Below are 144,179 nucleotides of genomic sequence, written 5' to 3'. Positions count from 1 at the left end.
ACACATGATGGCCTAAAAATAGGATTAGAAAAGCAGTGAGAAAAGCAGTTCCTACACATGTAGACATATTTGATTCCTGCTGGGCAGACTGGGTCACAGACCTGGCTGCAGACTTCAGGTGTTTGCAAGGTATAACAAATGGTGAAGTCAAATAGATTAAGCTCTTCATTATTATTTGAGTACACATACAAACATTTAGCCCCTTTATGATAAATCATGTTTACCTTACATTAGTAAATAGCTTCCAGTTGTTTTCAATAAAATATGAGATCTATTTGTACTGGTTTATATTTGTTTAATGTTGTGATCGCATGGCACACAGTCTAAAGTCTATGTATTTTGGTTTTGTCAGAGAGGAACAGTACTTTCAGGTAATGTTATCAACACAAACCACTTATGGAGAAGAGAGACAAGTCTCTTCAGCTTTTAAAGCAAGAAGTGACCAAACTCACGAGCACGCTTGTCATACTTCTCCCAAAACAAAGTTTAAGTGATAAACTGAAGCTAATGCTATCATGGCTCATCCAGTCCAACCTTTGGTGTAATTATATTGCAGCAGTCGCATAATGAGAAATTAATAAAAGTGCATTTTGTGCAACCAGCAACAGAGAAAACAATAGATATATGTTGTAATTACATATAAATGATGTGCTGATAATAATTTATCATATTCTTCTCTGTATTTTAATTTTATTTGGGATAAATTTGTCTTGAAATGTGTGCAACATTTCTTAATAATTTATTTGTCTATACCTCCCACCCCCACATCAGTGCTGTCCCCAAACAAACACCACAACATCCCTCAGCTAAAGGTAGTGAGCCTCTTCTTCATGTACAGGAAGGCCAAGTATGTAGCTCCGCCCAGGAGGCCAATCAGCAAAGTGGTACCCACAATTACCGGCGCGTTCTTCTTGGCCACACGAAACGCCACCGGCAGGACTGCAGATATCAGGATGTTGTTGACGTGGCCCAAAACCCTCCCGAAGGCCGGCCGCTCCACCACACGCTCATAGTACGTTTCCAGGTTGACACGGTTACTGTTGCCCCAGTAGCGACGGGAGAGGCCGAGGAACTTGAGGCGGTGTAAGGTTACTGCCAGAGAGATGTCGGCCATGCTGAAGAAGTCGCCACACAGCCAGGACTGAGTTCCTTCCTCTACAAGGGAAACACGGCGGACAGAGGAATTGAGAATATGAATTCTATTGTCGTTTTAATAATACAACAGTCGTATTAACACATGATATTGATTGTTGCATACGATTATTGATGGTGCAGTGGTTACTAAGCAACACGAGGATGTGGTTACCTGGTGTTTCTTCCTCTCTCCTCTGAAGCTCTGTCTCCACCTGGTCCATCACACCCTCCAGTTCATCCAGAAGCTTCTTCAGATACTTCATGTTGTCGTGGTCAAACAACTTAGACTGTAGAAACATGATCACATATAAATACATCTGTTCACAGCACAGTTATCTCTTTTAAACATCACAGGAGAAAACACATCAAACTGCAGTCCCTACGAATGAAATGTTCTCTCAGCTCACTCGTGCATCTGAACCACTGTTAGTACATACATGTACCTCTGTGCTACTTGGTGTCCGTTAACAATCAATATTCATGCTTAAATCTATATAATACACTCATTCATAATTTAAATGACAAAAGCAGAGTTATTGCTTAGCCGGGTTTTATTTTCCATGATTATTTTTCATCGGTATTTATCTGCAGCCTTGTTTAGTTAAAAGGTGGATTAACAAATATGGTGCTTCAGTAAAACTAATGTTTTCCAATTACAGATAGAGAACAAATCATGATGTAAATTCTGTTTTAGATTTTGCTAAAGTTAGTCGTCGCGATACTCCCACGCTGCAGATTTTGTTGTTGACTGATTAAAACAAGTTCACAGAATAGCTGCTAAACAGAGTAGTTATTTTAGCTCTGTTCCTTACTATGAATTTTACATGATGTTTTGATCGTAATTATGTATTTCTATATTTTTTTTACATTATAAATAAAATGCCAATTACCATGTTTGACTCCATTCACCTGTTTTTATTTTTCGTGGGGCAGTCTAAGTCTTGAAGGGGGTCCGGACTTAGGTGTTATGTAAATATACAAATGCATAAAACAAAGCCTACAGTTGTTGGTACTTGCCACTCTACTGATTAAATAACTTACTTTTATGCGCCTCTGTTTTGCAACATAAGCATCTTTCAGCTCTGGATTCTGCTCGGCCAGTTTTTTCAGCTCCGACTGTGTGTTTCCAATCTGTGCTGTCACACAAAAGCAGAAAAACAGGTCAGACATGATGAGACGCACTTTGGTTTTATTACAACATTAAAGCTTGGAATCAATATATTTAGGCATAGAGTCAACACAATTTGACTCAATGCCTAAACATTTGTGGCTGTAGTTTTGTTAAACAGTTTCTAACACTAACTCCCTGATAACCGACCCTGTGGATATAGATACATAACATCATAGCTTGTCTATTATTACCAGGGTGCCTGTCTTTGTGTCTTACTTCGGATGCGCGAGGCAGCATAGGCTGGTATGTGTGAGTCCACTGTGATCTCAGGGTGGAGGATGCAGCCATGGGTGTAGGCATCCATCTGCAGTGAGTCCAGCAGCTCTCGGTAGTGCTGCACCCTGTGATAGTATGTGCTGCCCTCTTCAGGTACAAGCTTGGGTGTGCCCTCTGTGAAAATCCATGAAAAGGAAGGAGCGATGGTGTTAAAGTGTGAAACAAGCTTGCTAAGGGACCATTTAGAAAAGATCGGGTTGATGAAGGGAAACTTGATGCCATTATCTTAAAAGGGTTCCATGCTTACCATATTTCCTCCCCTGTGGGGTGAGGGGACCCTTAGAACAAAGCTATTGTGGATCAGTGCAAACCAAGAAAAAATGAATCAATGAATGAAAACTATACAAAGAAACGATGCAAAATTAAGAACAAATCCAAACAACAAAAAGATATTTTTATAACATAAATTCGACAAAGACAAAGAAGCAAACACTGCATGAAAAGAATATAGAGAATGGACTCCTTAAGTGCATTAAAACAGTCACTTAGTGAGAGTGTGCCGCTGTGAACAGTCTTTATTTAATCTCACCATCATTGAAGTTCTGCTCCAGATAGTCCACGATCTGTGTCGGGTCACAGATGACGTTGTCGTCGTGGACTAAGACGGGAACCTCACCCGTTGGATTCAGACGCATGAACCAGGGCTCGTTGTGCTCGCTGAGCGGCAGACTCACGTCGTACTCCTGACAGTGCAAACCTTTCTCTGCTATGGCCAGACGCACCTGAAAAACAACACCTCTGTATGACTGTGGTTGAGATTTAAATATCTCAGTGAAACTATAATAAGCCAACAAACATTTGTTATGGCCATTAATCTATAGATGACTGGTCTACAATCAAATCCTTGTAATGTTTCTGCACCTTTTGTCCCCTTGACTATGCACCAGAGTCTTAAATTAAAACATCAACAAACGATCTGAAAAATGCTGTTTGCTTCTCTGTTATTGAATATAAATGGTAGATTTCCCACAAGGCGGCTCTTGCTCTTTAATGTTTCTTTCAATAACTCACAAACAACACATTTTAGCCCAAAAGATAATACTTGAGTGCTCACACCTCCACCAAGACTCCCAACACTCCACTTATGAAAACACATAGATTCACCAGGTTTCTATTTGGATCAGAAACCTTTCTCTGAGGGATCTCAAAGTAACAACAAACACAACCATCACAACAGCAACACGGTGGCCCAGATATATATGAAGTGTATAGATATAGATATGAAGTTCCTTATTCTACTGTGTCAGTCAAGTAACTTTGTACGCCTTGCTATTAGATGAAATATATGAATAAAGGTTATTATTATCATCACAATTATATACTACAGTCCTGATTTTACTATCTGTCTTCTCTCCCATTGAACTGATGCTGAAACGTTCCCTTCCAGTTAGAACATCTGGGTCTGGAAGGTAAACACTGGCCGTTATTCCCTCGATGACCAGTGTTGTAACAGTGTGTTATAGGTCAGTATTATTATTATTATATCATTATTATTAAATCATCAGGTAGAGATGATGTGTGTGTTACGTGAATCTAAAAATGTAATCCACACCATCCCATCCATTTTCTCAGAGTAGGAGCTGTCCACCGAGCTGTGGTGCTGAACCACTCACCTTCTGAGAATTAAAAGACTGAGTCCAGTGATAAAGCGTCAACTTGGACTCATGTTGCTTCTCAGACGTTTCTCCTTCCTGCTGCTGAACAGCATCTTGTCCAGACTCTGCTTCTATCAGAGCTGTTTTCTCATCCTGGGCTACAGAGCCGCTTTCAGACGCCATTTTATTTGTTAGTATCATATTAGGGGACGAGTGAGGACGGAGCAGCAGGTGACGGTGAACTGATGGCTCCCCCTACAGACTCGGAGTGTAACGTGAATCTGATGTCTGCAGTCTGACGTTTTTATTAAGAACAAACTATTTAGACAGACAAATTCTTTCATCGTACAGTATATTGTCAAAATGAAAATATTTCAGTGTGTGTAAGTTTTGAGATAAGTTTAATCCTCTGTTGATCATTTTCTTATCTCCCGTCTGTTCTTCCTTTTCTTTTCCTTCTTTGTCTTTGTTGACATCTAATAGTACTACTGTAAAAGTAGATGATCGGTAGTACATAAAATACGGTTTACCCATAGTTCAATCAAATTAAAATTATCTTCACTAACTAACCATTCTACAGAGTATATGTGTTGTTGAGTATGTTGCCTATAATACAAGTTTCAAAATGTATATAATCTATGATCATAAGTATAAATATACTATTAATATATCATTAATATGATACATTTAATGTAAGAAACAAACACAACAAATATTGTTGACAATTACCACAACTTTACAATGAAGAAAATCACTCCTTGGTTATGCAATACATGTATTTGTACAGCAGAGGTCGCTCTGAGGTCTATATTTAAGTAGTCGCCTTCTGTTGGTGAAGGTTACAACTAGTTTATAGTTTAAATACAGCAGATAGTACATATAGTTTACAGCGAGTTTATGATGTACCTGATGCAAAGCGTGATTATTTTAAACATAACTACCATTTAAAACTGGACTTAATAACAAATTATAACCAAGTGAGGAACTTTTGTAACTCTTTTTTAGAGGGGGAATTATTAACCTGATGCACTGATTACTGACTTAAGACTTGACTAAAATGTAAATAATTGCTGAGCAAACATGATGCATGCACTGTAAACACTAGGCCTAGCATGAGCTATTCAATTAAATCGAATACACCAGAAATGTGACAGATATCTCATTGGGTATTAATAATACTGTGTGTATATACTGTATCTCTGAAACTTAATAGAGCTATATAGAGTATCAAAGTATAGACTATCACTTATCACTGGAATGTGATTTCATATATATATATATGTGTGTTATTTTATTACGGGGTAGGTTGGGAGAGAGAGAGACAGAGAGAGAGATAGAGAGAGAGAGGGGGGGGAGAGAGGGTGCAAGAGAGGGGGAGAGGAAGGTAGAGGTGTAGGGTGGGAGAGAGAGAGAGGTAGGGTGAGAGAGGTAAGGGGGAGAGAAGTAGAGATAGCGAGAGAGATAAAGGGGTAGGGTGGGAGAGGGGTAGAGAGTTAGAGAGAGGTAGAGAGAGAGGTAAAGAGAGACAAAGAGAGGATGGGAGACGAAGAGAGTGAGGGAGAGAGAGAGAGGGAGAGAGAGAGGGGGGTAGGGGGAGAGAGGTAGAGAGAGCGATATATATGGGGTAGGGTGGGAGAGGGGGAGAGAGGTAGAGAGAGGATGAGAGAAGTAGAGAGAGAGGGGGGGTAGAGAGAGATATAGGGGTAGGGTGGGAGGCGGGGTGAGAGGTAGAGAGAGAGGTAAAGAGAAAGAGAGGGAGAGTGAGAGAGAGAGAGAGAGAGAGATGATGGGAGAGGTGGAGAGACAGCGAGGGGTGGGAGGTCCCGGTGTTGTGACGTTGTCATTGGCTCGGTGTGTCTCTCCAGCTCGGCCCTCTCTCTCTCTCTCTCCCTGTGTGATCAGTGGGTGAGAGGGGGGAGACGAGCAGCACACAGCGGACTACCTCCGGTGCGCCTCCGGTAAACGACGCCCACCATTCACACCTCCACACATGCCTCTCCCGGCATGTCAGCCTCCGTGTCCTCTCCCTCCTGTTGTTCACCATCCTTCTCTTTATCCCTCTAGTCCTCATCGGCTCGTCGGCTCGTCCTGTGCTCGCACCGCCGGTCCTGGAGCCCCGCACCTCGGTCCTGGAGACGCCTGAGTCCGCAGCATCGGCTTCTATCTGCAGCCTTGCTCTCTGAATGACGGGCGGAAGGTTCGACTTCGACGACGGCGGCACTTACTGCGGGGGGTGGGAGGATGGCAAAGCCCACGGACACGGCATCTGCACCGGACCCAAGGGCCAGGGCGAGTACGCCGGCTCCTGGTCGCACGGCTTCGAGATAGTTGGGGTGTACACCTGGCCCAGCGGGAACACCTACCGGGGCTACTGGTCCCAGGGGAAGCGGCACGGGCTCGGGGTGGAGAACAAGGGGAAGTGGGTGTACCGCGGGGAGTGGAGCCACGGGTTCAAGGGTCGCTACGGGATCCGGCAGAGCCACAACACACCGGCCCGGTACGACGGCACCTGGAGCAACGGGCTGCAGGATGGATACGGGATCGAAACTTATGGGGATGGAGGTAAGATGCTCCTCTTATAGATGAGTGTGTGTGTCGCTTTAACTGCTGTGGCTGGTGATGGTGTGTGTGTGTGTGTGTGCGTGCGTGTGTGTGTGAGTGAGAAGGATGCTCAGACTCCAACAAACACATCAGCGCATGAATCTCCATCTGATGTGATGCGAGTTGATGCTCAGATTGCGCACTGCGGTCAAGATCCATCATGCACCTCAAAATACAACAATAATTTATAACCCCACTGGGGAGAACTGGTCTGGTACCAGGCGCCTCTCTTATTCCATCACAATTTGGCAGCAACCAGTTGCTCCTCTCATGACCAGTGACCAGCACTATGTCTCGTCCAGAAGGAGTTTCACAGCGTTTATCACATCTGATCCCTCACCTGTTATAAAGAGTAACAGGTGAAGGTTCAGATTCAGTGTCTCTTTCCCATTAGAAGCAACTGTTTTTTTTAGATTTTTTCTCCAGAAAGTATAAATGTTGGTGCCAATTCAGCCTTTCTGCAACTGTCAGGACTCCAATACTTGTTTGGATGCACCTTCTCGACACAAGGGGAAATATTAATCCCGACGGATGCAACAATAAGTGTTAAAATAACCCAAATTCAAACACTAGATCAACAATTTGTCCAGTGAGAACATAATCTCTCTATTTAGCCTTGTGGAGTCATGCACCGAACACACTCTTGGACTAGCTATAAACGAGGGGTCAGCGAAAGGCTAATCCCAAAGCCTCGTCCTCACTCGTTGATGCTGATGATTTCGGAGATTGGGTTTTGTCTTGAGTCGGAGCGAGAGAAGACACTAAGCGTGTGTTCCATTATGTCGTTGCATCATCTCCACTAACCGACGCCTTATGGTGCAGGAGTAATGACGTCTATCAACAATTATTCCCTCTCCGACATAATCACAATTCAGGCTCCTCATCATCCGTTAAGCCACGGAAAGTCACCCGCTGGACACTCGTTTGCGATGGGTCAGTGAAAGACCCAATCACAGACCTTTGACCTCACTCATTGACGTTGGTGTGTTCATAGATTGGGTTTTGTCCTAAGACCCGATTCTGATCAAGTAGACAAGATACCAAGCGGCCTAAAGAACACAAGATCTCCATAGTATATTACATGGTCCTGTTGCATGTGTAATTCACTTGCATCATCCGCACTAACAGACGCCGTATGGTCCAGAGTAAATGCCTCACATATGATGGTTGCAGAGGGCCGGGCTTGGGAAATCAGCTGATCCTAGAGGATCTACAGAACATCTGGCCGTCTGACCCGGCAGCATCCTGATAACTTGATCTGCAGGGTCACAGAATTGAACCGCAGCGCCGAGCCAGCCTGTTAATCTCACACTGTTTATCCATCTAAATGCCTGCCCGGGCTGGTATATATCGTTTCCCGCTAGAATCTCAGCATAATGGCATTTTTCGCCGTGCTGGTCAATGAGATGAGAGGGGCTCGATTAAAACGCCTTCCTTCTTATTAGGATCAGCATTGTAACATGACGCTCTGAAGAAGCTACAGTAGGGCAGCACACGCTCATTGGGCTCAGCAGCACCAAATGGGATTAATGAAGTATTTCTCTCATTATGTGACTCATAGCAATTCCCTGTCGTCAGAGGCGAGCGGATGGTGGTGAATGTGCCTACTGTCAGTGGGGGAGTTAGTGGCCGCCTGAAAATAGGCCCCTAGCTGAGTGATTCACATTCATCCCAAGTGATCCTCAGTACCAGTTCCTTAATCAAATCTCTGTGATTGAGTTAGTTATGCTCACGGCTCCGGATCTGAGGGGAAGGAGAGAAAACATTTCATTAGTTGACATAATCTGCTCCCTTACAGCAAGGCTGCTGTGCTCCCTTATGTATTAGCTGATACAGAGAATATCAGGCCGACCAATTGCACAACAGGAATCAGACAAATCGTTGTCACTTCAACCGAGATGGAAATGAATCCCTGATATGACTCTAAAGCTTTTGAGGACAGGTTAAGCCCGTGAGCGTCATCGTCTATGATTTGTATTTTTTAGTCGTTCTCAGAGAGTTTGTGGAAATCCCAGACTGCAGACATGTTCCAGGCTTATACAGAATTTCATTTAGATAAAAGACGCTTTTTTGGAATTAGGCCCAGTGAGACAGACGGTAACCACAAGCAGGACTTTGAAGTTTTCTGAGACTGCACTGTAACTGTAGACCTAGTGGTTCAAAGTCTTTTCACATCCAAGGGGTCACAAGATTAATCTGAAGGGTCTAAAGTGGATTTGCAGGACAAAATAATGTATTTTCTATTATTTATACTACTTTTGTTTCTAATCTTTGCTTGTTTTCTTTGCAAAAACCTGTATAATATCACCTCTCCAGGCTTGAATGGAGCTACTCACAACTCCTTGACATATGCAACATGTCACAAGTGGACAGTTCTTCTTTTAAAGGATCCATGCACTCAAAATGTTTGGACCCACCACTTCAGAAATGTACATTAATTCACTATCACCCGCTGACCCATGTCACCTGTTCCCTCAGGTACCTACCAAGGCCAGTGGATGGGCGGTATGCGGCATGGCTACGGCGTACGTCAGAGTGTTCCCTATGGCATGGCCACCGTTATCAAATCACCTCTCCGTACATCCCTGGCCTCCCTGCGCTCCGAGCAGAGTAACGGAACGGTGCTCCAGGACCTCTCCTCCACCGCAGACACGCCGACAGGCAGTCGCGGCGGCTTCGTCCTCAACTTCCACTCAGACAGCGAGGTCGTCACCGGCAAGAAGAAGGGCCTGTTCCGCCGGGGCTCGCTCTTCGGCAGCCTCAGGCAGCTGCGCAAGTCGGACTCTCGGACGTCCATCTCCAGCAAGCGCAGCTCGGCGAGAAGCGACGCCACCATGAGCCGCATCAGCTCCAGCGACGCCAACTCCACCATATCCATCGGTGACGGCGAGCTGCCAGACGAGGACCTACCGCTGGAGGACCACGTGGACGCCACCACGACCGAGACCTACATGGGAGAATGGAAGAATGACAAACGCAATGGATTTGGTGTTTCGGAGAGATCCAATGGGATGAAGTACGAGGGAGAATGGCTTAACAACAAGCGCCACGGTTACGGGTGCACGGTTTTCCCAGACAGCACCAAAGAAGAAGGGAAGTACAAAAATAACGTGCTGGTGCGTGGAATACGGAAGCAGTTGATTCCTCTTAAAAACCCCAAAACCAAAGAGAAGGTGGATCGGGCAGTGGAGGGGGCACAGAGGGCTGCAGCCATCGCCAGGAGTAAAGTGGAAATAGCAGCCTCCAGGTATTGTGCTTATGTGTGTTCATTCAAGCTTCTGTGTGCATATGGGTGTGTATTGTGTCAACACGACAAAAAGACAAGCCGGATATCCTCAGGCATTTATTGTCTTTGTCGAAGAGTCCGAGCAGTGGCCTGTTTGACAAATATCTCCTGGTCTGATTGTGAGTGGAGTCACATCACAACAGCTCCGACCTTTATTCATCACCAACAGTCAAGGCTTTTGTGTAGCGTTGTGATCATCCCTGGGAAAAGGTTCTGTTTCTATTTTCTATTCTCTGCTCATATCTTTCATTCCGAAGAGAGGGGTCAGGCATCTTGTGTGCGTGTGCGTGTGTGCGTGTGTGTGTGTGTGTGTGTGTGTGTGTGTGTGTGTGTGTGTGTGTTTGAGAGAAAGAGATTTGTGTGTCTGAGAGTTCATGTCCGTGAGCCGTATAGCCATACCCCCGCTCGGGCCAAGTGAGTCTCGTGTGCCCAATAACGATACCTGCTCCCCCTGCCAAGCGCTGCTCTGATGTGGCATCTGCTCTTTAACAGGTGGATGAGACGTGACCTTTTCGTTTAAAGCCGTCCCCCCTACTGGGACACAGTTCAGGGTATGCAGCATCGCTTTGACATCCTCTGGTTTCAGGGCATCAGGGAATTATTAAGCTGAAGACAGTCAGGGTGTGTACAAGCTGTGAAAAGGTCTCTCTGCAATCACACGCTCCTCTTTTCCACGGGCACATGAATTTGCATGTATGAAAACAAGAAGTCATAAAACTCCAACGTACGGATTGTGTTTCGACACAACACAAAGAAAAGTAGCTACAGGGCTCTGAAGCTATCATTGTAATGAAACCGGCCTTAGTGTCTGGAGCCATGCTAGCAGCTCAGTGAGGGTGTACTCATACACAGCAGTGCTTTGAGCTAAATGCTAACATCAGAATGTAAACACCTTGACAGTAATATACTGCTAACATGCCGATGGCTAACTGATACGGTACAACTTTTACCGCATTCACCATTCTAGTTTTATGTGCTAGTATTTTGCTAACACGAGCTGATGATTGGCCATCAAACCGTCAGACAAACTGAAATGTTGACTTGATGATGGCACGAAATGAAAGTCATTTCAATATGACCTTTTGCATTCGTTCTGGAAATCATAGCAGTCCATCCTCTAGCTGTTGTTACGTTTCACTCAAATCCAAAATTTTCAAGGAAATATCAGGGGAATTGAATGTTTTAGGGTTTGTTTGCGCTGCTGTTCGGACTACAGCCCCACCTAAAAATTAAAAATTATTATTAAAAACAATGTGAATATATTTATTTTCTTAATTCAAGTTCTAAATATTTAGTTTTAATTGTGTTTTATTTTTATTTATAGCTATCTATATTAAAGTTTATGGTTAAAACTGGAAAATATTAAACCTCAATCACAATTCCTTTCAATTTCAATCAAATTATTTTTATTAAACATATATCGGCTGATATATTGGATAGGACATTTTTTACGGCTTCAGACCCACACAAGTCATTGTTTTGTTTTGTGGTGATTTTTAATCGGTGTCATTTCAGCATTTTGTTGGCTGATCAGCAATCTATATAAAATAATAGTACACACTCTCATTATACAGAACACTGGAGTCATCGAATAAGTGTATTTTGATATAGCCTGGGCATATCAGAGCAATACAGTAATAGATGTTGCAGACACTATGGATAGCTGGGCTTTATTCTCATATCCCCACAATCTTTTGTGGAGGATATCAGAAGTACATTACATGAGAAAGGATTGAACATGCTTAATATTAGAACGGCTGTTTGTTCCACAGATAAGACCCATGATATTATGAGTCCGTTGTCTGAGTCAGCGAGGGTCGGACTGTAATGTCGAGATAAACCTACCAGGAAAAGAGAAATGGATAATACGGTGAAAGAACGAGCCCCCTGATCTCCTCGGATTGTGCATCAGTGCAACAACTTGCAACAGAAGTAAACACATGACCTAAAGCATGGCGCTAAAGCAGCAACAGAGCAAACATTCACATTTACAAAGTGTTTATGGCAGCAAACAAGCTCCCCTGTACTGGAGTTAGTGATCAAATTACAGGCTGGTCTGTGCTGCTCCATCATGTGCTGCTGGAGAATCATCTCTTGCGCTCTGCTGATTGAATTCAGACATTTTTTTCCCTCTCTATCAAGTGTGTTTGTGTTAGAAACAGGCAGACGGTGACGGTTGTAAGCGTGTTATGTAAGTCTCATTATACAGTGCATGGCGAAAGATGCACTCCTATCGATCCAGCTCTCGTCACGTGACTCCCTGTCTTTGGATGTGGAGCATTCGGCAGCAGATCTGCAGGGAGTGAGGGGGGGGGGGGGGGGGGGGGGCAGAGCGACGAAAAGACAGAGAGAGCAAAGGGAAATGGATTGAAGCGAGAGAGCGAGGGGATGAATGTTGAGTGAATAATTTGGGAGATGCAGCGAATTTGCTGAGCAAGACCATTCTGGGAAGTCTTGAGGGTGGGGATGTGAAAGAAATGGAAGAAATGAAACAGAGAGGGGGGGACACACCTACCCCTCCACTGTGGGTTAGTGTACAGAGGAGTTATCCCATCAGCCTCTGGGGCCGAGCTGATGACCTCATGCTCGTGATCAGCCAATCGATGGCGTTCTCCTGTGATGCGGTGGAGTGGAGTGGTCCCTCATTCAGTTATTTTGCCCCTCTTATCTGAAAGTACGCTCTCCTCTGTGTGTGTGTGTGTGTGTGTGTGTGTGTGGTTGTGGTTGTGGTTGAGGCCTGTGAACGGAGATAAGTGACTGTTAGCACCATTGAAATCTTTACTACATCATGATGCTTTTCACATTAAGCCTCTTTGTCAGGGATCAACAGTTTATGTGTCCTGGAGACTCTGCAATGAACCCTAATGAACGCTGTGATACGTAAACTTTCCTGCACTCTCTGTGCTATTTCATAAAAGCAAAAGCATAAAAAATAATTGTGTCAACATTATCCTTGAAAATCTACAAAGCACACTTGCATATTAGTTTCAACAGCTCATCTCTGGTGGATTGTGTGTTGTTATTCAAATTATTTGTTCTTTCACCTGAGCTTTATTCTCTTATGTTAAGTTGATAAAAAAAATACTTCCGGGGAAATAGAGAAAGTATGTTTTTCCTGTTTAATTGCTCTGTGCTTAGTGAAAGTCAACCAACACCAAATATGCAGGTTCTCTAGGATCAGAACATTTATTCATAAGAGGCTTATTTCATCTGCAGCAATCAGCAAAATGATACTCAGCAATGTGTCAAGGGTTTATCAGCACCTCTTGAACTGCTGAACTTAGGTGGATGTCTGCATGATATGGACAAGCTGCAGTTTTATTTATTTTTTTAATTGTTTGGATGAGACATTCTTTAGGTTGTATGATGTGTGAAATTTCAGGATTATGTTTTTTACTGCAGCCTCTTTTCTATCAAACCATTCATACACTATAAGCACAGCCATCAGGGGAAAATTGGATTCAGTATCTTGCCCAAGGACACATATGAATGAAAGCATCGACCTTCTGATGAGTGGATGTCCAGAAAAAACATGCAGACAAAAATATACATGACAGTAAACCAGAGTTCACTGTTCCTCCTGTTGCTGGTGTTGCTGTTGATAACATTTTTTTAAAGTCAAGAATGATATATGGAATATTTATATTCAGATTCACAGAGTTGATTTTAATATAATCTGTGAGTGTAAGGAAGGACAGAATTTCTCAGCATCATCAGATTTGCTTTTTTTTTTTTACGATGTTGTTTCTGCCGCGGTTTGAATTAGTTATCATCTATTTGGCTTTAGTTACAGAATATTTTGAATGACTGTTGCACTACCTCCGCAACACATGAATTTTCCCTAATTCTGTAAAAAGCTGGCCACTCTACACGTTGGAAGAAAAACAGGTGCATACATTTGTACTGTCTCTCTGTCTCACTCACACACACACACACACACACACTCTCTTCTATCTATATGTATTTGCTTTATCAGAACCCCCTCTCACAGGAACGCTTCACACACATACACTGACATGCGAACACTCTTTTGGACCAACACATACAGTCAGAGTGCATGTGTGCTGCTCTGCAAGTGTGTGTCAGTGAGTACTGACTAAATAAGGCAAGGCATCAGTTGGCTTATCAGCACCAGCCAGGAATATATACCCGTCCCACCACTGATATAGCAGCCCGCCATCTCACTCACACTCTCATCTCTCCCAAACGAGAGAGTGTGTGTGTGTGTGTGTGTGTGTGTGTGTGTGTGTGTGTGTGTGTGTGTGTGTGTGTGTGTGTGTGTGTGTGTGTGTGTGTGTGTGTGTGTGTGTGTGTGTGTGTGTGTGTGTGTGTGTGTGTGTGTTTGTGTATCCATATATATGGGAGGAAAAGATTTTAAAAGAATGGATGTGAGAGATGAAGCAGGGTTGCTATCGTTTGGCAAGAGAACAGAGAAAGCGTGTAGTGTGTGTAGTGTGTGTCGGTGCGTGTGTGTGTGTGTGTGTGCATGTGTGTGTGTGTTTGTTTGTTTATAACCTGCTGTGTGATGACCTCAGCCACTCAACACCTGCTCTTTTTGGAGCGCCGTACTGATCAGCCTGTGTTTCACCATGTGAAAACAATAATCCAATACTCGGGACATAGTTTCCCTCGATAGCAGTGACTTCTGCTGGAAACAGGAATTGGATTATTTGGTTTAATGTGTGTACATGCGTGTGTTTTGATCTCGCCGCCGGTGCCAGCCCCCATGGAGGTTTATGAAGTGGCGCCACACACCTTTCTCAAGTGTGTCAAATTTGTCTCTTTATGAAGTGACAAAATGTACAGTAGCAATGAGGCACGAAGCGTACACTGACTGTGACTGCGTGGCGAGGACTGCCAGACGTCTGAACCACGACTCCGAGTAAAGCGAGCCCCGTACATTCATCCCAGAGGCGGCTCGTATTTACAGCAACGCGATGGAGGTCATCATTTACTGCTGACACCATCAAATGCTCGTACATAGAATAATAATGACTTGAGTTATTTCCAGCCGATACGTATGAAAGGTGGCACATGCGTGATGAGTTAGTCGAATGGTTTTTGAATGACCCACATTGGAATCACATGACAGTGTGTAATGTAATCTTGTTGTGTGTATCAGATTTTCATTACATGTTGTCATAACAGCCGGAAAGACGTCAATAGATGAAACCATGGATGAAGTTTGAGTAGCGATACACAAGAAGGCTCGGCCAGTCTTTAATGAGCTGTAAAGTTTCTACTGATGGGTTATGTTTAAAATCATTATCTCATTATTCAAGGATTTATTATTGAATATATATATGTGGACAAATGAAGGCAAATTGTTTTATAAAAATAATGCGCTCCACCAGTAATGTATGTATGTGCATGAGACTACATGTAACCTTTTTTAGTTTTTAATCTCACAGCTCCAAGAGTTGTTCACTTTAATACAGTCCACCAGAATCAAACTTCTCAACAAGTAATATGTTTATTGGTGCAAAGTTTTCAAAAGCTATTTAGAGTCTGTCTCAGGATAAGTAACTTTCCTTTGCTGCCATCATCAGGTTCAAAATGTGATTGTCCAACACTTTGTGGTAAAAAAAACCTGCTAAACCAGCCTCAGCTGTACTTAGCATGTAGTGCTAATTAGTCTATAGCCACTATACCTGACTGCACTGCATCGACAGGAGTGGCCATAGGTTTGAATTTGATGCTGTGGTTTGAAATCTCTCCACAAATGGCACATATCTGGAATATGTATGAAATTATGTTTAAATATCAAATAAATAATGTTTTGAATATAATATTTTATAAACTCTTAAAACTAGTAATTGAGAAGGCCCAAACGGACCTCCATACATTATTCCCATTTTCTTAATGATCGTATGCGACCAGAGTAGGGATTGGACGTTTTCGAAGCTATGAAGCGATTAAGGGGAAAGGTGCAAGACTCTTATTTTGAAACATGGGACAGGAAGGACTGGCGAGTGATCAAATGATCATATTATCTTTCATTGTGCATTAATGAGCGTACAGAGGGCAAAATGATCACAAAAGTCAGTAATGATTGTACATCTGGCAACAGGTATATGTTTCAATTGTGAGTCTGGTAGCATACTGACATTAGCATTTAGCTCAAAGAACCAATTAAGTGCAACCACGCTGAGCCGCTAACACAACCGTGCTGTGTGGACAGCAGTGGCCAGAGGTTTGGGTTTCACCAACATTACACCCTGGTACTGAGGCGTGAAATCTCTCAATGGCACATACTGTATTCATGTGGCTTCTCCAGAAAGACAGGAATGAGTCAGCCAGGCAGAGAGGGGGGAGTCATGTGAAGTCCAAGGCCGTCAGAAAGAGTTTAAGTCATGTAGTGTGTCACCTGCATTCATTAAAAATTCAAAAGTGCTCCTTCAACAGCTGCTTTCACCCACTCCTCCATTTCCTACAGCCTCACCTCAGCCACGTTTGTGAAGAATGGCCTCCAACACAGAAAATAATTCATGCACTGCTTCTTTTTTTTTGTATTTTCACGTCTCTTACTCTTTATTGTGAATGTAAGAGAGGTCAACAGAGGTCAGCCTCAGTGGAGCGGCTTCAATATTGCATTATACACACTGTGATTTTAGATGTAGAGAAAGAACAAATGCAAGTGAACAGTGTTGCTGCTCAGTGAGCGAGTAATCCCTCCCAAGATTCCCCTGCGTGAGTGTGTGTGAGTGTGTGTGTGTGTGTCTCTTGAGAATTTCCCTGTGACGTGACGAGTTGTTACATAAAAATCCCAAATGTCAGCCTGCAGCGGTGTCTAATCACCTGCACCTGCTCCACAGCCGTTTACATCACTCTTATATTGAAATGTTTGTACTTCAATACTCTAACACATGTTGGGATGTTACTCGTGAATGTGACACAGTCTATTCAGTGTTATATCGTTCATGTCGCGCTCTGTGCATTGATTTACAGCCCATAATGCACTGCCTGACCTGCTGTGGAGGTGTCATCACTGACAGGAAATAAACCTGTTAAGTCCTCAAAGTAGCGTCCACAGCATTTAGACTGGGGCTGTAGCAGCGGCTATAAATATGCACTGAAGAGGCAGAGGGAACTTTTACCAATAAAATCAACCTCTTTTGTATTTTAGTGTCCTTTTTATGAGTTATTAGGTATTTCTATTGACATTTAATATATAAATTAAACATTAAAATGCATACAGATAGAATCAACAAATGGTTATGTCTGCCTTATGGAGATTTTAAAATAAAACAACATTAATTCCTCCATAACTTTGATGACACATAGTAAAATTTAATACTGCCGGCTCATTATAGAACAATACTGTCAGCGGTGGCAGCCTAGGAATGATTTCCCTCCTAAAGGTCACTGTACTTCCTAATTAATTCCTCATGTGTCTTCAAAATGCTCAAATAAAGAATGGTGCCAACACCAGAGTTGCCCGTAATCGTCGCCATCTGTTTATCTGAGGCACAAAGAACAGTGATTCTGCCGTTTTCCGTTTGTGTCGCCTGAGGTGACTCTTAATTTTTTTTGGTACCTGCTGTTACGGCACAGTGTCTTTGACCTCTGGATTCTAACGTGCCCTGAAATCTCTTCAGCCACTCTGATTGGCTAGCTAGGCCGCTTTCACTCCAGATGTTCATGTATTGGATTACGGAGTTATCGCTTCTCTTGTTGATTCACAGTATTGCTTTCCCACACCGAATCCCCTCTTAAAGCAAGCGACTACTCTTGTAATCACAAGCATAGATGATAACCGTGCGTGGGTCCGTGATTCATTTCCTTTAGGATTACACAATCTGTTGTTCACCCATCACCATCACCTTTTCTTGGATATACAATTGATTCGATGCAGAGCTTGACCCACACACCATGAGAGGTGGCAGCGCATGATAATGATGTATTATTGTTTATATGATTTTCATAATAATTTACTTTTTATGTTCACTAGCAGTCATGTTTTTTGCACATTTTCCACTCAGTCCATGAAATAGCGAGAGTGCGAGATTGCATCAGTGTTTTTTTCAGCAGTGGGCAGATGTAACCTAATACTAATACTTTCCTTTGGCTTTGCACTAAAGAGGAAATCGATGGTGGTGTGTGTGTGTGTGTGTGTGTGTGTGTGTGTGTGTGTGTGTGTGTGTGTGTGTTTGTGTGTGTGTGTGTGTGTGTGTGTGTGCGTACGCGTGTGTGCAGGAGATTGGAAGAGAGAGAGCAGAGACCATAATTAAAACTGTTCCTTAAGCTCAAGTGGTTGCCAGGCGATGTGACCTTTACTCACACAGGTTCATCTTCGGATGTCGAGCCTCGTAGTTAAATGAGAACCACCATTGAATTGTTGTTTGTGTGTATACGTGTGTGTGTGTATGTGTGCAAGATTACACCCATACAGTGGGCTGTAGTGTGAGGGTTTGTTCATTTGCAAATTCATTAATACAAGCCAAATGCCTGGTTAGACAGCATGCTCAAGTGTCTCTGGTGGTTGCCGTGGTAACTGCCTCACAGCCGTCATCATCGTGTCAGCCGTTTTTTGATTTTCTTTATAAAGTAGCAGAGTGAAGAGGCGCTGTTGATTTCACATTGTATTTGTTCCCCCTTGGAGGCTCGTGGAATCGGTCTGGTTGCAATTGTTGGGTTTACAATTTATGTAAGGTCTGTTGTTATAGAGTTAAAAACGATGTAATCTTCCAAAACATTGCAAATAAATGTCCTTCATCGACACCGATTCCCTGATTCCCAGTGGGCCTCATTAAGGCACTACTCAGTGATGGTCCTTTTCAAGTTGTTATGCAGATTTTGTTTGTGTGTTTGTGTGTGTTTGTGTGTGTCTGCATTACCATTAATTTGCATGAGAGGTAGCTCATTTCTCTAAGGTGTACTTCTGAAGCTTTTGCATGTGTGCGTCTGCATTTGTATATGTTGTGTTGTGTTTGCATAGTATTGTGACAGAATGTTTTGATCTGCATCACTGGGCCCTTGTGTGTGTGTCTGTCTTTGCAACACAACCTCAGGTTCATTTGTATAAATGCTTTTTTTTTAATCCTGGGTCCCGGCAGCGTGTGAGTGTGAAAACACTCAGATGTTGCTTCTATGGCAACACAGTAACTGGAGGTCAGATGATGACGTCCATCTTGAGTTCAGTTTTGCCAATTAATTGATCATTTTTAGAGGTAATGTCGTCCCTAATTTTGCTTTGTTACCTGGTCCACTAATGGAAATGGAATTAACAAGAATTTACATATCTGATAAACATTTAAATCGAGCACAGATGCTCTCTATTCATTTTAATTGACCTTTGGGCCTTGGGCGAAAGTGCAAAGAAAAAGAGATGCACTGATAGAGATTCCTATTCTAGGTTTTGATTACCAATCATACTTTACCATATGTTACTCACTGAAATCATACATGTATATATATTACTTAATTTAAGTTAATCTCTCCATAAAGATAGATTTGTAGCTAATCCATAAAACAGAAACTTTGTATTCAGTGATGTTGTGCACTGCACTGAACTGAACTATGGACTTTATATAAGAATCATGATTGCCAGTAATAACATTAATTCCCATGACAATCTTTTTAAAGTACACAAGTTAGTTGCACGCACTTGAATTCCCTAATATGCTTTATCTGATCAAATTTAAGTTGCATGCAAGAACTGAGTGCCTTCAGAGAAAATAAACTACTCAGGGGGCTAATCATGTAATTATTTGTCTCCTATGGTTGTTTTTTTAGATAATTTTTTAAATATTATATTTGTGTCGATATTAAAAAATGGTTATTGGAAGCCATATTGGTTTGATTCCCTCAGCTTTATCAGTTGCTTTTTCCTCATCCCTCCTATTTTCTCTTTTCCAGCAGTGACAAACAAAAACTGAGGCGACAGTAAAATCTAAATCTCAATTTTCCGCGTTGTGAGGTTTAGCCACCGTTAACCCCTCCCCCTGAGTGTCATTAGCTGTATCAGCTGTGGCCATGTTTCACCGGCAGTGTTGACACAAAGAGCGCGGAGCTGAGGTCTGAATCCCTGCCTTTGCCCTTCACCAAAACCAGAGGGATCATCGCAGCAAGGGATTGTGTGTCGCTCTCTCAGCGCAGCCGTGGGCATTCATATCAGCACTCAGACGAGAGCGTATCAGACCTTCAAGATAAAAGAGCCTGTTACATACCACAAAATGAACAGTGTTTATGATAAAACAGCAATTCAGTGTATGCTTATTCACTTATTCACACACTGAAAACCTAATGCAGGGTCACACAAACCTGTGACCATGGGTTTTTCGATGAAGGCTTGGTGAGGTCTCCGAACACAGGTGGGAGGTCAGCTCTGTTTGTAATCCACAGAATGTCAATTCAGCTTTTTTTTTCTTCTCTTTTTTAATCAAAATTAATTATACGCATTCTTCTTCCTGGAAATGAAGTCTGTGTTTGAGTGAGTTTCCAATCTGTCTCTTCAGCCTTGTGAACAAAAAAAAAGATGAATGCATTGTTACACGATAAATCAAAATCAAAAATGACTCCAAGGCATGAAATTAGAATTAGTTTTCACAATTTTGAAACCAAATAGATGATTTATAGCACTTTCATGCTTGCACGCATCTTTTGATGTCATTTGGAGCCAGTACTGACTCACTTAAACAAACATCAGTGTGAAAAGAGCTGACTCAAACTTATTTGATGAGAACTTTTCAATTTGGTCCATGTCCCATTTATTAACATGGAGGAGGTACATTTTATGACGTATAAGGCAGCCAGCCACCAGGGGGCGATCAATAAGCTTTGGCTTCACTTTTGGGGAGCTGTCATGTCGTCCATCTTTATATATTGTATACGTCTGAGTGCTGAAGGTCACATTGGTAGTTACATAAGCAAAGATAGTATAGTAGTATAGTGATTATTTTCCATTACAATATCAAACACTTAACAAACTGCTTATTTGTGTTTGTTGAAAACACTTTTTAAAGCAAGTTTTTTTTAGCTATTGTCACATTGTGCCTTATTCATTAAGTTCAATTGATTGTGTACCTGCAGGATTTCTCTATGAACGCAATCCTCAGTGTGTCCCCATCATTTCTCCTACGTCTTTTTCTTCTGAAGTCAGACAAGTACATTTGTTATTTAGCCATGTCCCTGCACTTCGCCTTGTGCTTTCCGAACTTGTGTTTTCCATCGTAGCACCCTGCTCCATTTACTTAATTGACTCTACCTGTATTTTTAAATGCTGCTGCAGTGCTCTGTCTATTTGTATTCACCTACTCTGCCAAGTTAAGTTGTTTATACACTGAGCAAAGCCCCCATGTTATTGTAGAATATGAGGAGACTTATTCGGAAAGCCTATGGTTTTGTAGGTTAAGATTAGACAACATTCAAAAAAGCTGTTTAATAGAATAGAAAGGATAAGAGCCCCAATCTGTCAAACCACTCAGATGTTCTGACATGCAAAATGCTTAAAGTGAATTATATATGCCATCAGTTAACATGACCCTGTCTGGATGTATTCTCATTATACAGTACCATACCTCTGTCTCCTGGATGGACTTAGCTTATCTCGTAAGAACAGCCTCTCTGTTTCCCAATTTAAAGCCTCATTTGCTGCAGCCCCAGTCCAGACCTCGGCCCAGGAATAAATCCTGAATAATTTCAGACTCTGTCTTAGCTAACTGCTAACAGTGTTAGTCACGCCCGAGTAATCCTGAATTAGCACCAGCTGGGTTTTCAATAGCGAGGGCATGCACGACTATAAGAGATGTGTGCAGGGCCGGCTAAGTGCTAATTTGTGCAGACTTTCTGTGATGTTCTGCTTTGGACCTGGCTGGCCTGTCTGGGCGAGCTGCACGGCAGTCATTTCTGTTGATATATAACATCCTCTCACAAAGCAGATCTGTGCGCTTAGAGCTGGAGCGGCCTAAATGGAGCATGTTCTTGAAATATGACCCTTGCTGTGTAGTTGTAGTTCTCTCATAAAAGTGATGAAGAGACTGATGAAGAGGCTGATGGAGTTAAAAGCGAATTTGTCGAGTGCGGAGGTTTACCGCGTACGAGGTCCGTTCGTCTTCTATCTTATTTTATACTGTACCAGTCAGCATTACCCCGTCTGGACTGCGGGGGGGGAGGGGGAATAGGTCAGTGAGATGGAGAGATGAGGAAAAGAGAAAGGAGAGGGGGTATTGAAGAAGAGGGGACCAAGAGGCGAAGGGAGGGGTGTGGAACTGTGTCAGCATATGCGAAGGGGACATTCCTCAAATAGGCCATAGCCTGGGGAGTGATGGACAAGGGCTCCACTCAAGGGAATTTGCACACACGACACACACACAAGACAGGCACATAATACAGATACACACTAACTGTAAATCCTGCGGGAGACAAACCTTAAAGGAGGATGCACCGTGCCACTTGGGAGCCAGGGTCTGAAATTTAACCCTACAGTAAAATTAGAGAAGCCGAGATGCATACCTCAGCAGTTCTAAATATCCAGGAGTCTTCAGCGGGGCAATCGGTCTCAATCTCTCTCTCTCTCTCTCTCTCTCTCTCTCTCTCTCTCTCTCTCTCTCTCTCTCTCGCCACTTTTGTCTCTTTTCATCTCCATTCCACTTCCCTTGTTTCTCTCCCCATCATTCTCTATCTCAAAGACACACACTTGCACACACTTGCACACACACACACACGCGCGCGGACACAGAGAGAAAGAGCATCAGCCGCGCTCGCTGCCAAACTGACTCAACACTTTTTCGCACAATTCATTTGTCCCAGTAATGAAACAGCCGTGGATCTCAGCGGCCCTTCATCAATCTCATCTCTCAAACGGCGCTTCGGTCCAAAGAGGAGTCGCTCTAAAGTCTCTGCTCCCTTCTTCCTTTTTTTTCAAAATTTCTACCAACTGTTGTGCATGTGTGGGTTTGTGTGCATCAGCAGGTGCGTTTACAGATTCAAATCCCTTGCCATTATTGGAGCGGCGCCCCTGCAGAGCCCGAAACTAGACATGAACAGGTGTTGCTTTATATTCAGGTAGATGGGCGTCAAGTAGTGAGGCTGCAGAATCTCTGACCAGTTATAGAACTTTTCCAAAGGTCAATTATGAGCTTTTATATTGTAGATTTTTTACCTTGAATCTGTCTTTAAGATAATTCAACAATAAGAATATGTGTTTGTATGTATTTTGTCTCTGTGTCAAAGCATGTCGTGTTGATGCCACTGTGTGGGCTAATCACACAATATCAGTATCTGTTTTTATTAAGAATAGATTAAGTTACTTCTTGTAATGTGAGAGGATTCATTGGTAGTCGGCTGCCAAACAGCACAAAGTCAGCAGCTAGTTAGTGATATTTCCCTCAGGACCTGGACGCCAAGACGCCAGCGTTCCTCAATAGCTGGATGAAAGCCATCAAGACAGAATTTACTGATGCCAGGAAGAAAAACCAACCAACCCTTTCGTCTCCATGCACATGCCCATGTTTTCTCGCCTTCCATTGCACTCTCCTCTTGTCCCACTGCTCTGTCACACCTCTCCTCTGCCCCCATCATTCTCCGCCTGCCACCTCCCACCACCAGACATCCTGTCTGGGAACAGCCGACGTCGCTTCCTGACTCTGTCCTCGACTTCCATAATGCCCGCTCCACGTAAAGGGAACTGTTAAGATCCCCGGAATACGTCGCGGTGCACGCCGTGCGCATTTATGACTCATTCATGCCTCCTTTCACTCGGCTGCACATTTCACACATTTCAGAAATAGACACATGTACGTCCTTGTTGTAGCATGTGCGGCAAGTGGATGTGTGCGGTATACATGTCAGTGGTGTGATGTAACTGGAATGCTTCAATGTCAGCTCTTACATGTTTGTAATAGTTAACGTCAAGAAGCAAAGAATTGTGTGGGTTGTACTTGTGGCTGTTTTTAAATTCTCAAATCTGCAGCTGGTCAGTGTCTTCCAGAGACTTTGCTGTCCTGCAAACAAAGTCCCGAGTGTGTCCTCTGTCCGCTGAGGTCGAGGCGGCAACTTATTTCGGGAGAAGAAAAGCGGTCCATTCTCTCCCGCCGGCATATGGCTCCTCATGCATTTTAATATCTCACTGTCCGAGTCCATCAAAAACAAGAGCGGCCCGGAGTCCAAGGACAGAGGAGCAGTCGGAAATAGAGACATCTGTCCTTTGGGGTCACTCAGACAGAAAGACAGAGGGAGGGGGGAGAGCGGGCGATGAGGTGATGCAACGTCAATAGCTGGATGAAGAAGGATACGGAAAAAAAAAGGAATGAAAAAAGGGGCATTGATTGAAAGGGAGAAGGGATGCTGAAAGAAAGAGGGAGAGGAAGATGGATGAGTGGGGTTAAGCAGGGCACGAGGCCCAGCTGTCAATGCTCACAGTGATACTCGGACAAACCCATCTGGATCCCGGCGGTCCACGCTGCACCGTCATGAATTGTCGGAGCATTTTTTTGCAGTCGTCTCAGTATCTGCTCATACGTGAAGTGACTTATCCGCCGGCTTTAACTGATGCATGTCATGTAACGGCATGATTCGGCCTGGAAGGCAGCAGCGGCATGTTGTCCCGGGGTCACAGGTCTCATTATTTTTTTGTGTTCGCATGTGTCCGCATCTCCTGGTGGAGTTTTCAAGGGATTTGCTAAGCTGGTCACCACCCAGCCTCTGTCTGTCTCACCATGGTGCGCACACCCATAATGCCTCTCAGTGCCAACGCTAAGCTCACATTGATCCCAAAACACATTACTCTTCTGCCTTTTTCTGTTTTTTTGAGCATCAGCATAGCTCAGCAGATGTGAATCCAAGCTCATTCCGGTGTGTGAGCGTGTGGACATTTCTTTTCACTGTAGATGGACGGTCCTAGATCAGGAATTAAAAGTCCTTCCAACGTGAGAATGTTAGAGTTCCCGCTGCCTTTTGATTTTAATGTTTATCAATATTCTTTTGCTTTATACAGTATCAGCCTGACTGGCATACAATACGTCACGATGCAATGCTATACGATACGATACATGTGTTTCCATGGCCTTTGGGTCTCTGCTCCGTCCTGGACCAGCAGCAGTTGCAGTGCTCCAGACTGGATTAAGGTCTTGCTTGGATGTGGCTGCGCTCCATTTGGAAAATCGGGATTTGGATTTGAGATAGAAGCACAGGGGGAGGGATGGGCCGAGTGTTACAGCCCAAAGATGAGGACGGAGAGGAAGGGAGGGATGGAGGAGGAGAAAGCAAGAGAGAGGAATATAACTTTTACACTGAGTTCTTATGTAAATATTTGTAAATATGTGTATGTTTCTATGTTTCATTCTACCACACCGGTTTCCATCCGCCTATATTCTACCCTCTATGTGACTTGAACATTGTCTCGTTTGTGTTTCTGCAGAACGGCCCATGCCAGGACAAAAAGCGAAGCCGCGGACCAGGCCGCTGTCTCCGCTGTGCACGACTCTGAAATTGCCAGGGCGGTTGCCAGGGAGCTCGCCCCCAACTTCTACCAACCAGGTAACCTTTAAGGACAAGCTTCTACGAGTATGTGCTCTCCCAGTAGCTGTAATGTTACTCTCCGCACATACCTTCCCACTGTCCCGGCAGCTCAGCCTGTAGGTGCACTGAAAGGTCGAGGAGTCCAGTCCACTGCGCCCGGTGAAACACAATCCTCTGACTATTTCAAGTGGCCTTATTTGCGTGCAAGCGTGCTAGACAAGGTTTTCAGACGTTGTGGACATGACTGACCCAGAGATGAATTTGCAGGCATTGCTACGAGGCCTTGGGGGGAGGCCCTTCATGGGTGCTGCATTTATCCAGCCACGCCGGTCTTACGTCCACTCCCCTTTTGTTAGCCACAGCATCCCGGAGCAACCAATTTGCCCATAACAGACCACGCTGTTAGGAAATGGGTAACTGCTAAGAGGTTGTGCACGTTGTATGAATAATGTTTGCACAGTTTTAGAGCTGTTTACACAGGCTGGCTCGGAGTCTGTAATGAGCTTGTTGTGCGTGTACAAAAGCAGAGGGTCTTGTGGTTGCGGGGCCGAAGACAAGAGATACTGAGCATGATATCTAACACCACAATGGAGGACTGTGTTTGCGCAGAGACAAAGCTGGAAGCTGACTACTGTAATCTGGATAGGAGCCTTGTCTCTGCTGTCAAAGGCCGGTTGTAACAGCTCGGAAATACTCGCTAAAATTTGCAAGATGTTGGTTTTTTATATATATATTTTTACCGATCAAATCAAACTTGGAGATGGCTCAAAGGTATTTGAGGGGCGGAGAAGGAAAGGGCTCCTGCTCCTGATACCGAAGCAGTTCTCAGCTTTCTTGTGCCTGCAGCTTCAGCAGGCACTCTGCCACACTATGCAGCAGGTCAGCGTGGGCTTACCACTCAACTCTGTGTAGTTCATTTACTAGGTAAGCTGAGTTTTACAAGGAAACGCTGTGCATATATAGTGTGAGATCCTTTTTGGTTAAAGAGCGGTACGCCAGTTGGGGTCAGAGGTGGAACCAAAGGTCAACATCAGACTATAGGAACAATTTAAACGTTTTTTTGATTGTGCATTGATTGATTTTTACCTCTGCCGAAAAGGTTATGTTTTTATCTGCATTTGCTTTTTAGTTAGCAGTATTACTTAAAAACTACTGGATTGCTTAAATTGACGAAACATGGCCGAACCTTATTTGGTTTGGATCTGGACAAAAGGACGGATCCAGGATTTAACACTTTGAGAAAGGACATTTTTTGACATTTTCGCTGATTGCCCAGGGAATGATTGTTCGCACCTTCACGGTTGAATGCACATATTGTAAGTCGCTTTGGATAATGTGTCAGCTAAATGAAATGTAATGTAATGTAGTGATGATAATATTCAGGCATGTTTAGGGGACCGATATCTATGAGTTTGTGTAACTTGGTGCAGCTTGATTGAATTTACAGAGACTATTAGACTTTGGCCGGCTGCACGAGATTCTAGTTTCCATTCCGGGTCAAAACATTGAACAACCTCCAGACAACAGTCAAGCATTTATGGACCAACCAGATAAGACTCATTTGTAGAATCATTTGAATTAACTTCAAACTGTTTTAAAGTTTTATTAGGGTGTAGGCTCTTTTAATATGACTCAAAAGCTTAGTTTTTTTTTATTTTCATTTGCCAAGTAAGATGTATACCAGCCTTTCCTCTTCAACTGCGTGTATTATATTTAGTCCTGTGAGCTAATCGACCTTGGGTCCTCGCCAAAGGCCACCACAAAATAGTGGGTGACAAATAGATTGACAATGGGACCCCATTCAAGCATGTCCCTCCACTAAGTCACAGAAATGGCGCGCCCCGGGGCCAGAGACATCCTGCGGCTTGTTTGTGTTGTGGAAAACAGTGGTCATGCTTGGCAGGTCGGGTGATCTCCACGTTCACAAGTCTGCGCGGAGAGTGTTCTTGCCTTATAAGTCGGATCATGAATGAGAGAGTGGACGATGTCATAATAATGTGGGGCGCGGGGCGATATCTGAGCTGCGGCGTTTGGACGTTGCAGTTATGTAAGCATGCGTCTGGTTAGCCTAGGTGAGCCAGACAGGCACCTGTAATAAGCCAAATCTATTTTCCATTTAATGTATTCCACATATAATCTTATTTTTAGTTTATGGAAGTCTTTGTTTTGTACTATGTAAATTAGATTATTACAGGAGAAGCAGCAAGAGCAGTCTGGGAAATCCAGGATGGCCTACTTTGTGTGTTTATTGCTGGTTCTCTGTTTGTCCTGTGGCGAGTCAGATCATGTTTGAGTGTAAACACGTTCCCCTATTTGCCGATTCCTGGCAAGATCATCACTGAGGGAGAGAAACAGACAGTGTGGTGTGACAAAAAAAGAACTATTTGATTGTAGAATCAAGTTTGTTCTTTGCTGATCACCTTGTCTGTCTAAATGTCAAAGTCAATCCCAGCATTACAGAGAATCTGTGTGACTTCCTCAGCGTCCACGTCCACAGTGGAAATATTCTCACGTACCTTCTTCCCTCCGCTTCTACCAAGTCCTCCAGGGTAACAAACCAGGAGTCTAAACCCCTTGTTGTTTATAATTGGCATTTCAGACTCATAGCAGATTATCACCCAGATTGGGAGTGTACACTTCAAAAGGAAAGGCGGGGTCACAGGGAACAGGACCCTGACCTTTATGATTGGTTCACACACAGCACCCTGGAGGGGCAGCAGCAAGGGTTAGCTGGGCGTGGCCTGTGGCCGTGACGTTAATTGGGCTATACTTGGTGCTGATGTGTGCTCGCCGGGGTCTAATGGAGACATAGCTGAAATCCTTACGCACTGAGAGGAGCCCGGCCCCCACGCTCACCGGGGCTGTCGGAGAGCAGCTGTCCCTTCCTTCAGTCGGTGACTGGAGAAGGGAGGGGGGGTGAAGGATCCCGTCCCGCCCTGTTTGACCCAGTCAAGGTACACTGGGACCAGGTGGAACCATAAAAGCCCGGACCTGTCAGGGCTGAGAGCCAGACACGAGCAGGTGCTGCTTTATATTCACAGCAGCAGGTGTCGAGGAATACGTTTTGAGCCTGTGAAGAGTTATTTTTAAATGTCTCATTACCTTCAAGGATAAAGAATATAAATTATGTGAAGAAACTGCTAATCAGATCCCCGACAGATTTCAAAAATCATTTTCATCTTTGTCATTGTTTTAAAAATGTAAGTAATTAAGTGAAGTTACTTTGAAGGTCTCACTGCAGGAAGAGAAGAAAATGTGAAGCCATTTTCCGACATGAACTATGGAGAAATTGAGTCTGGACATTTTCTGGGCACCGGCGTGGAATCTTGTTGTCTTTCCCAGTTCACTTCTACATGCTTGGCACCTCACTTTATTTATTTGTTTAAGTTTTGCATCTGTCGCATGTTAGAATCGTCATCTACACGCCCACTTGTTCACTGGGAATTCCCCTGCTGTATTCTCACATGGGCTCACTCATTTTACCAGGGGCCTGGCAGGAAAAGTTCCGGAAAATGTCTGAAGCAACTGACCTAGACATTTACATTAAGTCCATTTGGATAATCTCAGGAAAATGTCCAGAGTTCAGTGCAGTGTCTGAAAGCAACATGAGAGACTGTGGGACGTGAGAAAGTGTCTCTTTTTTGCTGTTTGTGAAAGTGTGAAAGGCAAAGCTTTTATTTAAAAACATTTTGTCTTAAACATGGCGCCTAGTCCCGAATATGCAAATGTGTCCGTATCTATTATATAAAACATTTGTGTGTGGTGGAAAACTCAGTAGTGTTTGCTGATGTTTCCTCATCCGGATTCGACTCAGCGTCTTCCAGCGAGCCGTGACTCCAGCAATTACACGTCAGTTCATGTGAGGCCTTCCATGTTTGTCTTTGCATGTGGCCACAAATAACAGGAAGACAGCGATTGCACAGAAGACTGTTTATTTGAACGTTTGTCTATTGGTACAAATTTATGAGTTTCTGTGCTACAGTGATGGATGTAATCTGGGAACACAAGAGAACATGGTGAGACTAGAATATGAATGCGTGAGAAAATACCCTAATACCCTAATAAACACGAAATTGGAAAAATGCTTTTCACTACCACTTGCAATTAGTTATAGGTGACATACAGACTCAGTGAAACACTTGTGCAAACCCTTTTGTCGTAGGAAGATTAGGATTTAAAAATAAGATTTAAATGGCGACAGATATATATATTTCCTACTGGGCCAGAGATGCTACAAGACCCTTGAACTTTGGGGCCAAGAAGATAGAATTATAAAGTACTGTCTCCTTATATGAATACAGATGTACAGTGGCAGCAGATGTGTGATGTTGCTCTTACAGGCACACACACAGACACACACACACACACACACACGTCCACACATACAAACACACATTCAGGTCTCATTGAAGCCCCTCCTCATGTTACTGCTGTTTATCTCATATTAAGGTCAGCTGGGGTTAGGTTGTGTCTTAAACAGCCGACCCGTCATGTTGTGTGTGAGTATAGTACCATGTGTGTGTTTGTGTGTGTGTGTGTGTGTGTGTGTGCTTGCGCGTGTGTGTGTGTGTGTGTGTGTGTGTGTGTTGCTCAGAGTGCACCGGAGCAGAAAATGTCCTATGGATTACCATGAACAAAACTGGCAACCTGCAGCATAAACAAAACCCTGTATTCTAATCATCTCAAATTGACAATGATGAGACTACAGCTAAGCTTGTATTGATAACGATCACAATATTGTTTCATACACATAATTGGAATTCGACAAAGTGAAATTTCAATAAATGCCGTATTCCATTTATTTATTTATTTCTAATCTGACTTTGCGTCAATTATTTTTGTCTTGGTCATGATTAATACGACCCATGGCCTATTTTAGTGGTCCTCTTTGGAAGGCTGCACACTCAATGCTCAGATGAAAGAAACACCACAGCTATTTGGGTAATTGAGTCCCAGTACATGTTCCAGCTGACCTAACAGGATTCCTCGGCAGAGTACGTCTAATAAATCTTCACTCAGTCTCCACAAGAGGATCCGCACATGCTCACATATCTGCAAAACAACCACGCAAAAGTTCCAATAATATCCTGTGGAATGTTCCATTTTCAGAAAATGCCATCTTGCCCCTTCGGTTTGGTTAATGAAATTATGAAAACACTCTAATTTGCCTTTGTGGATTCTGGAGGGTTTGGGGGATTTAACATGTCTGTGGTGGAAATCCTGTGTGTGTGTGTGTGTGTGTGTGTGTGTGTGTGTGTGTGTGTGAGAGAGAGAGAGAGAGAGAGAGAGAGAGACTGGGAGAGAACCATTCAGAAAATGCTTGGAACCCCCTGCAGGAATCCGTCCACAAACACAGCGAAACTGCACAGGGCCCGCCCACGCAGGCCCGACTCTTATTGAGTTATGGTGTGAAATTAAGCTCGGCAGATACATTAAGCCCCGCAGATGTCCAAATGTCCCCCCGTGTCTTTGTAGTGGGTCTTATTGGTCGTGGCAGTTATGCAACAAATTAGGAATGCCATGCGGCTGAAAAATACTTTGGGCTTACGCGTACCGTGGCCCCGAACAGATTACTCGGTCAGGCCGTTTACGCTGGTCTGGGGTTAGATGCACTTGTCCCCTCATGGATTCGGTGTTTGCATAATTGCTCCTAGAAGTGATGAGTGTGAAATCTAAATCAATATTAATTATTTGCCTTTGAATTACAACACGCAATCTTAATAGGTGGCGTGCGCTACGAGAGAGGTCTCGTAAATCCGTGGGATTGATCTCACACATGAACCCTTTTCCCGACCCAGTGACTTGACAAATACTGAATGCGCCAACGTTGAATAATATCTCAGTGTTCGAGCTCTTTAATCTGTGCTCAAAATCATTCCCTCAACATATACAGAATGAAATGTTTTGTCGATAATATTGGGATTAGTATTTGCAAATTGAATTCAGTTGTCTATCTGAGAGGCCGAGGATCCTCTCCTGCTCGTACCATCTGATGCACTTCAAACAAAGCAGCATTGTCCCTGTCTTAGTCACTCTGACACCGTCTCATTCAGGCGAAGTGAGGAAAAACAACAGGCAAACAAAGAGCCTGATGTCACCAATAAATATTAATTCACTCCAGAACAAAGGGGCGGATGAAGTGCAATGTTCTTTTTGTCTCACATGCAAAAAGACATTTACATTGAGATGCGGACTGTATTGTTCAAGCATTAGAGTCCTGCATGAGGTCCATAATGAATCTCAGTCCATAAACTCAGAGACAGTGAAGACAAATCCGGCAGAATGAGCCTCCGCAGACAAAAAGAAGCATCCTTGCTCCTCAGGTTGACGTTTTATCTGTGCAGCCATGTTGGTCTGATGCTGAGTTGATAAGGATGAGCCTGCAGAGGAGGCTTCCTTTGTGGAACGCTGTTTGTGACTCCGCATTAATCATCTATTTCTCGCTGGCTCCCTTCCTCCTTTAGTCTTTGCAGAGGACCAAAGGAGGAATGATTGCATATGTAATGTTGATTCATGAATATTTTATTTCAGAGCGCTGAGGGCCAGATTTAGTTTAAACCTAGCTCGCAGTATATCCAGTAGCTTGATAAGACATTTCGGAATGGCATTAGCATGGTAATGTCATCATTGAACTATGTCTAAACCTCTCGATTCAGGGCACTTAAATGGTGACGGACTACATGTTGTGAGCCAGGTGGTGGCGCTAGTTTGTGCCGCTCATGTTCTATCATTACATTTGAGCTGTAGCGCATGGCTGGTTCTCTTAGCGTAGAGACTGTGAACCAGGCTGGCACATGATACAAGAAAATAATGAATTATAATCATGTGAGTTAAATTAAGAAAACATGAGAAGCAGAGTGGTGCAGGTGTTCCGGTTCGAGTGCAGCTCGGGCTGCCTTGATCTCTCCGAACCCGTTTGAGCCAGAGAGAATGACATTCATTTGTTGTGTCTTTACCAGACCACAGCCTGATGCAGTTAATATACATGTAAGCTTAATATTTGCTCAGGTTGGTTCTCCCCACTCTAGTCCTGGTGTATAAGTGGATTATCTGTGGCGTTAATGTGTGTCACCTCTGTCACCTCTGCAGGTCCTGACTACGTTAAGCAACAGTCAAGGGAGCCAGTGGAGATTAAAGAGGTCCCTGTTGAAAAGAAAGAGAAAGATTCTCCTCACTTCTACCGCAAAGGGACGACTCCTCCCCACTCCCCTGTGACCAGTGCTGGAGGCACACCTCCCCCCTCGCCCCACTCCAGCAAGAAGAAAGGTCACGCCTCCAACAGCACCAGCCGCAAAACCAGCAAAGAGGAGAAACCGTCCCGCAAAACGAGCAAAGAGGAGAAGTCAAGTCAGAAGACCAGCAAGGATGAGCGGTCTGGCAGGAAGCTGAGTAAAGAGGAGAGGCCGTCCGTCCCCGATGGGCCCAAAAGTTCTCACGTCCACATCGAGGCTCCACCTAAACCCCCCAAGGTTCAGCAGCCCACCCCGGCCTCGGCTCCTCCTCCACAGCCCCCTGTGAATCCAGCCAACGGGCAGCTCCACACTCAGTACCACAGTTACTATGTCAAGACTCCTACAAGGGCCCCTCCTCCCCCCGAACCTGAGGAGGAGGTCGAGGAAGAGCCTAGCGCCCTGACCCTGGCACGTATACCCCCACAACCCCCCAAGTCCTATAGCACCCCCACTCCTAAGCCGGCCTCCATACGGGAGAACAAGAGCGACCCGAAACTCAGGAAGCAGGATTCCCTAAAGCCAAAGAGCCTCGCAGACACAAAGAAAGCCAGTATGGAGATTGCAGAAAACGGCGAAGGAACAGTAAGTATCAGGGTGAAGAAAGTTTCTGGAAAAGAGATGTATATTTTAGGAAAGTTGCTTATTTGCATTTAAGGTGGTAAAGGGCTGGAAATCCCTCCCATCTGTACAGAAAAGATCTGCCTAAGAGCACATCCATAACTCAGCCATTCATACATTATGTTTTTAAAATTGATAAAATCCAAATGTGTAAAACATTGATTTGTTTTTGTTATTAGTGACAAAGTGCTGCGCTATTTATAGGATTCTACTCTCAATGGATTTTTTTTGACAGAGCCAAACCCTTTTAATGGTCTTTGTGCTAAGCTAAGCTAACAGGGTATCCTCCAGCTCGTTACCGTGACGATAGTAGAGTTGTATAAATTTCCTGTTTTGTCAATACAGTGAATTATCAGTTTATTGTTGAAAGACACACCTGCCGCACAGAGCTGATGTTGTTGTTGTAGATTGATCTGTGATGTGTCTGATCTTTATCATAATGTCCTGTTTTGCAGGGTCCCAACTCGGTCCTTGTTGCCATGGTAATGCTGTTGAATATTGGCCTTGCAATTATATTTGTCCATTTTCTGACATGATGAAGCTGTTTCTCTGGTAAGTTCCTTTATTTTCCCAGACATCTATAAAGACAGAATCGGCTTTTGTCATGTTGATGTTATTTAACTCAAGTCTTGTGCCGCAATGTATGTCTGACAAGTGCAAAGCAGCTAATTAAATCCGAAATGATCTTCTCTGTTGCAGTAAAGCCATGGCAACCGGTACAGTTGCATCGCCGGCCTTGAAAAATGAAAATGGCGCCAGTGAGACACGGAGGCGGCCGTAGGTGTTTGGGAATCAGCGTGACACCGAAGAGAATCGGGAGGAAGGCAGCGCCACCACCGACCTGCCACGGGCCTTCTCCGGGGCCAGCCCTGTGAATTAGCACTCCTTTGGCTTCTCTAAAAGCTGAGATGAAATGTTGTGTCTAGTGAGATTTTAAAAAAAAACAAAAAAAAGAAGTTTAAAAATGCAACCAAACATACACAGTCTGAAAAAAGAAGTAATTGAAACCCACTCGTGTGCTGATCCGATCTGGCCCGCTGCCATGGCAGAGGTAGCGGTGGGCTGACGGACTGGGCCGGAGGAGAAGAGTGTGGAGATGCACTTTTAGATGACGGGAGCAAACAGCTGCCTTTCTATTTTGCCATCTGACGTTTTGATGGGGAGATGTGAGCCCGCCGACCGGAGGGTGGGGGGTGTGTGTGTGTGTGGGGTGGGGGGGGCAATGAGGACAGTCGCAGCGGGAGCATGCTCGGGTGTTCGGAGCGTTTTCTGGGCTTCACACCACTCTTGCAACAGGAAACTGGGCACGGCCGCCTCCAGCAGTCGGTGCTAGCACGGTCACTAGCCAGTCTTACTCGGTTAACCCAATTATTACCGCAGCTTTCCGGAGCTCCGTCCATTGTTACCCAGGATACACTGCTTTGAAAACACTCCCCGTGCATGGTACAGTTTTGAACATTTGTTTGTTTTCTGTTCTCTTGTAGCTTCTTCTTTCGATCATCGTGGTTCTCTGAATGTTGGTTAACCTGCAGTCATAAACGCTTGTAGTTGAAAATGTCTCATCTAAGAATGAGTGACTAAATTGATTTTCCCTTTTTTTTGTTTTTGAAAAGTTCTAGTTGTAATTTGACATTACACATTCGTGCTACTGAACGTGCAATATGTTTTATTTTTTCAAAGTAAAGCTACTATATTTTGCCAAAACAGAGGGTTGTACCCATATAAAAAAAAATGCTATGTTCCATTTATTTAGTCAATTTGAATATGCCTGACTGGACAAAGTGTTGATTACCAGCTGGCATTGTGTTTAGACGGGAGGTTGAGATTGAAGTAGCAAATGTCTTATGTTATTTATTGAATCAGAAGGAAAATTGTTTCATGCCAAGACCATTTTTTGATTGAATTCCTTCATTCTTTTCTTTGCTTTCATTGTTTTATATAACAATAGATGCATTTCATTCACGCAACCGCTTCTGTGGGCCCGGCAGTGCTTACACGCTGATGAGACTGGATCAGGGCAGTCTTGTGGATGGTTGAAGGTGAATTTATTCAGGTTGAGGCCATGGGGAATGTGGCAGCAGGGAGAAGGAGAGATGCCTTTTAAAAGAAAAAAAACGAAAAAAAACAAGATAAAAAGTCTTTAACAGTATGACTGTTTACCTCGGAAAAAAGATGAGGAAACACGGGAGGGAGAGAGATGCCATCCTTGTCTTAACTTTGTTGTGTTGTGGGGGGGGGGGGACACTCTGACTGTTGTCATCACCTCCATCGTGCTTTTTAACTCGCTTCATTGTAGCTGTTTAGTCCTTGTTGCGGGTATGGCATGAGTTTCTTTGATTTAAAAAAAAAAAAAAAGTGGTTATTGACATGCTTGACATTTACTTGTCATCACTACCAAGATTAATTATTTATTCATTGTACAAATGACGTGTTTGTGAACACTGGTAATCATAAAAAAGGGCTTTAATATGGCTGTGGGTGTCTTTGCTGCAGTACCGTTTTGAAGTTTGACTCGACGACAGTAGATTATTTTCTGTGACGAAACGAGCAGCACGGTATATTTTGGAGGATGCTTCCGCCAGTTAGATGTCTGCAAACTGTCAATATATAACTACCAGAAAACTACTGAAATCTATACAATAAAAGCAGACCAAGAAAACAAATGACTGAACATCTAATTCTTCGCCCTTCTTTGCCCTTCTTTGCCCTCCTTTTCTTTGTTTTCCACGTCTTCACACGAGCATCGTGAGGACTGGAGTTTCAGAGGGTTTAACACAACAGCCTGTTTATGGGGGATATTTTTTTGAAATGCAACATTGCATGTCGGAGACATTTATATATAGATTATTATATACTATTTGTAAGGATTTTTACAGAGCACAATCCAGAATCTGGTATGAGTTGGTATTTTTCTAACAATTTGCACACCTGTATTTTGAAAATGGATATAACTTGTTTGTAATTGGTAACGTAAATGCACATATGATAATGTTTGACGGTGGAAAAAAAGTACTTTTATCTCTAATTGGTTGTACTGTATGTACCATTATGGGGATATGAAAGGCAGATGTACTTGTTTGAGTATTTGAGGACATAACGAGGAACTGCAGGAGACTTTTGATATCTCAAGGTTCATGTTACCCCACTGATTTGTGCAAAGTCTTTGGAGATCAAGTTATGTGTATAACAATAAAGATGTTATGCCTTGTTAAATTAAAGTTTGTTTATGGTATTTTTGGCTTTTTCACCAGACTTCACCACCAGGAATCTTCATTTGATGCAGTGATGTTTTTTTTTTCAACCAACCAAATGAATACATACTTAACTAGAATGGCATTCAGTCGAGGCACACTCTATAAATATCAGTCCCCGAAACATCTGCCCCCTGGTCTGGATCCACAACAACATTTTAGAGATTCTATCTTGGGTCATCCCTGACCCCTCCAGAAAATCTCATGGAAATTGGGTGAGTCATTTTTGCGTAATCCTGCTCACAAACAAACAAATGCAGACAAACACATGACCTCATGGGCGGACGAAAGAAACATAATACTCATATATGCTGCACAACATTATTCCACAAAGCCCGTCATTATGCAACATACAGTTGGGACTTGGAATTGAGCTGATGGATGCAAGGATTTTCACTTGTCTTCCCGGAATGTTTGAAATTCCAGGCTCATGTTCACTTAGTGTATCTGTGATGGTATGTCGTCTCATCTGTGGTCAGCCCCCCCCCCCCCCCCCATGCGGTGGCCTCACGGTGACCTTCTCATAATGAGGTCCGGGGGGAAAAGCCCAGGCATGAAATCAAAGTGTCTTGGCCGGGGTCTCACGTGAGAGGTGCCCCGGTTTGTCTTGGGTCAGTTTGTACCGTTTCCACTGCTGATCAGCCGTGGATTAGTGTTGAGTTACACCAGCGGCGGCACCTGCCAGCAATCAGCGACGCCATGTCATGCACTTGCCGTGCCCCCCCGCCCCGACGCCAGCAGACACCACAGAACACAGTGTCTCATCTCACAGTTTCATACTAACATTTTTGTTTGTCTACTTGGCCGAGAAGAAACAAAAACAAAACAACAACTTAATATAGAAACAGATAAAAGAGGCCTGTATTAGACATGTTTATCCTGCAGTTTTAAAATAACCAGGTGCCATAATGCAGTTGGAACGGAATATTCTGGATAGTTTATAAACCTGGCACCTAAACCTCACTATGTGAAGCCGAACTTGTCAGTAATAGTATAGAATATCTCTGTTACTATTCTGATATGGAAAAGCAAGCTGGACAAGATTTGGTTGCACAAGCAGTCCTGGACAAATATAAACCCAAACCTTATAAGTGTATCTACCTTCTTAGACTCCATTTGACAAATTCCAGAGACAGATACAACTTTGACCAGGGTGAAGGATCTATGATGATTTTGCTGATGTTCAGAAAACGTGGCGGCGCTGTCAGAGCCCATGGCGATTCAATTCAGGAGGACTTCAGGACGCCAGCAGGATTTTGCCAGAAGAAAAACATACGATTTAGAGATGCATCATTAAGAGGTGATGGACATGGTTATTATACATTCAATTACTCAATCTAATTGGACAATAAAAACAGGTAAATGGTTTGACAAGTGAATTTATTAACTGAGATATTAAGTGTTTAATTTACTGATATTTAAATGGGTGAAAAAATTAAGAAAAGGAAAAACAGCAGGAAAATGGAAAGGCAGATGAGATGGGAGTTGACCTTTCACATGCTTGATTAAAACTGTTTACTTCAGTATGTGTATGCAGTGATGTATTTCTCTATAAAAACTTCATTTTCAAATTTATTTTGACATGCCCTTTTTAAAACAAACTATTGTGACTATTTACAGATTTTTTTTAATGAATTTTTCCAACCTCAGTTTAATTTAACCTAATTATCGATGGATTCATATATTCATTTGTAAATTATTTCAATAATTCTCAATCAAATTTCCCATTTTAATATCAGTTAATTAAATAGTTATTTTTAAAGAAAATCCGTTTGTGTACTGTTATTTTTTTTCAAATAGATTTGAATAAGTGGAATGGTTTATCATCTTTTTCGTGATACTTATGGATCTACATAACAGTTTAACTGGCCAAATTTTGAAACTGCTCAAATTGAAATAAATATGAGATTAATGTGACAATCTAGTATAACAAATATTTGTATTTGCCTTTTAGCCAACCTGGATCGTTAATTGTTCGCAACTATTATATGTTCTCCTGCACAATTCCTTCCATTAAGCGTTTTTTTTACTTATATTCAAACAGGTGATTAATACTTTAAAACATAACACAGTTGTAATCGTATATAGTGAATTCTCTTCCTGTATTTTAAACTGGACGGTAATGATTTTTACATGTGTGAAACCTATATAATTCTTTTCTACTTTTACACACAAATACTTCATAACTCAGTGTTTTTTTTTAAGTGTGTTTATATATAAGTGTTTTGAAGTGTACATTTAACTTCCCTGCTCTGAGTCCAGGCCTCCACCTTGTGTTTAAAATGCAGCTCGGTTGTGCTTCTAAAATTGGATTAAGGCTCGTAAGCAGTGAGGGGATATCCGTGGCCAGCGTTTTTCAAAACTGTTGCTAAGACATCAGTATTAAGCGGATCCACTTTCCATGCCTGGCATAGCTAGCTTAGCTTAGCATCACTTCATCTGTTCTATTTACACTAACAAATCTCAGTTATAAAGCTGTAAACCTATCACTCTGTCATCTAAAGTAAACTATTATCTCTGACTTATAATTTAAACACGCAGCACTTTTCTATTTTTGTCATACGCTGATGTTATTTTTTTCTTCAGGCAGGCACGTGACGTGGACGACTAAAAAAATAAACATGCAAGTCATTTCACTTATGTGCAGTTTATACACGGGACTTTTCGTGTCCTGCTTATCTGGTGACATGAATTATGATGAAAGTTTGAGTCAACACTGTTCAGACAATTTAATAGCCTCAAGCTATTAAAGTAAATGCATGTCAAATCCATTTCAATGTCCCTTATATTATTCTTTTGTGAATAAAAATAATCGAGAAAACCGTATCAAGAACTTTTCAAATGTTCAATGTTCACGATCATGTTTGTGATCATAATATTTATACGGTGTTGTTCTTGTAGTAGCCATGCTTATTGTCTTGTTGAGGCGGCCACATTGACCACATAAATGTTGGTTAATTTTAACATCATTGGAAATTGAAATTTATTTCACGTGACGCGACATATCATTATTTCACCAGAGTCCTTTGTGACATGTGATGAGTCGGTGCTGCTCCTCTACAGCAGCGGTTCTTCGGATTAGGAGCGACATAGGAATCGCAGGGCACTGGAACTCGCTGCAGGCAAAAGGGACAATACCCTCAGATTGAATGTGACAAGCCTTACCCTCTTTTCAGAAGAGAAATGCCGAAAGAAATTCCTCCCCCATCTCTCCCTATCATGACTAAAACTATGACCTGGTTTCACTCAGGGCCTTTCTGACAAAGCCATTGTACTAATCACACATGATCCTGTGTGTTGACATTTGACCGGGTCTGGTATTGAAACCGGTGCTTAGGAAGTGGATATCTGCTGGTGGAGTTACTGTGGGACACGGTCTACTTAACAGACCAAATCGTGCCACACCTTCACAGAACTGTTTCTGTTTAATGATGAAATGTAAGATATTGACTGGATGCTTAAAGCAGGTTTGAACCAAGTAAACACGACTGTGCCTGCACATATAGGATGTAAACCCTGCTGAGTGCAGCACATGTGAACGTATAAGATGTCAAACAAACACTTAGTTCCATTAACAATTATAAAAATGTACAAGCATCTTTTCCAGCAAGTGGACTGCATCACACTGTTTTCAGTGTTATGGTTAGGGTGTGTGTGTGTATGTGTGTGTGTGTGTGTGTGTGTGTGTGTGTGTGTGTGTGTGTGTGTGTGTGTGTGTGTGTGTGTGTGTGTGTGTGTGTGTGTGTGTGTGTGTGTGTGTGTGTGTGTGTGTGTGTGTGTGTGCGTGTGTGTGTGTGTCCAGAAGACGGCAGAAAGTTTACACATCTTCCACGGCAAACTAAAAACACACCTCTTCCAACTATACCTCGAAAAAAATGTTAAACTAACAATTTAGTAGCACTTAGATAAAACTTTTTGAAGAAATTGTACTTTCTTGATTTTTGTTGTTCTGGGTTTGTACCCTCATGGTTGAATGCACTTATTGTAATGTGTGTAACTTCTATAGTAGGGACCTCAATCTGTTTACACAGTTGACATTATGGGGACTTGTCCTTAGGGTCATAAAACAAGTCCCCATAAGGAAAATCCTTAAATTCTAATGTGAACATTTTAGGTTAGGTTAGGTTCAGGTTAAGGTTAGGGTTAGATTAAGATTAGGCCTAGGCAAATTTTAACTATGGTTAAAGTTAGAATCTCCAGGAAATCAAAGTAAGTAACTGCGAGACATGGAGACAAGACTCTGTGTTGTGTGTATTTGTGTGTGTGCGTGCGTGCAAGAAAGTGAGGTCTGAGAAAGTGTACAATCAATGTGTTAAAAGGAGCAGGGGATGATATCACTTGGCACAACAAGTTTGTTTGCATATATTGAGTGCTCTTGTGTGTGCGTGTGTGTTAAGGAAGCCTCGTTCTGAGGGCCCACAGCAGTCTCCCCAAAATAGAGCTGAGAGCAGCTGCAGTGGGGTGGGTCGTATCAGAGGAACATCAAAGCGTCTGCCGTCACCCGCCTGCTCTGATCATGAGCACTAATGGTGTAATGGGGGACTGGAAGGTCAGTGATTGTTTTTGGTTGGGTGTGTGTGTGAGGGTGTCAACAGGCGACACAGGGCAGGAGGCTGTACAGGAACTTTCTGGAAACCAAACTGGCAGCAGTGCTAAACTTGGTATGACCGGAAGAGAACCAGTCAGATGTCACCTTTGCACAAGTCTGAAACAAAACCGTGTCCTGTGTCCCACCCGTGAGTCAGCGGTGGATGCCTGACATCTCTGTGTGAATGAGCAACAGCGTGAAGGGGAGAAAATGGCACCAAAAACCCCCCAACTATTTTCCATGAGGAGCGTGAGAGTCCTTCAGAGAGCACCTCCGGGTCAAACGGCACAAATCTACAGGCACGCTCAGTAATCGGCTCTGTGTGTCACGGCTCAGATATCTCTGCGTCAATTTGGTTGCCTCACATTTCAACAGTCATCACTTTTCCCACATGAAAGAACTCCCAACCTGACCGTGACTACAGCGTGTGCCCTCTTCTCAGCGGCAGGAGCTGTGAACGACGCCCCTTTACCGAGTAGAGGAGAAGTTATCAAAAAACAAACTTAATTCTAGTTTAGAAAAGGTGAGTCTTCCGGTCGTCGCTGTGAGGCAACTATCATAACATATCCTTTCAAACTTTTGAGATTGAAATAATGCTCACATTAATAAACCTAAGATGGTGCAGATACTACTGTGTGGGGGGGTGTGGGTGTGGGTGTGGGTGTGGGTGTGTGTGTGTGTTTCATTCTCTCTTGAATCCAGATTTATGGGCCTTCACAAAGTCTCTGTCATGTCCAATCAGCACCTGCTCTCGCTCATCACAGGCAGAAGCGACAGTCTGGAAGGTGAACCAGGAGCAAATACGCCCCCTACAGGCTTAATAGGACAATATCATCTATAAAAATGGTCCATAAACTAGTGTGTATTTGACAAGTTACAACAAGAATGTAACAAGTTACCTCAACTATTTATAAAGATAAAAAATACACATTCAGGGGGGTAAATGATCATGTTTCAAAAGCTCCACCTACTTTGCTTTTTACTTTTTTGTTTTGAATTGTTGATTAATATCCAATCAAATCAAAACAAATCAAATTAAATCTAAATCTAAATCTAAATCTTTTTTTTTTTTTTAATGGGATCTTGTATTAAAGGAGCAAGTTACAGTGCCAGTGGTTATATATCCTAGGAACCTTTGATGTCTGAGACAGTTGCCAAGGTGAAAGATTTCACCCTTTTCAAGTGGAACAGCAGACCAGCTCATTATCTCTCTATCCCTCTCTTAAACCAGTCTGTTTCCCTCTCTCTCTCTCTCAAACTGAAACAGTATCTGGACCTGGCAGGAAGCACGCTGCAAACATTCAACATTTCAAGGGAGTGATTTTCTAGTTCTTGTTCCAATTTTTGCTGCAAATTGAATATATAATCAATGTGAGGAGGAACGGTTCTCACTGCAAGAGGAATTCCACGGAAGACATTGACAGCGGAACACAAACCGGTTCCGGGTGTCAATAGGCTGGTGGCTAACTTTAGCTGAAAAGCAATCTCCGCTTCAGATTCTTCAACAGAGTGGTAAGAGACGATGTTACGATTCGCATACACGCTGTTGTGTGTCTGTGTGTGTCGTTCTCTTTGTGTGTCGAGCTGTAATCACTGAAAAGCGGATCAAAGAAAAAACATCGATAGTTTAGCACGGCGTTAGCTTGCTAGCCAACGCAAGCTAACGCCGACGGCTGCAGAATAATCTAAAACAGTTCGGACACTGGAGCAAATGACCCCAGTGGTAGTCCAGTTTAAGTAATATAGCTTAATGAATGCCTAGTTATGTTTATTTCAACGACAGCTTCACTTAGGCCGGTTCTGTCTGGCGTAACGTTAATAATCACAAGATACTTGATGGCCCTCGATAATAATAAGGTTTGTAATTTTCCTGTGTTCATTTTCAGGATTGACATAAATCCAGGAACAAGATGGGTGAGTGATTGACGTCATTTTATCTTGCACCTTCTGAGAGCATTATAATTAGTTTACCAGTTTATCAAATGTCTGATGAGAGAGAGAGACACTGAGGCATCTTGCTCGCACCTGTTCAATATTGTCTCTCTGTTGCTTCACAGACGGTGAAGAGAGAACCTACGGTGGCTGCGAGGGGCCAGACGCCATGTATGTGAAGCTGATCTCCTCAGATGGCCACGAGTTCATAGTGAAACGAGAACATGCCTTGACATCTGGGACTATCAAAGCCATGTTGAGTGGGCCAGGTGAGGATTGGGACATCAGGTTTAAACGAAAATAGTTCACCTATAATAGCAACACTTGTCATCCTCTTAAATGTTCTCATTCGACGTGATTTTCGTGAGAAGGCTGCATGCTCAACAATGAAAACAGTGAAAATAACAGTAAACAAAAAAATTCAATGAGTTGCTAAAAAAATAGATATTCCCTGCCCTCAACCAGACTTAAAAATAAAACAATCAATACAGTAAATAATGCTCAGTAGTGTTGCATTGTGTGTTTTCAGGAGTTAAAACATGTTTGTTCTTATTTGCAAAGCAGACATTCCTCTCAAAGGCCATGAATTAAATTACACAGGCCAGTGTCTCTGAAATATATTCTGACTTTTAAGTGTGTTGCTGCATGGCATTCCCTGCAGCAACACACTTAAAGTCTTTCAAAGGACTATCGCACCGTTTCTATCGCACCGTTTCTTTAGTTGCTCATTGTTATTGAAGTTATCCTGTTTTCAGTCAGGATTTTAAAAACTGGAACGATGGAGACAGTAATGTTTGGCTAGGTTTAAAAAGAAACAGCACCCCAAGGTTCTGCAGTTGCATCTGGGGACTTAAAAATGTACTTTTTTTTTCTTTAGTTTTATTTCTAAAAAAAATAGAAATTGAAAGTGAACCTGCAGCCTTCACTTTTCGTAGAGCATGCAGCATTACCTTTTTTTTGTCATTTGGGCTGCTTTGATGCAGTCAACACTAGTAGGGTTCAGGCTCTGAGCATGGTTTAATATTATAATGGGTAATGCTTTAAAGTGCCAAGAATCTGCATTAATTAGATTGCTATACAGTCAGTAAAGATCTGGTGGATGCAGCCCCTTAAACATGGTCCCCAGATTTAAGTGGTTTAAAAATAATTGGGAGACTTCCCTATAACATGTTTTGAGTGCAGTGGTTTGTCATTTAATGTTAGTTCATGCTTTAAAAACTCTAACCTGTACAGTGGAGTTTCCGTGCTTGCCAACTTGCTTTAGATTGAGACTTGTAAGAGGTTGAATCGGCCATGGTTTCAGATCATGACTGTATTGGTGTTTCATTTAGCCTGTCCAGCTGGTGGTGCTGTGTTACCTCCTATTAAACAAGGAACTATTGGATGTTTCCAATGTTAGTAGGAAGTATCTTGCAGAATTATTCAGTTTAAATGGCCACTTCCCAGACAGCTTATACAAATGTGTGTTTCATCAATTGTATGATTTAACACATTGTTTGTCTGTGTCCCCCCCCCTCTCTCCCTTCTTCTTCTCATGACACCTTCTGTAACCCGCCATCTGCAGGTCAGTTTGCTGAGAATGAAACCAATGAGGTGAACTTCAGGGAGATTCCATCCCACGTCTTGTCCAAGGTGTGCATGTATTTCACCTACAAGGTCCGCTACACCAACAGCTCCACAGAAATCCCTGAATTCCCCATCGCCCCGGAGATCGCACTGGAACTGCTCATGGCTGCAAACTTTTTGGATTGCTAAAGTTTCAGTGATCATGTAGAAGCTTGAAACATTTTTGGATTTTTTTAAATATTTAACTTGTTTTGCCATGTACATCATATGAAACATGAATGAGTATATAAAACCACGAGACGTTGTTGTTCTTTTTTGCACCTGGCTTTCTGTTTGAATTTTATTAGTATTAAAGAATTTTGTTTTAATAAAATAAAAGGATATGACAGGCTGCACCCCTTCCCCAAGAATGTGATAAATGTGCCCCCTGCCCCAAAAATCTTTGTTCACCTCCATCTTAATAAAAGACCCGTTTGGTGAGCTCTGTGTTAGTTCTTACTGCTGTACCTGGTTCCACAGGAAGAATACTTAAATACCACTTTCACAAAAACGCTCCTTCATACTTTTATTCTGTAATGTGGTTTTACTCAAATGAAATGACAGCCTAAAGAAACAAGAACACGTTCTCATAGGGATGTGATAGATATATATGATGTGGTAATTTATAAGCCTAGAATCTGGGGGAAAGTCTGTTCTCCCGTATTAAGGGCCCGAGCACCGACAGTGCCAAGGCCCTATTACTTCAGGGGCACGTCAGGCCTGATGACAATTTATTAGTGATGGCGAGATGAAGCTTCATGGAGCATTGAAGCTTTCCATCCAACTGGTTCACGCATGGGCCGAAGCTTCATGGTGCTTCATTTGCTCTACTGCGCCATCAAGTGGACAATAAATGTAAATCAGGCAGAGTGATCGTAATGACACCATGGCTTTGGTACGTCACCAACGTCACCACATAACCTCGATAGGCGCTTCGCAAAAATCTTCCTGGATCACTCGACCCGGAATGACACATCACTACAATTTATGTACTAATTCGAAATTGCAGCCTCTTTATAACCGTGAGTCTGAAATGATTTCGACCAGCCATACGAACACTCCTGACACAGACAATCAAAAGCATATTTTCAAATGCATATCAATCTGTCTATTAAGCATATACTGTTATATTTCGAGTTTTATTTTATTTTCTAGCTAACAGCTAGTTAGTATTGCACATATTTATTTTTCTCACTAGTTATGGATTGTAAAATAAGACTTACATGCATCAGATGTGCAGAAGCAGCTGTGTGAAAGGAATGGTAGGTGTTCCATAGTGAAAACATACTGTATTGGTAATTTTTTAAGCATTTATGTAAAAGCGATGTATACATTCAGCATTTACGTTTGTATATAAAGTAAGAAAGGAATAAGGACAATTATGTTTTGTGGGAATCAAAAACAAGATATTTAACGAATACTTAAAATTAGGGCTGTCAGTTTAACGCGTTATTAACGGCGTTAACGCAAACCCATTTTAACGCCGTCAATTTTTTTAACTCGAGTTAAAGCAGAGCTGCAGCTGCAGCTTCAGTATCTGTGTTCGCCTCCAGTCTGACCTGCTCTCGCTTTTTGTTTTAATATTTCGCCACCTAAAATATATATTTTAAAGCTATTGTAGCGTCCCACAGGACACGGAACTTCTTCGTGGTTTAGTAACTGGTATTTTCCTCTACACGAACATGTGCATCTCTCGCTGTTACTCCGTCACTCGCAGACATCAACACTTCACTTCCTCATTGATCCCCGATCCCCCCATCCTATTGGTCCAAACAGTCACATGTCCCACCCAGACCTCTTCACTGACCGTCAGACATCAGAGCGCTCCTTCAACAGTGTTTTACTGAGCATACGTCAAAACCAAACATATACATAAACCCAGTCCGTTACACTATTAGGCTGCAGCTATATGTTTTTATTTATTTAAAAATAGGGTACTTCTTATTTCATACATTTTCCACAAATAAGGGGAGGACTCAAATAGCCCTACAAAGTTCTGTGTTTCATTTATTTCAAAGTAGGCCGACACCTGCCTGTGTATTTTGTTTGTTTGTTATTTGTTGCTTGTCTGTTGAGTAGCTAGCTTAAAGCAAAGAAGTAGTAGGCTTACCTTTTATTTGTTTCTGAAATAAGAGGACTGACTGCTATGTTCACAGCAAACTTGAAAAAAAGAAAATATTAAGCCATGGTTTAACTGCACTATAGGCTGAGTCCTTGTTTACCTGAAATGTGCACTTTATAATTTTATTTTGTACCACCCTGTTTGGCAATGTTGTTTTTCAATAATGTAAAACATTTGCATAAAGCAAGCCAATCCACTTTTCCATGTTGATAAGAGCATTAAAACGAAAGTAAAATTATGGAAAAATAATAAAGGAAGGAACATTCAGAATAGATACAAATTTGCGATTAATTGCGATTAATCGCGAGTTAACTATGACAAAATGCGATTAATCGCGATTAAATATTTTAATCGTTTGACAGCTCTACTTAAAATGTTTAATGATAAAATACATTTATTCCAAACATGGAAACATGGATGAAATAACAAAGGAAATAAATAAGGGGCATTTTTGACCCATGTCAAAAATGATTTTTTTTCAAAAAGTAACAAAGGAAAAATTTGAATAAGGATTTGTGATGATCAAAACCAAGTTAATTGGGTAATACCTGAAATACTGAATGATGAAATTTATTCATGCAAAAATATATACAAATTTAAATTGAGCCGGGTCACTTTTGACCCATGTTGTGTATCAAAGGGTTAAGATGAAAGAAAAACGCTTGTTTGTGACTAACTACTTATCTCCACTTTATATAAAAGAGCAAGCTTGCTTTAATGTCCCAGTGTCAGAGGTCATAGATTCATTTGATGTTGCAAAGGTGAAAGATTTATATGATCTGAACAGAGATTTTGAACTGAGCATACATATTAGTCTGTATACAGTGATAATGATAGCACCACCTACTGCCTAAAGGAGGTAAGCCTCGTTTTACAACTTTAATTCTATTTAAATTAAATGTTTAAAATGTTTAAATCGGGAATTGCTTTGAATAGTTTCAAGCACACGATTCCAATGATTTCCAGCACATCCCCAGTGTTAGACAGGACCAAAACATATGAGTGATATTTCAAGGAGCCTGGTAACATCAGTCACAAGTGTCAGACATATTCTGGTTGTTTATATCTTTGCATGTTTAAATTAACTGTAGTTCTCCCATATTAACTATTTAGACCTATATGAGTCTCAATTTTGCACAAGATGAACAAGACATGACTTATTTCGGTGCCTTTGACCAGCAATCACCAGACATGATAATGACCTTGTCTATTCCGTTCCGAGGTCGTCTATATAAAACACATGCGTGGGAGGATTTGTTTGTTTGCACTGCTCCATTGAACTGTAGAGTCAATTTGTAAAAAGATGTGTCCGATTTTTCTAAGAGAGCAAAGTGGACTACATGATGTGGGTGTTGTGACTTAAAATAAACTGTATTTATGGCTAATGGGGGGGGTGTAAATGTTCGAGAATAGCATGATGTTTCACACGTGCTGCTTTCTGATTTTACACAAGAGAAAGGAAAAATAATTATATGAACATTCAAATAGGGCAAATGCAAGCTCAAGCATGATCTTATAATTTCAAACAAATGGTCATGCTATGAATGTACAAATATACAGTAAATTGCCTAATGTAGTCTTTCTAAGAGGTTGCGTTACTGTGTGGTACCACAATGCTTTTCCAGTGAAGGGCCTGTTTGGAGCTATTATCTGGCTAATGTGTCAGCCATATCAGGTGCAAGCTCATATCACATATCACTTACAGTGGTAGCAGAACGTTCTAAACTCTGCTGACACAGATAAAAGAATATACTTCCTGTTTGTTATTTAATGTGAAGATGGAATGAAAAGGGGTTGGCTTATAACAGGATTCTTTTATGTTGAAGAATACAGCTTTGTCATGTTTTCACTCAACTGAGCTGTAGTTGGAACCTAGAAAACCCGTAACTACACCAATGGCATAGATGTTATGATGAAAGAGATAATATGTTTAGTAGTGTAATTTAAAGTTAAGAAAATGTAAAGATAAAAGCTGCGCAGGATTAATTTAATTTTTTTTTTTTTAAAGTTAATTAAAAAATATATATATATTTTTTTTCATATTTTATATATATTTCTTTTTTTTTTACTAATCATTGTGTATGTGTGTGTCTGTGTCATTCTATGCTGCTTTTGATACAAATTTCAGAGAAAACCATTCTATTATCTTCTTATCTACTACATTTATTTGACAGCCTTACTTAAAATTTTTGGATTTTAGATACTGGATGATTTAAAAAGCTTTAAAAACCTATTATTAGACAATATCCCAGTAGTTTCCAACCTTGGCTTCTGACGCCTCACAAGAACACATTTAATTTCATATAATTCTGAAAATTCATGCAAAATCTTCTAGTTTATATTTTTCTTCCTTTTGATTTTAAATATAAAATCCAAAATCAAAGAAGGACTATTTAAAACGGTAGAATCAGAGAGGAAGGGCAGGTCATCCCTCCTCGGACAGAGGTCACCGCCCCTCCCCACTGACCTATGTTATCTCACCGATGTTAAAACATCTGCTGTATTTATGGTGAACAGTGGAATAATTGAAAACCATCTGAGGACTGACTGGTCCTGACTCTGATGTGCACACTGGTTTGTTTTCCTTCAGTCAAAAATAACTTTTTTACTAATTATTGTGTATGTGTATGTCTGTGTCATTCTATGCTGCTTTTGATACACATTTCAGAGAAAACCATTGTATTATCTACTTTACTACATATATTTGACAGCCTTACTTAAAAGTTATATTTTTGGATTTTAGATACTGGATGATTTAACATGCTTTAAAAACCTATTGTTAGAGAATAACCCAGTAGTTTCCAACCTTGGCTTCTGACGCCTCATAAGAACACATTTAATTTCATATAATTCAGAAAATTTCATGCAAAACCTTCTAATTAGGGCCCGAGCACAGACATCAAAGGTGTCTGGTGAGACCCTATTGAAATTGTAAGGATTATTATTATTATTATTATTCAGGCAAATTAATTGGCTTTTTGAGGGCTTTAACATGCTCAACTTCTTACCAAAATTTGCAGAAAGTTAGAAAGTGGTGAAAATTTACGTATTCTGAAGGAATTTTCAATGGGCGTTGCAAAATGGCTCAACGGTGCCCCCCGAGACCCCCCGAGACCCCCGGAAGGTGTTCCCATTGACCTATCTTCACAAAAATCGATATACAGGTGTATCATGACCAAACAAACAAAAAAGTCTCTGGGTGCAATTGTAAAAACAAAACAGGAAGCCTGATATTTTGTATTTAGTGGCCATTTTGGCCATATTCCACATTTTTTCTTTGATACACTTGTACCAGGGTTTTCATCGGATCAACTTCAAATTGAGATGAGTGTCATCACAACAAGATGGAGATAAAAACTGACTGACGGATTTTTTTTTATCACACGGTGTGACCGTGGCGTGGCATCAAAATTTGATTACACGCCATTAAAACACGATGTTCTGTAACGCGGACATACATGGACCATGAATCCTTTGATTTCAGTCTTCCTAGATCAAAGGAAACTTTATGTCTTGCAAAGGTCACGTCTCTTTCTCTCTCAGAACTGGTTATTTTTGTTTTTTCAGACAAAAAGTATGCAACGCTTCAAAATGGATGTGCTCGGGCCCACCCAGTGCTGCTTTGCAGCCCTAAAAATTTTAGTTATTATTATTATTATTATTCAGGCAAATGAATTGGCTTTTTGAGGGCTTTAACATGCTGAACTTCTTACCAAAATTTGCAGAAAGTTAGAAAGTAGTGAAAATTTACATATTCTGAAGGAATTTTCAATGGGCATCGCAAAATGGCTCAACGGTGCCCCCGAGACCACTGGAACGTGTTCACATTGACCGATCTTCACAAAACTCGACACACAGGTGTATTTATTAGGGCCCGAGCACCTCCGGTGTGAGGCCCTATTGAAATTGAAGGCATTTTTCCTATTATTATTATTATTATTATTATTTCCCTTTCCTGCCTTTTTAAGGGCCTGAACATAGTTGAATAGTTTTGAAACTTTGCAGGAAGTACAAAGCCCAAAAAAGTAATTGCATTCTGGAGTAATTTTTTATATTTATTTTCCTTTTGATTTTAAATATAAAATCCAAAATCACAGAAGGACTATTTAAAACGGTAGAATCAGAGAGGAAGGGCAGGTCATCCCTCCTCGGACAGAGGTCACCGCCCCTCCCCACTGACCTATGTTATCTCACCGCTGTTAAAACATCTGATGTAATAATGGTGAACAGTGTAATAATGGAAACCAGCTGAGGACTGGTCCTGACTCTGATGTTCACACTGGTTTGTTTTCCTTCAGTCAAAAACAACTCGGCCCGTACCACGTGACCGCCTGACGTACAACCCTCCCCTCTGCGGTGATGTGGGAGCGAGGGGGGGTTTTCATGATGGCGTCGATGCAGGTAAGAATGCAACTGACAGCGATCGCACATTCAACGATTTAGCTCCGCGTCACCTTGGGCTTCTCCGCCGGTTCACTCCCCCGGTTCGCCCGCGGACGTGTGTCCCTCCGAGGCGGCGGTGACATCGAGGCCGAAGCGGTGACATTTGGGGCTGAAGCGCTGAGGTTTAGCGCGGAGCTCCGGAGCTAGCAACACAACTAGCCCCTCATCACCAGCAGCCCCGAGTCCGGGCTAACACGCAGCTTTCCGGGGAGTCGAGTTGTGTAGGCAGACATGTTGCGTGGTCTACCTCGCAGTCACACGCCGGTGGTAACTCATCTTGTGTGTTTTATATACGTTTTTTAATGAAGTGGATTTGTTGTGGTGCCGTTTAGCGGACGTTAGCTAGCTAAACGACCCAGTGCGCAGATTGAGCCTCCTGGAGCCGAGCAGGTGCATCCGAACAGTCTCCTCCGCTGGAAAGCTTTTAAAATACGGTCTCATGACGGATGTGTGTGTGGTTTTGTTGTTTATTTATCAAACGTGTAGTTTCCTGGGTCAAAATGAGTTTGTTTGCCATACAGGGGAAAGACGTGGAATCAGGCAGGGTGGAGTTTAGCCTCTCCTGCTGTGACGTTCAGCTTTACGGCAGCTCTTACCTTTCAACACCCTAATTTAAAATGAGATCAACCGTCACTGATGGCACAGAATGATTGGATGTAATCTGTATTTGTGCATGTAGGGAGATGGTGAAACGTATATAGATTACATACAGATATTTTTAAAGGTATATAGCAAGGTATGATATAGCAAATTAATAATATATATATCATATGATACAAATTCAATGAAATATATATATAGGGTATGAATAAACCGTAGTATAAATAGCTGTATAATATTTATAGTTGAATTTGAAGTTCTCGGTATAAATTCACAATAGTTTACAATATTTTATGATATTATATATAGTGGTATTCATTTTTATTTTGCTGTGGTTGTATGTTGTTTTTAGTATGTTTTATATAAGAAAACCCAATCATGTTTTCTCCAACAGAAGAGGCTACAGAAGGAATTATTAGCCCTGCAAAATGATCCACCCCCTGGGATGACGCTCAACGAAAAAAGTGTTCAGAACTGCATCACACAGTAAGTGTTCGGTTTTATTATTTAGATATGATTGTCAACTGTCATCCACACCTGTAGGAGACACTGGAGAAGGTTTGCATCTGTGAATAAACACACATTTCCCATCTGGCCTGTTTCTTCACCGCCATTGAACAGAGCGTCAAAGGTAACTGTTGCGATAGTGGTGTTAAGAGTGCAGCGAACTGGTGAGGAGAAATCGGGGTCATTCGAGCAAATGGTAGCACTGGCCCCCTCAGCAGAGTATCTCTAATGCACAGTGTCACTGATCGTCCTTCATAAAATATTTAGTGGTTGGCATGCAGGACTTGGGTTAGAGTGGCAAGGAGCAGAGGCGGCTCAGCTGACCTTTCTGTCTGGGCGTCTTGGGCGTTCCCATGAATACTCCTGCAGTGGGACTCAAATTGTGTCTGATAAGCAGTAGATATCTGATAACCCGGCAATTTGATCGATTTTCGATTGTCTGTCATTCAATTTTACATTTAAGGTTACTCCTTTTGTATGTTATATAAGTAATATCAATAGGTTTCAATAATGCGATGTATAATCACAGTAAGGAGGTGTAACACATTATTGACCTACCTCAGATTTGTTGATGTTTCTCTGTTTGTCATGTATTAATCATTCTCTGCTCGAGGGTTTTAAAACCACTACCTTCACTCAGGATCAACAATCTGTCTTTTAACTTTAAATTATTATTTAATAATAAATTCTATCTTGATAATTACCAATATCAACTGATCATTTTTATCTCCTTGACATAATTTGTAGCCACATCGTCCAGCCCGGTCTTGTAGCATCACATGTCTCAGTGCTTGTGTTTAGTTTCAGGCAGCCTTGTAACAATTGAATTTCCATGATGTTGACGTCTCCCTCATTAGATAACAATGACCTGGTCAGAGTGAATGAATGTTGTGTGTTGTGACGTATCTGACAAGTTTCCCAACCAGTTCTGCTGGCTTCTGCACTCCAGGTTTGTGACGGTATGCATGGGTGTGCCTATGTGTCCCAACTCAGAGGTCAAAATGACTCCACTGCCTCGGGTTGGCTTTCACTGTTAGTGATTGACAGTTGTATTGTTTTTAGTTGTTTTTTTTTATCACGCAAGTCCCAGTGCAGTAAGATACAATTAGTGTGTTCCTGCTTGACATTCAAGCTTCCCTTTATCCAAATACTGGAAAAGGCCTCGCTAGAAACAACTCGCGTGTGTGTGTGTGTGACACTGATAAGGGGACAGTGTGTTTTTAGTATTATATCTTTTGTTTATATAGTACGCTGTCCCTCAGAATTTGATTACAACGTCTTTTACGTGTGTGCAGTGCAGAAGGTTGAGCTTTATTGTGGAATTAGTCAACCATTACAAGGAAAATGCTGCTTTTAAAGCCCAATAGAGAGATTTGTTTTTGTTGACAGCGTCATAATTTTCAGGCTATTTGGGAATTTGAGCAAGTTGAGCGCAGTGTCCTTGGAGTCCCTGTCCGCGTGGGTGGCATCAGGTGTTACTCAGCATCATGTACTGTGGTACTGGCTCCCTCGAAGCTTTTCATGTTCCTGGAGGGAATCCACACTCTGACCATTGAACATGCAAAGTAGTGACCTCGTATGTCGGCCTAAATTATCATGTGCCCCGGGCTATATTCGAAAGAGTCATGGGGCTATAAACCTGAACAACAGCCACAAGTCTCTTCAGTGTCCTATCTGCACTGCTTCCCTGGAAGAAATTAGGTCAGAGATTGTAATGCTGCCTTCACTGCTCCTTTCCCCCCTCTCCTTAGAGGTTTCATCTAACCCCTGAGTTTGGGCCACATTGAGGAATACACTGTCCGAACTGAGCCACTTGTATAAGCAACTGTCTGCCTTTCTGAGCAAGACACTGAATCCCTCGCAGCTCAGTCAGCACAATTCTTTAGCCCGAAGCGAAAATAGATTTTAGCCATTGGATCGATAGAGTATCACATTATTACTAATCCACTGTCGTAACCCAACTGAACAGGGAATAAGTCTTACTAACTGTTAATAGTACATTTACTGCTGGCAGGTTATTTTAATTTATATTATTGTATTTTAATGAAAATGAGGAGACATGTGAACTGTTCAAGTTGTTCTGCCCATATTCTTATCCAGAGTTAGAGATAGAAGGTGGAGCAAGTTATTAATCGATCTTATCAATCGTTCATGTTAGTCGATCCTCAGCATGTTACAGAAACTACAGCCAAGGCTGATGAAAAGATTGTTAGTTTGCATTAACTATTAGTATTTGTAAATGCAAATGCATGTAAATTATCTGCTGTTGGCACTAAAGGGAAAGTCAGGCTTTTACCATCACTGAATATACCCTGTAACCATTAAATTGTTGTTGAGATATTTCAGGTTGCTAGCATGGCTAATGAAACCACCACAACAACTTGCTATAAGGAAATGAATAACTCTGGTTTTGCTGCCTCTATTATCTTGAAAAATAACATTTGGAAAAACATCAGCTTTAAAATTCTCTCCCGAAAATAAATAAAAACTATAAAATATTATGACTGATCCCTGAGTTGTATTTTTAAACTTCTGAGTGATTTGTAAATTTAGAGTTTCAGAGTCTAAGACTGTGTGTAATAGAAACTACATTTCAACTGATAAAAATCCAGATATTTATCTGATGGCGCTGTTACTCATGTTAGATGTTTTTTTGTGTTTTTGTACACCACCTGTGTCACTGAGTGTTTGCTGATCTGTATATTGTGAGGATTAAGTGAGATGTATTAACATTTTGATATTGTGCCTTCCTTTCAGGTGGATTGTAGACATGGAGGGAGCTACTGGCACACTGTATGAAGGAGAGAAATTTCAGTTGCTTTTTAAATTTAGTGCTCGATATCCTTTTGAGTCACCTCAGGTAAGCAGAAGTTGCTTCGCAGCCATGTCTCTGTGTGTGTGTATGTGTGTGTGGCTATAAGAGCTCAGTGAAGAGCTTTGTCCTGTAAGTGCTGTTCATTTATCATTTGGTGTTAAGGGCCTTGAAAGCCCTGACGGATTTCACCATCAGTTTTGTACTGTACCGTCCTGAGGCTATGCAACGTTCGCTGAGCTATAAATGGCAACTCTGGGACAATAATAATTGCTACAGCCTGTTTTATCAATCAGCTTAAGGATAAGATGCTCAAAGTGTAAATGATGAAGAATCTTCAGGTCAGCAAACTGAATAAATCCCTCAGTAGCAGCTGTAACTTACTAGTCATATCATACAAGACCAAATAAACCTGCAGAGCAAATTAATTCGCTGCTGGTTTGATGGTACAGTGTCCAGAGTTACAGCTTTTCCAAACAAAGGCAAACACTGAAGACCTGTGTAAATGAGCCTCAGTATCCGCTGTCTGGATTCCTGCTGTAATCACAACACAGTGGCTTCCCAGTTGTTAATGGACTGGATCTGAGTGTTGAAACGCTGGAGCCAGGAATCACTGACTCTGACAGACACCAGTATAGAGCTGCCTCTGAAGCCACGTTTGAAGGGGATTAGTTGAACTCAACAATCTTGTTTCACTCTTCAGGAGCCTTCCCACCTAAAAATAGAGAATGAGGCTCTGTAGACACAATTAGATAAAATCTGCTACTTAGCCACTATCCTCCTAAATAGGAAGGACAGGCTGTCAAAGGGCTCCTCTGTTGGACTCTCCTCGGGGCCCCCTAGGGTAACATCTGTGATAAGTGTTGTACTGTATTATTGGTTGCTTGAGGAGCCTCAGAGGTAATTAGAAATTATACAAATGTGTTGTTTTGAGAACACGTGTGCTGCCTTTTGTAAGAGACCCACCCCCTTGGCAAATGGTATAACTGTCATGAAAATAACCCACTTCATCAAATGATAACTCTTGCATTAACAGCTTGCATATCTTCATAGAAGGCCCTGTAACCTGCAACCAGTGCATTTTTAGTTTTGTTTTGTTAAGCCGGCGCTGCGTAGGCTGACTGGTTGGAATGGTGAAAACTGTCACAGCCTCTTCTATACAATGTCATGGGATTTATTGCCATTTTTAAGATTTTCTATTTCAATAGTGTTCTCAGCAAATGCAGGTGTTGTTTGGAGTATTTTCTTGGCTATTAGCAGTGTAGTTTTCTTACATGGTGAACACGTGTGGTTACTGCTTGTTTCCCCTGATTGCGAGGTAACACAGTTTGTATTGTGAGGTAAGGTAGAATGTAAAAGCAATCCCCATAAATATTCTCAGTGTGACCCTTTGGGGGCACTGTATGAAACACATATTCAGAAGGTGCATTTTTGGATTCTTAAATAGTTCATTTTAATTCATTTTCCAATAATTTCAGCCCTAAACAAGACAAAATAGATGTTATTCTTGTTAAATAAATTAAAGTGGGTGTGGGTTTTGAAATGTGCTGCGCACAGGTCAATGAAGCAGCACAGAGATTGATACAAACATAACTGTAACTAATACAACCATAGGATTTAAAAGCCAAATTTAGAGGATCTATTGCGCCTGGTCGCTCAAAGCTAATATCACTGAACTTTGTGTTTAGCAGACATTATAGTAAATATTTAAACTCTCTGCGAGCATGGGGCTTTTATTTGTCTTGACGTCCTGAGTGCAGTGTCATCTTTACTCTCTGCACCTCTCTCTAACACTCATCCTGCCTCCCCCCCTTCCCTCCTGCCCTGTGGAGTGAAGCCTGCACTCTCCTGTGAGGCCATGTCTGGTGCCAGGCGGCCTCAGTCCATTGTTATCTTTCATTATCCTCTTTACACTTTCACCTCTCTCTACTTTAGCACCACAGTCTTGTGTTCCTCTCATCACGCTCACTGTATCTCCCTGGTTGCCCTGAGTGTTGCACCCTTTTAATGGCTAATATCCCCTGATCCTTTTTTATTAAGCCGGTCTCCTCTCCCTGTCACTCGTTCCCCTTTTCCCCCTCTCTCACCCCTACCCGGCCCCTCTGTCCTAATCCCAAAGCTCCATGTCGCTGTAGTGGGCTAAGCCTGAGTTTATACAGCAAGTTTCATTATTTTCCATCACGAGTGGAAAAAATCGGAACCTTTTCCTGCTTAGTTCCCTCGAAAAGATGATCAAGAAAATGATCTCAATTAATTGTTTAAGAAAAGCTTATTTCACGTGTTCATAATGAAAAACTCACCTCCGTATTATTGTGACGTATTCAGTGACCTATCTTTTTGTTTGACTTTGTTTGCAGGTTATGTTCACAGGAGAGAATGTACCTGTCCATCCTCATGTGTATAGCAACGGTCACATCTGTCTGTCCATTCTAACGGAAGATTGGTCTCCAGCCCTCTCAGTGCAAGCAGTTTGTCTTAGCATTATCAGCATGTTGTCCAGCTGCAAAGAAAAGGTACAGTTATGTTATATCTGGGCCAATAAATACACAGATATATGATGTGATTGAAATGTTACATTTAAATTCTCCTTTCTTCTTCTGCAGAGACGACCGCCTGATAACTCGTTTTACGTCAGAACGTGTAACAAAAATCCAAAGAAGACAAAATGGTGGTATCATGGTGAGTGTCATTTCTGGTCAGCGATCATGTAAGTAGATATACATGTCATTAGATTTGATGTGATAATTATTTTTGTTTTTCTTCCACAGATGATACATGCTAATGTACAAACTTTGTAATAATCGTAGAAGGAAGAAGTCCTACTGACCTACGTAAAAGCACTTTTTAATAATTCAGTCTTTGAACTCTGACCGGAGACTGGACCAGTGGATGCCATGCTCTGGAGGCTCTTGACTGCACCCCCCTCCCCACCCAAACCCCCCCCCCCCCCCCCACGCGGGCAGTTGGATGCATGTTTCAGTCGGTTGTAATATAAAGAATACAAATAATTTGACAGTTTAGATGCACCCACGATGGATTGTTTTTGGCAAAAAGGTAGTAATGCAGAGAGCAAGCAAGTTAGGTGGATTTGAAGTGAGAAAATTACAATCCCTGTTTTAAGATTATTATTGTTACTTTTTCGTTTGCGTGTGGGTGCAAAGGTCCTTGTGTTGTGCAATAATAACTGATGGATGCATGCTGGGGCCTGCAAAGAGAAATCCAAATCTAATTGTTTTCTGGAAGGGATCGGACCATCATAACCCCAAGGAAATGCTTCATCTGGTTTTAGTTTTTTTGGAGGATATATATTATTATTATATGCACTGTGAAAGTATCTAGTTTGAAAAGGCACTATTAGAACATTATTCTCAACATGCAGTTGTACTGTAAGCAGTCCTCCATATATTTATCAGGTGACAAGGTTTAAGTTTGTAACCACTGTTTCAAGAGTTCACACGAGTTTCCTCTCCACCTTCCAACCTGAGAGCCGGTTGCACTTCTTCCTGCTGTTGGACAAAATGTCGGTACAGGAATAAAACAGATGCGACCACGACGCAAACGCTCGGTCAGTCAGTCGGTCAGCCAGCGTGCAACACACAAAACTGGGCCCCACCCGTGTGGTGTTCGCGCGTCCAGCCTTGAAGACGTGCAGCGGCCTCTCTTCTATTTGAAGAATGTATGTGAGAGACCTTTGTCACATGATCCATTTTTATTTGTAGATACTTTTTCTTTTCTTTTTTTTAAACTCATGCTTTAATCTTCTCAAAATGTTTGATTTTAAATGTCTTGAGTTCTTTTTTGTACTGCTTTAAAACTTGTTGAGGGGGGTGTGTGTTTTGATTGGTCGGTATTTTTTTTTGGTTTAACTTTTTTTCTTTTTGAATATGTTATTTAATTTAAAAAATGTTCTTTCGTTTCATCTCCAGAATGGTAATGAATGACGAAAAAGGAGTCTTTCTAGAAGTTGTAACAATGAGGCTTTTTCTGATTCCCCCTGGTCAGAGTTTTTGGCTCAGGTACTTTTTTCATTAAAGAGATCACCTCGAAAAAGATACCTATCAGATATTTTGAATTTAACTATATTTTCACCCAAAGAGACTGTTATGTTGTAAACTCATGACATGTCTGAAACTATTGTGTATATATATACGTCTTTAAATTGTTGGATGATGTGAAAGAAATTAGCAAAGGGTGCATTTCCTTGATAGCAGAATGATAATAGGAGTGCTTTATTTTATTGGATGCTAGTTTGCATCTTTTGCTAATTAGGATGTGTACAGACAGCGACAAACACTACTGTTGGTTAAAAAAAAAAAAGTTTAGTAGTTTTACAGTGTGGGTGCATGCAATTTTAAACCCTGCTTTTTTCCTTATTGGCATCAGACATTGTGACAACTTTTAGTCTTTCCATAACTTAGGTCATGGTTTAAGGGATGGATATAACAAACCCTCCAGAGGCTCTTTTTGTCTTTTTAAGACTGTAATCACTCCATTCCTAGAGAAATGTTTATTTGCCATCCAGTCAAAGATACTTGAATTTTCCATCATGGGTTGTTTTGTGTTGCATTTGCTTTATTCCAGGGTCTAGCTGAGTTTCTTGAATGAACTTGAGTGAATGTGATGACTCTCTATACTGTAGAAGAGATTACCACAGCACACCGCTATCTCAAAACTATATTGATAACTTATAAGTCATCTATTTAACCAATGATTTTTTTTTTTTTTAAAGCGACTATTAACTTCATCGTAAGGCTCTTATCTGCTGTTGCTGCGTTTTGAGGAAAGAGACGGGAGGACTGAAACGATTGTGTCAATGCAGTAACAACGGCATCTGTGCGGGGACAAAAAGCCCTCAGCCATTCGGCAGTAGAACATTAGGGATTAGAAAAACTTGCGAGTGAATATGTTACAAGGGTTTGGATGTGATATATGATTTTATTTTACTTTTTCTTTTCAATGTGGTTTGAACTCTTAGCTTGCAGGTTGTTGTGAGTGATGAACACTAATGAGGGTGTGGTATTTATATTTGAATTTTTTTTGTTCTGGGATGTGCAAGCTCCATGTAATAGGTGCCTGTTCATTTTCATAATCAATAATAAAAAGCAAAGATTCACTTTTATTCAACCTTGGTTTGTGCAATGTTTGAATCTGAAATCCCTCTTTTTTGCAGCTTGTGAAAGCCGTAATGGATTTATAGTTCCAATCTAAAGGGAGCTAAGATTTCATATCAAATCTGTCTCTATAAATAGTGAAACAGATATTGTGCTTGTGTGTACTGTACCTACAGATATGAATGAGGAATTGCACGTCACATAAACAATATCACATAACAGATCATTCAGATGATCTCACAGGAACTGCTGATTTTCAGAAAATGGTCGAGACAAATTATTTTAAATGGTAAGAACTCGCACACGATCAACCATTTGAAACTACATGTAACAAACTGGTTAATTTATTTTTGAATATCACAATTATTCCATATAGAAAACAAAGTTTTATAAATAGGAATTATTATACTTAAGTTCAGGTAAACCACGGCTGGATATATTCAACATAAGCCCCAAACTACATGTAATTTTCTTTACTGTTTGTTAACCTTCAAGTTACTCTTTATAAACTCACAGCTCTTAGTATGACTTACTTTTAAAGGAGTGTACTTTTCTTTGTACTCATACATCTCAAATACTAAAAACTACAACTGTAGTACAGGCAGTGTAGTAGCGCCATCTATTGGTCATTCTACAGCATCGCTCTTGTCAGATATTTTTCTGAGGATCTATGATTCACAGTCATACTTTTTGACTAACAGTTGCCTTGTCAGAAGTATTGTAACATATGTATTTGTTTTGGCTCCATCCAGCTGTGAAACCCCAGACTATTCTCTCCACTTATTTGACCCATCATGATAAATGTGTTCCATTGTTTAGTTCCAGACATTTTGTTTTAAAGCAGGAAAATCACAGATGTTTCCAAAAGCATGATACTTTTACACTTTATCTGGCTCAGTTGTCCCAGGAGGACATGACACAACAGCTCAACCCTGAAAGTGAAGCCCCTGAATGGAAAACCGCCACAATTCAGTTCATTTACAGTTCATATTTACACCTTTAACTAATGTGAAATGTCTCAATGTCTGCTGTGAAAAAGGCCTGTGGTATTTCACCTCATTGAATCAAGACAGAAAACCACAAACAGCAGGTCGACGAGATGACCACCTGCCCTGCCAGAGTGCCATTGAGCAAAGGAGTGAACTGCAGTAGCTTGGACTGCAGGTGTTTGTGTGTTTGTGTTTTCTTCGACCAAAACAATCCAGATTTTAGATGATTAACTTTACTATGAAGCTCACTTAACGAAGAGTCCTCCTGAGACAGAAAATAGCCTAATAAAACATTTAAAAAAAACCTTAGAGGCCTATGTCAAGTTTGTATTATGCTTATTCTTGTAAAATGCACAACATAAAACAATTTCATGTGTTTATTTAGGTGTGAGCTCAATGCAATTTGCAGGAAAACCAGTGGGAAAAGGTTCTTTTCGCTTCTGAATCAAAGTTACACCGAGCACTGAGGAAGCACACCGGGAATGAACCACTCGTGGCGCCGCGGGGGTGGACGAGCCACTCGACACTAACCTCAAACTCCACTGGCTGCAAGTTGGCGCCTCACAAGCAAACAAATCAAAATCAATCAAACAGAAAATAAGGAAGTTAATAAACCAGCTGCTAAACCGAACCACCTTCTTTACTTCCGACGAGACACGTTTCCATCGGTTCACCCGGAGAAATGAAGTGGTCCGTCCCCTCCTCTATCCAGTTCTCTTTAGTGTTTGCCAATGTCGGAGGTGTAACTGGGGTCTGGCTCTGGACAAAGGTAACAAACACACTCTCCTATTTGTCCCCGTGTTGTCAGACAGTCTCCGGACTACTCGCCAGGCTGTTGCCCGTCCGTGTGTGCTGCTCCCCGGGCTCGAATCCCCCCCCGGACCGGGGCGGAGGATGGGGCGGCCGGGAGATGCTAGCAAGAGGGGGGGGGGCGCTCGGCCGATCAGCCATGATGAGCTTCAACCGGCTAAACTAGCGCGACCGGAGGCGGCTCGGCGGCGTGTGCTCCCCGGGGGGAGGGACACCGGCACTTCCGTGACAGCGGGCGGATACGGGGAGTCGGGCGCTGCGGGTTTCAGGCGCTGACATGTGCGGGAAATTTGTGTTTTTCCTCCGTGGCGGCGTTAGCTTCCGGCTAAAGCTGGAGCCAGTCGGGGGGAGCCGTGGTGGAGGTTCAGGGGTCGCACACCGGCTCTGTCAGCCCCAGCCACACAGCACCTCCACGGCCAAGTCCCTGTGCAACACCACCACCATGCACGGAGGCTGCTGTGTGGATGTTGTATTCATAAGTGTGTGTGTTGTTATTGTTGTGTGAGAGCGACATACAGAGTGGTACCCCCCGATAACCTCAGGGCCAGGCCAGGTGCACCCTATCAATCACACTGCACGCAATTGATCAATGAAGGGGTCACGTGTCACAGTGTAGTAAAAGTGCATGTTTTCGTGCACATGCATTTGCTGTGTTGTGTATACTGCTCCAGCCCCCTGGTCCTCAGCTGTAAACAGTGTCAACAACTCCTGTCCCCCTGCTGGAAGCCCGGTCACCTTTGACCCCTGTGGGATCTGACCCCTTCTCTTCACTTCATGCAGCAGCTAAAGGATCTTTTTTTTTTTGGCATATTCACGTTCATGATCTGGCAGGTCCTCCCAGGCTGACATGGTGGTTCATGTTGTTATCCAGCACCTGAAGGGGGCCCATGCTCATAGCTGCTGTTTTCATAGCTCCACACACCAGGAGTCTGTGTCTCAGTCTGACCCTCTGCACCAGCCTCCACGGGGAGAGGACAACTATTCCCCCTCATTTCCCCCCCTCCACCAACTTCCCCCATATTGATGTGAACCAAGAGTGAGTCCATCTTGGCGAGATGTTGCGGTGCAGTTTGTGCCTTCCTTTCATTTAGTTTATAACATGAACATTGAACATATTCACTTTGTGTCATGTTTCGTTGATGAAAAGCACATGGCGGCTGCAGGCTGGGAGCTGTTTGTGATTTAATTCATGAAAATACTGCACGCATCCATAAAAAGATAATGAAGTTAACGTGTGTTTTGCTGACTTCAACCAGAGTGTTCACCTTCACCTGTCTAATCGATGGACGCCCACTCTCTAAAGTCTCTAATACAACGTCACCAAACGCCTGTTGTCTTGTTCAGGCTGCTATCACAGGATTCCGCGATTTTTCCGGGGAGCTTAGCAGCAGTAACATGAGCAAAGCTCCTTCAAATAAAGGTTCATTGTCTGGGTGTATTAGCTGCCAGTGGATCAGAATGTGAGATAGGCCTTTGCTGCTCAGTTTGAAGTATGCTCTCCCGGCCTTGCCTCAGAAACCTGTCTAAGTAGAGTGAACAGCTCTGGACTGAGCTGAAACTAATGTGTATTTGCATGAATGAAGTCTAAGGCAAATAATCATTTAGCCAATCTTTTTCATCAATAATAACTCAGATGTGTCCCAGCAGTAATATATCTGAGGGATATGATAACACTTTGCAATGATCGATCGGTTTTAAATGAACTCAAAAGTTAACTGATTGTCTGGTTTCAGGAATAGAGCATGGCTCAAGTGAAAGTACAGACCTCAGCACCCCTGGCTGGTCCTGGCCTCTCCCCCGGAGTTCCCCCGACGGCCATGGCCAGCCCAGGATCCCTGGGTCTGCAGCCCTCCGTCAACGGCACAGGCCCGGCCCCCACACCCGCCTGCCCTGCTCCTGCAGTCGGATATGGGGACGCCCCTGTGTCTATCACACCGCCAGGTACACTGACCATTTCACTGTAAAGTTTTGCTTTCAGGAGACGTACATTTTTTGCAATATATGTGTGGTTTTAATCATCATTCACTATAATTAGCTATTGCAATGTCCAACATTTTATGAACTTCTTACTTTTCATCTCGTCTCCTATTTTGAATTTGCCACATACAATGCAAAATAGGTTTTAATACAGCATTAGCAGAATTGAACAATTTAACAAAAAAAACAATCAGATATTGCAGTAATAATAATTGTATAACGAGGTAATTCTGATTTTGATTCAAGCCATAAAGGAAACATTGTATCAGAATGAGTGTCAGTAGCTTCATTCACAAACAGAATGGAAAGAAATGTGACTGTTTACTCCATTGCACATTGTAAAATGTTGTTGCATTGATCACATCACTGAATGTAGAACTTTCCTATTATGTTCTGAACCCGATCTTTAGTGCTGCTTGTGTCCCAGCCCTTGGCACATTTATAAAAAGTGATAATATATCAATGAATGAAGTTGACTGCATTGTAAGCCCTAGTCTTGAATGGCATTCACTACCCTGTTGGAAACTCTTGTATTCAGTCAGATAAGAACACAGTTGAACCCCAGTTCGTTTGTTAAGGAGGATAAATACCTTGAGCATATATTTATGTTTCTACTACAAATATTTTACAGTGCTGGAATAAACTATGTATGTTTGGCACTCAAATGATAACGTAAATTATATACATAGGCCTACATAGTAAAAAGTGTGCAGGTCTATTTCTGGATTCTATAACGATGTAGGTCACTATATCATGTATTCTGCTGTGCTCTTCTTTAGGCTCGCCCCAGGAGAACATGGCAAACCCTAAAGAGAAAACTCCAATGTGTTTGGTGAATGAGTTAGCCCGTTTCAATAGGATCCAACCACAGTACAAGCTCCTCAATGAGAGAGGCCCTGCACACGCTAAGGTGAGTAATTATGATCCCACAGTCGTCTACATTTGTCTGGAAATGCTCAAGAGCTTCTTTTTAAAAGCCCGGAAAACATGCTAATTTCTGTATAGAAAATTATAACCAGCAAATAACAGGCATATTTAAAAGGCGCATTTTATAAATTTTTTATAAAAAAAAATTACCATGTCATATCTGTCTTTGCTTTGTACACAAAGTGCTAAATGTGCCAAGTATGTGATGGAGTATGTGCTTCAGATTTTTGAGTACTGTAAATGAAAATTGGTCATGCAGCTGAACCCATCCAGCTCCTGCCATATGGGCTCCCGACGAGGTGCCAGTAAACATGTCATTGCTGCCGGGTAATGTCTCTCTCTCTCTCTGGGTGTCACTGTTCCAGATCTTCACAGTGCAGCTGACTCTGGGGGAGCAGGTGTGGGAAGCGGAGGGCACCAGCATTAAAAAGGCTCAACACTCCACAGCCGCCAAAGCCCTGGACGAGAGTGTCCTCCCCAGGCCTGCGCCCCGCTCCCCTAAAGTGGACATCAACAGTAACCCAGGTATTGACACCACAAGTCCAAGTTTGTTTTGAACAAAAAAACTTGTGTGATCACCTTTACACTCACTTGTTTCTCATGTGATCGACCTGGAATAAATATTGTAGTTTCTTAAATATGGCAGAGTCTACCCGAAATATATCTGCATAATAATTTAACACTCTGTCATTAGTGTTACTCTCAAAGCGGATACGGTTTTTATTCACTATCAAAATATTTCAAGTTAAATGTGACAATTCAGGCTACCTCTAATTTGTGTAAATAAAATGTAGTTTTACTCACTTGATGGCTGAATGCAGTTTACCTGCTTCTAGTTCACCGACATTTTGTCATCTCATCACTGCTTCACAAAACAACAGGGTCATCGAGTTATGTGCACATCCGAATATAAAAGTGGATCTTAAATTTAATTTTAACTATAGTTAATTTGTTCATGGAGCTTGATGTGGTTTTAAATATTCCACATCACACAAGAGGGATATGAGAACGACTCAAAAGTCACTTCATTGAGTTAAGTTTTGCTCTGCGACACTTTTTCACACCATTTTTTCTGGTGCAGGTGTGATTTTAACATTAGGTTCTAATTGTTCTTGTAAAACCTTTCTGTCTCAATTATTAATGGACAGATTCAGTAGATTTCCACTCTCAGTTTGACTTCGAGGCACAGCTCTCATCCCTTTGGATGTAATTAAATAATCCATGTTCAGAACTAAGCCAGTGCCAACCCTCATAATAAAGCCTAAGTACTGACTTATGTTTTATCTTTGGCCAATTTAATATCACTCGACTTGTCTTATCTCCTCTGCCCTCTGTGGCCCTGGATGCAGTGAACGACATCACAGCGATACTTCTTAATAGGATAAAGAAAGTCCTGTGATAGGCTGTGCATCATTTGGAAGTAGCAGTGCATGCATCATAGAAAATCAGTTGGGTAGAACTTTTGTACAGTTTATAGACATAATACAGACTTCCTCAAATTTTCAGTTAAATGTTATCGTCTGTATTGTTAAACTACTTAAGTCAATTGGGGCTGCTGTGTCATAACAGTTATGTTGTGCTGAAATCACAAGCTCTATTGGCGGATGGAATTGTTTTATATATATCTTATTATTGTTATTACTATTTCAATCTTCCTTGTCTAATTTTGTCTTTCCCTCTTTCTCATACAGGCAGTATAACACCCACAGTGGAGCTGAACGGTCTGGCCATGAAGAGAGGAGAGCCAGCTATATATAGGCCTTTGGATCCTAAGCCCATGCCCAACTACAGAGCAAACTACAACTTCAGAGGGATGTTCAACCAAAGGTGGGTCCTCGAAACCGAACTCGGCCAGAACTGACAGAACCTGACCTTTCTAAACATTGAAACCAAGTGATGATGGCCTGGATTTATTTGTGATGCCCTCAAACAGTATTGTTTCTTTAATCCCACTGGCTCATCTGTGTGTCAGATGCAGTCCTCCGCTACACATGTTTTCTGGTGGATGTGGTGCCCTCATTGGTTCCAGTAGCTCTTAGTCTCTGTCAACATTCGTTCTTTCCACAGAGGCGAAATCAATGATCCCCTCTTCCTCAGTTAAATTACGTTATTTTGGGCATTGCGTAGGGTTGCCTGCCTTGAAAACAATGGAGTCAAAGACAGGATGGGCAGAATAGGTCTCTGGTTCGTCTCTGGTTCGACTCCACGGAGAAACAACAAAAAGACGAACCTGGATTGATCTTTCCAACAATCCAAGAGGATTCACCCTACCCTGTCTAGTGCCCCTGAGCAAGGCACCTTACTCCTCCAACATCTGCTTCCCGGGCGCCGTACATTTCTGCTCACTGCTCTGTGTGTCCTGCATCAGATGGGTTAAAAGCAGAGGTTAAATTTCCCTCCTTCCATGAGTGTGCTTGTGCATGTCTGTGCATGTGTTTGGGAAAAATAAATGTATCTTAATTAACAGCAAACTACAAAGTGTAAAGTACACTGAGGAAGAGCAAACAATGCAACAATCTTTCCTCTGTTTTTTAGGAGAGACATCAATATTTTGTCTGTTGTGTTTGTACTTCAGCTTTGCATTTTTATGATGTGTGCTTACTGTGTAATCATTTTAAACACATACCAGTTTACAGAGGTTGAGCTGTGTGTTCCTGAGCAGATGACAAAAGGACTTGTTCATCCAGGTTATTTTGATAGACATGAAGTCTTTTCGGGAGTCAGTGGAACTCCCACCAGGTGGCAGTGTTTCCTCATTTAAGAAAAAGACAGCACTGCTTTTATAAGGTGATGGAGCACCCATTTTGTGATGTAAGTTAGGAATGTGGTGAATTTGTGCTGGTTTTTTAACATATAAACCTCTGCCGTGTAATTTACAATATTTGGATTCAGAGTTTCCACTGTAAAACACGGAAACATAACAGGGAAGCGAATGTCTGTTTTGCTTTCTTACATAAACTTTAGGCCCCTTAAATTCCTATCGTAAGTAATTCGGATGCCGAAGGTTTCAGGATTTAATTTTGCAATGTGGACACTTTGCCAGATAATGTCCGTGATGCAGTTGCAGTGTTGGGTAACGGAGTCTATTCAGCAGACAGTCAAGCATCTGGCACACATCTTCCACTATTTGATCCATGCAGGAACAAACAGGGGGTGAAAGACAAACGTCTGTGGGCCAGAGAAGAGAATGTGTTTCCCAGCAAGTCTGTCAATGTCATATGTCCCAGTGATGAGTTTCTAAAAGACAGGCAGTATCTTTTCCTCATGGTCCGTTTTGTTTTCTTTTGCCACTTTGTAGGCATCAGAGTGTTAGTGGAGGGGGCTGGGGGGGACGACTAAAATACTTAAGAGTGTATCTCATCCCAAGGTCACTTATGTTTTCACGGGGTCTCCTTGTTTCAGTTTAGTCGAGCCCAGGATTAATGAAAGCGAGACCTTCTGAATATGAATTCCCTTCATCAGATGACAGAATATGTGCTGGAGTGACGGACCATATCCACAATCAGTCACCTTAATGATGCTGCAGGGAAGCGAAGGTTTCCATATGCCCATGTCCTTCGTGATCATTCATGATCCGGAGTCATGTTGATGGAAAATCTCACCATTAAAAGGGCAACCTGGCTCTGATCCATCAGCACTCTAATCACCACCTAGACCAGTATTGATTAAATCAGAAAGTGCCCTGATGAGGAAATATAGCGATAATATGAAACGTGAATTTATCAGCGTCTAAATGAATCTTATTAATGGCGAAGGGCCTGAGCATAATTCTTTTCCATCCAAGTCTACGTCTAATTCATTAGTTATCGTGCATTCACATCCATGCCATTGTTCATCCTCAAATATGGACTCGGAATGATTTCAGCTGATTCAATTACTGAAATGACGTGAATCATTAGAAGGGAATCCAGCCCAAATGATTCACAAATAGAGTCATTTAATCAGGGAAATATTTGTGCTATCAAGAAATGTGGTTACATCAATGTTCGCCTCATGGACAATCCCCGCTCGTTGTGTGTTATCATTGGAGCACCTGATTCCAATGAGTCACACTGGGCTCCTCCAGCGTAGACGTCCACGGCGCTCCCAGCTCTCCTCCTGCTGCTCTGCTCCCGGGGGAGCGGGGGTGCCGGCGTCCCGCATTGTGTCAGAGTGGGAATTTGGATAAGACTTTGCACATAGTTAGAGCAAAGCAGAGCAGTCAGAAGCCACCCACCTTCTCCCCACCTTCATTTGGTTATGACGGAAACGCTATGTCAGTTGGAAGGACAGTAGGCTCAAGGACTGGGGGGGTGCTTTGCTTTGTGACATTTCCTCCTGGGATGGTGGAGAGATACTGAGCAGGCCTGTGCTGCTTTCCCCGGAGAAAAGTGAAGGGAAGACAGGGTCACCGGTGCTGCAGTGGATTCACAGCATATCAATGGTTTGGAATTTTCCACGTGAAAACAGACTGAATATTGTAGCTGATCGGTGTAAAATGACACTTAACAGTGAAGAAAATGACTGTAACTGTAAGTTGTTGCTCTTAATGACAAACCTCTTATTGCTCTTTTTTCCTGATGAATTGGCCCGCGCCTTAACTATTATTTCACTGTCACTGATCTTATCGACAAGCCAAGCACGAAATAGTTTTAAAAACAAATGGCCTGTGTAGTGCTGAAGAGACAATTATTTCCTTTATGAGTTGGTGGTGCTGCTGGTTAGGTTTGTTTGACTGTCGCGGAGTATTCAGTATTCAGTATTTACTGCAGATTTTATAGAACAGAATCTGGTAATAAATCAGATATTAGCGGATATAGGGCTTCAAATAGTAATAAACAAAGATCCAATGATAAAATCATGTCTTGATCTGTAGTTGATGAGTAATTGGTTATTTATTGATGCATTATGAGCAACTTATTTGCAATTTCTCCCCATGTTTCTCGGCTCTGCCTGTTTCCAGGAGCATATTATGAAGTGACCTTGTTCCAAAAGAGCTACTTTGCACCCCCAGTGTTTTATTGTAGCAGGAAATGAAATGACTCTTGGATGCACATTGATATGAAATGTCTGTTCAAAAGACAAAAAAAATAATTCGAGGTTGGATCCCTGTTGGGTCCAAATGGATTTAGTGTAACATATTAATCCTAATCCTCCTTTGAAAGGCGTATGTTCCAAAGAAAAGCGACACAAGCCAAAACAATGAATTCTGACCATGAACACATTTCAATGGCATTAAATACCTGAGAGTTTGCTGAGCTCGGCTTTTGATTGAGGCACCTGAAGGGCTATTATAGATTATCGCTGTATTCTGGACTTGACTTACTGCTGCACGGCAGTGTCCTTGTAAAATCAATGAGAACCTTACGTGTGCCTTCATGACACTGGGCGCGTGCATGTGTGCGTGCGTGCGCATGCTTTTGTAAGAAACAAAGAGACGGCTGCGATAAAAGATGGTCATCCTTGAAAAATCAATAGCCTTCTCATGCCTGCAAGATTCTTTGAATAACATCAGCTAGGAAAACTGTGGCAGAGACACACACACACACACGCACACACACACACACACACATGCATATACACATACACACACAGGTGTACTTTGTCATCTACATCTCTAATTGAGCCAACCGCTGAAAAGGCAAATCTGCCCATGAGCGCTTTTCTATATTCGACATTTCCTCTCATCTCCTCATATGTGGAGGTATCGGATATCCTCTGAGGTCCTCTTCACACACACATCTCCTCTTTTTTTTCCCCCTCCCTGTCTCCCACTCAACTTTATTATATGGGTTTTTTATATAGCTCGCTGGCCTGTTGGGCTTTACAAACTCATGCAGCTTAATCGGGACACTGTGTGCTCTTTGGTCCACTCAGGCATTCCACAGATATGGTTTCTCTTATCGGTCCCATCATCAGATGCTGCCCTAAAACAAAAGGGTCCTGCCAAAGCACACAAGGTAGAGACTTCAGAGGAATAACTTTTTATCACATTGCGCTTTTTTTTCTTCAACCCACCAAATATCTGCATACATCAGTGAGTCAGATGCATTCACTCAGATGGGACATCAGTTTCCTCGGGCGACTAGCCAGAACAAAGTATAATCTGTCCTAATTGTAGAAATGGGTGTAAACTCATAAAGCAGTGTTTTATAGAGGAGACCGGGGGTGGAGGAGTGGAATACAGGTCCAACATAAACAAATGCTCGGGATGATTTGTACTCAACAGACTCGATGACACACATAGTCTGGTCTCCCCTTTCATCTCCTCGCGTCTGAGTGGAGTTTCGAGTTTGTGTATCCCTGTCTGTCCTCCTCGCCTCTCTCACCTTGATGTATTGAATGTAAAAACGAACCTGAGACCAGTACGCACGAAGCGGGTTACATCAGTAGACCCGCCTTTTGTCGCGCCGCCTTTTCTGCGCCCTTGGCTCGGTGGGTGACTAAAGTGCGCTTCTTCACAAGAACTCACATCCGTATGTTTGTGCGAATACACACCACTTGTGCTTCACCTTACTTGTAGCTTTTCCCAGGAAATTGGAGCCTTCTCTTGCTGTACAGCTCAGAGTGATTTGTCTTACCTCCTGGGTAGCTCAGCAGCAAATGGCTGTCAAGAGGAAAGGTTTGTTGAGAGATTTCCTGGGTTTACAGACATCAGCACTGAATGATGTGAATCATTCATTCTGCATAAAAGCAGTCACCCATTTTCAGTCAGGTTTCGTCCAATTGTTTGTATGTTTCTGATATTTCCATCCCAATACCTTTTTATTTTGTTGAGGAGGACAGGTGTCCTTTTTGAGGAATAGACAGATTCTCATGTTTTTGGTACATTTTGGGCTCAGTCCACAATCACTCTCCTGTGCTTGGAACAGTCTCTGGAAGAAGTGATGAGGAATTGAGAAATACCAGAAATCTTTATACCACCGTTTCTTACTGGAGTTTGAATCAAACCAGCAGTAGACATACTGTAGGATTATCTTTAGGCTCACTCTGCCATGTTGCTGTTCGAGAACCTGTCATCTTGTGGTGTCAAAACAAAGCTGGTTCTGTTGAGTGATGCTGCAGCTCTTTGGTGGTCCTATACCAGCTGAGAGCTCATGAGGAAATACTGGAAACTGAGCAGTGAAGCTGTGTTTTACATCCTGTAATTGGTCCCATGTTGCTTTCTCAGCACAAGCAAACCACAGTGTAGCTGAAAGAATCATAGTGTAGAGGGTCTCACATCTGAGTGTGAACTGCATCGTACTCACCTGTTTGAATGAATGCCACTGAAGGAGTGAAGAGAAATTAACCATATTAGCTTTTGTAATAAAACAAATTAGGTACTCTGCCGGTTACATAATGAGGGATATTTATTACTCTACCCATGCATGCTGCTGAGGATTATTCAAACCCCTTTGCTGACACCCACTCGATCTGGAAGGCTCGTTGATGTTGCAATAATTTAATCATACTCATCAATGAAGAGAAAACATTAATCAGGCATTCAAATATAATCACATGTTGCCCTGGAGATGTTTCTGAGAAAAAAAATGATTTGCGTGTATGACAGCGTGCATAGCAACCAAGCCAGAACAACATAGCCATAATAATTTTTTTTATTTTGTAACAATATTGTTAATGAGGACAGAACGTCCGTCATTCTTCACAAGTCCTAACAGTTGGCACTGGAAGGTGGCCATGGTTAACACAACACAAATGTTAACAAACACAAATGTTTTGCACACATTGGCTGCGTCTTCTGTTGTGCTTAAAAATTCGGAGTTATTCACGCAAAGCCTGTTTTTAGTCAGACGATTAAAGAATAGGGGTTTTTGATTACTAACCGACGTGTCCCTTTTTACGTTGTAGGCCTTGAATCTTTTTCCCTGTAGCACGCCACCTGTCAGCCACAGGGCTGTAAATCTCACATGTTTGGAAACAGCACTTGATGGACCACTGTGACTCAGCAGTTAAGTGTGACAGGAGGGCCTGGGTAGGTTTACATGGAGCATGACTTCTCGTGAGTCAGTCGTGGAAGGAGGCCACCGACCACAAAGATTACAGAGCTCGCACAAAGACGGCTCTAATCTCAGGTTCCAAACTAAAACCACAACAAACATTGGAAACAATGAACGCTGTCACATTGGTCAGTTTAATTAAAGTTATGAAGTACCCACGTCACTTGTGAAACCTGTGTTTTATGCACTGTGTCTCTGAGCGGTTGGTAATAAAGAGCTGAGTAAAGGCACTGATATGAGGAGGGTGAGAGTAGACACCAGCTGTCTGCAGCACCTGAGACCCAGCAGTATATTACATTACACTGGAGGGAGCGAGAGAGGGAGTAAATAAACTGTCTCCATGTCAGAGTTAAATATTACACCTACAGAATGTGAACAAACGACATGATAGAATTTACACGAGGCTGATTTGCTGTGTGTTTGTGATAAACATTTTGACAAAGTTGAAATCAAAGCATCTCCAATACTGCCGGCAGCGATAGTTTGACTTCACATGGAGCATTTTAATTCTCCACCTTCACAGTGTACAGAGTCAGAGTTGCCTTGGGGGGGGACGTCTGATTGAGTAACGCTGGTTGGGACTTCTCTGATACTGCTGTGGGTCCTATGCACACAAACGCTCACACATTTTCTAATTATCACTTGAAAATCTGTTGCTGGAGGCTGTGTTTTCACCCCTGCCTGTTTGTTTGTTTGATTGTGAGAAGTAATTTACTCGATTAGCGTGCAACTCAGTGGAAGGGTGTGGTTTGGGTCGGGGGAAGAACCCGTTACATTTTGGTGCAGATTCAAGTAATAGGGCTGTTGCATTAATTCACTATTTGTAACATAGCGTTCTATAACATTTAGAAAATTTATCGATCTTGATAAAAATCCAGCATTGGATTAGGGGACTGATATTTATGAGTGTGTGTAATTTGGATCTCCCTTCGCATGAATTTATATGTGGTTTCACAAGTGGACTCACGGGACGGTGGGGAGGTGCTCTACTGATTGCCATTTGTGTTGTAAATAGTTTTAAAGCACAATTGACCCAACGCCAAACCCTTTACTAAAAGTATATTTTTTTGTTTAGTTTATAAATAAACATAAATGTATAGTTCAAAGGAAACATTTAGTTCTCAGCAGCCTTACAACAAAACTAAATAAATCACATTCCCTTGTGGCTCTGAGGGCTCAACACACTACAACTTCAAAAAGATACATGCAAATAGTTGAAAATAAAGAAAATGAAAGATGAAATATCAACGTTATGAAAACACATGTGGAAAGAAATGGTCCAAAGTGCCATGATTACATTTGTCATCTATCTTGAAACAGACGTGTGGGTTTCTGTGTCATGTACAAAGGCCAAGAACATATTGCTTAATGAGCAATTACAGCCAAAAGAATAATTTCATTTGCAAACCACTGCTTTAATGTCACACTTTAATCTGCTTCTTCTTAGTGGATAAGTGGTTTCTAGCCACAGACACTGTCAAAGGAATTACTTACACAACCCCCAACACTACGACAGTTGGTGTTTTTAAGCAGTAATTATTTGACTGGATGGATTGATTTCGAGCACGACTCTGCATTTTCGGCATTAGCTATTGCGTGAGGCAGAAGAGAAGGAGAGCAATCAATGATGGACACAGGGAATGAAGTATGGATGTTGGGAGGGAGAGAAAACAAGTAAAAGTCTGGCAGGGGATTGGAAGAAAGTGCAGCTGGTGGAGAAGTGAGTCGGTCCAAGTTTTTCTTTTTCGTCCAAATCTCTGTCACCTTGTTGCTCCCAGTACAGGGCTCCGTGTGTGTGTGTTTATGTCTGCGTAATTGTGGTTTAATGCACACAGCTATTTGTGTTTGCGTGTGTGGCCAGTAGATGTCTTGGTGGTCAAGTCCAGTGACGCTGGAAGACAAAGTGAGCCAGTACACTCCCTTATTCATGTCATGATTTGTCTGTGTTTTGTTAGCCCATTTTTTTTTTAACTTTCTGCTGCTTTTGTTGCAGAAGACATATGTTTCCAGCTCATATACAATAGAAACCCACAAGTGTTATTGCATATCTTTTAAACCATGAGCAGTCGCAAGGAGTGTAAAATGGTGTTTTGCCTTTTTTGGTCAGTCCATAATCAAAGTATGCAGATGTAAATGACACAGTTATCCATTTGAAACAGACAAATTTAGATTGAGAGAGGATTGCCTCTGCACTAGAACGTTTCATTTTGACTTAAGTTACTTGTAAAGGCCGAGTGATTTTTGGCTTTCAATTGTGAGATGAATGTAGTCAAATGTGTCATTCGGCAACCAAACACAGGCTGTGTCAAAAGTCTGAAAATTCGGAGATTTAGTGACAAAAGCCCAAAATGTGACTGTAGCCACGACCCACTTGATGAGGCCAAACAATCAGTGTACACCACTGTTAGGTCTGCATCATGCTTTCCCTAACATTTGTCCTTTGTTATCTGCTTTTCCGTGAAATGTTTGTTGTGCAACATTTTGTAATTATTTTCAAGAAATGGAGGAATGTGTCAAAAGAACCTGGCAGCCCGACCAAAAATGACGGCACCACCTCAAATACAATTTGGTCCATTATCACAGCATCAGTCCAAGTTTGTCCTTGAGTTACTGGGAAATATGTGCAAAGAAGAATATATCTGTCACCCTCCTCCAAGAACCCGTTTTATACAAAGAGCGCTGACACATGAGATGATCTACTTTTGCTGCTCTTTCAAATCACCAATGTGCAATTGAATGATACATGTTGTAGCTTGCTTGTCTTTTTTTGGTCTGTGCACATGGCAGCGCTACGATCCAGCAGGAATTCGTCACATCATCTGACATGCCTCAAAATTAAAATGCACTCTGACACTGATTGCTTCCAAAAGCTTTATTAGAATCGATTCAGAGTGACAGGCAGTGAACCTGTTGCACAATGTGTGGGCACTTTAATACATTTACCACAGCCAGTATCAACAGACTTGAAAGGCTGGAAGAGGAGCCCATTTACTTTTGAATCACTAATGGGAAGTGTAGGTGACATCCACTGATGCTCCTCACCACGAGTCACGGTCGACTGGGCTGATTAACGGTGGCGTTCTTTCTATGCTGAGCTCAGCGGAGATTGATGCGTTCTCTTGGGCAGAATGGCAGGTTTACGGCTGAAAGGAAGCCCTGCATTTGGTTTTGATTGCTGCGGTCTGCACAGGTATTGCCAGCCAAAGCAGCTGAGGTTTTTCATTGCTCCCTGTGCGCCATCTGCAACTGGTCAGCAGTGTCATGTGTTTAATTGCAGGCCACGCATTTTTTAATTTGCCTCCGATGCATCACTTTTGCACCTTGTTTTTAAATGTATTATTTATCTGTGACTTGAAAGCATTAAATTGCTGGACTACACCGACTGTTTTCCCAGCAGTGTCGTGTTCAAACCACATTTTGGGAATACGCTTAATTCGATTTAGCTTTTTAAGTAATCTGCCAAGTCATTTTTCAGTTGTTCATCACTGTAACTACTGAAAATGAGGCACTGCAGGATTTCCAAGAACTTCATAACTGACCTAAAAGACAAGCTACAAAAACACGAGGTGCACATCTATGGGACTGGTGGTATTTTTATGTGTTGCTTGCCATTAAACATGTGATCTCCCTGACGTCACTTCATGTAATGTATACAGCTATGAAAAGTAGTGGCTGTATTTAGTGTTCAGCTGAAGAACAAGTGTGATGAGCTTTTTTTTTTCTACACAGGCATTTGCAAAGTAAACAATTTTTCATTCCACAAGAGAAAATAGTTTCCAGCTGAAATGTCACCCTGTCGTTTAAAGTTATAATTGCAATACCATATCTCGCAATTTCCTGGTAGGACTGCGTGTGGGCTCAATAAACGTCTGGAGCTTTGACTGTGTCCGTCTGCGTGTGTGTTCGTGCACGAGTCTTTGAATGATTATGATGAAATGGTGACCTTACCTAACGCAGCCCACATTAAAGAGATGCCTTCAAAGGGAAATCCATTACACATAGTGCAACGCTGATGAGTTATCATTTGATTGAGCTGTGGCATCAGGTGGCTTTACTCTCGCTCGCCCCGTCACTCGTCCCTGAGTCATACCGCACACGCACACCGCACACCACACACTCCGCACATACACTCACACACAGACACACTCACACACACACACTCACACTCACACACACACTCACACTCACACACACCACACACCACACACACAGTCACGTCATCACCGAGACAAAGTTCTGTTTTTTATTATTTTCTTTCCCTTTCAGCCGTCTCTGCTCCCTCCCCACAGGTGTCCTGGTCCAGTTCCCTCTCTGTAGTAATAATAATAACAATAATAATAATTGATAACACAGAACAGGCCGATCCAGCCAGCATGTGCTGATTTTTGTGCTGGCCACAGTGTGCTGACGTGATTCCCCGGCCTTTTTTTTGTCCGCGATGCATGATTTTGATGTGTGTGCGTGTGCTCGCCTGTGTTCTTGGCTGACTTCCTTGTGTGTAAGCCACTACTTTCCCACGTTGTGGAGTAGGGTCCCCCACAGGCCTCCCTCCATGTCCCCCTCTCTCTCTCTTCTCTCGCTCTTTCCCTCCCTCCCTCTCTTTCTTTCTTTCTTTCTTTCTTATTCCTCTCTCTCTTCCTCTCTGCACCTGTACTTAGCACTCCAGCCCCAGCTGCTCCCATCTCTGCTCAGCGCTGTTGGCCCGAGCCCATGTTGCACTTGGCATGTCCTCTGAGACCCTGGGGCCACACTTGACGTGCGAGGGCCAGGCGGGCCCCCGCCCAGGGAAGGCTCCCGTGGCCAGGAGGAGCTGAGAGCAGACGGATGAGAGGAGGGCTGTGGGCTGGAGAAAGACCTGCTGGAATTCTGGGAGTTAAATGCTGACTCATGGTCAGGAGTTTTGGGGGAAGAGATGTTTCAGAGGAATGACGTGTTGTGGAGATTTATCTTGTACGAGTTAGTGTTCTGGTATGTTACTGGAGAAGAGGCCAAAAACGTCAACATGTAGTTTCAGAATAACTTAATCTTGTTGGAGGTAGATTCCAGTCGGTCTTATTTACTCTGCCACAGTTTCTGTTAGTTGTGATAACACTGTACTCACCATAGTGCGTAACATCTGGAAACATGACAACATTGCCACAGTGGAGTGTGATGAGGCAATGAACTCAAAGCCAGATCTTAAGTCATAGTATCTGTAACTTTATTCGGAGGTAAATGTGAAATTACATACAGATCTCTAAACCTTTTATTTGCTCTTCTAATAAAACATGGGAGTTAAGAATCTCTATGACCATTTGGTTGCTCATTTTTCTTGTTCAGTCTGATCAACATTCCCCATCAAATTGGTGCATACAGTGATTCCCTTAAACTATGAAAACAAGATCCAAATGATAAATCTGTAACTTTTCTTTCTGGCGGACATCTTTACGATACTTCTTTCCTATCCCTTTGGAAAACTGGCCAACATGGCTATCACTGACACATCCCAATGCAGCTGCTCGATCAAGTCTGACACGATTACTATAAATATACTGAAGCATTACATAATGTATGTATGTTCATAACTTTTACTCATGTGAGCCATGGTTGTGATTCTGTCCACTTCTGCAGTCCAGATTGAAATATTTTAACAACTAGTTGAATTACTTTGCTTTTGTGTACAGACAATTCATGTAAAGCGTTCTTGGGTCTTTTGAAAGGGGCTATGTTAAGTTATTATTATTATTGTTACTATTATATCGGTTATTCACTTCCTCTTATGTTTCTGTGTTTGTTTTTTTAGTGAAATGTGTCAACATCTGTGGGATGAGCTGCTGTGATACTTGGTGTGTATTTGCAGGTTGCTAACCTCAAATGATTAACTGATCCCTGACTTTTCATATGTCCCCATCAGCAGGTCAAAGCGTTTTAACTCATCCAATGAAATATTGGCAATAGATTGGCAAAAATAAAATTGGCCGTTGTTTTTTTTATCCTCCTACATGAGGTAAAGATTTGTGGTTTTCAGTGAAAGGTCGACGTTCATGCCGACTGCTTTTAGTGCAGCTTCACAGTGCAGCCAGCAGAGCTGTAGACTCTTTGTCTTGTTACACTTAAGAGAAGAAATGACTCATAGCATCTGATCTCAGGCATTAAATATATTGATATGTGCAGGATGTAGTGTTAATAAGTTTCAGAAGAAGCCCAGTTGAATATTACAAGATCTCTCCATGTAATGATGTGCATGTGTGTGCTCGGTTGGGAAAGAAACTGCAACGGTTTCTAGGATATACACATTTCTCTAGCCCCCCCCCCAAATTTCAAGCTCCTCGGGTTCCCCAAATTCCCACACGCACTTGATGGCTTAAAATGATTAATATGCATACACAGAAGAGCTGGAAGCATTTCTGTGAAGCTAGTGTCGGCTTTCTTCAGCACATCGTCATCAAGGTTTGCCTTGACCAACCACGGAAATATTGTATAGTCTCTGGTTAAAACTCTATACCAATAAATCTTGACTGCTGCTAGCCGTTTGTGTCTGCCACATACGGTGGCTGTATGTCCATGTGAATATAAGTGTATCCCGGCAGAGAAGAAAGCAGACAGGGAGGCGGATATGAAAAACTTGGGAATCCTCTCCTTTCTTGCTAGCGTTCCCACTATTTCTCTTTCCTTGTCCACGGACCGGCAGACATTCTCAGCCATTCTCCCCCCGACCCAGGAGGGGGTATCACACACGCGGACTTGCAGACCTCTAAATCTCTTCGGTGACAGCCCAGTCCCGCTCTTGTCACAACCCAAAGAAAGAGAGGAAAATCTATGTGCAGAGCAAGAAGAAAGAGGAGGGGATATATATGTCCCTGTGCTTTGTTAGGCATCGCTAAGCTGAGATTCAATAGCAAGACATTACTCAAGTGGTTGGCCAACACGCCATTGTGTTGTAATTGACCCTGATGAAGTGATGGGCCTTTAATTTGGGAACGCTGTAAATGGTGTGATAATTTGGCTCATAAAGTTGGAGCCTCGCCTCCTTTGCTTTTCATCTGTTTTTATGTCAGATATAAATGCTCCGTTTAGGGTGTAAACAACCCCTTTTAATATCCTTTTGCTCCTCATAGGTTGAGATAAACAGTTTATTTAATAAGAATATAAATATTCCCTTCTCAATTTTGTTTTTCTGTTCATTCCAGGTACCATTATCCTGTTCCTAAGATCTTTTATGTGCAACTCTCAGTGGGGACTAATGAGTTTATTGGGGACGGACGCACCCGCCAAGCGGCACGACACAGCGCTGCCATGAAGGCCCTGGACGCCCTGCGCAATGAACCCATTCCAGAACGGCCACCACAGGTAAACGCACACACACATATAATCTTACACTAAACTCACACTTAATACTGGTAGTTTTGAACATGCGCCTTGTTGACCTATTCTTTGAGAATCCCGCGGTGATAATTTCAGTACAGTCCTGTTAAAACATGGAATTCTCACTAGCTTACAAAAGCAAAATATTGGTAAATAGGGTTGCAAAATTCCGGGAATATTCAAAGTTGGAATCTTTCCATGGGAATAAACGGGAATATACGGGAATTAAGGGGAATAAACTGGAAATGTTGTGTGTAATTTATACTAACTGTATTGACCTTGTCATATACAGACATAAATATAAACATTTTGTTTTGTCATAGGCTGATTTGAGCCCTGAGGAAACTTTGGGCACTTGACTATATGCTTCTGCATCGTTGTGTCATTCTTAACATATGTCTTTGCACAGTATTTACAAATATACACAGCCTTTACTTCTACATTGGATTGGGTGAAATGTCTCCACACATGAGATCATTGTTCTGTAGAATAAGATTTTTACAAAAAAACACTAATGCAATGCCAGAGATGTAAATAGTTAGCCAAACAATTGCAATCGTCTGTAAACATATTTTACAATTGATGGATAAATGAATGGAAATAGGATAGATGAACAGATGAACAATCCTCAATCAGCATGCTAATATATTTTCCCCAGTAATATCATCAAAACTTACGTGACTAGTCCTGCACACTACAGCAGACCTCAATAGCCCTGCTGTAGTGTGCAGGATGCTGGGAGTTATCTGTGCATGTGATGGAAGAATGCACAGTGGAGGGTTGAAATTCAACGTGCAGCTTGTGCTGCATTCCATACATCTTTAAAATAGAGTTTTGAATGGTGTTTTTATTGCGTAGCGTTTATTTGCGTAGTTTGTTTTTTTTCAAAATTCCCAAAATTCCCAAGCTAAACTTCCCATGGAAAGTTTCCAGAAATTTACCGGAAACTTTCCGCCCCTTTGCAACCCTATTGGTAAAGCCCGCAATTTGTTGACAACAAAAAAATTTGAAATCGGGGTGTCCACCTCCCACACGGAGGCTTTCAGTCCTCCTGCAGTGGCCACAGGTCCGATTCTGACCCGGTCCTCTGCTGCGTGTCCCCATTGTCTCTCCTCATTTCACGCTTACTATCCTAAGGACACTATTCTTGTTCTCCAAGAAACCACAGTGGAAGTTTCTTCACTTGTACTCAATGTTTGGCCGCGCATTATTCTGACAACCGTCACATTCCTTGGCAACTGTTACTAATTATAATATAAGTTTGCTCAAAATGAGATGTCTGTCTGTGGAGGGATCGGCTTGTGATATAATCGACTTAGCTCAACTGTGTAGCTCAAATGTGAACATTAGACATTTATTAATGCAACACAAAACCTGATGGTTTGTCATTCATTTTCTTTCTAAAAGTCGATTCCACGCTCCACTCACACATTCCCCCTCTCCTTGCACCCTCAATCCTCTTGGTGACCACCTCACATGACTGTCTCTTTCTCTACTTGACCCCGTCCAACTTGACAACTCTTCCCTTAATGAAAAGTCCGGATTTGTGCCGCTGATCTATTGGACCTCCCCCTCGAGAGCCTCTAAAGAGTGTTATGCAGTATATTTTTTTGCAGTCACTAAGATTAATGCTGAATCAGCTCTCATCAGAATGAATCCAAATCCACCTCATCTCTAATTACTCTAATGTATAATTTAGGCCCTCTAATCTCCACAGTTTTAGTTTGCACCTGGCGGGGACGTGTTATATGCTCCTTGTGTCTTTTTTTGTTCTATCTCCTTTCAGCCGACTCCCAATGTCACTGTACCTTTCCAGAGTTTCCCCTCAGGCCTAGCTGTTAACTGTTGTTATCATCTCCCACCGGAAATCAAATTACCCCATATCCTCAACGCCTGGCATCGCCGATGGTTATTCAAAACGCTTTGGCTCCTCTCACTTGCCTGACTCGCTGTCTTGTGGCGTCGGCCTTCATAAATGAGCTCTTTGTTTGCCGCTGCTTCTGAGTCTTGCTTTACAAATTGAGGCACATTGTGTCTCCAGTATATGTCTGTCATTCTGTCTCCACAAGTGTGTGTGTGTGCGCGCGTGGGTTTGTGTGCTCGTTCATTTGCTAATATGTGGACACCCTCAGGCTAAACGTGTTCTTTTTCACCATGGGTTGTCAAACCTTTTATTTTGAGGAAGACCACAGGTAAATATCAGTGTCGCTTTAATTACAGTGTTTATACACAGGTTAAACAACACTATGTACCCAAGGAAACACAAAAGAAACATCTCCATCTTCACACAGCTTCGGGCAATATCATCAAAGTAATATAACCGCTGACTAATTCATAAATCCAGCGCCAGGGGTTTTAAGATGCTGGCTATTCTATAAAAATTAGAACACATGATGTTAAACAAGTGAACGTCCTATCTTGGGAAACCCATTTGGCATATCTCATAAAAATAAGCTTCACTGGGTTTTTTTATGAGCGTAAATCTGCATCATAGGTTCCTAGAAAAAAAGGTGCCATGGTCTTGAAATGGTTCTTGCGAAGGAAGCTATATTTAGACCTGTGAAATTGTACCTTGTCTTTAAAAAAATTACTTTTCAGAAACTGATGCTGTTCTGTCTATTGCGAGCCGCTCCTTTTGATCCCTCTGATGTAGATGCTTTTCCCCAATTATGTAAAAGCATTCCCCTTCCCATGGGCTTAGATGTGAATGTGAAGCATTCTGTTCGCCCACAGTCACTGTCCATTCAAGCGGCTCCTCCAGGACGAGTGTTAATGTCTCAGAGCAACACATGCAGGCTCTTTACAAGTCCTCGAACATTCATGAATTAATGAATAACAAATGTATTATGGAAAAATACAAATGGAAGTCGTTTTTTATATATTTTTTGATTTCACCGTAGGAAACAGGTTACAGGCTTCTGTCTGCTTGGGAGTCTCTTGCCGCCTCGCAGCTCATCAATCATCGTTTGCTCGATTAACATAAAATATTATTTTGTGGTCCAGAATTGAGTCTGACCAAAAGAGGTGAGTCAGACCAATTGCAGGAAGTTGAGAATAGAACAATAGAGGAAGAAAAAGAAGCGGAAACATCAATGGTCCCTCCAGGATTGCTTGCAGCCTTCGCCTTTGACGATAAAATGTTTGACACGACGAGTGTGAGTTTGTGATGCTGCAAGTGTTACATAACCTTACTGCGGCAAACCAATCAATGTTAAGTGGATGTAGACGCAGCCAACGTAGGTGATGATGACAGAACGTACAAATGTCACACACAAGCCTTGTGTGCTTCCTAAATTATAATGTGAAATCTGAACTAACCAGATCAAATGTTTACAGTGAAAATGTCCTTAGTGTTGTGAGAGTAATTAGACTTGATCAATGTATAAAACTGTCTTTTGTTCTTGAAACGTCCATAAATTTGATTTCCATAAATAGGAACTTGGGTATTAGTTCTCTACTGAAGGTTGTGTCCATCACGTCCATGAGTAGAAGCAGCACCAGGAGTTAGCCCCTATCTGTCTTTGTCACAGGAAGGTTAAGGATCTACTTGGTCATTCGGATTTGAACATGAATACACTCCCTTCTACCCAGTGACTTGATAATGCCGCCTTGAGAGGGGTCAAGTTATTACTCGTATGAATATCAAGAACGCTGGAAACGTCAGCGGATGAAAAATCATGAATAGAAATTAGAAGAAGAGAAGCAGAAGAAAGAGGCGCCTTTGACTGAATCACTCTCAGGTTTCTCTCATGTCCACATACATCCAGACAGCTCAAGAGGCAGATAATGTATGTCTCGGCACGCACAAAACAAAGGGCACCTCTTGCCAAAGTGAAGTCTTTGCTCCCAGTGCGGTAGGTGCGTCAGACCACGTGACTGTTAACTGTGAAATCCAAGAGATCTCGCAGTATGAATCATGCCACGTATCGGGTCACACAATGAAGAGCAGGAGAAGGGAAGGTGCCCAAAGGGAAAGACTACAGCCATTCAGACTTAATCAGACAAAGAGGTGGACATGAGAAGATAAAGATCGAGACGGCAATCTGCATTCCCATAGACAATTGGCACCAAAAAGCCCCGCGTATGACTGATACGATCTCTACGGTGCAAACGAGGGATTTGTTTCTTTACTAGTAGAAGGGATAAGTAGTATTACTTTAATTCATAGACAAATAATAGTATCCCTGAAAATCATACCCACAGATTTACTCCGTCTGATCCATATCTAAACCACTAACTTTGCAATTCAGAAAACGATTAGACTGACTGAGAGCTCAGACCAGAGCCATCTGGTATCAAGTCCGCAATTACTTCATAGAGTCATGGGCGGCAAATTTTGTGGATTGAAAAAAAAAAAAAAGAAGAAAGAATTCTTTTTAACACAAGCAATGTTGTTAGGTCGTTCTGGATCCAACAAATATGTAGTTATCCCAATAAAATCTGCTGGTGCTTTCCCACTGACCCCAACAACCCTTTTCTTATGAGTTCCTGTTCTCCAGTTTCTGTTTTGAGGGAGATACAGTTCTTGATGTTCACAAATGATAATTTAACTCTCAAGAACGGAGAGTTTATAGACGATAATTCTCAAATTTAGTGGCCAACCCCTTTTTAAGAGAGACCTTCCTGTGCAGACAGAGGACCACCAGTCATGTCCAGGAATACTGAGTTCTCAATCTCGTCTCAGATAAGGATCTTCGACAGAAAACAGACAGGCGTCTTGTTGCAGCAGCTTGGCGGACATCCACGCTCCATGCGGGCGATGTGGAACAGTCTTGGTTAGATGTGTGCCACCATTTTTAGGTTCATAATCCTTTATTTTTCAGAATTGTAGAAAAAAAAAGGAATACAACGCATTTGTTTCCATTAATTCATTTTAATTCTGAAGACAAAATCTCTGTATTTGTCCAAATTATTAAAATAAATATCCACACATGAAGGAACATCATATCAGGCCTCAAGCACTCAGTGTTCTTTATGACTGAATATAGTTTCATATCTGCAAAACACTTCTGGGATTTGTTATTGCGTTTGCCGGGAATGCTATGGGGAGAACACCTTGCACCTACCTCACTTTGTTAAAGCCCAGTGGACTCACTATGATAATGCCATTGCCTCACAGGTTAGCATTTGTAATGCAGCTGTATCCACAGACATAATGTTACCTGACATATTGTGGGTTTACCAGTGTACACACTTATTCATGGTATTTCCAATTTACTGTTAAACCAAAGTACAATCCTGAATCCCCTGTAAATGATGTTTGAGGCTCTTCCAGGTCTTATTAGTATTCACCATAACAGTCTTACTCCCCTTAAACCAGCTTTTCTCTCCACTTGACAACTACTAAAACTGAAGATGTGAACAAAAAGGAACCAAACAAAACAGAACCATTTAGACACCTTATACCGAGAGGTGACACAAATTTGAGTAATAACAATTCTGTCTGACTCCTCTTTTAATGTTTTGACCTGTGTTTTATATTTTTCTTTCCCAGAGCCCAGAAGAGAAAGGGGAGATTGAAGAAGGTACCGATGCCAGCAAATCAGAGATCAGCCTGGTCTACGAAATTGCCCTCAAGAGGAATTTGTCTGTCAACTTTGAGGTGAGAAAAGACACGACAGTTAAAATATCACATCCACAAACGAGTGACACGGAATTGTCTTGATTTTCCTGGAAGTTATCACAGGAATGAACGAATGGATAAAGCTGTGCATTTAGGGAATATATGAGGAGTCATGATGTATCTCCTCAGATTGTGAAACACCACAGTGTTGTAATGATTACAAAAACCAAACAACTCACACTGAAGGAGCTACACCGATCTAGACGTAACACTTGATCAATGATGAAATATGTACTGTGGCCACTTATCTTTGACGTAGTTAAAAATAAAAAAATTTGCTCATAGGAATCCTTAACTGGAATACTGTATTTTAAGGCTTCTGGAAATTCTCATGGTGTTAAGTTCCCAGACTGATTCAAGGCTTCTGTATGGGTTTTGGCGGCGTGGTCCCAGTGACTCAGCTGATAAGATGCTGATCAATGTGGATCACTCGGTCCTGTAACAATAATCCCTTCATTAGTCAGCCTGTAAATTCCTGTGAAGCTAAATAAAATCTACAAATATCTTAAAGTTTGCTCACACTTAGAGAAACCATAAAAAGAGACGAATGGGATGGTCGTACAAAATGTATTAAATTAAAAGTATTAAAAGTTATTGAAACTCTTCTTAAATATAAAAATAATTCCTCTGTCAAGAGAACTTAGCTGATTTTCATCTCGCTTTGTAAATTTAATACCTATAGGATATGAAGATCAGAAATGTTTAATTTCGATTAGTGTTGCCTGGACTGAGATATTCTAATTCAATTCAAAATACTTTTATAATATTCATCCCAAAAGAGGCAATTTAAGGCGAGCAGGAGAGCAAACAAAAGTGACAGTTCATCCACACACAGAAAAGACGAGATTAAATACTTACCAATATTAAATTACAAACACATTTAGAAAACATAAAGAAATTGATACAGATATGTCACATTCCAAATCTTTTGTTGCAAAATTTATTTACCTTCCTCACCAATTTTGCCGCCCTTAATCTATATTTTTATTAAAATTTTCGATTTTTGTTGAGGTGTAGAACTGTCTACGATGAGTCATTAAGCCAATCAATATTTTACTACATCTATACAAATGTTTTTCTCTACTCGAGACTCTTGTAGAGGAGATCCTGTTCTCAAAAAAAGTCATAAAAAGTCAGCAGCTGCTGAATATCAAGCGTCAAATTACCTAAATTTTGAGGTGTTATATAAAAGTACTACCAGATGGACTTGATCTGACAAAACTAACATCAGCTCGACGCCTGACCACTAGTTACGCTTGTGCTCTCTTGCATGTGCGTGGTGTTATTCATCACACACCTGCCGCTGACTGTGGCTGCATCGCTGCCATGGAGAGATTTTCATGTGGTCTCGTTGTCGGTAGCCGAAAAAGGACAGTGCGTGGCAAAGTTTAGGGTTTCATGTCTGTTACCCCTTTTGCTGGGCCTTTAAGGAAAAAAATAGAAACCTAGCAGGGATTTGCCTTTTCACCTGAGTAAATTCACTGTCGGCTCAACACCCAGCACGCAGTGACCATTAGTGGAAATCAATCTCAAGCCACCTCGGTGCTGGCTTGCCTGTTCAGCCATGGCGGTGTCTGTTTGATAAGAACATAATCTTTTTCAGACCTGCCTCTCTGGGAAAAGCTTTTGGCAGAGGGTTGGTGACATTGATGAACTGAGCTGAGAACTGCCCAGTGCTGCTACAATCTACAGCTGGTATTTTCCACTGCCTTGATGGTGGAGGTTTGAGTTTTGTGTGGCTCGAATCCTCTGGACCTTCCAGTGCCCAAAACTTTTTTGAAATCCACCAAAAACTTGAGTGTGTCCTCACATGACCTGCTGGGTCTCTTCTCTTCGGCTTTCGCCATATCTTCGCTGACTCATCCAATATTCTCTCCCCTCATTGCTCCCTCTTCTTCTTCTGTACTCTGCAAGGTGCCAAAAACATGGGAGGCTCAGTTTACTCTGTGTGCCCCCTCCCTTCCTCCACAGAATCCCTCCCTTCCACCTCTCCTACCATCACTCCCAAAAATCACACACAGGGCGGTAGCGTGTTGAGGCTACGGGGATCGGCAGATGGGGGTGAAAGGAAATGGAGGCTGGGATGGAAGGAAGGGAGGGAGACTCGGCTCAGTCTGTTGACTTTTCTTGCTAATAAGAGTTTACACAACACTGGGAAAATTATCTGGAAAGTGGTCCGTCCTCCCTTTTGACACCCCCTCCTCTCACTCATCTTTGTTCCGAATCACATTTGCTCATCAGAGCATGACATGGCTATCCTTCCTGGAACTGCTATTAATAATTTCAGCCTGCTAAATCTGGTTTGATGTGATTCGTTATCTGCCATGTCTTTGTCACTGTGAGCAATTACTCCACTTTCATTTTTCAGTCCTCCCAAATTGGAAGCTGAGAGCTGCGGTTTTTAAAAGCAGACCACAGCCACATTCCCCCAATCAGTCTCTGTTCTGCTCGCTGTCAGTCAAGAGGCTGGCTCTTCATTACCGCTGTCTGATGAGCAGTAAATCAGGAACTTTTTCTCCCTGTGCTTTCTCTCCCACTTTGTCAATCTTTCACCATCTCTCTCTATCTATGTCAACAGCTTATAATCTTTGCCTATATCACACATTATAATATGTTTGCATTCCGTGACAGTGTGTTTTGCTTGGATCGTTCAGCCTTTCCTCGGCTTCAAATAGATTTCCATGATTTAAAGTAGAGGCAGGAAGCAGGAAACAGTCTCGTTTCCTGAATTTCTCTCTTTTTTGCTTTCTTTTTTGCTAAAACTCCTTCACATGAAGATGTTGATTAGTTTTGTTTTCCATCTCTGGATATCAGTCGTTCCACATTTTCTCTCTGTGCCATGTCAAACTAAACCGTGTGAAGGCCAGGCTGCAATCATCGTCTCCCTCTCTTGGCATAACATGCCCCCTTTCTCCCCCTCATACTCCTCATGGTTCTCCAGCAGATTCATTTTCACCCTCAATCAGCGTGTTGCATGCAATATGCTCTCACACTGCCACTACGCTGTGGCTGGAGACCAAGTATGAATAACACGTCTTTTTTTTTCCCATTTGGATCCATTACACTATAACTCATTAGACAAAGTTTGGCCTCATCTCCTCTCCTGTCCTGTCCTGCCATGTCTCCTCCTCTTTACCGTGTCTTCTTTGATGCTCTGAGAAGAAACGCTGCACTCCCACACCGCCAACCCAAAGCTCACATGCATGCACTGTACACTGTTATGCGTTCATGGATCCTACACAGAACTATAATGGTCATCGCCCATGTGAACTCGGCTCGCAGCGGCCATGTTTTCACATCATCTCATCCCTGCCCTCACTCGGGCATGAAATGACTCGTGAGTCACTGCTAACGAGTGTCTGCTTTCCCATCCCTCTGCAACGATGAGGGTCGCCGCCACCCTGAGAGGCAGTTGGCTCATTTAATCCGCCCGTCAGGCAATATCAAACAGATGTCAGCATCAAAGAGGAACTAATCTATAAATCACAGCTTGTGTGTTGGATCGGAGGCTCCGTTTTCCAAGGAGGACACAAGAAAAGAGGGTCCGGGCCAAGAACCACCCATCTTACAAGAAGCAGCTTCCCTCAGGGCTTGTCCATCCACCACTCGTCACAAAAGAGCCTTTCTTCCCTCTCCCAGTCCCCACCATTGTCCTACCCTGCTCCCATAGCCTCCTCTTCCAGAGTACCTGAGGTCTCGCATGCACGTATCCTCCGTCTGCCCAGGGTATTAATGTCTCCATAAGAAGCCAAAGAGAAGGCCTCCCATGTTTGTAAAAGAAGAGATGAAGAGACAAGAAGAGAAGGGGACTGGAAGAAAAAAAAACATCAACATTGAATTACCAAGTGTTTCCTGTGCACAACCTGATCCTTGTCGTAAGGAAGGAGACAGGTGTGTTTGTGTGTTTGTTTGCATGCATGTGTGTGTGGGTGTGTGTGCAGATAAATGAAAGTGCTGAAATCCCATCGGCGTGGCGCAGATCCCGTATCGTCTGCCAGGAGACTGACTGCAGCTCGTCTGCCGCCATCCTGGGCCGGGAGTGTGTGACATGTGTGCACAGATATGCACTTTGTCTCATACGCTTTGTCGACTAGACCATCTACCTATAATGGCCACGTTTGATTTCTTCCTTTTTGTTTTCACTTCACAAAGCACAAGTAAATCTTATCACTGCAGCACTTATTCGTGCAAGTTCTCGGCATTTCACCCTCAAACAAGTGTTTTGGATGATCAGGAAAAAGAAAGCAAACATCGTCCTGGTTTCCATAACTTGAAGAAACTGTTTATCTTTCTATGTGCTTGTGTTTGTGTGTGGGAAAACCAGCTTGTGTGCAAATCCATTCTCTGGTGCAGGAGTGTTTATGTCTTGGTTAACCTACCAATCCTGCACAACCACATGAGCTGAGCAGTTACACATGTTTGAAGGAGTCTGTGATGGGTACGGAGAGGGAGAAGGGATTAAGTGAGCACAGCTACAGAAGACGTCTCATCTTTATAGACTTTGCGCCTGCTGGCCCGTAACCAAGACGTATCTCTATTTTTTTAGTAGCTCATATTTATTTTCTCTTAAGTGATAAAATCTCAGCCGACCTGTGGCCATTGATGTACTCTGTCATTATCAACACCCCTGACACAGCTGAAATAAGTCAGAAATGGGACGTATCCAGTCCCATTGAATGTGGTAATGTACACAAAGCTGCCATGTTGCGTTTCCCTTTTCTGGTGATGAGCAAGACCAGAGTACATCCCCCGGGTGCGCGAGTGTTGGAGAGAAGCTTTGGAGAACTCGCTGTCCAAGTTAACAGCCAAAAACACATCCTTACATACTGTATACTTCCACTCATAGTGCAGGAATGCTGACAGGTACACTGACAGCAAACATGAGGCCCAGTGTCAGCAGTGTTAACCAGAATGTCCTGCAGGTACCTTCAGGGATACGGTGAAGAAACCTAAATATTTCAGCCTATATTTAATGAAGCTAAAATACAATTTCACAGCAGATAAATGACTTTAACGTCGTTATTGATAGTTTCCACTGTAACAGGAGATCTGATCACTCAAACCACATAAGAAGGTGGTCTGGGACGCATATGGCCACATTCTTCTCGTTGTGTGAACGCCAGTCCGTCCTGGGCCACATATGTAGGACTGGCTCCTCTGCTTGCGTCCCCTGCCAGTCTCACCATAAATCAACAACATAGTTTGGTGTTTGCCAACAGTAATAACATACATGTCCATCTGCATATGGAGCGAGGAACTGAGATCCGATTATGAGAGGTCACAGGAGACACAGCCAGGATGAATTTTAATGTCAAGTGTGAACAGACAAAATTAACACTGTCCACTTGTGGTCAGACTCAAGTGATGTCAATCTTTTCATTTACAGAACCTACTTTATCGTTTTATTTTAATTGAACAAAACACTGGTTTGCGAGGGTATTGTTGTCGTGGGGAAGCAACAGTTTGCTCACATCGTCCTTTGTTCTCTTCGAGGTCTGGTATTAGTCTGTGTTGATGTGTGAAGTATCTGAGGAATTCTTGAGCTTCCGCTCATCATTTTAATCAGTTTGATCTGTCACTGGGTTTAAATGAACAGTTTGTAGATTGCATCTGATCGCTACAATTTGTGCTGTCTGCACCTGAAATTAAACTGGAATGAAGGCGAGCGGGAGAGGGGCCCAGGAAAGAAAGTTTAGTGGACGTCCAGAGAAACACTTCCACGCAGCAGCTGTAGCTACAGAGGGAGAAAGTCAGCAAAGCTACACGTTGAAAAGGCGTCCACAATAGCTGAAAATGTACTGTTGGAGTAAGTGTGTGTAACCCAACTCTTCCACCAGTGTGTTTTTCTGAATACGGTTTGAGAGAAACCCACCTGCTACACACACACAGTGTTCTTGGACTTCACAGGAAGTGGATGTGATTGCAGAAGCATGACCTAACGCCAGCCGGTGTTTGTTTTAGGTCTCCCAGGTGACCAGAAACTAGAGGAAGGAAACTGAGCCTTCATCACCAGGGACCGTCATCTAGGAACATGTTACTCTTCATATGTGTGTTTGTGCATCAATGTGTGTGTGTGTGCGTGTGCGTGTTTTGTATATGAATAACACACACATATGGGTGGGTAGCACTGTGACCATCAAGAGCAGATGTTTTGGACCACCTGGTGTAGCTGTTCGCAGAGCGCGCTGCACACACACCCTCACACATATCACACACACCAAAAACGCTCGGACACAGACAGATTTATTGTCCGTCTTCCACTTTATCTTTTAACTGTTGTCTGTTTTCTCTAAAACATTTCGTGACCAGGCTGGTGTAACACAAAATTAACTTGATGTTTATTAACACAAGTCACTCATTTCCACCTTGTGTCACCAGGTGTTGAAGGAGAGCGGCCCCCCGCACATGAAAAGCTTCCTGACTCGCGTCTCTGTGGGGGAGTTCTCTGCCAATGGTGAGGGAAATAGCAAGAAGCTGTCCAAAAAGCGCGCCGCTCTGACAATTCTGCAGGACCTGAAGAAGCTGCCCTTCATCCCCGCCGTGGAGAAACCCAAGACGCACTACAAGAAACGCACCAAAACCATCCTCAAGGTACAACGGCTGGGCAGGGGAAGGCAAGAGTGTGGGTGGAAAGGCCGGCTAGGATTTTTATTCTGAGAAATCAAATGGCCACGTAAAGAGGACTCTCAAGCAATCTGTCGAGGTGCAGTCGACTTAGAGGTGTAGCTACTTGTGACGGTTCGGCGGTGTAATTATTACAAATGTTAACTGTATGTGTTGCATGTCTGTTGTCCGGGTCCATATATCGTGTGTATGTTTGTTAACCCGTCCATTTTTCATCCAAACTTTTCCGTGCATAGTGCAGGAGCTTCCTTCAACCATTACACCACTACAGTATAAATACCTTTGTACCCGTCGGTTTTCTGTTAAAATCACCACGCCATACAATGTCTTGGGTTATAAATGTTCCGTTTATTTAGTTTAAAATCTCACATTAATTCCACATTACGCAGCGTTTTTCTTACCGTTGTTCAGTGTCGCGTCTGTGTTTGTTTGTGAAAGGCGAGCAGTCCGTGATGCGGAAGTAAATAGGCGCTCGACTTCCGTGGTAACCGGAAGTGAACCCGCAGTGTTTTAATATTGTTTATGCTGTTATATTATTAGTTGTATGGTATATGTTGCCGTGTATTTTTCCAGTCATATGGAATTTATAGTATAAGCTGTTAAAGCTTCGGGGATTGTCTTACCTGTGACACCCCTGCGTATTTTGCTATGTGGGATTGTTCCAATTGTAAGGGGCGGGGTTAGGTCCCATTTAAGCCTGTCTGTTCATTGAGTCTGGAGGCTGCTTATGGGAAGACGTAAGTCTGGGAGCTGCTGATGGAAGGACGTAAGTCTAAGAGCTCTCCCTAGAAGTGATTTCTTATAAGTTTATTGTTATTGTAATTATTTGTTTGGCCCATGTGCCAATTTATTTCCTTATTTCCAAGTGTTTGTTTTTTCTCTCTTTTGTTGTATTTTATATTTACTTCGATAATTCTGCCTTGTCGGCCTTATATATTGGGACAATAAAAATTCCCATCTTACACCTTCATCTCCAAGTCCTCCTGAGAGTTTTTTCCACCGAGCTCAGCCGCTCTTATACATCCTACCTTTAACACTACTGAACGGTCATCTTACTCTTTAGGACAACAGAATCATCTCGTGCCAGTGTCAGTGACGCTGAAGAAATCAGTTGAATCTTAAATAATTTCCTTGAACCTATAAATTGCTTTGTATTTCGAATGGAACACATCCCTTTTATCAGATAGGCTCAGCACACTTCCAACAAGGCAATAATAGAATCTGACATTTGAAATCAATCACCACGTGTCTGCTCTTTTCATGCCAGACGGGACCAGACTATGGCCAGGGCATGAACCCCATCAGTCGCCTCGCCCAGATCCAACAGGCCAAGAAGGAGAAGGAGCCCGAGTACCTGCTGCTCTCAGAGAGGGGGATGCCCCGACGCCGGGAGTTCATCATGCAGGTCAGTAATCACATCTGACATAATCCTGTCACAGTATATGCTCTTTTAAGAAACCAGGTTCCAGGTTTTAGAAAATATATGCCCATGAAGCACAGGAGCTGAATGATAATATTAGGGGTGGGAATTGGCAAAAATGTGACGATTCAATAGTATTGTGATATTTGGGCCACGATTCAATAGTATTGCGATTCTGCGATATATTGCGATAATGCAAGTTATGCGATTCGATTCTGCGATATATTGCGATTCATGTCCCCCATATTATTCATAGGCATTGCAAAAAATGAGGAAAATAAGACTGCTCAATTCAAATGTCACATTTAATTCTGTGAACGACATTGTCTTCTACACATTAACTGAAGTGCAAAAACTCAGAAAGGGTAGTGCAAAAACTTTGTCCTTGAACATTCAGGACACAGGACCTTTGCAATTATTTTCTGAATAGGAGACCTCTCACATGAATGCTGAGCTCCCAGCACATAACTTACAATTATTTAAATACAATACAGTAACATTAAGCAGACATAATAGAGTAACATAAACCTGAGAATAATCATATAAATAAGAGTAGCCTAGAGCTTCAATCAAATTGAGAAAAATAAACAAATGTGTACTACTAGAGTCCAGTCCAGTCCAGTGGCTGCAAGGTCATGACCCTAAATGTTAAATTCATTTGGGAATATTGGCATGTTTGTTCAGAAAAAGGAGTTGGTCAACATATTCATATGTTGTGCTCCTCTGGGCTTTTACTACATCTCCTGCAGTGGAGAACATCGTTTCCGCATACACACTAGGTATCTTTTAAACTCTGAAACTCTCCTTGTCATGCTTTGCAAGCCAGGGGCTGTTACATATATAATTGTAAATAAAGTATTTAAAAATAAATATAAATACTTTGTGCTACAGTATCGATATAATCGCGGGTGCAAAATATCGCAATACTGAACAGGTTTTTCCCCCCACCACTAGATAATATGCTTTAATTTACCTTCATAGATAAATGATATGATCAGAGTATGATTAGGAATATATTTAAGAAGATGCTTTATCACCTTGTTGGGAGAACAAGCCTCTCCGTCTGACCAAAGGAAGCTGGCAGCTTTCTATAACCTCTTTCAACAAGAGCACAGCCTTCTTAGTTTCCTCCCGGGGACCATGCTCTGGTCTGCTATTTTTGTCATGTGTGCTCTCCCAGCTCTACCATTTTGTATGTAAAAGATCATTTATAGTTAAATTAGAAATCCTACTCTTTACAATGTTATGATTGCTGACCCTTCCCATTTCTCCTCTACCTCTTCCTCTCTCCGCCCCTCTGTTTCTCATCCACCCAATTCCCCCCCTGAAAAGATTCCTTTAAATATTCACCATTTTTATTACATGTAGTTAAACCTCAAATAGATTCATATCCATCTTAACAGCCCTGTTGTCCCTCATTGGTGCAGCCAACTCTTTTATACTTGTGAGTTAGATTTCAAGCTGCATGTAAAGAAAGCACACGTATGGTGTTCCGTACCTCAGAATTACTACTGTGGTGGTGCTGAAGGGAGACAGTGTTCATTAACGGAATACGATTTCATGGTCTCGCTGCAGCAGTGACCTTTAGCACTTAACAATGTTAGAGATGATTTGCTGTTTATCACTAATCCAGTAAACAGAAGAGGGACTTTGTATGTGGAAGGAACCTTAACAGATGCTACATACCTGTTTCCAAGTTCCATGAACTACTGTATTTGAGGTCAAGGATAAAAAAAAAAGCCACATCTTTATGTAACAAGCACAGTTTATTGCAAACCTGTCAATTAGTTTGTGGTTGGGTTTGTATTCTCATCGTTAAATCAGATTTGCCCGATTCTTACTGACATCGCTTGTATCCATTTCATCCGTATTACTTCTACATGGTCCAATCGTAAATTCATTTTTTACCTTCTGCAATCCTTTCTGCCAGTCGTTCTCAGGTCATGAACACTATTTATTTAGTTCTAACAAGATCAAGGCATCATTCTGCATTGACTAACGAAAAGCATTTATTCAGTTTCGCTTTTTCATTCAGTTTCCGTCATGCTGTAATGAGTTGCTCACCATGAGACATGACTCATCCAATCAAGCACAATTTGTAAAGGCTTTTAAGAATCATGAAAATATTATTTTTACATGGTCTTACTGTGAATCATGTAAGTGCTTTGTAGTTATAACAGGAATCATAGAGACAAGATTATAGTCTACATCGTAGATGGGACATGGAAGACACTTAGAGGTCAAAGGATTGATGCAAGTGAAAGTTGTAATTCTTATCACACGGATATTAGATCATTTTGCTGGTGAGTTTGGTTTTAATTGGTAACTTTAGTTATTTAAGTCAAGTCAGTGTCAGTTTCTTAGCTTTGTTGCTGTTCAAACATCCAGCAAAGCCTGGTCCATATTAATTTATGCACATTTTAACAGCAGTGTCTGCGTCTGTGTCCGTCTCTCTCAGTCAAACTCTCACTCTTTGTTTCTCCTTCCGTATATCTTTTCTTTCACATGGGGAACAGAGCTTCTCTTAGCATCGGGGAGTAATTCAGCCTCAAACCTATTCTCCATGCCCCTTTGATACACACATTAAGCCCTGAGAGTGTGTGCATTCCTTTTGTGCCGTCTGCTCACTCTTCTAAAATTTCCACATTGTTTCCCTCGGTAAGCAGCAGGGCTCAAATGAGTCTCTGTTTTCACCATCTTTTGTCAAAAAAGAGGCTCCACTTTGTGTCCGTAGCCTTTGTGGGGCTGATCATCCTGTAACATTTAATAAAAGAGTAATTGTGTTTATTTAAGTAATTTGGTAATTTATTGAGGCCGTCCTGCTCAGTGTAAGTCGTGGCCTGCTTGATGCATGCAGACCAGCTCTCAGTGAGCATGTCAGACCACTTTGAATAAGTGCACCGAGGTCTGGCTCTTCACAGGCCTTGGCTCCCCCAATGGTATTTGTACAGTGTAATTGTCTGTTTGCATAACATAACGACGTCTGATATTCTCTTGGAAATATCTGTTTACATTCTGTGAAGACAGATTCAATGTTTTGGGATCACTGGAAAACAAACACTTCACTGGGAGCCTTCTTGTGCGATGCAGATTGCACGGCTGACTCGAGGCAGAAAGCAAAGTGCTGCCGACCGAAAGTGTGAAACTAAAGCAAAGTCATGGGAAAAACTGTGCGATCTAGTGTCACCTGGGCAAGTGTGTCTCATGCACTTACAAGTGTGTTTTCCTCCCATGTCCGTTCTCGCATCCGTGCACATGCAGGTGAAGGTGAATAACGAGGTTGCCACGGGAACAGGGCCGAACAAGAAAGTGGCCAAGCGGAACGCGGCCGAGGCGATGCTGCTGCAGCTGGGATACAAGGCCTCCACAGTTCCTCAGAGCCCCACCGAGGTACGAGATCTACTTTACCACCGACGCTTACACTGACTCACAAATTCTGGAGCAACTTGATATTCGTACCACTCTGTTTGGTTGTGTAACTATTAATTTATTGTACTGCATGATTACTGTCGGCATATAGTTTACATGGAGGTGGAAGGCTTATAATGATTTCAGCTATTTTTCAATCAATCCGTTACCTTGTAGAATTTCATTGCTCCATTAAGGTGTCTTTAATTTGCTAGTGGGGTTTCACAACATTATAAAACAGCAAAGCCTCACATCAAAGAAACTGGTATCAGCGAATTATTGTTTTTACTTAATAATAATAATAATGATTAATTAATTTCGTGGTTTTTAAAGTTGTTACTGTCTAATTTTACGCCCATTCATTACTTGATTAATAATCAAATTACCCCAGATTTAGACCTAACCCTAACTTCATTTTTGAATTAGAGCAGAAATCATTTTTTCATTTACAGAAAATGTATTATATCAGTATTTAACCATGGACGTTGCAATTACATGGTGTCTACTTTTAACCATTTTAACAGTCAATTCATTGTTAAAGAATCGATTTATTTTAATCTGAGCATACAGCAACTGGCTGTTGTGCAGTGTGTAAATAATTACACATATTACATAATTATGGACAACAGGCATTGTTTCCATTTCCACATACCACTCACACATTCACTGGAAGAATAGAGCAAAACTGTGCTCACTGATTAATTGATCGCTCTCACATTGTTTTGTTATTGACCTGCACACAAGGAGATGCACCCACACATGTTTCCTGAAACTGTAACATGAGGCGGGGAACAAACACGATGTTACCAACATTTTTCTAGGGCGTCTGTGGGCAGCTGTCTGTTACTGTCGCTCTTTCACTCTCGGTCCTGCTTTGCAAAAACGCTTAGGCACTGCACCCTTGTCTTGTAATGTTAGAGAAAACCTGCTTACACACACACAACTCACACGCACACACTCTTACTCTGAAATGTCATGTAGTACGTTTTGTAATTGGTATTCCGGACATGTCAGCCGCAGGGCTCCAGGGATGGTGATGCTGGTCGGTGAGTGCCTATGCAGCTGTATGCTGAAGGATTACATAAAAAGGAATTCTATGCACCATCATTATTTTGTCTATACACTATATCTCTACAACCCCGTGCAGAATTCATGAAATACTGATACCACGGCGATCCTTGGACACATCACGAATCCCAACGCTGCTGACCTCACTTATGTAACCTGCTCAGCTCCTCTGAACCAAACGTGTTTTGCAAGCAGCCATTGATCACCATCATCTTTATTCACCCCATTGGTTTTCACGCTCAAGGGAGCATATTTATACAGAGATGATGTTACACAACTAGATCTCTTCAGCGTTCCCCAGACAGCTCATTAGTTAGATATGTGCCGCTGCATATATCTTATTCAGACAGCTATACCATACAACCAAAGGATGACACATTGCTCTTAACAAACCACAGCACAGTTTGCATTCAATGTTTCATTTTCATATTAAACAGTCTGAATATTCAGTCTGGCCTGTTGTGTATTTACCCCTGAAAAACCTCTTTAGCTTCAGCTCATCACGTGTTTGTCTGTGCTGAACCCCCATCACACTAAAACGCTGTGACAAGTGTCGACAAGGACATTTTGGAAAGTTATTAAATTCCCGTCCACTTCGTTGCATGGTTTAATTTTGTAGCCCCATAAACCACACTGATTTGATGACTAAGGTTTTGGATAAATGAGAGTGTGCTGTACTGGAAATAAGCGGAGAGACGTTTCTGGTTACACTCAAGTCAAAATATTTAGACACAATGGAGTGAGTGGCTGATACATGGCTGTGCATTGACATGAAAAAAGCTGAAAACATCTCTATAAGAAATATTTTGATGCCCTAATTTTCTTTAGATCCTTAGACAACCCCGAGCTCTGTGGGAGAATTAAACAATATCCTGTTTTGTGGGATAAGTTGTCTCTCTGTCTCTCTGTCACTCTCCATCCTTCCCTGCCTCCCCTCTTGTTGCCAACTCTTGTTGCACTACATTCCCATCATGAGACTGTGGAGTGAGAAGAGACGTGCGTGTGTGGGAGAGAGACAGAGAGAGGGGGCTTGTATTTGTTTACAATCATGTCATCTCCTCAGCTGTCACACACATCAGAGATCTTCATTTTCACACACGTGTTTATGGCTGCGTGTGTTTACGCATACCGCAGCAGGAGGAACGCACTGATTAAGAGCCTTTTTATAGTCGCTAAACGTTGACAACCCCTTTAATTAAGTAGCTGGCCTAGACGGACACTCGGCTCCTTAAGCGTCCCCTCCTGTGAGCGCTCGTCTCTTTGTGGCCCGAACAGTAGGAAGGAACTTGTCAGACATGCGTGAAGAAGCTGTCTGTTCAAGAATCTACATCTCTCTTTACCTCCCCCTTCTCTCCTTCTCTCCGCATCACTACAGATGGACAACAAAGGCTGGAACGGACAAAAGGCGTCCTTTACCGAAGCGACAAGTAACAGTGAGTATCCGCACGTCTCCCTGTGTCTCTCTCCCACTTCCTTCTCCTCCTCCTCGCCGGCTGTCTATCGGTCCCTCCATCCTGCAGGTGGTTTTAGCTGTCGAGATGGCCCGGCGTTTAATCTCTGTGACTGGTCAATGGGCCTCTGACTGTCAGCTTAATCGGCCGTGCGTCCTCGTGGGGAGCCTGCGAATTCAGGCTCATTCATACAGGCTTACAGAGCCAGCACACTGAGGCCCTCCGGGGAGTCCCCCCTCTGCCTTCCTGTGCAAAATACGTAGCCTTTCACTCAGGATTAACACACAAGCACGCAGGAGTCCAGATGCACACACACACACACACACACACACGCACACACGCGCACACACGCACATTCCCTTAATCCTACACACACAGAGACACAAAGCACATCATGAGGCAGGATATGTGATGATATGATATAAGGCTTTAAATGAAGCAAGATATATCTCACTTAGCTATGTCTAACACATGCCAGCTGCAGGCAACATAAGATAAAGAGCCCATTAAGTGCTGGAACTTTGAATTACCTCAATTGTCAGTGCAAACACTGCTGCACAGTTGATGCACGTTAGCCCATAAAGCAGTATTGTTGTACAACATGCTATGTATAGAAGCATACTCTTGGGTATCTGCATATGACATCCCTTTAGTCTCAGCTTGTGACTATGGTTCATTACAATTGATGCAAGTATGTAGTTATTGGCACATGAGGCCACAAGGATAGAGACAGTTTTGTATTCAAGTTATATGTACATTATAATTTATGTAAGTTTGTTTGTGCAATTAAGGTGAAACTCTGATGATCCAGTGCCTCCGGTGGTTTTTAGTCAGGCTCAGTTACAGTGTTGGCCAGCTTGTCTAAAACTGAAATTATCAAGTTATGCCAATATTGCAACACTATGACGGAGTATTAGGGAAATATTGAAGAAAAAACATTATGGGTAATTTAACAGGAAATTAGTCATATTATGAGAGAACAAAGTCATAATATTACGTCGTAGTTCTCCTTAATCTGGAATGTTTCTTGAGAAACTATGAAAATCCTTGAATATCACACAGATATATCCAATGATAACAAACATTTCCTTTCAAAGAGGCAACTTTGTCCAAGTCTATGTATTTCTTGCAAGTCCTGATACTGATGATAATGTGGGGCTGATGAGCCAAAAGATTAAATGTATTGCTGTAAGTGAAACCTTATATCTAACATAATGCACCACATACCTAGTTTAATGCTGGTGACAAACTGATCTTCTAATTGTTCCCCTCTATCAAGACAGGTAGCTGAAAATTGTGGCTTTCTTGTGACTATTTTTCTTGTAATATTCTGACTTCAATCATTATTTTTATTAAGTGGCCCCACTGGTCGTGAGGATACATTTCATCATCTACACACTCAGGCCCCTGTGCAGGTGGAAGTAAACTGAGTGGTACCCGGTACTGGATTCCACATCCTTAGTTAAATGTTACCAACATTGTCTTCTTTTGTGTCTAAACTTTTTTCTCATGCACATGTGTGTAAACCATGTCTACACACACACACAGCCCAGACTTTATGTACAGGATTAAGTCTCGCACAAGGCTTAATTCTTGTTTAGTCTCCTGCTGCACTGAAAAATGTCATGTCACTGTGCTGTGACAAAGGCATAATGCAAGATTCTGCTCCACTGCAAAAAGCCAAGATAAACCCTGATGATTGTCTCCGTCCATCTGTCAAAACTAGAATCAGATATGAATCAAACGCGGAGACACATAAAAGACCGTCTCCGCCTCAGTCATTCTCTCATTTGGAAAAAATCCTCTACTGATGGAAAATTTATACCGTAGACAAAATAGTTTCACGGCAGGATTTATGTATGATTCTACATGGGAATGCGATGGCCTTAAGGGCGTTTCATTTATAGAGGGCGAAGGACTGTTCTCTAAAAAGTGCATGGATGCAATTTTCGAGGAAGCAGCTGGTCTCCATCAGCTGTGTCTGTTGTTGAGTTGGCCGTCTTGTCTGTAATCAAAATAAAAACAATGAACGGGTCCTCCGCTCGCAGAAAAGTCAAAATGCTATTACAAGACTTAACTTTCTATTTTCAGTTGTTTTCCTGTTCTCCAGTGTCTGGCACCGCCGTCATTTTTCCACATGGTGTGAGAGCTGAGTAAGTTAATATTTATTAAAGGTAGAATAAGCAAAGAATCCCTCGTCCTGGGTTTGCTTAAGCAGATTTACATGCGTCGTATTACCTGAGCTTGATTTGCTGTGATGTCCCGGTCTGATAAAACGACTGCGAGCAGTTTCACTCCAAATGGCAGCAGGGTAAATGCCAGCAGCTGGAGAAAGAGCCGTTTAAAGGGACAAATGAATAGCCTGTGAGATGTGGAGCAGCAGAGTGGAAAACAAACAGATAGCCTTATTAGATTTGAATGTGCTGTCGTCACTTGGGTCTAATGGAGGCTTTTGGCAGCGCTGGCAGCTCAGGGGTATCCAGCTTTCGGCCCGGAGAGGAGAATTGATGTGATGTTTCAGCTTTTCCTATGTTCGAATGAACAAAGCCGACGGGTGAGACCAATCACTCGCACTTCTTGTGTTTGCTCATTGCTGGTCCACGCTCCATATACAGAATCCAGATGACAATGGAGCCCCTGCCACAATTTACACAGCAATCATATCTGTGATTTAGTCCAATTTTGAGAAAGATACATCACCTTAATTGTGTTTAGGGATAAAACATTGCTCTGTTGGGGAAACTTATTTTGGTGGTTGTGGTCTCTATGGTTGCCCGAGCTCCAGGCCTTGCCCAATACCTCCACAGAAGAGCCCCCTGGGAAACCACGTCTTCCTTCTTCGGTGATTATCCCTGTTGCTGGCATGGAGTGTGTCTTTGGTCCCGTGCCATTCCGACTCATAGTTTATCTCACACTCAGCGTGAGGCTTAACTGTCTGCTAATCACCTCTTTAAAGTTGCCCAAACCACAGAACACTCACACGACGCTAATGTCTGAATAATGTTTATTGCATAAACACCATTTACAACTCACTCAAACAGATGCAGCTGGTCTCGGTTTTCGATGTGTGTGTCTGTGATTGCTGAATCGAAGATATTTCTGGTGTGTCTGTTGTTTTGATTGACTTTGTTGTTCATTAAATGGAAGAAGGGATAACTCAATCAGCTTGCAGAATTGCAGCGTAGTCAATAAAAAATATGTCCTGGAATGAGAATGAGTTGTAAAAAAATTTAATATGTGAGAAACAGTGCTGAAATGAGTTTGTGCTGACGTGTATTTATAGAGGAAAAACACACACACACAGGCACTCTCACACAGGCAATAGAGAAAAGGTTGTCTTGAGCTATTTCTGTTTGATCAAAGTTTCGGGACCAAAGTCTTTTATCTTGGTATTTACACATCAAATTCTTACTTTCGTAGCCAAGTCCTCTCCTAGTACTAAGAAGCACTGGGCTGCAGTGTTTACGTGCGTGTCCTCATTTTATTTGTATCATGCAGGCGGATTCAAACGTGCAAGTGTGCCTGGCGTAATTCACATCCTGATGTTGGTTTTGCACTATTCCACTGATTGACAGTCGGTGGCAGTTGCGTGCCAACAAAGACGACTGCTGGCAAAGGAACTGGCGGTGAATCCAGCGGTGGATCCTCAACGCTTCTAACAATAAGATTAAGATTAAGATACATTTATTTGTCCCAAACACATGCACAGACATGCACAAGCACACTCATGCAAGGAGGGTAATTTAACCTCTGCTTTTAACCCATCTGGTGCAGGACACACAGAGCAGTGGGCACCCATGTACGGCGCCCGGGGAGCAGATGTTGGGGGAGTAAGGTGCCTTGCTCAGGGGCACTAGACAGGGTAGGGAGAATCCTCTTGGATTTTTGGACAGATCAATCCAGGTTCGTCTTTTTGTTGTTTCTCCGTGGAGTCGAACCAGAGACGAACCAGAGACCTTTTCTGCCCATAGTCCAAGTTTCTGCCACTAGTGACAGACTCAAAAAAGAAAACAAATATCTCCCCGTGAAAAAGTGGTGACTCACACATAGAAGACACAGACGAAGATGTCAAGAGAGCCTGTGGTGATAAGAGTCGGTGTCGGGGCTCTGTAAACATGATCCCTGCCACGAAATTGATACGTCACTTCCTGCCTCTGTCCGCTGCATCCGGCTGCACCACCTGTCGCCTGAATAATGAGGATTTGTTGCTGTTGTGAACGTGTCTGTGCAGAGATCCTCCCGCTGCGTTGTGCATGTGTAAAAGGCAAAGTCCTATAGGTCATGTCTAAAACAGCTTCTATGTTATTACGAGAGAGAAGATTCATTCAACAGGATTTTAGTTATTCTTAAAGATACAAACAGTGGGTTTTAGTAAGAAATCTAGCATGGGACTCCAACAAAATCCACATTTACCCACAAGAAATCTTCACAGGCCCTTCTGTTTACCCCCGAAGTGTTTTGTGGACTCAAACACCTCACCCACCCTTCCATCGACATAGTGAGGAGAAGATAATGAGTGGATTTTCATTTGTGGGTGAACTATCCCTTTAAAGAAGGAGCACTACACCTGTGGTTGCAGCATTCTGTAAGACGAACTTGGAGAAATTAGGTAAATGTGTCACGGCCTCTCCTTTAATGGCTCTGTACGTCTGTTCATCTTCCACACGGAACACACACACACCTCAGGCATCCACAAGCACTCATTGTGCTTTCGTAAGTGTGTGTGTGTGTGTGTGTGTCAGTGTCCTTTGCCCTGGTAAGCTGTGGGATGCAGCGCTACAACAAACGCGGTGGCTTAGAGACAGGAAGGGAGAGCGAAAAAGAAGTAAGAAGAGAGTGATTTTTCTTTCTTCTATTCCCATGGGTATTGCAGCAGGGCTTTTCTCTCGAGTTGCCACATTTCATTTCCTGCTGTGCATATATTTGTGTGTGTGTGTGTGTCCGTCCGTTTTGTGCATGTGTGAGCTATGTGAAGGTCTTGCTCCACCGTGGTGATTTATAGCGGCGGGCTTCAGCCCTATCTGTTTTCGATCAGTCTCATGCTTGACTCTGGCTTCCCTCCAGCGCTCCCCTGGCCCACTGGACGCCGAGCCTGGGTGGGACCCCTCCAAAACTGCCTGGAACCAGCACCACAAACACACTCTCCTTCGCCTTCTCCCCCCACTGCTCTCTCTCTCTCTCTCTCTCTCTCTCTCTCTCTCTCTCTCTCTCTCTCTCTCTCTCTCTCTCTCTCTCTCTCTCTCTCTCTCTCTCTCTCTCTCTCTCTCTCTCTCTCTCTCTCTCTCTCTCTCTCCTTTCCCCCCAACTCGCTTCCCACCTCATGTACACAATTTCACAACCGCTGTCCAACATCCTCACGCACAAACACACTTTGTCACTCTTACTTGTTCACTCTCACTACGTCTCCTCCTTTTGTCTCACTCTTGCTCATTCTTGCTCTCACGCTCTTGTTTGCCATCTGACACCAGCTTTGAGCGCTCAATCACATGCAAACATCCTCACATGCACGCCCACGCACACTTAAGCAGACAATCACACACACTCACATGGATTACATTCACTGCCCCCCCCCCCCCCCTCTCTTCAGTACCCTTTGTCCACCGCTGATGTCATGTTGGCTAACACCTTACATTTTTTATGACGCTACATCTCAGAATGCAAAGGCCTGCAAGTTTTACTTGTGTAAATTTAAATTAAAGTTGTCATCATGATTGGGAGGGGGGGGGGGGGAAATCCTAGAAGTTGTGTCATTGTTGGCATGGGGCAGTTTGTTGTAGTATGAGTAATAAGTCCTGGGTTTCATTGCTGTTTCCTTCAGCTTTTCTTCTTCTCTGGAAAGGAAGGCAAACTTCATTGTTCATGATGGGAAATACTGTCTGCAGGTTCCCAGAAACCCTAGTCTAGCGTGTGTGTCTGCGTGTGTGAGAGAGAGATGGTAATGTCAACTCAAACAGGAAGTGTCCTGTCAGTCATGTGCTCACTCCAGCGCTTTCTCCCAGCTGTTGGTCTGTCCGCACACACAAACAAGCCCGCAGACGTACGCACAGACACATACACAGCTGGTCTTCCTGTCTCCGGTGACCTTGGCTGGACTTCGGAGGCTCCGCATGGGTTTCACATCCCCACCTCATCTTCCATCTGAACTGGCTCCCAGCTCATCCCACTTTTCTTTTTCCTCCTTTACTCTCCCCTCACATTTCGTCTTCTCCTTTCACATCTCATTTACTTTCCTCTTATTTCTACCGCAGCCGAATAGTGACGAAACGCGTCGGTGTTTCCCCCTTCTTTCCACCTGTCACGACCATTTCAGGACAGTGATGTCAGGACGCAGGAAGCCAACATTTAGATTTATCCAAGTGGTCTGGATTGCAAACATGGGCTTGGATCTCTGTTGTGCTTAGCTGGCTAAAACCACAGCATGTCTGGATGGAGCTGCATCCTGTTGAAGAAAAGCCGCGCAGACAACAAAGGTTCCTCCGCATCCTGGATCCAAATCGCTCAGGATGTTTCCTCGAGCCACTGAAATATTCCCTCAAGAACCTTAATAAGACCTGCCTCTGAGTTCTAACATGTCTGTTGTTGAAGAGACGTTAGAAGTGGAGCAGGGCGCCAGTTAGCTGCCGATGCCGTTTTCCGTCAGGGATGAAGTCAAATCCAATCTGATATTTCTAGATTCTCAATTCGTGTCTGTTTCTTTGTGTTTTATCGTGAGAAAGTAAGAGGCTTTGTGTGTTTTCCAGAAGACACTTTGAAAGTGCTCGGAAATGCCAAACCACAATAAATTCATGCATGTCAGGTACTGGTGAGCGTGTTCCTGGTCGGGTCCAAAAGTTTGTTCTGAAGGTCATGACGACCTCCAGAAGAAAGTGTCATGGGGCAGTGAGCAGCAGAGGAATGTGTGTATTTCGATCATGTTGACCCTTAATGACGACAGGAATAATAAACCATTTTTCTCTCCCTCTTTCTCCTACTCTGTCCCTTTAATGCTCTTAATAAACACCATGCATGGTCAATCTATGCCCTCTGCTCTTAATCCATCGTTTAATTTGTCCCTGTTCTCCTCTCCTCCCTCCCCTCTTCCTTGACCCCTGCAGCACAGAAAGGTCTGCTCCACCTCAGCCCCGACGTCTACCAGGAGATGGAGGCCAGCAGGAAGCAGGGGGGCAGCGCCTTGAGCCCTGGCAGCAACAATGGCAACTCCGTCAACTACATCCCATCCAAAGACATGGGGCCCTGCTCTGCCCCGCTGCCCCCAGGACACCCTCCGTACTACAGCGGCTCACCCTCTTCACCCAGCCCGACTGCCACCATGGCCAGGGAGCTGCTCCTTAATGGCCAGTCACCCACTGCTGACGCCTCGATGCCCATAAAAGGGAAGAACCCGGGTCTGGCCTGTGGCGTCTCGGTGCAGCCTGCACAGCAGTTGGACTACCTGGCTCGCATCCAGGGCTTCCAGGTAAGATGCAACAAGGTGGAAATGCTGCCACTAGGGTTTCTTTTGGTAATGGTAACATTTCTCTTAGAAAGCTAATATCTGAGATTTGGAACACAGCAGCAATGCTTCCCCAAAGTCCAGGTTAGACAAACCTATTTTCAAAGAAAGAACAAACGTGAAATAGTAGTATTTGCTTGAGCTGTCCAAAAACATCACATGTCAGACTTCTTATTTCAAATTTGAAACATCAAAAACCCAAGAAATCTCTCAGAAAGCCTAATTCCCTCCAATCGTATAGTGTGAACTAGGCTGTAGTCTGTAACCTGCATTTACTGGGATGAGCAAAGTGATAGAAATGATAATCAAAAATGCAGAAAGTGAGACTTTAGTTGGAGAAAGTAATTCCGTTTTTCACACATGTTCTTTGTTTCTTCTGGATGCCCCTAAATGCCCCATCACAGAGGACTCCATGCTGATAGGCACACAATTGTTTTCCAGTTTCACATTTTTCCCCCATTGTGGAACGAAGGCTTGCATTTCATTTCTTACTGGCATCAATTAGGTCATAATTCAAACTCGGTAAAAGCTGCGAACACCCTGTGGTAAAGTCATGCAGTGTGCACACATGCTAAAGTGACGGCACACAGATGTTCGCGTGACCATACAAGAAATATTTCCCTTCTACCCACCCACCCATACACACACACACACACACACACACACACACACACACACACACACACACACACCCTTGGCTTATCCCTCCCTATAAATATGAATGCGGTCTTGGTCAACCTGTGGGGTTGAACAGAGGAAACTGAAGACATAGAGGCTCTCTGGATCCAAACACTTGCACGTAGCATGTTGTGCACAATCTTCACCTCTAATCACCTGCAATTGCTGCATTTATGTTTGTAGATAATGGCACGACTGCTCGGTAAGGCCTTTCTGAGAAGAAGAGAGCAATGAGAGTGATACCTCTATGGGACAAGTGGCTTCGTGTGAAGAGTCTAGAACATAGAACCGCTCAATAACACAATTTGTTTTCTGTTTCACCCTGTAGACATTATTGGCAAGCTGCTGCTCTAAACCAGGAACTAAACCTCACAGGTGCTTCTGTCATTACAGGACTGGACACACACACACACACACACACACACACACACACACACACACACACACACACACACACACACAGCTCACTCTCAGCACTCTGTGTGTGTCTTTGTGTCCAATAGAGAGACAACCCATGTTCTGTTTTAATCTGCGCCGCTCGATCTGTGGCGCATACCACGCCACTGATACCAGTTCACCAAAGCTGCAGATGCTTTTTATCAGTTTGAGCGAAAACATTTTATCTTAACCTGCTGAGGGTTCTTTTGAAAGGCCTTTGTTATTGCTCAGAGCCTTCCTGTGTGTGGGTAACCTGAGAGAGCTCTGCTGCCAGGCCAAGCCCAAACACACACACACACACACTCACACACACACACACACACACACACACACACACACACACACACACACACACAACCACACAGCAGGTTCTGTTTAGTAGAAATGGAAGAGTTGGTCCAAGCCTTTGTGAAGTTTAAGTCCTCGTCGTTCTCTTGTATGCTACACAAACCATAAGTGATTTCCCACAAGTATACACATATTTTTTGTCTGCACCCATACATGCATTTCTGTGAATAAATACACACTTAACTATCAGTGTCGTCACATATTTCCGTCTGTTTGTGTTTCTTAAGTGAGGAATTCAGGCTGTAATTGAGACATGCAGACAATATGTGTTTCATTGAGGGGATGTTTCAAATCATCTTGGTTTGTAATGAGAACCTCTGATTGTCTTCGCAGCCATGTCAAGCAGACCTCTTAAGGCTTATGTATTCTTATGTGTTTTTGTGGGATAAACCACCACAGACATTCAAATGTTTTCCCGAAAAACCTGCACTTGTCGGCTTTTCCACCGGACACACAATGTGCCGCTTCGTGTCGGGCCAGCTCTCACTCGACAACAAACAAGGGCTCAGATCCCCCATAAGATTTTTTTTCAGTAATTTGATAATAATCTCCTGGTCTGATTAGTAACTTTGTTTTTGTAATGTAATTATGTCATCCAAGTGAGCGGATTACAATGACTGCCCAACATTGGATTAAAGCAACTAAGCAAACACAGAGGACATTCTCATAGTGTCTGTTTCAGCCATCCAGCTCAGCAGACAAAGGGCCGGACCTACCTGCTAAGCCCTTCTTTTGATTTGATTGGAAAATGGCCTCTGGTGGAAGCTGTGACTGGATAAGCAACAGTGTGTTGTACTCACGCCAGCTTGGAGCGAGGATGTTGGCACTTACTCCAAAGTGTGTGTGTGTGTGTGTGTGTGTGTGTGTGTGTGTGTGTGTGTGTGTGTGTGTGTGTGTGTGTGTGTGTGTGTGTGTGTGTGTGTGTGTGTGTGTGTGTGTGTGTGTGTGTGTGTGTGTGTGTGTGTGTGTGTGTGTGTATTTCCTATTAATTTGGCCGGCGTGTTGTTGGCACGGTGGGTATGTGTGCTAGAAGTAGGGCAGAAACAAAGAGGCAGGAGGTAATAGACAACACATGGGCCAAGGATGAAGTTCTGAGTAAGAGCCACATAAAAGATTCTGCTTCTTTCTCTATGTCCGTGTATCTCTCTTTGCTTTCTGGTTTATTATTAATATATAATATACATAATAGTATCTTTCTGCAGCTCCATCTTAATTGCTTCCTCTGTTCTTAATGACCAACTCTTATTTCTCTTGCTGTTTGTGTAGTTTGTTGAAGGCTGTGACCTCAGCATTGCAGTCACCAGCTGCCCATTTACTCTGCCATCACATTACTTAATAGTCATGACAGACTGCTGCTACTTCAGATTATTACCTTTTACCCATTTTCCCAAAGTGAGCAGGAGATTTTATATCAAAGATCAATGATTGATGGAAATCTAATGATTTTTTTTATCTTCACCTTCAAATGAAACCATAGTACACACCTGGACTGAGACAAATGCGCCAATGATTTACGCTCAAGCTCGTCACACTTGATCATCCACTTTATTTCCAATGGGCTTTGTGGGTTTTGGGAAAACTGGAGCTTTTTAACCATCACAGCTCTTTGTGTCTGTGCATGTGGGTCGGCAGAGTTGGAGTGATTTAGTGGTTGAGCGAATTAATGAAGAAGACAGGAGTGAAGTGGACAGAGCGAGAAGGGAAGTGTGGATGAAATACGTGTGTGTGTGTGTGTGAGGGATCACATGCTGCTCTTGTTTGTGGGCAAACACAGAGCGATTCTTCAGGCATAATGGCAAGTTACATGATCCCCAGTTAGTTACATGAGTAGCCGGTGGACAGGCATGTGTCTAACATGGAAAAGTTATTGTCGTACTCGTGAGGATGAAAGGATTTGTTTGTTTTTATCCACAGAAACATTTAGTTCCACTGTGTGCATCTCATATCAGATTTATGTTTAGGATGGGTGGACCTGAACTTTCTTTTGAGGCCCTGTATTAGAGAAAGGAAATGTCCAAGATGTTTTCCCTCGACATTTTCTGGAGTTCACATCTGAAAATGGCTTTGGTTGGATATTGCTAAAATCTAATGTTAAAGTAGTACAAGTGGAGAAGAGTCATGAAGTCAACAAACTGACTGGGTAAAAGTATCATATATAAAAACCTTGCTTATATAAGCTAACATTAGAACCAGTAACGCTTTAGCTGCAAAATCATTGTGTATTAAATTGACTCTCTCTTAACCTTTTCATTTATAGGAGGAGGTGTATTTTTCTGAGAATCACGTCCACTTTGAAAAGTTAAGTTTCGAAAAAGGTCTTGCTCCTAAATTATAATGATTTGATTTTTCTTGTTCTGGACAATGATTAGATTAGCATCGTTTTGCCCAAGCTCCATAAAAATTTGCCAGAGAACCTTCCAGCAAGCGGCTCATTATTTTTGTTGTGCATAATGTAATACTGTAAGCCATATTCCTAAGCAACTGGCCGGTACAGTAAATGTCGCACCTTTCCTGCAAGAATTGGAAATTACAACCCCTCCTGAGGTTGAGCTCTGGTTGTGCAAATGGAAAATATGACGGAGCCTCTTTGTGTATTGTTGCAGAGATTTTCCTCGGCCTGTAGAGTTCTGATCAGCAGCATAAAACCGAACCTGATAGTTTCGTTTGTTTGACTAAACGTATGGGTTGGCGCTGTCACAATCATAGAGGTCAGATGTGAGATCTTAATGACGCAGGTTTTTGCCACCTGTTAGAAACTGTTAATATCCTCTTGCATGCATGGCAATCCTAGATCGCACACTGTACGATAACACAACATTCCAGGTTGTGTCTGGAAGAGCTGAGCGGTATCTGCTGCATCTGTCAGTTCTGTCCACCTGCTAAATCCAAAAGCAATAACACAGCGGAGATAGCAATCGGCTGAGTTATGTTATCTAGCCATGACGGGTTAGAAGTTGGGAGATGGATTTTAGAGGGGAGGGACGGCCGTAATCATGGCTGCGCTGGAATCAGTACTTCTATGTTGGAAATCCCATGTTAATGAAAACACTATCCTTGGAGGGTGGCTGGTGTTGATATCCATTCAGAGCAGTTCCCAGGATTTCTCACACTTGCACGTTGTTTGCTCTTCCCTCTCGCCGCTTCCCTCTCTGGCTTGCTAGAAAGACCACTTCAAATGTTTCCGACTACTCCTCGTACGCTGCCTGATAGTTCCTACCCTCTGTCTCCCCCCCCCCCCTCTCTCTCCTCCCTTCCTGATCTCCGTTGCTGACTCTCATCTCTGTATCAACATCAAACGCCTGATCTGGTACAGACGTTCAAAGACTCCTCTAACAGTTTGTTTCCAACCTCCTTGTCATCGTCTCATTCCACGACTCTGTGTTTACTCTGGGATTTGCGTTAGAAACTACGTTTTGGGATGGCTAATCCCACCACGTTTGATTTCTGCGGCAGGGTGATGGCTTCCAGCTGTGCTCTGCGGCATATTTGTGTGAAGAGCGATCTTCGAAAACAAGTTTCCTCGGTGGTATAAATCAGACCGTTGATGCTGCGCTGGCTCGGCGCACAGTCTCTTTGCGAACACGGTGGCCTTCTGCGTTCATGTCGGTGCGCACGACTGTGTCTGTGTGTGTTTGGCAAAACTGAGTGATGACGTTTCTACACAATCAAGCCCATTTGCAGACCTTTAAATCAAATATCCTCAAGTGCCAGCACAGCACATTGCAAATGTGAATATGCAGCGTAATCTTTCTTTCACGTGCTTTTGTTCTTTGTATTTTGATAGTATAGATCATATTTCATGTAATTCTCAACACTAGGCAGCGATGCATGGGTAGATGGAGGGTGTGTTAAGCTGGCACTTTCTTTGGAATCCAAACTCTCCTCTTCATTATCTGCACACACCAATTACTGTTCTCAGAAGTACCCTGGCCGGCCGTCCACAAGCAGTTTAATCTTCTTCTGCACTGAGCGAGCTCTTTCACAAGTTGCAAACAGAGTCCCAAATATTTTGATGACAATTTAATGATGGATAATAGCATAGTAAAAAATCCCCTTTGGGCCGTGTTCTGTGCCCAAACCTCTCTGGATAAAACAAAGTGGTCAGAAACAATGCATAGTTATCATAATAATGTCTCAAATGTTGTTTCTCTCCTAGTAAATCAAAACCTTGCACCAGGAATCTTTTTTCTAGTACTGCAAAATCAAGTGCCACTTTCCATTGGCGTACCGTCAGGATAAGCAAGACGAGCAGTGTTTGACTAGTTAAAGCAAAAAAACAATGAAAACTATGCTAATGTGTAATCAATACATCTCCTAACATCTCAGACCAGTGCTCTGACTCTGCTTCATTGCTGTTTGTCTGATTGCCTGCAGGATTATGCAAAATCTACTAAAGCGTTTCCTTGAAACTTGGTTGAAGTGTGGGCTATGGGTTAAGGAAGAACCCCTTGTGCTCTCTGAGTGCCCTTCTACTCACTTTTTGGCATGTAATTTTAACAACTGACCTTGCTTTAGTATAATCTTAGTTGTTTGCCTGAAACCACCAGTGAAACACCAGCCGTCTGACTGTCAGCAGTGTACGCTGATAGATTGCACTAACATTTACCGTGGTTTCTTTTTTTCTGGTATTTCCTGAGAAAATCCAATTCGTGAATGCAAGTTCTCAATCACCAACTGGCTTCAATAAAACTCTATACTCACTTTGTCTCATTGTCTTAAGACCTCTGTCTGTGATTGGGGCAAAGTGCACTCTAAAGTTTTTGGAGTAGCAGCTTTGTTTTCCCTCAACCATTAGTAGAAGTGAAAGGTATATTAACAGTGCGCTTCAAACACTCTTGACCCCTAAGGTTCCAGCTGAAGTGACTCGATGTGGACCTCTAATTGCTTCTCACCAACAATGACAGCGGGTCAGCTTCGGCTGAAAATGGCTTGTTTATTTTGGTAAAGTCAAAGTTATTTCCGTGCTCTTTGACTCAGTCTCCTGCACTCCACTAGCTCATTGTCCTTCAATACTAAGTATTGTTTTTTGGGGAACACGGTCCTATTAATAGAGTCGTACAATTATATCCTTTGTGTATATGTGCATGTACTTTGCGCCCTCTCGTGCCCATCTAGATCTGTATTTGTGGGTATTTGCGGTGCATATTTGTGCCCTTCACATAAAATTCAAGCATGGCTGCATGAGCGCTATGACTGTGATTTCTTTTTAGTTTGTGCATGTTCGTGTTTGTTCGAATAACGAGCAGCATTTGAAGAGGAGCCATCCAGCTTTAGAAGCCAGATGTCAGAGGTCGTTCCACATTAGTGCCGCCGATCAATCGCAGGCCTTGCATAACTCTCCTGCCTCTTTGTCTCTAAAGGAAGTGGATTAGAGGCTGTTATTGGAGTTGGGACCTGGGATGATTAGTTAGGCCTGTTTAGGATGCATGCACTCACAGATGCATACAAACATGCACTCAAAACAGACTGGCTTGATGGGATAATAGACAGTTTTGTTTTCAAGATGCTCGTTGTTTTACTTTCCAACTAAATCATTGCCAATGAGATGATGCTGTAATGTTCTTTGACGCCAGAAGATCGAGGACTTTTTTTGTCGTGTTGATGGGTTACAGTCACTTGTAAATGAAAGTAAGCAGGTACTTTGTCTGTTTTATCAATTAAAGGGACTCTTACCTTTGTTGCATTTGAGAATTACAGCACATTCAAATCATCCCGCCTTCCTCCAATGCCCCACCCCCTCGTTCCCATCCGCGGTGTTTTTTTGAAGACACTTTATTTACAAGCAGACTTACAACCTACTGCCTCCGCGCACGCACGTGAGTTTTTGTTTACCAAAGCAATGGATTCGGATTAAGAAGCACCGGTAAGTTATTTACATTTACATTCACATATATATTTTTCAGTTCAATGGTTATTTGCGCCTTGATGACGCGGGCCCGAATGCGCCACAAGAAGCAGACGGAAAACCTGCATGTCCATGCAGCAAACAGACAGGTCTGTCGGCCAATAAGGTCCTTCGGTCCGAAGAATTTTATTGGTTGAAGTTTTCACTAAATATTATGAGAGTGAAATAATTGTTTGTTTTTACTCCTGGTGGGTCTGTCTTGCATTTTAGAGTGTCATTACCTTATTAATACCAATTTAACCTTATCCAAAAAAAGTGTGAAAATGCAACAAAGGTAAGAGTCCCTTTAAGTACAAAGAAAGAAAAACCTCTAATTGATTTATAGTTGACCTCCCAACCGCGTTTGAATCAGATTTTGGCTGGTGATGAGAGGATACAAAGATTTAACTTGTCCAATATCATTTTGTGTCAATGAGCATTACAGGTACAAAGAATGAATGTTTGTAGACCCAACCTGAGATCTTTAAAGCTGATTTTAGACATCCACTGAAGTGCGGACATGTTCCTGAAATTGACAGAGTTGCTTTGGACTAAATGCTAACGTTGGCATGATCATATCCTGACAGTGACAATGATAATATTTCGATGTTTCGCAGCTAAAATCTTGACCATATTCTCCATTTTAGGTCAGCATATTTGTATGCTAACATCTGCTAATGACATCTAAGGACAAAGTACTGCTGAGGCTGAAGAATTTGCTCATTAATACTGAACAAATTAAAGATTTCAACAGATTTTGGACTTTGGACAGATTGTTAAAGTTACCAAAGTGTTCACAGTTTGTCCTGTTGGGTAGATGAGCCGTAAGTGCAACTATTAAATGGCAGTGGAGACCTGTCACTGGAAAAATGACAGAATGAACAGAAAACACAAAAGTAGATCTTTATTCTGACTGAATGAAACAGACATGAAACTTTGACATTGAATAATCATTTTACATGTGGATCAAACTTTAAAAAAACTCTTTATGTTTGATTAAAAAATGGTTAAGGGTTTTGATTTAATAAGTTTAATCAACTCCTAATCTTTGGACCCTGATGATCAAACAATACTTTACCAACCAAACGCACAATGGAAGAAGTTGGGAATTCTAAGTTGCATATGTCTTTGCAGTGAGAGGCTGAAAGAGACTGTCTGTTTCCTCCAGCACCATCGAAGGGCCTCACCCTCAGCTGGAGGCCTGACAGCTCGCAATAGATGAACCGAGCCAAGTGCCCGCTGATCAGACAGCATGATTACACCATATATCACAGGCTCTCAACCGCAGCCCCTTGTACGGCCTAAATGAACCAGCATACTGGACCGTTGTGCACACACACACACACACACACACACACACACACACACACACACACACACACACACACACACACACACACACAGATCCATATCTTTGGGATCACACCCAAAGTCCTGTTTTTCTTCACACACAAGCTGAATTCCCAAGATTTATAGAAGCAGCTATTTCCAAACTTTCTGAAATGGGATTCGTGTTACCGGACAATTATATTCCTGCCCCTAAAAAGTCCCCCTCCTCAGTCGTTTTTTTTTCACCCCTCTCTTTCTTTCTCCGTCCCCCTAATGTGGACGTCTGGAGAATTTATTAGAGATTAACTTGTCAGAGAAAGCTTTTTCCACGGCTAACTTTACTACATTCATCATTCATACACATAACAGATAGCATTCCACAATTTATCACCGTGGGCCCATCTCCGCATCAGCAGGTGTGCGTTCACAAGCATGTGTGTCTTCCTCGCGTGGACTATATTTAACATCACCTGATCGCTCATATCTCTGTGCGCACATGCTCATATCACTGTGTGATTGTGTATGTTATGATGGGTCTGTGTCTTTATGGGCAGACGTCCATGTGTCTGGCCGGCTGGAGCACACACACACACACACACACACTTGTCCGCATACGATCATAACTCATTCGGAGAGACGCACACACCTCGCTCTGGAAGCTTTCAGTCACAGGTCATATATGTCTGTGCGTGCATGTGTGTGCACATGAGTTACGTATGCATGGCCAACAAAACTGTAGCTGAGATGAGATCAAACTTAGATCACGCGAGGCTAGTTAGAATACACCCAGGGAAATACACACACACACACACACATACTTTCCCCTGATTAGAGAGTAAAACTTCAACCAGCATAAATAAACAGAGACAAACTAACACATACACTGTATATATAAATTAAACAGATACTTAGATTAACATGTTTTCTACGTAATTATTATTGTTCACTTTGGCCGTAACTACAATTCCCGTCAGAAAATCTAGTAACAGCCCTTTTTTTTATGTCTGACTTCTCTGAGGTGTTTGAAGTACAGTCCACTTGTAGTGAAGTCTTCTAGAAGCCGTGTTGTTTCCAAAGCTAGATTCATTCAAACCTGCTTTCTCACTTTTTCATTTGCCCTTGGTAGTGTGAAACCGTTTTGACTCACTAATGTCCCTCTCCAGTCTCGACTGTCCTTTGTCTCTCTCCATCAGTCCAATATTTCCCTGCTTTCAGTTCTCATGCTTATTTGTGCCATTTATTAGAGTGCCTGCAGCTGTCCTTGGCATAAGTAGGCCAGGCAAACACATACGCACATAAACGGACATATACACATGCAAATGCCCGCGGAGTCAGTGAGAAGTAGGGCAGATAAGCAGTCCTACCCAAAGCCCTTGGATCTCAGGAGCAGACTCTCCCAGAGGAGCATCATGTCATAACAGCCCTAATTGCGCAGCATTTAAGAATGCCTGCAGAGTTACCCTCTCAATGATGAGGGGTCGCCAGTGATGTCACCACCACCCCCTTCGGATACCCCCTCGCCAACACGTGTACACGTCCATACATTCATTTCCCCCCCCATTGCCATCTCGGTGTGGTGTGGTGTGGGGTAATTGTCCACAAATGTTCTGGTGGCAATTAGACATGCAAGATTTACTCTCAAGCCAACCACTTCGAAAAACACGAGACCGTATCCCGCTGAAAACCCCAGCGCTCTAGTCATCTGTGCACTGACTGATGTTTTCCTGTGTTTACTTTTTTGGCTAACTGAATTTGTCGACCTTTGCCCTCTTTCCCAGGTGCAGTACACTGATGCGCAGAGTGGTAAGGATTTTGTGACCTATCTGACCCTCTCCCCTGTGCAAATGACTTTCCACGGCACTGGGAGCACCCTCCAAGCCAGCCATGACCAGGTATGTGTGAGCGTATGTGTGTGCAAGTAAGCAGGGGGAATTCATGCTGTTGGGAGCAGTTCACAAAAATGAAATGTGGAAGCTCAAAGTGTTGCAGCATCAATCTGAAAATGTTCATAATCAATCTGCAATCTGAATGCTCTTGCACAAACCTGGTAGCAAGGAGTTCCTACATCAAAATGCTCTCCATCTTTCCAACCTCGACTCTCATTTAACAGTCAAGTAAGCATTTTATTGCAGTAAAGAGTCTTGTATATTTAATCCTGTGAGGAACAGTGGGATAGAATTGGTTGTTTAACATTTCAATCCCCAATCTAAGTTGTTTTTTTTCTCCATTTCTAGAATAGAATAATGCTCAGGCCACACAAATACATGTCAGATATACATCGGCGTTCTGCCAAGACAGGTTTTTACCGCTGTAGTTAACTCCTCTATGATTTGCTTCAGCCAACATACTGTTAGACCCAATAATGCCTGCTAATATCATCTGTGCTTTACCCCTAAGTATCTGCTTATCCTGGTTCACTGAAGTGTGGCATGTAGTGTATACAGTGTAGTATATAGGTCATATTGTGAGGAGGCAGCGGTCCTCCATCTTCCTCCATCCTCTAATTAACGGAGAAGGCTTGGCTTAATTATTAATCGCCAGATCATCGGAACCACCTGTGGTAATAATCCCTCGTTGCAGTTTGGTCAGACAAGCCTCTGTTCCTCACACACACAGCTGCCAGCTCACTATGATTTTCAATCTATCATAGACGGAGTATCACCACAGCTCGTGGCCGGCCCCTCGTATTCTCTCCCTCCCTCTTCGGTTTTTCTCACTCACTCTCTCTCTCGCGTACTCCCCATATTCAGAAGGAGGCTCTTTGTCTTGTGTTGCCCAAGCAGAAAAGCAGTTGCTTACATTCTATCATCTAAACATAGGACGCCCCTTTGTTCGGCAGCCTTCAAAGCTTTAATAAAGGGCCGGCCCGGTCCCTGAATGGGACAGCTGACAGGGGGCTGGTGCCGCCACCGCTAACTGAGAGCCAAGCCAATATAGGCCAGGCAGGTCTGCGTCCTCAGGACCTGTTGTTGCCAGGAGCACTGGGGCATGACCGACTGTTAGAAGCCTTTTCTTTCCCGCATCTCAGTACAGTGAGGAGCACGACCACAAAGGGAGCACCTAACAATGAGGGGGTCGCCCTCCGCAGCCCCCAAACCCCAACACTTGTCGAACAAAGTAGGCCTGAAGGCGTCACACATTTTGTCAGCTTTGCCGTGATGCTGGTGATGATGCCGGCCGCTGTGAGGATGGAGTAGTTGTTGACTTACTAATAAGGCCCTGGGAGTTTACCTGTGAGTCAATAGAACAGGTTCCCTCGTGTGCTGGACGAGCTCAGACGTCCTGTTGCACCCAATTCAGATCAATCCATCAAGCGTCTGACTCGACAGCTAATAATCCAGGGGAGCTCCACGTGTTGCCTGTGCCACGTGTTGGTCTTGGCACAGATACGCACAAACACACACCGAGCACTTTTATCTGTGCAATTAGACGTTGTGAATCTGATGAGATGGAACAGAGGATGTCCCGGAGAAGAGGCGTTAAACCTTTCCTGGAGCCTGTCTTTGTTGCTGTACACACACGGCTAACAGAGTAACGCGGGCTCCCTCCGGTCCGTGTCATTATACACCTCTCTGGGAATTTCCTGCCTCGTTATCTCATTCGCTTTCATGGAGGTTTATGTCAGGTAGAGCACAGCGCTTGATAAAGATCCGCAGCCGACGGAAATCCTCTCCACACATCTCTGCCCGTGATGTATGAAGGAAAGATGTGTGAGATATGGACTTCAGTCGTGGATGAGTAGCTGAGGAAACAAAACAATACATACAAAACAACACTTGATGAAACGTGTGCCAGATCTGGATCAATTCAAAACGATAAGAAACTTTCTTCTTTCTCTCTGATTTACAGTTTTTGCCTTGTGTTGTTGTCTCCAGACACAATACAACAGAGATTTGTGGGACTCGCGTCTCCATTGAAAACGGTTGTTTCCGAAACGTGTTTCTAATTATTCAAATAAGTCCTTTGTGTATTCCAGGATTTATTTGGCAATTGGGTGAAGAGGCGATACATCAGATGTCAGGTGTCAGGTGTTGCTATAGAAGTGTTAACAAGTCAGATCGGTTTCAACTTTAATTTTTCTGTAAAAAAAACAACTGTTGCAGGTTTTGATTATTACACTTAATTAGCAGCTGTCATCATATGGCAGTAAAACAATGACTTGAAGAAAGAACACACATGGCCCCCGGAACTTTTTATTGTCTTTTGAATACCAATGAAAATATGTAATCTGATTAGTTAATCGTCCAACTGTAGAACAGTAGCAATAGAAATTAGTTAGTCGTAAACAGGCTTTCTTTTTTTTGGCGATCAAATTTTTATTGGGATTTGAAGGACAACAATCATCATCATTCAAGAGCGCATAAATAAAGTAATTACCGTATACAAACATAAGTATACCCATGTACTCACACACACAGATACACACATACACACCGGATAATAATAAAATGAAAACATAAAAATAAAAGAAAAACGTAAACAGGCTTTCTATAAATACTGAGGTACTTTTTTAATTTACATTTTTGAAACGCTTTATATATAGGGTCAGATTTATCGTCTCTGCCTCTTTTGCTCTTTGCTTTAAATATGTTTAAAATTAACAAGTTATTAACAAGCTCAGCTGGTTGCTTGGCTTCACTTCATTTCTGTCCACGTTTACGAATAATCAATCTCCACATCAAACGTAGTTTCTGTGGTGCCACCCATTTTTATTTATTTATTTTGTAAGTTTCCGCCTTGTGAACACTTAACAATACAGCTGAGCAAAGTTTACTCTGAGCAAGAGGTGGTGTCTCCACCTCCTGCTACATCGGGACACGTCCTCAGGTGACATTATCGGCTGTTTTGGGCACATTTTTTTCATCAAGTACTGTGCACTTAAATGGAAGAATGTATCTCTAACATACTGAAACATTTATGCACCAATAGAGAATTGATTGCCCATAAAAGGTACAAAGTTGGTGACGTAAGAGTAAATCATTTGTGTGGGAGAGTAAACACCAATGATCCAGAGCAGAGGGGTTGGCAGTATCATTTTTACAATGGCTTTCCGATCTTTATCAACAAGTGCAAACACAGACAGGAACACACACCAGAGACGCACCTACACATAAACACACACACACACCACAGACCTGAGGTGCCATAATCCCTGGCCTTGTGCAGACATTCCTGGCGGGCCTGTATGTGCGAGAGATATACAGCTGAGGGCTCTTTCTGACCTTATGTGCCATTTATTCGGTGCCATCTGCCAAACACATGTGAGCCCGCAGGCTGCTGCATTCAATGAGCATCGCCCGGAGCCAAAGATGTTTGTCAACATGTCCTCCAACAAATAGAGGAGAAGGGAAAACGGCAGCGTAGAAAACAACTTTTTTGGAGGAAGCACTGTAAAACACTGTTTTACTTGTTCTCTGCGCCCGTATTCAGCTGCAGGATTATATTTTGGTGACCTCTTGTTCGAAGCGCACTCATGCTTACAACCATGAGCTACTCCGTGACCACAAACTTCCAGCCCCGTTGTCTGCTCGGTTCCCCTCGCTCTCATTGATATCTGTCTTTTATTAAAGGCCGAAAATAGACCATCGCACTTCGATATATATTTAGACATATTTCCCTCCATACTTTTTAAGACAGGCCAATTCCTGTGTTTGTTCTGCAGAGCTGAAGTAACTGTCTGGCAGTCCCTCTGTGGCGGCAGTGGGACACCAGGGGGGCCAAGGCCCACTGAGCTGTGTGTGAGGTGTCGCTGGTCCAACATGAGCAGGCCGCAATCGAAGATGACAGGGGGACTGTTGTCTGCCACCAGACTCTTGTGTGTGTTTGTCTGTATTTGTGTGTGTGGGGTGGCTTTGCGTGCAGCTATGTCCTCAGCTGAGCCACCCTGGCTCCCAGGGGCACCGTCTCTCAGATTGTCAGCTGTGGCTGCATGGGTCTCCTGCAGCAAGAGCACATTGTGGCTGATTTGATATGACATGCCGGACATCAGGATTAAATGTGTTGTAGAAGTGTTTCCAGGTAATGAGGCCCACTGGACGTCTTTGTCAGGATTTATTTCTTGCGAGCTGCATCAGGTTTTCCAGGTGTCTGGTGTTTTGGAAAATCTTACTTTTCTCTCTTCTCTTTTGAGTCAAACCAATTTTCTTTATGCACGGAGATGGATCCCTCTTTCCCAGACATTCGGCCGACATTAACTTAACCAAAACACCATTTCTTCACCTGTTTGCCCTCTTCACCTCTTCTGTTATCTTCTGCCAGATCCACAGACTCGTACAGATAACCATGCCACCAGGTTACCCAGGCCGCCCTGAAAAAACAAATCATTGAACTGTTCTGCCAAAATTAATTGGGCATCTGACCTTGTCCCTGGTATGTGGATTTGAAGGATGAAGGGCTGGGGGGAGCTAATAATGAGGCCCAGTGCTGAGGACTACAATTATTTGCATGTTGCACACATTCCTGCCTTCGTTTATTTGTTTGGAAGTGTGGATATAAGTGAGGGAAGAAAGTGACAGTAGAGTGTAGTGAGTACAGTGGCCCTGATTCATGGTGTGCTGACTGCTGGGACGGTCTTCAGAGATCCCCCACCGAGCCCAGGAGAACAGCAGGAGAGGGAGCTGCAAAGGGCTGGAGGTTGCTCAGGCCTCGTGTTTGAAGTCTTACTTCCCTAGTGGAGCGCAGACGTCGCCCCAGGCCGGGCTCCTTGCGGGGGGTCCCGCTGGAGTGTTACCCAACCAGGCAGGCAGCTGTCGGACAGCCTCTCCTCCGCGCTTATCTGTCTCGTCTATCTCCTCTTTATGTGCCTGTGACGTGTAACCAAACACAGCACCTGGACGTATGTGGGGAAAACAGAGGAGCGGGACCTCATCTGCGTTTACACAACCTGAAATCTTTGAATGGATGTGAAAGAGAGTCATCTCTAAGTGTGATTAAATTTACCACCCTCTGTCTGTGTTATTTCAAGCAGAGGGTGTCGTTAAAAGAACGACACCATCTCCTTGAATGCAATTTTTAACGCTTCATGAGGTGATTTCCAGCTGCACGTGAACAGGCAAGTTGTCAAACAAATCACGTGATATAGTTTGTCAGGATTTTCCACTTCAGTTCATACATGTTATGTCTGTATCTGCAGGAAAGTTTGGGTTTTAATAAATCAAGCTTGAAAAGCACCAATAAATGTTTGGCTGATATCCGGTCACAGCTGAGTGCAATGATCCAAAACATTGGCCCGCAGGAGCATTCATCTGTTGCTTCTCTGCGCGGAGCCAGTCCAAAGAATTTCCACGGCTCCATGGAAAGGGACTCGCGAGAGGAAACACAAGTACTGTTAGAATTAGAGCAGATAGAATTATCTACTGAATGTAACAACAATAACATCCCGGTTGGTTTGTGGCCCGAGTAAAAACCACTGTCCACCAGGCAGAGTGCTGGTGAAGAGCTCTGAGACACGGCCTTTATAGAGAGGTTTAAGGTTTTAGCAATGCTTCACCAGTGATACATTTGTGGTGAGCCAGATGTGAAACCTTTGTGTTGTGGGTTGTGGCTAGAAAAGTTTGAGAGTTATCCCAAATTGAGCTGAACATTTTTACTCAATCTGTTATATTAAGTGAAATTGTAGTATTACGAGGCCTAATCTCTTTGCCACAGAATAGAGTGATGGATGAATAGCTGTTTAATGTCTTTGTTTGCAATGTTTCAAAATTCATTCATTCAGCCATCTTGAAGCGGACATTGAACATTTAATAAGCATTTTGTGGTTGCAGTTCGCAGCAGGAAGCACATGTTTGCACAGCGCGCCTTCTCATGTGTAATTAGTCCACATCATACATAACCAGAGGGGGAGTGGTCACAGAGCCCCCCCCCCCCCCCACGCTCCCCCACAACACCACCTTTCGTGGTTTTCCCGCCTCCCCGACACCGCCTCACCCAGCACTCCCACTGTCAGACCTACCAGACCCCTGCCGCTCCCCCCACCCCCCGGTTCCCACCCTGGAGAGTGGACAAAGTGAAGCATCCACGGAGCGATCCATCACTCCCGCCTGTCTTCCCACACTCACTCCTCAGGAAACACCTTTCAGACCAGGAGATTAGAGTGAGATGGGAGAGGAGAAGAAGCAGTGAAAGAATGATGGAGGAGGGGGGAGCGGGGTAAAGGATCCAGAAAGGCAACAAGGAAAAGAGAGGGGGGGGTTAGTGGAGAGAAATTGATCGAGTGGGATTGCGAGAGATTGATGACGACAGGAGATGAGAAAATGGGAGATAGTGACTGTCTTCTTTTTGGCGCACCAGAGGAAGCGGGGACGAGTGGGGAGAGAATAAACATGAACTTGCCCATTAGGGGACGTGCTGATGGTTTCAAGTGGCCCCTTGGAGCATTAGCATGTCTGTGAAGAGCTGACATGGTGTGGAACTAAACACAGACACTTGAGTTGGACTGTGCTTGATTTACTTTTGACATAATATGGAACATTTAAAAAAAACTAAACTAGCTTGCACTGTATTTAGTATGAAATTCAAACTTAACCATGAAAGGTCAGTTCATCCCTCACTTAGGAGCTGCGGATAATTATTATTTCCATTAGTCAGTAAACAACTGATCAGTTAATCCACATATCATTCAGTCTTTAAAATGTAAACATGTTGAAAAATATTTAGCAAGTTTTCAACATCCAAAGCAGTTTTTCTCATCAAACCTCAGAATCCCAAAGAGACCAACTGGAGTAAAAGAAATTACGTCATTTTTTAAAAAGCCTTAAACATCAAATGTTTTTACTTAAATTTTGTAAAACAAAAATGTAATATCCAGATTATTACCTCCACTAAGGTTTGTTTATTTGCTAGTTAGCAGCGTGATGCAATGACTTTTAGAACATGGACTTGTAGTGGAACAATGCGTTGTTGGGCGGTTACTAACCCACAATTGTTAGGTACAGTATATTTGTGATATGGGTAAGCTGACCCTTTAACACTGTGTAACAAAGCAACCAGCCTTGTGTCACGATCCCTGAGCAATATGAGTTTATGCTGACATGCACCTCATGTGCAGACAGCTTTTCTAAAAGGTTTCCTCTGGTGTGCATGTGCCTCATGTCATGTAATGCAAGGATCCGAGCCGTACCTCAGACCTCAATGAAAAGAGAATCTCTCTTTTACTCTTCATGCTTACATGAGCTCTGCGTACTAATACATCAAAACTCTGAGCAGCAACGAGTTAACAAAACATGGATGGAAGATGATTAAACGGGCTTCCATGACAAGAAACAATATTTATCCACAAGTGCCGGCGAAGCAGACGATAACTTCTGTTCTGTAGTTATGAAAACAAAACTGAAATCCTCCGTGTCTGCGCTCCAGGCTGTTGGCGTGTGTTGGTAAAGTATGTGCGAGAAAGTAACTCGACACTTGTCAGAGACGTGTAAAATTGTCAAGACACTCAAATATATGGCGAGCATGACAGATAGTGTTACCCTACCTGTCAGTTTAGATTAAATTCCATAACCTGCAGTGTCTCTGAAAGCTGAATTGTTGACACATGATCCAGTTAGAGAGCTGAAAACATTCGAGGCGGTGCCCACGACTGATCATGAATGTGATTTTACTTGTACGATTACCATCCTAATTAGCTTTTGTCTTTTCTTTTTTGCAAATAACAAGTTTCGTTGTTGGTAACTAATGAATAAACGGGAGGTTTTAAGTCTGTTTATGTGTATACATATTAATTGTCCTGCCCCCCCCCCCTCCCTACCTCCCTGTTGCTTTCGTACCTGTTAGACCAGTGTGATTGCTTTAAGGTAAACAAAGGTGCTAGATTCATTATCACCTCTATGCTAAGAGGAGCATTATATTTTGGCAGTGGCCTTGCAACCGTAGGTGCTGTGAGACTACTAGTGTGATTTCCCACACACACAAATTTGGTGTAAAGGTCCCTAAACCGGTCACACCTCTCTTCACTAATCACCCCCCCCCCCCATGTGGAAGGCACAAGCAAGTTAGGCTGGAAATTCTCTACCCGCCGCTCTTTTGTAGCGTCTTTGGCTCATTAGCTTAATGTCATTTGATACTGAGTGATAGTTTGCCTCGCTGAAAAGGTCCCAGAGATAAGGGCCGGGTATTTAATCTCTTCCCTCCGCTTCGCCATCTCCCGGTGATAATGTGTGAGTTATCTCACCTGTGAAGAAAACACCTTTTCTTACACTGTTTTCGTTTCAACTCTGCAAAGGTTAACGTCTCTGCTTGGTTTCATAACCAACATTACGTAAATTGGCTTTTGTTGATGTGTTAATTCATAATCCTCTTTATGGGCTCAGTGGAAATGTGTATTCAGTTTATACACATGGTTTCTACACACAGTTCAAATGACAATGCTCCAGCAAATCAGAAGACAGATAGTTTACATAGACGGCCATATACTGACTTTTGACCTTGTTTGGAATGAGGCAATATTTCCATTACGATGTTTCAGTTGCTAAGAGAATATTCCATTCATATTCCCGTTTACATGTTACAGAGCAAAGCCCCATTATTACTCACGTCATTACGTCCACTGCACTATTATATTTGACATCCCAACCTGAAAGTTTAATGTACGATGATGTATACCATTTTGGGTGTTTCCTTTGTTAAAGTAATCAGAAAGTACTGTTTCCATTGCAGTGTCTTATTCAGACTCTTGGCTTAATCTGGTTAATATCCACAACACATTGAGCTGCTATTGTGCAACGCTGCAAAGAAAAGATTTTTTAAAAAGCCATTTAACTTGATACGTGACATACGTCTTGTGGTTAAAAACTTCTGAGAATGAATCACTATCGCTGCGCTCCAAAAGCAAATCACACTGACAGTAATTGCAGGCGTACGATTTTGCCACTCTGACAAAAACAACCACACATTTACAACACACACACACTTTTCACAATGACCTGTATTGTTGGTTGTAATTTCACTCTTTTGTTGCTTTTCTGACTAATAGAAATCAGATCTCCCAGATGCTTGGATGCTATTTGTTTGTGAAGTAAAAGTTGTTTTTGATTTCTATCGCACACAGTGTGATTACGCTGTGGTATCACTCAGATTCCGCTGACAGGTCCACAACCCTGTGAGATGAGGCTCCTCCTGCCCGATACAGAATTACTACAAGTCATATATTTAACCCTAAATACAACCCGGAGGGATAAAGATGAGCCCCTCTGTTGTGGCAGACATGAATTGGCCCCCCAATGAAACGGTGGTGGGCGTCGGGTCGTTAATGTCCCATGTTAGGATCAGCTCTGCGGCTGCGTACTGAGTTATGGAGATGAGCGTAGCGACTGGGGAATGTTTTTCTGTCTGTCTGTGCCTCGCCCCACCCCACACCCCCCACAATCACAACCACCATCCTCCCCTCTTGATGTTAACGCGTTCTCAGGCCTCAAACTGCAGACATTTTGAAACACTCAAAACAACAGCCACATCGGGGGTTAACACCAGTTACGACCAAGGTGTCGCACACTCCTGCGGTTTATGTAAACACTGTATGTGTGTGTGCCTGCCCCCAGAACAGTATCTCCATGCTCTTCTAAACCTCCTCGGTAAATAAAGTCACAAGTGGCAGCTTGTGTTGTGTTTTACATGCAAACTCCCTTTGCATTTAAAGGAGATTAAGAAAACCACACTGTCGCTACTTAACGTGAGAGGAAGAAATCACAGCAGCAAGTGAAAGAGGAGATGCATCGTGTTTTTTTAGGGGAGATTGACTTTGCGTGTTTCATCTAGCCGAGCAACAGACAGGCCTGCTCCCTCCTGTTGAGTGGGACAGCCTGCTAATGTTGCAGCTTGTAGTGGTTTAGCAAGCAGTTATCCTGAATATTCTCTACTGATGAGACCAATTGAGCTTAATTGCAATTTCGGGTACACAATGTTGGTGTATACATGTGTGTGAACTCTAATTTTTAAGCAGAATGGCCTTCATTAGAGAGCATACCACCGCCATATCCCAATGGTCCCCTCAATTCAAGTTGCACCAAATTGCACAAACTTGGATAACAGTCACTTAAATGGTTATTTTTCCCATCATGATCCAATAATTGTTTTCCTGGGAAATTTGTGAAATTGCTCTATATTATAATTTTAAGGAAAAATGAAAACCAAATGGATCTGCTGTTAAAATGACATGACACAAAAATGCGTATAAACAGAAAAGAAATCTGCAGGCAAGTGAAAGATCTAGTTAAAGGCTCGAGTAACGAAAAATGTTTTACAATCTCCTGCTGCTTTGTTCATGTGTGAATATTCACTCAATGTTCAGATATTTCTGGATTTCATGTTTGAAAATGGGTATATAGATGTGAGTGTGGTTCTAATCTTCTCACTCAACCCTCAACAAGACATGAGAACAAAACTATTGCTTTAACATATGTAACATCATATTTTGGGGCATTTCTCAAGGTTGTATTTAAATCATTAATATTCACTGATATTCTCCCTGTTCTACCATTTATTCTTTTTTCAAAATCATATTGATTGCAAAGAAATGCAATTCCTTTCCTGCTGTATGCCTCAAGACGGACTGTATGTGTCACTGGTTTAGATTAGGTGCTCTCAGCGTTGTTCACATGATGTATAGAGAGACTTGCTATGGAAAACTGTAGTCAGGAAAACATTCATTTTAAATCCATATGTAACTCATCTGGCTTTGTTATGAATGCATGGACTATAGCAAACCGCAGAATGTCATTATCTCAATCACTTATCCTTCTATAGAAAACACACCTCAATTTACCATGAAGGAAGGGAAATTATGTTTTGATTGCACTTGCGGATGCTTTGTAAACTGTACATGTACAACAGAGGAAGGCATTTTATCTACACCACCTCCACAAATGCCTAGACACACACACACACACACACACACACACAAGTGCACACTGTGTTAAAGTGATTCCCAAAATGGTTTGATTTATTGTACATGCTTTCAAGTGAGAGGTCTAATGCGGCATAGTTACTAAATAAACATTTGTTTTAGAGGCCCCTTTTTCCCTCAGGGACATTTTTTTCTATTTCTAATTTCCCCCTGCTTCTCTCTCGACCCTAACTCATTTTCTTTCGTTCTCACTCAGTTTCTCTCTCGGTCTTTTTCTCTTTGAATCTCGCACTCACCCCCTTCACACACACAAACACACACACACACACATACACACACACACACACACACACACACACACACACACACACACACACACACACACACACACACACACACACACACATATCTCCCTTGTGCCCAGTGAGTAAACGTCGAACCGTGTGAGCCTTCAGATGGACTTTGAAATGAGACATGGCTGGGACATCAGAGGACTCTGCCACTCTCAATGAAGCCTGCTTGATTTATAAGAGAGTAAGCAGTGGAGGGGGTTGTTTCCAAAGGCGCACAAGGCCACAAGGTCCTCCATTAGTACCCTGACCCCTGTTTCATGGGACCAGCCACTGCATAGGAGAAGAATGGAGCGGTGGATGGATGGTGGACATGAGGGGCTTGAGTGTGAGAGCCTTTTCATTTTTACCTCAGAAAGTCTGCAATTTACATTTTGGCAACAGAGCAGGCAGCAGAAATGAGACACCCCGCCACGATCATTTGTCAGTGACCTGGAGTGCCCTGACTGAAGCGTCTGCTGGTTGCACCGGACTCCTCGCCCGGCCCGGCCGCTGCTCCCCTTTTTTTGTTTTACGATTCTCCTCACAGTTTTACTGTCCACAATCTAATTAGCTGTGTCTTAATCATGTGTTAAAGTGCAGCGCCTTCCTGGTGTTTACTGTCTGTTTGGCGTGCTGTAAAAATGTGTGAGGCGGGTCGTAAAACTTGCCCACAGACGATTAAGTACTTATTGCTCTTTAGTGAATGAAATCACAGCATCACTGACACATAATGGGTTATATCCTCTGTAACGTACTACTGATTCTGAGGTGGAGAGAGGGTTTTAAACTTTTTGTCACTATAAAGAAAGCTGCGTATTCTGAAAATACAATTTTGAATCATTTCAATTTAATCCCATTAGATTTTATTCTCGTCCTAACTCATGACATTTTACAGAAATTTGATATTAAAAAATGTCCTATTTGGTCAAAATTGTGGCACACACAGGATATTCAATTTCCTTTTCTCTCCGCCTTTGGAAAGATCATGTCATGCTGCTTTTATGGTGTATGTGAGGCCCACCGTGCCTATGTGAATTTATGTTTGCTCATCACGTCAGCCACTCTGCGTCTGGCCTTGGCTCACGTCGGTGTTTGCAGACTGAACCCATAACATGTCTTTGTTCCTGTGGAGATCGGTTCCTGTTGTTTATGAACACTTTGTGACAGGGCCGCCGGCTTCAGACCAGCTCGGTAATGGCATTATGCTAACATTTGAAATAGACATGTGTTTTCAGTGTGCATTACGTTATCTTTCCCCCCCCCCTGTAGTATTTGGCTTGTGCGCGTCGCCCCTGGACGTGTTCGTCAGAAAACCAGCCTGGTCATAGGATCCCTACCCAGCGAGGCCTGCTCCTTGATATAAGCATTATGGAATTCATTGTTTTTGGTAAACATGCCTAATACATAATCTGTCTCTGCAGTACACACTGACCGTTGCCATAGGAACATAGGAGAGTTTTCATAACACTTAGGGGGCTCCTTTAGGCATAACAGGCCTCGAAAGGCCCCTATCGCACGGTGAGTAGCACCCCCTCTCAGCCTTTCTTGTAATTTAAGTCCAAGACAAAATATCCATCCACTGGTCACAGATATGTCCCTCGTTCTACAGCTGGTCCCTCTTGTGTCTGAGGTGATTATAAGTCAATGCACACAGGAACTGAATGAGCTACACGGATGAACATTTTCATGACGTAAAACTCATCGAAGCTTGTGAGGGTCCACAGTATGAGCTCGCACACATGGCTTTCCTTTTTGACTTTTTCGTATCGTACAGCCATGTAGTACAATCAAGCGTCTTCCTCTCAGGCGGCGGTGATGTTTTCCAGTGTGCAGCTCAGCGTACTCTTTCCCCAGATTTTAGTAGGAATCGCAGCACGTCCTCTTCCGTCAGGGGAAGCGGAAGCCATGAATTGGCCTGAGGAGACGAGGGGAAGGTGTAAAATGCTGTCTGACTCCGCGTGCTCTCTAGTTACCGGATGATTTTTCCACCAGACATCCACTCTCTTATACACACTGCCGTCTCTGACAAGAAAACATAAAGGGCTCATGATGGAGAGTCTGGGATTATTGCATGCAGCTGCCGGCTGTCACAGTAAGACACTTAACCCCTCTCCACTCACCCTTTATCTTAACCCCTTCATATACTACATTCCCAAGTTCCTCTTTTTTGCCTTTCCACACCTGTCAGCCTCTTCTGTAAATCTTGTCATCCTTTTTTTTGTTGGTCTGAAGGGGAGAGCATGCTTTAGATGAAGTGATTATTCGAGAGAGCGTCTGGCCACATACCTTACCAACTATGTCCGTCGATTCTTGTGAGTGTCTGAAACCATCAATCTGACAAGGTGTGGAAAAGAGATCTAGAAGAGTTTGGACTCCCTCTCGCTCACTTATTTCATTCTTCACACAATTGCATAATTTTCCGCTTCGAAGTAAATGCAACACATCAGGAGCCATTGATTAAAAACTTTCTGAAAGTCTGACCTATTATCAGAACTTCTCTGAAGCTGCCGTCTTTTTGTCCCACTTTTGAGTGTGATCATGCTGAACCAGCATCAACACTTTTGCCTTCAAATGTGCTCAGCTGAAACATTGCACAAACTTCTATTGTCAGGCGTACCCTTAGCCTTAATTCATTCTGAAAATCTATGCCCAAGACAACCGGGAGCCTTTGACGTCATTGTGATGAAATAGGGTTTAATAATAACTCTGTATAGTTTAGCTGCTATCACTTACCCGACGATGTATGGTGACAGATTCCAATTTTAACAGTAGGGCTGATAACAGCCAGCAATGCTCTTTGACATCCAGGCTAATATCCGAACAAGCAATTGATACGGCTCACTGCAGTGTCTTTACTTAGTACATGATCTATGCAAACTGCTGCCTGTGCTTCCATGCTGCAGATAGGAAAGATCCCTCTAGTTGCGTAGCCGCCAGGTGACAAGTACTGCCATCACATTGTATCCACACCCACTTGAACTAATGCCGCTGTCAGACATGCAATGAACTCCAGACTTTTTCCTGATTTAATCAGGAGGGGAAGTGTGCGAGAACTTAAATGTCCAAGTCAGTTGCTTCAGGCATTGATACGTTACGTCGTGTCCTTCTACCCAGACTCTCTGAATGTTCCGGTCAATCTCTTGCTGTTGTCAATGCGTCTGACTCGTATCTCCTTCTCTGTTCTTCATTTGTAAAAGGCAAAGTGTGGACATGTCTGAACATTTTCCGGATTTCCTCTAAAAACGGCTTAAGTTGTAGACTTCATCGCCAAGCAAACAGTGGAAGCTTTTCATTTTGAATTCGGCAGACAGAGGGCAGTTAGGAGAACCATGTGGTCAATTTTCGACACAAAGAAACGTAGAAAGGCTCGGAAGAGCAGAAAAGGGAGAAATGGGACGCCCCTTGGGAACGATCAATATCTCTCCACTGATAAGAGAGCGAGTGCCTGAAGGCTCGCTTTTCTTCCTGCGGCTCTTCGTACCTCCCAGAGGGCAATTTGAGTCCGATTGTTCAGGATTATAGAAGCTTCTCCCTCTGGGATAGAAAGGTATATCTCTGCAGGTGAAGACGAGGTGATGTAACACTGCTGTGGAGCCTCTGTAATCCTGATGGAAACAGATATGAACAATTTAGAACAGTCACAAGGGGCTTTCTTTTCTCTGAGCCTAGGAAATGAATTTTTAGCATGAGATTTGACGAGCCCTTCGACTTTTTCTTTAGATGACTAACAACATTGTTCTCTGTTTGTCATCAACAAAAGTGAAGCATGAATTATGAATACATTGAATGAGTCATAAAGGAATATTGCACCTAGACTGTGTCTAATTACCCAGGTTGCATTTGTGTGTGACGGTGGTAGGAGGGGGGGTGATTGGCCATTGAAATTTAAGGGTCCTTGTCTTCTCCCCGTCTCTTTGAGATGCATTTCAGCTTGGTCAGTGGTCATGTTGGTGAGTCACTGGCCTTGAGGCTGTTTTTCTTTTCACACACAGTACTTCCATCCCTACTGCATTATTCATGCCCCATATCTCATATCAGGCTGTATTTAGTCACTTACTCATCAGCAACCGTGGAATAAGTTAAGAAATATTGAGGGTAGACGGAAATATAGCTTCTCCTGCGTAACTTCCTCTGGGTGTCACGCTGTTTTCTCAATGGAGATATGTTACTCTCTCCATTCATAAAGCAAAGTGAAAGTGTGACACGTCTTTCTTCTTGGTCAGAGAATGTGTCATCTGACCAGTGCTGAGTCACTCTTAATCTCCCTTATTCTCTTCACCTCTGACCGCTCACCCTCTGTATTTGTAATGACCCAATATGGGTTTGAATCTTTTCCCATGAGTAATCACGATCCAATATTTATGAATTGGCTCATATTTTTGGTGTTATAAAGCATTTATCAGCTGTTAATACATGTGGGAATCCTTCACAAGTGATTAAAAGTACGTTGTGTGATATAATGTGTAATAAAACTCTTCTGTGATCCGCTCCTTTAACTGGATCTGCACCAGAGTTCAATTGGTTCTTCATCTGGCCCGTGCCACATCCCTCCAAGTTCGGTGCAAATTGCTTCAGAACTTTTTGCGTAACCTAACAGACAACAATAAACCTGGGTGAAAACATAATCTTCTTGGCGGAGGTAATCACGAAGCTCAGTGATTAGGGCACGGCCTCTTGACAAAGTTTGATTGCAGCATACTAGTACAGCGTTATCACAGAGGTCGTCTTCGGCTGTATCTGCTTTTCCTCGGAGATGCTTTGCTGACAAGGCAGGAGTATGGTATGCTGAGGAGCTTCTGCCCCTCGCCCTCTGCTCATATGTTTTGTATTACGCCCTAGGAGGTGCCATGCTCAGCAGCTCGGGGATGGGAGGGGATAAAGCAGGCCTCTCCGGCCCAAATGACGCATGACATGGCGCTGCGCCCCGGGCCCTTATTTATGGCTTCCCATGTCAGCAAAGGCTTGCCCCCCTGGGGAGCCCCACAGCCGTTATCCGCTAACTTAGCTCAGCCATCCTTCAGCATTCATCACACACCTAAAAAAAATACACACTATCCACTCCAGGAATTCCGGTCATCGCAATGCGGTAGCATGCACACACGACCGAGAAGTATGCAGAAATCAAATAGATTTTCTCACAGATAAGTTTATTCAGCTGTACAACATTAACAGTTGGTACACTGTTGCACAAGAAGTGAAGCGGCAGATGTGAAGTGCTACTTCAGAGGAATCAACGTCATGTCAGGCTACAGCCAGCACACACTGCCCCTTTTTTATCAATGCCTCTGATGTGGAAGAGGATGTGAAATCTGGAGAGAGCGTGAAGAAGAGATTTGGTGCGAGGATCTGAATACATTTTCTCTGTAGTCACCCAAGAATCCATGTACACATCACACCGCATTAACAAATAGACCCATACACTGCCAGCACTCATGCACACACAGGTGTTCTCCACGAGCTATCCGGGAATGATCGAGTGATCCCTGTCCAGGGTTTTGATGTGGGTGGAAGGAAAAGAAAAGAATTTAGAGGAAACGAAAGCCAAGGGATGAGGAGAAGCTCGAGACTGCATGACAGAAGGAAGAAAGGAAAAGATCTGCGACGGATAATGTTTAAAAGAACTTAATGAACATCAGAGGAATATGTGACGTGATGGCACGGTAGTGACAACAGGGCTAACAGCGGAAAGAAAAGGAAGGCTGGGATTTTCTCTTCTCCTCACTTCTCTTCTCCTCTCATATTTCTTTGTGCTTTTGGGAGTGAGGGCAATAAGAGGGAGCACTGTCAAAGTTTTATGTGGCCTTTTGAAAACAGAACAAGCCCTCTCCAGAACAATATATCCAGCTTCAGAACCACTCTGACAACAGGGCACTCATTTTTCCTTCTTCCCAGGTCCTGCCTGTAAAACACCCTGTTTGAAATCCACTCTTTTCATTGTTTAGTCTACTGGACATCCCTTAGATCATCCTCATGAGTAGCCGTCCGCCTATCCCCTTCATGTTCCGAGTTCCCCCGCGCCCCGCCCCACAGCGGTACTAGCCACCCATCATTAATCGGACTCGTTCTGGTGTTGTTAAGACCTGACATTGAGCGTGTTATGGCAGAATTAGAGGATGAATGTCCATTGTACAGTTGAGCAAACAAAAGCAAGCGGTGTGGTTTACGGTCCACCCACCCCAGCGTCTTCTCGAGTTCTAAGAAGAAACTGGACATGGTTGTAAACCGATTCAGTAGTTTGTGTAAATCAGTAGTGGAGTGGTGCTCGGTAGAAGTGCGGAGGTGTGTCCGGCCAAATATTGTTTCTGTAAATGATGCAATGCTCTAGTCTTCAGCCATAACAAAGACTGTTTCTCCATAAAAACTGTTAAATGTCTTTAGCCTGTATTAATAAACATAATTATTGTGTTTGTTCGCTAGCAAAGACAGAGAGGTAACACCGGTTTGAGATTGAAGATAGAACTGAGGAGAGGACAGACAAAGAGGAGGGGAGATTCCAAAGAGAGACAGATGAGAGAAATAATTGTGGATGGGACCCAGATTTGCCTTTTCCAAGAATCATGCCTCAGTTGTACTATACTTCAAACGGTACATTTCATATACAAACTTGTATGATGTGTGAAATGACCCCACGGCAAACTTCTGGAAAGCCCCATGCGAAACACTGACCTGTGCTGTTCTGTGGGGGGTGAAATGTATTTTTATTTTATCTGCCTTTGGCGGAACAGACCTCAATGTAACTTTTGGACCCTCGCAGCAGCAGCTCCTGCTTCCTGTTCCGTTGGATGATTTAGATAATGACGCAGGATCAAAGCAAAGATGGGAGGCTGCCGCTGATGCCCTTGGCCTGTACTTAAGATTAGAGAAGGGTTTGATTAGTCCAGCTGGACCGTACGGAGCTACAGAAAGCCCTGGGAATCTGTATGTGCTCGCTACAGAGGTAAATATAACACCGTGCTCTTGAGAACGGGTCACTGGGTTAAACCTTACGCTGGTGTCTGTGCTTTCATCTGGCCTCCAGCAGAGCAGAGGCAGGATCTGATCAGATAATATCAAGACAACAAGCAAACTAGGGTAACATTCCCCTTTCTTCTGCTACTAGGAAGATTCAGAGTAGGAGGAGAGAAAGAGATCCAAGTATGCAAGATTGAATGATGTGCTGGTGTTCCTCAGCTCATTTGGACCTCCCTGATGTCTTTGATGGCTGCTGAGGGCCAGAGGGTGAAGTGATGGAGATCGAAGGATTGTCCCCTGTGATCTCTGGTTCCTTTTCCCACCAAACATTTCCTTTCCTCTCCTTCAGCCCTTACGCTCTCATATCCCTTTTCTTCTCTCTTTTTTACGCATTGTCTCCTCGGCCTCTCATTCCCCAAAATGTCTTCATTTCTTCCCAAGAACCAAGAAGTCCAGTAGCGAGAGCTGACACAAGGGTCTGATTTGTCAGGGTCAGTGTGATCCAACGATCCATCAGATCCATCAGGCCGATGCTGTGGACTCCTGTGGGACTAGGCCTTTGTTTTGCTAAGCCGCTGATGGAGGCAAACCCTCTGTTGGGGAAACCATTAAGGGCGCAGCGGGCCCAGAAAAATGAGCTGCCCTTGTCACTCCACATCAGGAGCTCGGCCACGGTCGCGGATCCTCCTCAGACGCCGTCACATTTGACCACTGTTTGTCCAAGCCTTTGAACTAGGGACAACTAGATAGATGGATGAATGAGTCCATGTGTGAAGAGGCCATGGGGGCGCTGCAGTTTTGGATTGGTGGTGAGTGCTGGATTGTTATCTAAAGTTGGGGTGAGGAAGGATGATAAGTGAAGAGGAGGTGATGAAGGTGACTTGTCCCATAGCGAAGTCAAAGAGCTGCTGGTGTGGGCATGTTGCCAGTGCGAGAGAAGCATTGAAGTGTTATCGTCTTTAATTATTTCACATTATGATGGTTACGAGGTTAAAAACAGCACAGTGTTATTTTTGTTTCAAGGTATTCACCTAGAATATGTGCTTGTAGATGTTAACATTGTCAAAACAAAGCATTGAATGTTCTCCCGGAACAATCCCGTGTTTTGGTGTTTGAGCAGCGTTGTTGGGCCAATGGAGTTTACAGATGTGAATGAGGCTTTGTTTAAAATTTTCATTCTCACTTTTCTTGTGTATAAATTGAATATTGTCAATGCTTTTCAGGAATAATGCTCAAAATATGTGCTGTTATCCCCACGTTTAAATGTATGCCCTGTCCCTCCTGGATTGGATTGGCTGTTAAGAATAGCTATTAACACTTTTGGTGCAGAAGTGGTTGGACAACACATTGAGAAAGGAAATGCATGTTCCTTTCTAGCGGTCAGATCCGGGGGAGCTTTTCGTGGCCAACAAACCATTTTTCTCTGTTTAAAAACTTAAATTTCCAAATCCTCTGGCCGGCCGTCCCTCTCCCATTTCTTAATGACTGAGTTCAGAGCTTTCTCTTTGCACTTTGTCTCTAAACGCGCTTCATACTCTCTCTTTGTTCCGTGACAGCGATGGACCACCTCCACCTTGCATGTCACGGCCTCAGACTAAACACACTCCTCTGGTGTTGATGCATCAGTGAAGCGGTTGCCTCTAACGTTGCCAACTTATCTCATTAGAAAAATAATGATTTCACTGCCTGCCATTCCCACAGATAGGCCCACTATTTGTCTTAGGCCTGCGCGTCCTTCGCTGAGCTACCGAGCTGCAGGGATTGGCTGCCTCGGCCTTTATACCTGCCTGTCGTATATCAGCAGAACTGCCGCCGTCAAGCCCCTGATTTATGGCTGTTTATCTCCAGTCACCCCCACCACCCCCCCAACCTCCAACAGATGGGCTCAAGCTATTTACTTAGGGAGAAAAAAAAGGTCCCAAACCGAATGAATAAATACAACAAACAAGTAATCATGGGGAAGTTGGTTGTGATTGCAATTTATTGGTCACCGGAGGCAACGGGAGTTTGATGTGTCCCTGTTGTTTATCAGGTGTGACACTGATCATGTGTCTCAGATGAACCCGGCTGCGTTAAGTTTCACTCTTATCTTAATTACTTTTTCCGCTTGGGCGTGTGTGGACAGCCCTGGTCAGTGTTGGGTGTCGTGATGGTCCCGAACATGGATTTACAAAAAAAAACTGTTTTATCAAGAGTCCCCTTCGCATGATTTATGTTTATTAACAGTACAATTGTGAAAACATTCCTTCAGCTGTCATGTTCTACTGGGCTGTCGCCTTAAATCACTGCGAGTATAAGCCCTAAATCTCGGAGGCTGTCAGATCTTCGCAGAGAAAAAAACACATTGCGCCATAAATTGTCTGTTACAGACTTAGAGGGGCTTTACTTGATTTCTGAGTCTCTTGAGAAAGGTCCTGTGTAATAACCCAACAGTATCCATTTTTCAAACCACTATTGTTGTTACAGATTTATTTTTTTCTACCTGTAACTATCACAAAGCTTTTTTCCCTGGATGTGATGGATATAAACCAGATTTTGACCCTTGCACCTGTGAGTCATGAATTACGCTTCCTGTCTTGTGTTTCTCATAATCTGAAGTTAAACGCTTTGAAAATGATTTTGGGAGAAAGCGCACAGATAATAGTCCGTAACGTCCTCCTCTGTACGTCGCATTCCACAGAGACACGTTGATACGCCGTGCAGTGGGATTTATATTTTGTCAGATTTAAAGTGTGATGAATGTTCGGTGCGTACGAGCTGAAAGCAGCAGAGCATCACTCTTTGTGTCTGAGAGCGTCAGGAGAACGTGAGGCAGTCAGTTATTCTCACGAGGAGACCGGTCGATGCGTCAGTGCCACACAGTTGATATCTGTAATAAGATGAATGCCCAGAGAGCGGTAGGTGGGCTTCATGATGAGGTGCAGCCAGCAGTCGTCACATCTCACTCATCTACTGAGCAGAGTCAATTACGCCTTATCTCGGCTCTGATTAACCAGTGATAGCACATAATGGATCCAGGCTCGTTTTCACCACTGTAGATCCAGATGTCTAGAATTATAAAGTGGAGGTGTTGGCATAATTTTTTTCAGCTTTTCTTCTAGTCATGTGTGTCTTTTGTTCCTTGAAATGCAGTTTTTTTACAAATAATGTTTTAATTTAGGTTTCAGTTTATCAGAATGGAAAACCAAATAATAATAACAATAATAAGCTTTCTCTGTGTAGAACTTCTTGTAATGAAATGTTTCATAACAGGATAAAACCACATTAAAATTATATAATATTTACAAATGCATGATGTGGCTAAATTAAACCATGACTAAATCTAACTATGATGGATTGCATTTTTAAATTCATTACAATCATGACAAATGAACATGTTTTGAAACGTGTGAACAAGTTAATTGCGTGCCAGAACATGATCGTTGCTGACAAACCAATTACAGGAATCTTGCTTTGCTGTGTTAGGATTTATTCATGCTCAGATCCTAAATGAGAAATGTTAGGTTATGTAATATAATATCGAGCAGATTTCTCCAGCAGGCGGATGGTGTGTCTACGTGTTATTTCAGATACAGTATTTGAACGGTGGTCCCCTTTAATGATCTGCATGATGTGTCGAGGTCTGCACAGACCCACTGGTGTCAGCTCCTCCGGGACATGAAGTGGATTCCCCAGCTCCCCACTCAGCTCAGAGTCAGCCCACACTGAGAGACAGAGACACATCTGGAGACAATCGGTGCGATAGAGGAAGTGTCCTTGTCAGGATCAGACCTACAACCTGGTTAATATGAGACTGAGCAGCTCGGCTTGCCACACTTAAGCTAGAAGTGGTTCACAAGTGGTGTCTGGTTGTGACATTAATTGTGTGAATTGGCGCTCATTGAATCGGCAGTAAATAGGTGTCAAATGAAAGTTTTCCTAACAAACCCTTTTCCATTAATTAAGCTTTATATTGACTTTAGCACACATAGCTTTTGGCCCCGTCCAGGCTACACCTCCCGACTCCCACACATGTTGCATTTATTATGATAGTAGACCGGACCCCCCCCTCCCATACAGCAGCCCCTGTAGCTGGCACAGACAGACGGGCGATGAGCAGGAAGGAAATTACCTCATGTTTCGTCCGAGCTTGGCAAAACAAGCCAGGGAAACATTTCAAAGTTGCACAGAGTAAATTCATAGAAATATAGGAAGATAAAGGTATTATTTAGGATGTGGATTTACATTGTTAAAGATGAGTGGATTTGAGGTAGATCTGGTGTAGAACATGTGCGTCTCATGAACTGAGTCGTCTCATTCTGCACTGAAAGCTCAGGAGTTTAATTTCAGTATTAAAGGTAAAGAATTTACATGCACACACCTTTATTTCCACTTACTGCTCGTTGGTGTGGGTTTGGGGCTGCACAGATTCAATCCTAACGTGTGTGGTGTGTCAAAACCTCCAGGATTTCTAGGTTTCAGACCTGCTGCTGTTAGTTTAGCTGTGGTCCCAGGGAATACAGATGTCACTCACATTGACTTAGGAAAATGCAGAGCAGCCAAAACATAAAGTGGAAATGTTAACCCAATAACGCAAGATAAACAGTGAGAGGAGAGGAGCCAAAGACAACAGGGAGCGAAGGGAAAGTGTCCTGCTGGCATCAGGTTTCCCAGAGTAAGTGTTATTTGAAAAGCAGCTGAAGGGTGACACTCACTCTCCTCCCACCTCCTCCGTCCTCCCTCTCTCCCTTCCTCCCCTCTCTCTCTCACTCGACCATCTGTTGTTCTCTCTCTTCTCAGGCTGCTCTAAGTGCCTTGAAACAGCTGTCGGAGCAGGGACTGGACCCGGTGGACGGCCCCATCAAGGTACGCTAGAACACGGATGTAACGCTGGTGCAATGTTTTACCAACCGGCCAATCAGGGTGTGTGTGTGCACCAATCTGGCCCATTATAAATTCTCAGTGGCCCATCATCTGCCCCCCCACCCACACACACGTCCCAACATTTCCGCTCGACATTTCTATTCCATAGGAGAGCAGCGGTAGGCGTATGTATTTACATGTGCAGCGCTCAGTTCTTTGCATGATGTCTATCAGCCAGCGAGACTCAGCTCTGACACAGGAGAGGGGTTTTCTCCCACCTACCCCCCCCCCCCCCCCCCTTTCCTCTCATCCCCGTTCTCCTCCAAGAGAAGCAAAGAGAGGAAAAGGAAGGCAGGAAGGATGACACTGGAGAGTGAAGTAGGAAAGTAAGGAACCCCCGTGTGAGAAAATCCCTGTCCAGCGCTCACTGGGTGTTTTCATAGTAGGTGTGTCCTGGGAAACGCTCGGGCTCGGCTGTTCTCTCGCTCTCGTTTAGAGCGGGAGAGCAAAACGAGACAAAGAGAGGAAAGAGCAGTTTAACAACTTCATTTACGTCAGAGGAGAGCGGCGAAATATCACAGCGATTACACTTTCACCTGGTCAGTGAATCACTTATTTCTATTAGTCTTTACTCTCTTGGGGCGACATCCATACAGGGATGTTCTCATTTGAAACACGCATCAGCTCTGCTAAGGAGTTACCAAAAGTTTAGAAACACTGCTTTCCTCGTTTTTATTTAGAAAACTCACAACTGCTGGATGATTTGGTCCTTTCAGTCATGATATAGCCTTCGCTGATTGGTCAGGCTCCTGTCACATGACCTCCTTCTGGAAGAAAGCAGCCAGTGTAGAACGCAACACAGATTATCACAAGTCCTACTGACCCTGCTCAGTGGTCACGTGATAGGTTTTCAGTCGTGTTAGTATAGATGGAGATTTAAACTAATACAGAGTCAAAGATTGTTTTAGCTAAAATGCCATTTTCAAATAAAAACTTAGTTGTATGGATGTAGCCTGGAAAATGGTAATTCACCTTAGATTAGCCTCAGATTATTACAGTTATCAGACTGTAAATTGGCTTTTTCTTTCTTCCAATTCAGCTGCTTTTCTTGTGGCTGCACCCCCCCTCACACACACACACACACACAAACACACACACACACACACACTATCACACCGTTTTGATAAAAGCATCCTCAGCCGATCAGGTGGTGTGAAACAGAGTGAGGTCAAGGGCTCGTTAAGTGTCTGGAGTCACGGCTGCCGCACTTTCCTTTTCTCTCTCCTCTAACTTTAGTTTTTTTTTACGAGAATCACCAACTTGTTTGGAAAGAACTGGAACCGATTCCCGGGAGCGGGACTGATTACTCACAACATTTCTTCTCCAGCGCACACCGGCCGTGGACAGACTCCGCCCCTAACGGAGTTTAATTTGTCTCTTTCAGGCCAGTGAACCATGTGGGAGGGAGGACGGACATTAAACAGACTAACTCAGGCACCACCACTCAGGTCTGCAAGGATTCAAAGGCTGTCGTCTAGGAGCTGACATCCCCCCCTACCCCCCCCCCCCCCCACCCCCCCTCCTTCCTTCTCCTCCTTTTCGGCATCCACAAACCTTACGATCCAACCCCCACCTCCCTGATCTCCCGTAACCTGCAGCAACAACCTACACTCCACTACTCCCTGCTATCGCCCCCCCCCTCCCCTCCCCTCCCCCCACCACCCTTACCTCTCCACGTCCCCCCCTTCCCCCCCCCCACGATCGCCAATGTATCCTGCAAAACCTGTCGCCATGCAACAGGGTGGATGTGCACCGAGAAATGACCGACTAAAAACCCCATCACCTGAGTCTATGTGAAGACAACGCTATCCTAACACGTTTAATCGATGATTTCAGTCCAAATTTAGAGACGGGAAAAAAAAGTGAAGAACTAAATCCATAGAAATACAAACTTATGAGATAAATGCATGGTACTGTATGAAAATCCTGGGAAATCCAAAGTGATAGACACGTTTCCCTTTGGTTAAATGTCTCTTGGTATGGTTAAACAAATATGTACATCATGCCATTGAAATACAACCGAAACATTTTAGGGGGAGAAACCAACTTGCGTACAGTAGCTTATTTTTTCGGGGGTATTATGTTTCGTTTTTTCCTTTTTTTTTTTTGTTTTTGTTTTGTTATTTTATGAATCTAACAATGCTTGAGTACTGTATTTAAAATTAACCAATGCCAGTGCTGTGAAAGTTGTAGTTGTTGTCTTCATATATAGTCACCCAGCTTACCTTGTATGCTGACATAAAAAAAGAGTTCATCTATCTATATGGATGTGTATGACTTGCAAGAGTATCATATTCCGAAAAATAACCAAGAAAAACGTTTTTTTCATGTGGACAAAAAAACGGACAAAACTGGTGTTAGCAGTAATCAGTAGAGGCGCCGACCGGCCCGGGAGTCAAGTGCGCCTGTCCTTTTTTAACATGCCCCCCCCTCCCACCCTCCCTCCCTCCTCCACGCACACACTGGCATAGCATCACTGGAGCATCACCCGAACCGACGCCCGGAGGCCAAGGGGACGCCACAGTTGTGCTTTTTAACCAGATAAAAGAAGAAGAAGAAGAAGAAAAGAGGCCGGTGGCGCCGACAGTCACGATCTCTGGACGCCAGTAAACTTTTAACGTAGAGTCCAAACTCCGGAGAGTTTTGTACGGGCCTGCATGTCCTCCAGCGAACGGGAAAAAAAAAAAGAAGAAAAAGAAGTCCTCTCTATTCCAGTGATTTTGTGTCAGTGGATCCCCCCCCCGCCCTCCTCCTCTCTCCCCCCTCCCTCTCCCCGTCCCACAGTTTTGTCGATCACATCTACACCCATTGTGTGTGTGTTGTATTGACCCACCGAGGCATCAACTGGGTGCTTTTAACGCCTGCATTCTGGAGTACACCTCTGCAGCGGAGAGAGAGGGAGCCTGCGTCCGAGCCGCAGACCCCCCCCCCTCCACACTGTATGAATCACTTTGTTCACTGACATTGAGGATGTGTCTTCTTCTTCGCTGTGAGTGCAATGTGTATTAAGGCTGTTTCTGTTAT

The 144,179-nt window shown here is 42.8% G+C and overlaps 5 protein-coding genes across 5 annotated transcripts; 4 read left to right on the top strand and 1 right to left on the bottom strand.

Annotated features, from left to right (window-relative positions):
- Positions 1 to 802: 802 nt before the first annotated feature.
- Positions 803 to 4,359, bottom strand: gdap1 (ganglioside induced differentiation associated protein 1). The gene is made up of 6 exons (XM_061094171.1): positions 4,195 to 4,359; positions 3,111 to 3,303; positions 2,522 to 2,695; positions 2,176 to 2,270; positions 1,307 to 1,421; positions 803 to 1,155 (listed from the first exon to the last, which is right to left on the bottom strand). The coding sequence occupies exons 1-6, from the start codon at positions 4,357 to 4,359 to the stop codon at positions 803 to 805; spliced, it is 1,095 nt and encodes a 364-aa protein (XP_060950154.1).
- A 2,000-nt stretch (positions 4,360 to 6,359) lies between these two features.
- Positions 6,360 to 34,130, top strand: jph1a (junctophilin 1a). The gene is made up of 6 exons (XM_061094114.1): positions 6,360 to 6,738; positions 9,256 to 10,024; positions 25,422 to 25,540; positions 32,612 to 33,336; positions 33,828 to 33,924; positions 34,072 to 34,130. The coding sequence occupies exons 1-5, from the start codon at positions 6,360 to 6,362 to the stop codon at positions 33,906 to 33,908; spliced, it is 2,073 nt and encodes a 690-aa protein (XP_060950097.1). The 3' UTR covers positions 33,909 to 33,924; positions 34,072 to 34,130.
- An 8,519-nt stretch (positions 34,131 to 42,649) lies between these two features.
- Positions 42,650 to 45,189, top strand: eloca (elongin C paralog a). Its single transcript, XM_061093838.1, has 4 exons — positions 42,650 to 42,723; positions 43,098 to 43,125; positions 43,269 to 43,412; positions 44,708 to 45,189. Exons 2-4 carry the CDS (start codon positions 43,122 to 43,124, stop codon positions 44,896 to 44,898), a joined length of 339 nt encoding a protein of 112 aa, XP_060949821.1. The 5' UTR covers positions 42,650 to 42,723; positions 43,098 to 43,121; the 3' UTR covers positions 44,899 to 45,189.
- Positions 45,190 to 51,212: 6,023 nt separating this feature from the next.
- Positions 51,213 to 58,148, top strand: ube2wb (ubiquitin conjugating enzyme E2 Wb). The gene is made up of 6 exons (XM_061093910.1): positions 51,213 to 51,271; positions 52,308 to 52,399; positions 55,178 to 55,280; positions 57,590 to 57,745; positions 57,836 to 57,911; positions 58,001 to 58,148. The coding sequence occupies exons 1-6, from the start codon at positions 51,230 to 51,232 to the stop codon at positions 58,012 to 58,014; spliced, it is 483 nt and encodes a 160-aa protein (XP_060949893.1). The 5' UTR covers positions 51,213 to 51,229; the 3' UTR covers positions 58,015 to 58,148.
- Positions 58,149 to 62,060: 3,912 nt separating this feature from the next.
- stau2 (staufen double-stranded RNA binding protein 2) lies at positions 62,061 to 142,619 on the top strand. The gene is made up of 15 exons (XM_061093901.1): positions 62,061 to 62,101; positions 63,876 to 64,083; positions 64,899 to 65,029; positions 65,412 to 65,571; positions 66,738 to 66,873; positions 80,195 to 80,354; positions 85,864 to 85,971; positions 92,371 to 92,583; positions 93,884 to 94,021; positions 97,298 to 97,426; positions 99,888 to 99,945; positions 107,058 to 107,419; positions 117,911 to 118,024; positions 141,033 to 141,098; positions 142,540 to 142,619. The coding sequence occupies exons 2-15, from the start codon at positions 63,885 to 63,887 to the stop codon at positions 142,573 to 142,575; spliced, it is 2,010 nt and encodes a 669-aa protein (XP_060949884.1). The 5' UTR covers positions 62,061 to 62,101; positions 63,876 to 63,884; the 3' UTR covers positions 142,576 to 142,619.
- Positions 142,620 to 144,179: the final 1,560 nt, after the last annotated feature.

Source organism: Limanda limanda, chromosome 20, assembly GCF_963576545.1.
Source record: "Limanda limanda chromosome 20, fLimLim1.1, whole genome shotgun sequence".
Classification (NCBI taxonomy): Eukaryota; Metazoa; Chordata; class Actinopteri; order Pleuronectiformes; family Pleuronectidae; genus Limanda; species Limanda limanda.
This window is presented reverse-complemented; position numbering and strand designations above follow the sequence as displayed.

Excerpts from the sequence above, each read along its gene's own strand:
- gdap1 (XM_061094171.1), bottom strand. The coding sequence starts at position 4,359 with ATGGCGTCTGAAAGCGGCTCTGTAGCCCAGGATGAGAAAACAGCTCTG. Across the intron at positions 3,304-4,194 it reads AGTCTTTTAATTCTCAGAAG|GTGCGTCTGGCCATAGCAGA; the intron begins GTGAGTGGTTCA and ends GTTGTTTTTCAG. Across the intron at positions 1,156-1,306 it reads GAGAGAGGAAGAAACACCAG|AGGAAGGAACTCAGTCCTGG; the intron begins GTAACCACATCC and ends TTTCCCTTGTAG.
- jph1a (XM_061094114.1), top strand. The coding sequence starts at position 6,360 with ATGACGGGCGGAAGGTTCGACTTCGACGACGGCGGCACTTACTGCGGG. Across the intron at positions 10,025-25,421 it reads GTGGAAATAGCAGCCTCCAG|AACGGCCCATGCCAGGACAA; the intron begins GTATTGTGCTTA and ends GTGTTTCTGCAG. Across the intron at positions 33,337-33,827 it reads CAGAAAACGGCGAAGGAACA|GGTCCCAACTCGGTCCTTGT; the intron begins GTAAGTATCAGG and ends CCTGTTTTGCAG.
- stau2 (XM_061093901.1), top strand. The coding sequence starts at position 63,885 with ATGGCTCAAGTGAAAGTACAGACCTCAGCACCCCTGGCTGGTCCTGGC. Across the intron at positions 65,030-65,411 it reads GAGGCCCTGCACACGCTAAG|ATCTTCACAGTGCAGCTGAC; the intron begins GTGAGTAATTAT and ends TCACTGTTCCAG. Across the intron at positions 66,874-80,194 it reads AGAGGGATGTTCAACCAAAG|GTACCATTATCCTGTTCCTA; the intron begins GTGGGTCCTCGA and ends TGTTCATTCCAG.
- eloca (XM_061093838.1), top strand. Across the intron at positions 43,413-44,707 it reads AGCCATGTTGAGTGGGCCAG|GTCAGTTTGCTGAGAATGAA; the intron begins GTGAGGATTGGG and ends CGCCATCTGCAG.
- ube2wb (XM_061093910.1), top strand. The coding sequence starts at position 51,230 with ATGTGGGAGCGAGGGGGGGTTTTCATGATGGCGTCGATGCAG. Across the intron at positions 51,272-52,307 it reads TCATGATGGCGTCGATGCAG|AAGAGGCTACAGAAGGAATT; the intron begins GTAAGAATGCAA and ends TTTCTCCAACAG. Across the intron at positions 52,400-55,177 it reads GTTCAGAACTGCATCACACA|GTGGATTGTAGACATGGAGG; the intron begins GTAAGTGTTCGG and ends CCTTCCTTTCAG.